Source organism: Glycine soja, chromosome 11, assembly GCF_004193775.1.
Source record: "Glycine soja cultivar W05 chromosome 11, ASM419377v2, whole genome shotgun sequence".
NCBI lineage: Eukaryota > Viridiplantae > Streptophyta > Magnoliopsida > Fabales > Fabaceae > Glycine > Glycine soja.
This window is the reverse complement of record NC_041012.1, coordinates 37,879,118-38,023,296: the sequence shown is the minus strand read 5'-3', so window position 1 is coordinate 38,023,296 and position 144,179 is coordinate 37,879,118. Positions and strand designations below refer to the sequence as shown.

Genomic DNA, 144,179 nt, shown 5'->3' with positions numbered 1-144,179 from the left:
TGACATAAACTTTCTCAAAGTGATTCACATTAATTAATACTAGTTGTGAGATAAACTGTTAAGGCTATAATATCTAGAGTAAGAACTTTGTTAACAATGACTTGTAATAGTGGGAATAACAAACCACTTTAGAACTCTATGCACTAGCTCTTTCTCATTTCTCACTTTAGACACATACACACCACTGATCCAAGTTTTAGGCACATCTTTGTTCGCTGTTTTTTCTAAACTTGGATGCTAAATTCCTTTTGAGCTTTTCTTCGTTTTGTTTGGTGCACACCACTCCCAGGGAAGAAGCTCATATTTATAATGCTCAAGGGATGTGGACTTGGGCTTTCTAGTGGATTTGGTTAAATAAAAGCATCATTTATCTCTTTAATTTGAGAAATTGCTTGTATTTGGAAAATGATATTTCTTATATTTCTAGTTCAAATATTAGATGTAATCCCAATATGAAAAGCTTCTCGTATTTTAATAACTTACTTGGTTTTGACATTAGATACTCACCAATTTCATAATTCCAAGGCTATATTAGGTAGGGGAAGTTTTTTAAAAAAAATTGAACAACAATATTCAAATTTGAGCTTCGAGAGTCATGAAACTTGAGTCCACCATGTCAAACTCGAGTTTGAGCCTACTTGAACTCGAGTTTCAAGTACCAAATTCAAGTCTAACTAGGTTGTTGGGACTTGAGTTCTAATATTACAAACTTGAGTTTCTCAACTAACTAGGTTCAAAATTGAGTTTTCAAGGTTCTTAACCCTTTTTGTGTAAATGTATTGTTTGGTGGATTTTCCATTGACCTAGTTGGATTAATTATTTAAGGTTGTTAACTCGTTGGTAAGTGTATCACAAAATTTGTCACAAGTAGTAAGGTATTCGGAAGTCCGAGTGTCGAATCCACACGGACTTTGTTTCTACTTGAATTAATGCAAACCCAATTTAAAAGCTAGATAAAGAATTTAAAATAAAGATAAGAAAATATAGTAGATAAGATAAAGATTTAAAGATGAAAATAAAATATTTAAATTAAAAGATGATAAAGATAAAAGATAAAGAAAATAAGAAAATAAAAGTAAAAGATAAGAAAAATAAAAGATTAAGATAAAGATAAGATAAGAAAAATAAAAGATAAAAATAGAAGATAAAAGAAAAAAAAAATCAAAACGTGACAATGTTGGGACCTGCTCTGCCTTATTTTCCTAGGATGTATGAGTCTATGATTTTTATTTATCAATTTAGGTGATTCTATTCTATCCACGTTTCAATTACCTGCCCCTAATTTCTCAGGATAACAAACCTATTTTATATATCTATCTTTCAAATTCCTTTGTAAAGACTCAACAAATAAAATGCATGGAGTATGAATTTCAAGAATGCATTGACATAAAATAATCATTCTATGTCTAGCAAGGACTTTCCTATGAAATCTTTTCTTTTTGTTCTATTAGAAGTTATTATCTTCCGAGCGTCTAACCCCTAAAACCAATGCATGCATACCTTCTTTAAATCTTAATTAGAAATTACCCTCTCCCGAGCGTCTAACCTCTAATAGAATATAAATACAAAGATGAATAATGTAAGATAAAATCAGAAAAGATGATAGAATAGAAAACACCTTTGCATTGATAAATAGTGAGTACATTATACATCGCTTGACTTTTAAGCCTATCAGACCATAACTAGGGATTTAACAACTCATGGTCACTGAGGACTTTACAATGGATGGGTATAAGAATTAATGGAAAAAGAGGGGTGAAAGAAAGAAAATGAGTAATGAAACGCGAGAGAGGGTTGTGTGGTGTTGTCCCTCCTTGATTTGACTCTCTTTTTATGTTGTTGGAGTGGACTTGGGCCTAATACTAAAAATCTTCCCGAGTGATATTTTTTTATATTTTTTGGATTTATTTTGCTTTTAATCATATCTTCTTAAGATTTCCTAATATTTTGGATATTTTCTTATCATTTAATACAGAAATAACTGCTAAATAAATATTTTCAAAGATATTTTTAATATCTTTTTATTATAAAAATAACTCATATTTAACGGTTATCAAAGGTCTAGATGGATCATTGATGCTAGTCTTAATGATACTTGAGGAGTTTATAAGACATACCAAAGACACAATACTTTTTGTTCTTCAATCTTGAGTTTTGAGCTTTGACTTCTTAGCGTTTTTCTTCTATTAATTCTTGGCTTTGACTTGAATTATTTTAAGAGTGCCTTAGTTATTAGCTTTGTCTTCATCAAAACTCACCATTAGAATTTCCTTGGATAGTCTTCTTGAGTGTTGGGATGTTCTGCAGTTAGGGAGTCATTTTTTTGTTTCTTTTTTATGCTTACACCCGCCATAGTATTTCCGGGGCGTTTAAGAGTTACTCTAAAGCCCAGGTGAAATTTGTTGCAGCTGATGCTTTTGGGCCTTTCTCGTATGATTGACCTCCTGCTATTACATTTGTATCCTATCACATGGACGTTTCATTTTCACAGGGATAACGAGAGCTAACAAAGAATCTAATTAATCATGAATCGGGTCCTTAAAATTTTAGGGCGTGTTTTCTCTTTTATGATCTAGTGTGCCTTGGACCTCAAGTACAACATTTCTTTGCCATATTTTTTCAAGGGTGGATTTTTAACTTGTTATTGGTGAATTGTTATCTATAATAATAATAATAATACCAAAACAATGTAAACCATAACAAATAATATAATAGAATAATGGTTGTATCACTATCCGTTCTCTAACTTTTTGCGTGGATTGCTCCGCTCTGCTATCCTATATTGACAATTATACTTGTAGCATTCGGAATCAATGTTATGAATGGTTAGGAATACTAACGAAGCTGTCCATAGAGCCTAAAATTCACTTTCCATAAGTTAATTAAAATGTCATTGTTGTAACAAAATGAGACATCATGAAAACTATTACGTAGAGAACATTGGGAATATAATGAAGTAGCTTATATCCTGTATTAACGTCTACCTATATTATTTCAAGACCGAGACAATTTAATGAAGTATAATATCAATTGAAATTTTCGTCAATGAGATTAAAAATTTCAATTCAAAATATATTTACTTAATAAAAAATAATTATACATATATGTATATATGCATACGTGTGCATGCATGTTTGTTGCAATTTATAGTTCTACAACTTGCAATTTTACTTTAATTAATTATTTCTCTTAACAATTAATATTAGAACTCTAAAACATAATACAACTCTAGCTTTGATTATGATATGCATTGATACTAGCATTCTCAAAGCGAGTGCATTGATGATGGCTTTGCTACCTACCCAACCTTGCTCATTGCAGCAACCACAATGCCTATAAACACAATGGTCACATCTACAACCATAAAGGTAAACACATCCGCAATTACACCTTTTAGATCAAAGTTGTTTGACATGTATTTTTAAGAAAACCCTTGCCAACAGATCCATCTCAGTTGCTTTGAAAGATACCCATAATTTCCAGAGAACAGTACATGATCAAGATCAAGTGGGTAACTTGTGGATTATTACCGTACTAATTTTCTTTTCTCAAGGATTGGAGGTCTTCAGAATTATCCAATGACTCTTAACAAGAAAGCTCTAGTGTTTCGATCTGAAAAAGCCAAGACCAAAGATTTTCTTCAATTTATTGGAGACACTATTCCTCTTAGCTGGCTTTCTGTTAGTGGTTGATGTTAGTGTTTGCTCCCCTGCAAACCCCATAACTAGTTAAAATAGCATGCAATACAATATATGAAATTGTGAATCTAATCAACATGACACCAATATTCAACTGGAAACATATGATCTGGTCGCTCAATATTTCCATTACTCGATCTGCCTGGTTTCTTTATAATTAAATAGTAGATATGTTCTTGCAGCACACGTTTTTAACACTTTTTTTTTTTAAAACATACTTTATATAAAATTATAAAAATAGAAAGACTTGCTAAAAAAATGAAACTCACAAAAAATTGTAATTTTGAATCATTTTCAATCAATAATCTAAGAGAATGTATTAGCATTTCTTTTAAATAATATGCATTTAGGTCAACAAATTAAGTTGTAGCTCAACTAAACCTACTTAGCATTATTTTCTTTCAAAGTTGGGTTCCATCAATTTACTTCAATTAAATGGTTATAGAAATCATTTTTTATTCCTTAAAAAAGTCATTTTAAAACTTTTAACATTTATAAGAGTAAAAATAAGAAAAATATTATTACGGAACTAAAATCAAAATTATGTTTAAAAACATGTGAAACTCTTTAAAATTATGCATCTTTTTAACAAATTAAGATAATTACTTAATTTTCACTCTCACTAGTTCTTCGTACAACAGAAATAATGTTGAAGAAGCATAAATCCATGTCCCAACTCTAACAAGGATAACAGCATCAATTTATCCATCATGCACCACCTTATTTACTTGTGGTCTTGTAATACCAAAACAAAAAGGGGGCTTGAAACTCCTATCATAATTTTTTTTAAAAAAGAGCAATGAACATGACGAAGTACATACATCCGAAAAGACATTTATTCGCTGACCTGCAATCCTAACATACAATATAACTTATTATAGTGGATGAACACCATATAATATTAGATGTTTATTAGTAAAAAAAATGTACCATTACCCTTAGTCGCATTATCATGGGAAGAGTACTCATGAGAGCCCAAAAGACAAGTTTTCCTTGACCAGTACTCTTGAAGCCTCTGTTTCGCATACTCCTTGTAGTCAAAGTCAATTTTATTTACATGTTCCTGCACAAGATATTTTTAAGATAATTAGATACAATACTTACCAAAATGTTTAACACCCATATGAAAAATCTATTATGCCATACTAAGAAGCTTAAATATACAATTATCAATGCTAATTAAAGTGAGTGAAGATACCGAAATTATTCCCCACACGCCCCATAGTATATGATTAGCAAGTGCATATTTCTCAATGTCATCAAGCAACTGCTCCACTTCAGTGTCACTAGGTTGTTCACCTGTGTCCAAGTCAAACAAGTTCGTTTTCATGGTGAAAGCATAATAATTGTGGTGGTTTAAGGGGAGGTGACACATATCTACGCAATGAAATGCACGACTACATTGATCCATTATGTTTGCTTAACAAGTTATAGTTAGAGAGTATACAACTAATATTTTTCATTATGAGGAGTGGCAATAAGTTTCTAATGCATTCCTTTTAACATATTTTCTTTTATTTAGTTAAAATTTACTAAAAACAAAAATCATTAATAAGGTTTATTCAATAAGGAGTGAGCTTGATATAATTTTATGATTTTAAATAAATTTTAGACAATACTAAAGAGTGTGTTAGATACTATGTGACAATTTTTATCTTTTTTTATCATGGAATTCATGTTCCTCTTCACTTATAAATACTGAAAAAATATTAAATGGTGTAAAATTATGTGGTCCTCATTAATTTCCATGTGACAAATAACTATGTTTTTTTGATAAAAAAAAAGTTAATAATGCGTTGAGTGAAGATTGACCAAAACCACATACAACTACATTTTTCAATTTATTAAAAACATTAGTATCGTGTCAAATGAAGGTTGGCCGGCATCACATAATCTTAGACCTTGTAAAACTTCTCTATTACTTTTTCTAATACACTCTTATCAACTGAAATTCATGACTTCCACTAAATATTGTGGGTCTAATTTTGCATTTGGTGGATATATATATCATCTGTAAACTAATGGGATTTACGTGAATTTTCATTAATAAGAATGTATTGAAAAATAATATTAAATAATATATTACTAGCACTCCACTAAAATAATTTAGAGTAATGAAGTTATGTTAAATAAAAATCAAGATCACAATGTAGTACAATCTTTTAACATAATTGAAATGTTACCCGAAGAACTCAAATACGCATGTGCAAATCTTCGACGCTCCTCCAAATCTGTCAAGAGAAACGACCAAATTATGTTATTTTCAGGTCGACAAATGAAAGAGAAGAAGTTGCAGAAGCCATTGCCATTCACATACCAGGATATTTAGTGAAGTCAAGCACATGTGGGGTATCTGTATGATAGTTGGCAGCCATCTCATTAAAGTGGTTTGCTATATCATATGCTACAGGATTATAATTTGCATATTCATAATCCTGTTGGAAAAGTAAAACATTATAATAATTATAAGGCAAATTTTAATCAGTGTTTTTATCACACCGGTTAAGGAATTAAAAAAAATATTTTTATTAAAATGCACAAATTTATATTATTTATAATTTTTTTTACATTTTTATTTAATATATTGTTACTATAAATATTATTACATTCTTAATTAATTAAAAGTAATGTTATGTATAATTTTCAAAATAATTATTTTCTTTGTCTTAAAAGAAGTTTTGTCCTAATTTTTTTTATTCAAATAAAAAATTAATAAATAAATGACTGCTAATAATAATTTTATAAAATTAATCTTATTAAATAAATGAAAAAGAATGTAGAACATCTTAAATAAGAATTTTTTATGTGAGTTTTTTATGTTATTTTGTGGTCTCCACTCTGACATATTATTCTAAGAAATTTATACATAATTTTATTTTAATAATAAAAAACTTTAAGAAACTCATAATAATATATATATATATATATATATATATATATATATATATATATATATATATATATATATATCAAATGGGAAAGATATTCTAAGAAACTATTTGTCAAGGAAGATACAAATTTTATTTTTTTAAAAAAAATTTGTGCTACATAGATTTACTCCCATAAAAAGAAACCTTAAGAAATAATTTTTCACTTAAGAAATTATTTAAGAAACATCCCTCTTAGATTTAAAAATTAAAGTTATATTTATTAGTTTTATCCATAAAAAATAACTAGTTATATTAAAAAGTCAAATAAAATATTTATTTTGAAATAATTTTTTTAAAATGCAACACTTATTTTAGGTACAAAGAGAATATTAAAAAAATTATTAACTTTTAATTATAACATTTTATATTATTAAAAAAACATAATTAAATAACAGTCAATATGGGACTCACAATTATGGTCACAGAACTGGATTCTTCATCAAACATTATGTTACCATATTGCAAATCATTGTGGCAAAATCCTATGCGTTGGTGGGTGTCTGATAAAAAAATTTCCAAAGCAGATATTTCCTTGTCCATTGTGTCCAAATGAAATGCTTCAGCTTCTTCAGGAGAACACAAGCGCTTGGCTTCACTAAGCCAGTTTCTGAAATATCAAATTACTTTATAAAAGATAAAATCGTACCAATAATATCTGCATTCATTTTGACACATTAAAAAATTTTTTTATATCTTACAATTTTGAGGGTTCAAACAACACATACCTTAACCTATCCCAAAGGTTCACGGTTTTTGGGCCAGGCATATCAAGATCATGAAACTCCTTCAGTTTGGCTGCTATAAGAGCAGAAATAGATGGATCTCGCAAATCAGATGCTGATAATGTCTGATAAACCCACCACAATATATCAGCTTATCAAGTTCATAAATGGGATAGTACAAAATAAATAAAACCAATAATTAAACTCTACAAGTATAATTTACAATGTTGGATCCAAAATATGAAGGTAGTTTTAAGTAATATAAGTTGTATATTGCATTCAATCAACAATTTCCGTTCATCAACCTGTCTATAATAGCAATTTCTTCAAAACTAATTTGTTATGAAAAAAACTCAAGGATAAACAAAAAAATGAAGAAAGAAAAATAAGAACACTAATTTTACATGATTTGGCCAATAGACCTATGTCTCCGGATATATTCAATTTCTGTAAGAAAGCAAGTATAGAAAGTCATAATTGTTACCATCAACAACACTTTTATTTTTTATCCTAACGTGCAACCAATAAACTGATTTACTTTTCAAGGATGTAAAAAAAAAAAAAAAGATGATATTTGAGCTCCAACATATCTGGTTGGGCTATAATTCAAGGCATCCCATTAACAAATTAAAATTCAAGCTATCTGAACAAAGTTAAAAGTATGATTTTATAATTAAGGAAGAAAAATGCTAAGCACACTCTACAACACATTAAGCCACACATTCTTTCTAACAATCTTTAATTGGATGAAATTCATGTACTCCATGAGATGATGTGAGTACTATCTACTCCCACTTCTTGTTTATTGAGTCTCATTTATTATTTAGCATCACTCAAATGAATTTCACCTTATGGGTGAAAATTATCTTAGGATGTGTTATCAATATTTTTTTTTATAAAAAAATTACGATAAATAATATTGAAAAGTAAAGAGATGACATTACCCTGGCATTGATGAATTCTTCAATGCGACCATTAGCAAACCTTCCTAGCAAACTAGGTCCTTGTCCGCTCTTTGACATGAATTCAAATGTTGTGACTTCAACATCCCTATCAAAGAAAATACCAGTACCCTCACCATAGGTTCTTAGTAAAACCTTCCTTGAGGATTCTCCTGCTGTTGTTTGCCATTTTATTTGGAACACCTCATTTGTCATTGCCCCTTTAAGAGGGATCACTTGCAATGCATTGATATCAACTACATTCTCCCATTCACTTGCCAATGATTTCAACATCTCTTTTACTTCACCTGGAATACTATCTTTCTTATCTTTAATAGGGGTTTCTTTAGCACCTAATTCTTTGTCATTTACTACCGAATCTTCTGTACCACTAACTTTAATATTTTTTGGATTTTCTGCATCAACAACGTTTACATTTACAAGATTTTGTAAGGCCTCTTCAGTAGCCCCCATTGCAAATCTCTCTAATACTTCAAGAAGCAAGGATTTGCTTAAAATATTTAAGTTCCTTTCTGTTTGAAACTTCAAACCTGAAAAAGCAAGCAAATACACCCCCAAAATATTTAAATGGTTTAAAATAATGTTTTGTAGGAAAAAAACTTTCAAATTTATAAGAAACCTACTTTCAAAATTCCTAATTGTTTTGTAGGAAAAAATCCCTAATATTTTAAAATAACCTAAGGAATTCTTAAGTTATGAACTATAATAATGTTATGTAGGTAGAAATACATTTAAACATATTGAAACTACAAACTTTTTAGCATCCCAAGAAGTAAAAGGATTTAGAAAAAATAATTTTAAACCAAAACAAATAACTACATATGGTCAAGCCAATTTCCCAGCACCATTTCAACAAATTTCTTCCCAAACGAAGAAACGAATCCCTTGTACCTCAAAATACCATATAAATAAGTGAAATTCTTGCAACACATCAACAAATTCAAACAAACCAACCTCAAAAGGAACAATGTATGATGGGGGCAACGGGGTGGCCAATGACTTCACCACCGGCCGGGGAAGAAGAGTAAAACCTCACAAATTAAAGATCCTGTGATTTTGTAAGGAAGTAGAAAAAATAATATTATATAAGGGGTGTTTCCATCGCTAACAAATGGATACCAAAAGTGGCGTGGAGATTAAGGCAGGGAACAAATCTGGTTAAAAATGGAGGGTGCTAAAGTGATATGAGTGCAAAATTAATTTGAGCAATGCTATAAATAGATTTTGGTACGATTTCATTAGCAACTTTTTTCCAAAATTATTGAGATTTTGAGAATTTAATTAATTTATAGTGTTTATTAAACAAACACTTGTTTCAAAATTCTGTTAGTGCAACAGGATCAATGGTCAACAACGATATAGTAGTGTTACAGTATGGTAATATACGGTTAGAAGTTAGAACCAGCTGGATTTGTGCATGATTTCCCAACGATATTCAAGGAAGAGACAATATATTGATGTCTTATTTATGAGTTTAATTTTGCCACATGTTGATTATTTTGGTAACTTTACTTTGTCTCTTCAATTGGATAACCAAACAAAATTAGAGCAATAAACACTTTAATTTGTTGACATGAAAAATTATAAGAAATAAAGATAATAAAAATATTTGAAAAAAAGAGTATGTCTCATTAATCTTGATAATTTTGGAAAAAGCTAAATTAGAACAAATTTAACAATATTAACTAAAATAATAAATTTCCTTAATCCTTCTAAATTAGTCAATTGAATCTTACAAAAAATTAAATGGATATTACTTAAAAATTAAGTTAAAAATATAAGTTTCATCGTCCTATTTTTTAAAATTCATGATTTTAATTTTCTTATTTTTTAATTGAAATATTTTATCCCTCACTAAAAAAAATCACAATTTTAGTCCTCTTCCTTTTTCCTTTTTAATTGAGACATCTCATTTTTATTTTTTTTTTAAATTGTCATTTTAGTCTCATTTTTTAATTTCAGACTTGACTATATATTTTTTAATTTTATTTTTAATAAATTAAATTTATTAACAATTAAATAATTTAAAAAAAATATTTATCATATAAATTATAAATAGATATTTGATCAATATTTACAAAGTACATAAATCAACGTTTGAATTTAGACACAATGACTAAAATTACATATTTTTAAAAAATAAAAAATAAAATGTCTTACTTAAAAAATGAGAAAAATCATGAATTTTTTTTTAAAAAAATAAGAGATGAAAAATCTCAACTAAAAATAAGGGGATTAAACTTGTAAATTTAAGAAAATAAAAAAATAAAAATTATATTTTAATCTAAAAATTATGAAGTAGAGTAATGATAAAGGGGGTGTTTGGTAACATTTTATTGTTTTTTAATCCATGGGAATCCATCGGTTTATAACAAAATACACTCTTATTCAATCAACTACAGTATATATTGTTGATTGTACCAATTGTAAATCATGTATTGTTTTAACTTACCAATGATTTTAAGGTTTTTAGGAGACCAATTATTTTAAATATGCAATTTAATTATTATTAAATATTAATTAGTATCTCAACCAATAATCACTTGATCACCTAATGAAATTAGCAGCACTTTACCCGCCTGTAATTAGGTGGCATCCTCATAAATGTATAATTTTTAATCCAAACTACGGAAATAAATACAAAAGAACTAAAATGGCTATATTTCAATGCAACATCACATTGAACATCACACACACAACCCAACTGATGAGATTACAAAGTACTTGATTTCCCGCAAAAGTTCACACAACATATTACTTATTAGTTATTTCATTCATTAAAGTAACTCACTTTGTCAAGTGCACACTTCAAGTTTTATTTTTCAATTTTTCAAAAAAGAAAAAAAAAAGAAACACAAAATAATTTAGTGCTGCTCAATGAACTCTTTGATCCTTGCAATAAGAGCCTCCGTTTGAGCACCAGTATTTGGGTCCATATCCACCGCAATTTTGTTGAGATAGAAACTATGAGTCGCTCCTTTGTTAACAAACAACTCCACATCTTTGTTGGCCTTCTTCATGGCTTCGTAGTACTCCATCTCTGTGTCAAAGATCAAGTCCATCTCCGCCAGGCACAGCAGAATCGGCGGCAGTTTCAGCCCGCTAAGCGGCGGAGCGCCGCCGCCCATGGGGCATGCAATGGGGTGGTCCTTGTTAGAACCCAATGGCAATGCCAAGCTCATGAACTTGTCCACCATGTCCAACGTCAAGAATGGAGATTGTGGTTTCTCCAACTCTGACCTACTCCGTTTCGACCGCATGAACCCCGGATGTATCGGGATTCCTCCGGCGAGATGGAGCAGGTCCAACTTAGCCTCCCCGGCACGGACAGCAACTTCATGCACAATATTTCCACCTGAGCTATCTCCTATAAGAAAAACACGGCCAAAATTGCCATGTTTTTTGAGCCACGGCTCCTCTGCATTTCTTCTGGCTACGGAATCTAACCAGAGGAGTGCAAAGAAGCCGTCATCAATCGCTGCAGGGAGACGATTTTCCGGGGCACGACGAAGGAAGGGAGAGACAACGATTACTCGAGCCACCCGAGCGAATCGAGTGTAAAATTGGTAGTACATGAACCAGTCCGGTTCGCTTATGCAAAATCCCCCACCATGGAAGTGGAGGAAAATGGGTAGCTTCTCCTCATTGGAGATATTTTCCGGCAGGTAAAGCCGGACACGGAAATTGTCACCAGCCATGATATCGCGAGTGGCAACTCCATCGATAAATTCTTCATGGGGAGGAACCGGTTCAACCAAGAATTTAACTTCTGGCGAACCGGTCCAAGTCCGGTCTACTGAACCGTCTTCGTAGAGTCTCAGCCAACCCGACACTTCGTCCACGAGCTTCTTCTCTTGGACCATGGTTCTGGTGATGGATGTTACCGATGAGAATATTGTGTTATTGTAATAGAAGTAAGTGGTGGATGTGCTATTAATTGCGGTGAGGGTGACTTTTAATGTGTAAGGAAGAAGGAATATATATATATATATAAGTGAAGAGCGAGTGATGTAACATGTGTTATATAAGGTTCAAATTACATGTGAAAACGTTTTAAGGGTTGGTGATGTTTTATTAGTTGCTATTTTTGTAGCATATTCACACGTACGAAAAATTGAGGAAATGGAATTATTAATGTAAATGAATAAAGTAGCTTTCATTGTATCTTTTGTCATTTCCACCACTTTTCTCATTTATTAGGACCCAGCTCTGGTTTTCTCCACATGTTGGTGTTAGTGGTGCTGTGCTGTAATCGCCGCAGAAAGATTGTAAAAACCACTTTTTGCTCTTTTTTTTCCCACGCTACTGTTTATTTCACATTGTTATTTTTATATATATTTATTTCATTAGGTGTGTTACATGTATTGAAAAACATTTATAGGAAAGAGTTGTATTAGAATAGAAGTAATGTGAGAAAATATTGTTTCCATCCTCCTCTTTACACATAAGATGATTTGATATTTTGTGAAAAATGTAAGAAGTGTATAAAGAAATCGATTTGAAAAGGATATATACTTTTTATATTTGGTTTTCTGATGAGTGTTTTACAAAAATATATAACAAAACAAAAAAGCTTTAGACATAATGAGATATATAGGCCCTACATCCATCCATGCATGTATCTACTTTTGTCTGGAACACGAAAAGATATAATCAATTATTAAATTGAGAATTAATTGCTTTTGTTGGGGGCTGCGGCCTCTGTAATTGTTGTGGCTAGCTTAGGTTACACTACTTGTGTCAACCTAAGCTTTATTAATATAATATTCATTTTGCAGTGAAAAATGAAATTGATCAAGTATTGCTCGTACTTCTACTTCTTTTAATTATGTTATTCTTTTCGGTTCAAAAATTATATCTATCCTCCATATTGTACTTAATCAAGAGTTTATTTATTATTAGATGTGTTGATCAATTAACATGAAAATAATACGATTAACTTAATAAATAATTTTAAATTTAAATTAAAAAAATGCAATTGCATTAAATTTAGATAGAGAATTTTTTATTATTTGTAATGATTCTATTAAGCCTCAACATGATATTTTTTTATAGAAGATAGATGTTCCCTCCTATCAAGATTTTTAAGAGTGAATTTGAGCGTTTACATTATTGGATTATGTTAATATTGCTTAACAGGCACATCAAGCAATCACATTTAACCCTATATCCAAATATGTGATAAGTGTGTAAAATATGCTCATCATCGGTTTCTACACATAATAAACCTAGTCCACGTGTAGTGAATTATTTAACTCGAATAAATAACCATCATCTAGGATTAAGTCTTTGTCCAATTACACCTAGACTTGATAACTACAAATGACAATGGGACCGGACCAGTGGGAGATGAGTATTGTCTCCTCTTCAATCTTCAATTCTGATTTTTTAATATATTTCTATACCTGTTTCGACTAGTTAAAATTTATTATTTTATTTCCGTATTGGTTAGTTATTAGATATCTCAGACCTCGTTCTCGTATCCGATTTAAATTAGAAAAATACTTTTTTTTGTAAAAATAAATATTAAAAATTTGATTTTAGAAAAAATAAATTAATTATTAAACATTTATGTTTAACTACTTATATGTCAATAAATTTATTATAGCATATGTGTCAACAAAAATTATTAAGAAAATAATTTTAAATTATGCAAAAATTCTAAAATAAAATTAACAAGTAATAAAAATTTTAGGTCTTTTGAATAATTTATGCAAAAATTCTAAAAATTTTAAGTGGTGAGGCAGGTCCGATTCGAGGTCAGGACAATATAATAATCTCATACTCGTACCCGACTTTTGATTATCGAAAAAAATTCAAACTCATACCCAACCAATTCGAGTATTATCTGTCAAAATTAGAACGGATTCAGACGGATACCTATGAATACTTACCATGTCTAATTGATAACTGGAAGGTTAAGGGACAAGTTTGGCTCTTCTTATGTTCATAAAAGGCCACATTTTACAAGATAGAAATTTAAAATTTTAATATTCATTTTCATTCCTATCAAATTTTATTGGGATGAGATAAAACATGAATAATCAATCAAACATTTTTTACAATTTTAATTTACTTATATTATAAATAAATTATATATTAAGTTATTAATTATATTTTTTATTCATATAATATATAAAAACAATAAACAACAAATTAAAAATTAAATTATATCTTTAGTTAAATGTATAATGTTAAGTTTTTTTATCTAATTATTATAATTTAAATTATTTAATTATTAAATTATTTGAATTTTAAAAAATGATAGAAAAATAAAATTATAACAATAAAATCTTTTATATATAATATATGAGGAGGGATCAAAGTAACTTTTGACTAATTATTACATCGTTAAATAATTTTTAACTGGATAATATTTTCTAAAATCAATCGTTGGATTGAAAGTTCCTTTCACTTAGATTATATATACCACATTCATACATATTAAAATAAATTGATATAATATAAACTTTTCAAAATATACTAAAATATGGATCATTTAACTATTTTATTATTCTTGTTCAATTTTGATAAAATTTCACATAAATAATCTTGATAATATATAAACATAATTCAATGATTGAATTGATGATACAAATCATATTCTATATTAAATTATAAAATGATATAATAATTATTTGAATTACATTGATATAATTTAATCTTTTATATATATTCATATTCGTTCCATTCTCAATTAAAAAATCAGATAATATTTGGACTTGTAGTGATATTTGGTTAGAGCAATATTTTCTGTCAAAACCAAGATTCTTAGTCATACCTACTTACACCTATAAAAGTTAGTTTTCCAGGCCACAACCTATAAGGAATGCACTGTAAATTGTTTTTTATAATTCTATTACCACTTCAAACTATTAATGACTAAGCATTGGAATCTAGACGGGTGTCATTGCATTTATCGGTATATATACTCCCTCTACCATATCCTGCTATCGTTCCCTCTTTCACCACCAAGAAGCCCTTATGGGATGACACATATAAGAGGACTTTTTTACTTATTAAATTAAGATACTAATTAATATGTGTGCAATAGTCCGTGCCATGTTAACTTAATTAAGAAAACGATGGTGGTGAAGTGGAGACACCAACAATTAACAATTGAGATTCTATGGCATCAAGTGTTTTATTAGTCTGGATCACGACTTACGTGATGATTATATTCAGGATCATGATATAATTTCTCATAATATATAACCTCTTTAATTTAATTATCTCTCCAATTTTTCTTTCTCCATTCAACGTTTCTTAGCTTGTTCAATTAATCATAAAGGGAAACATTTTTTAAGTTTGTATGTTTTCATTATTTAACGTACAAAACATATTTTTTAATGATGAGGATTTGTACAATTGAAATTTTAAGCATAGAGAATCAATCCATGTTGATGTTTGGTAATGGACAACAAAATCCAACTCGATATATTTATGACCACCAAAAGGCATGGCATTGGGCTAGACTTAATTTTTGAGTCTTAAATCTCAATTTGTCTGGTTACTGTCATTAGCTTCTTTTTCAGTTTGTCTGTTTCATTGAAATGAAATCACCAACATCACACATGTAACGCAAGGGGAATATGGTTCAAACATGCGTGATGAATGGATGACTAACAAAAGAATGAGTACTCTTTTCAACACATTATTATTAGTTAGTTTACTAGAAAAATATAAAATTTTATGAACTTTATTTTTCATTTAATGAATTTTATTTATATTTGTTATAAAATTTTAATTTTAAAAATTAATATATTATTATCGATCTTCTTTAAATCAGTGGCTTGAAATTAACATTACAAAGCCGAGTTCAGTTTTTACATTTTAATAATGGTTAATATCATAATTGTAGTGAGACATATAATCTATAACTATTATAAATGAAATAATCTCATTCCATTTTTCTAATGAATATTTTTATTTCTGAGAATTATACTTATAATTTTAGTTATGTCTTTTTAAATAGATCCATTAATATACATATTATTTTCAGTCCACTCCTTGACACGAAATGTCACCCAAGTGATAATAAACTCAATCGAAAAGAAACAAGGAGAGAGTAGATGGTACAACAAATAGACAAAATGAAGAAAAAGGACAAAAGGTGTAAATATATGCAAAATAGCAACCACAACCACTCTCATAAGCAACATCCTTTCCTATTAGCTTTTTTTTTTTACATCCACCCTCTAATATCAGCTAAATATATAAACTTATCTATCATCTTCTTCTAAATTCTTTCTTTCTAAATTCTAAATAATAAAGCATTCTATTCTCAATGTACAACCAAAATTACTTCATTAACCTCATCTAAGTGTTTGACACTATCCAATAATAAGGGTATATTAGTCGTTCTATCTTTTTCTTTTTTATTTTTATTTCAGAGTTTTTCTCCTCTTTGAACCCGCCTTCCTCCCTCTTTCTATTCTCTCTCTCTCTCTCTCTCTCACCTTATTTTACTTTCTCTCTCTTATGTCACACCTCTGGCCTCTCTCATTTCTATCTGTCATTTTTTTTATTTCTTTTATTTTATAAACAATTTTATGTCTCTTATCATTTTCTTTTTACTATAGATGTCTATTGCTTATATTATATTGATGTTTAATGTAAAATATATCTTTATTATATTAATTGAATCACAAATTTGTATAAGTACTTTTTGCTTATTAATTTTTAAAATACTATATGTAATATCATATTTATTACAAAATAAAAATTTGACTATGTGTTTAATAACTTCATATATAATTTTTTTATTAATATTTATATCACATAATTTTAAATTGATGGAACTTGGAACAATTTTAAATTTATTTACTCATACTATATTATGTAAAATATGTTATTATTGTATTCATTGAATGATAAATTTGAATAATTACTTATTGCTTATTAAATTTTAAAATACTTTATCTATAATATCATATTCATTCCAAAATAAATATTTGACTCAATGTTTAATAACTTTATATAAAAAAATTTGTTCATTAATATTTATATCACATAAATTTAAATTGATAGATTAATAATATTATAAATTAAATTACTTTAAATTTCTATGATAGATATTACAAACATGTTCAACGAAAAAATATTTACTTTGAGTCAAATATAAAAAAAAAATTGATTTTTTTAATTGAAAAGTTGAGATGAATTGAACACTGAAAGTTTAATTAGATTTTGCATAGACCTGAACACTTACAAAAGTATTAATAGATTAACCACCAATAACATTATTACATCAATGGTAAAAATCAAATTTACACTCTTTTGATAAAATCATAGTATTTTTATTAACATGTTATTTCATTTTCTGAAATATTTAATATATATATATACGCTTAATATTATATAAAATAGTTTACTATTACATAAATTTGTATAATTATTTATCGTTTATGAATTTCTATAACTTAATATTATTATACTATGATTTCACTCTCTTTCTGTTAATTTAATATATGCTTGTAACTTCATACACACAAATTTAAAGTTAATTAATATTTTTAAATTTGATAATATAATTTTTACATAAATATATAATAAATTTATTAAATTAATTAAAAATGTATTTCTATTTTTTCAATGAGTTTTATTTATGAGATTGAAATATTTATAATAAAATTAATTTAAATGTTATCAGTTTCAGATTAATTCTATTTTTAAAAATATATTTCTATAACATCATATTTTTAATTGATTCATTAATAATATTATAACTTAAATTAATTTTATTTTTCTTAAGGTAGCTAGGGAGCATAAATTTCATTCAGGGGAAACAATTATATTTGAGTTGAGTAAATAAAGATGAAAAAACTCTTTTTTCTGAATACATTTAAATCTAATTAGTTAGTATATTAATTTTTTAGTTATTGTAAACATCACGATAATCTTTAATAAGAAACAATCATGTTTGAGAATCATGTTTGAGATAAGTAGAATCATTTTAGATTATAAAACTCCTTTTCTGAGTATTTAATATAAATGCATGCAAAAAATTTAAATATAAATTGTATAAAATATTTTTAAATAAAGTGGTTGAAATTTTTTATAAAAAATCAATTTATATCTAATTAGTTAGTATACTTATTACAAAATAAATTTTTTACTTTATGATAATAACGTCATAAATGAATTTTTTTGTTGATTAGTAATTAAATATTAATGTTAATTATACATAAATATATAATAAATAGATTTATCAAATATATTTTAATTAAAAAATAATTTTAAATTAATTTATCAATAATATCATAAATAAAATTATTTATAATTTTTTATTCTAGACACCACAATATAGATAAGTATTTTGTTAAGTACTATTTACATTAAAGGTTGAACTTTTTATAATAAAAAAATAAATTTACATATATATTTTTTAAAATAATTATTCAATAATATAATTGATTAAAATAAATTTGAAAAAAAATTATAGTAAATATCATAAATATCATTAACAAGAGATAATCGTAACGAAAATTATTATATGCAACAAAATATGTATTATTTATGCTTAATTGATCTGTATTTATTGAAAATCATTATGTGCAATAAAATTTGCATTATTTATACTTAATTGATCTGTATTTTTAATTTTTATAGTAAAGACTATAAATATTTTTCAAACCAATGAAAGATAATCTTTTTCAAGATTGTCACCCCAAATAGAAACCAATGTTCTTTCTTTAAATACTTCAAACATTCAATACAAAGTAATATTCATTTTAATTTATTAAATATATTTTATCATAAAATATTTTTAAATTACTTTCTCAATAAAATATTTCTTCAAGTATTTCACACAAAAATAATTATGAAAAAAACCCTACCTTTTTATCAATAGATAATTTTAAATTATTTTCTCAATATTATAAAAAATCAATTAGTTTTTATTTTTATAGTAAAAATTCCAAATATTATTCATGAGAGACAATTCTATTTGAAACCATTATATGCTACAAAACTCTTATTTTATACAAGTACATAACAAAGGCTCAATAATAATATCATAAATTGAAATAGTTTTTGTTATTTGTGGTTAACAGGACACAATCCAACTTAAGACTATTTTGGACAATAATGTTTTTTTTATCCGAGTAATTTACACAACTACATATAAAAAAATCGATATGGAATAATAATCATTTAATTTATTAAATATATTTTATTATAAAATATTTTTAAATTAATAAAATCTTCAAGTATTTCACACAATTGTATATCAAATATTTATTAATAATATCATAAAATAAAACAATTTTAATTATGATAAAAAAAACCCCTCAAATATCATGCATGAGAGACAATGCTCCTCACGATAATTATGGCTACATTTTCTCCCATTCTTTAGAATATAAAAATGGCTAATTATGTTTGTTTTAATATGCAACAACTCGAGTGCCATGTTTAATCAAATAAACTAGATCTCTTTGGTAAAAAAAATAAAACTAATTTATAATCATCTTTTTGCCTGATAACATTTCAGAATGACACTTTGGGGATATTATAAAATTTGGGGTACAGGAAAGAAAAAGGGTGCAGGAAGTAAAGTCCTAGTCCTTAGAATTTTATGCTTTGAAGCCCAAAGTGAAGCGTGAATTTGGAACTTAAAATGGACTGGGTTGTTTCTATTGACAAAAATGGGAGCACGCTTTAGGCCTATTGAAAAGAACTTACGGCCCAATGAATGGAGAATTGGGGGATTCTATTTGTTCTTTTATTATATTTTCTTCGCATTTCTCATGCGTTTTAATTTTTTTTTATATCAATAATATCCTTCTCGATAACAATTTTTTTCAGAATGTATATTTAAAAATATGTAAATGATTGGAAATTAGTTTCTAGAATTTAGCTTTATAATATTCTAGAAATAATTGCAGAATATTATAAAATTCATTACATTTCAGAGTTACGACCGTCGTTCACTGGGACTTCGGTCGTCGGCTCCCCTGTCATTAAGTCACCAATTTCCTTGACCTTCCGGCACTAGGCAGACGTCAGCCCCATACATGGTCTTACGACTTTGCGGAGACCTGTGTTTTTGGTAAACAGTCGCCCGGGCTTGGTCACTGCGACCTCTTTTGTGAGGAGGCACCCCTTCTCCCGAAGTTACGGGCTATTTTGCTGAGTTCCTTGGAGAGAGTTGTTTTCCAAAATAACTAATATTTTTTAAATATTTCAGAATTTATTTTTTAAAATATTAGTTAATAATTCCAGAAAAAAATTTCAAAATTGGTTTATATTTGATTTTTGGTCAGATATTATGCAATTAAAATTATTTTTTGGTTACCTATTAAAATAACGGAAAGATAAAATAAGAAATCCAAATATTGGTCAATTTAAAAGAAGAGTAACATACTAATAAAAATATTTTTAAACCTTTTATTGAAGAATTATTTTTTAACCAAAAATATCCTTCACTATTATATAAATCATAAATGTTATGAATTATCTATTTCTCTTTCTTTGAGATTGGAGAATTAAAGAATTTAACTTTAGAAAATTAAAATTCAGGTCAAAAGTAATGTAATTAAGTAAAAAAAAGTGATATAGTTAGTCCCAATCATTTTAAGGATAATTTCAAAAAATTATTAGAATTATAGATATATTTAATATTATTAACTAAATTAATTAATTTTTTTAATATACATGATTTATATTTAAAGATAAAGGGATGTATAATATAATATTTAAAATGTTTTAAATACAAGTCTAATACTAAAATATACATAAAATCATAATTATAGACTCGACTCAACAAGATCAATTCATTGGCCTAAGAATAGAGCATCCAACCCACCATTTGAATCAAGTGTGTATCTGACTTGATATGAATCAACTTGATTTGATGATCTGATGACTTGATTGATCTGTCGGGTCATTTAATTTGTTTATTTATTTTTGTTTTTACAGTTAAACTATATCACTCATATGAGAACATTCATTTTATATCTTATAATTGTTTTATTTAAATATTTTTTTTTCTTTTTTACACCAAATATAATTACACCTTACGATTTAAGATGATAAAGTTATCTCACTTTCAACTTGATTTTTTTCCTGAACTTATATTGTTATCTAAGAATAAAACATGTATTTACATTATCTCATCAAGTAGATTTAGTGAATTTACAATTGGTTGGAATCACAAGGAAAATTGGTCTCTCAACCAATTGTAAACCCAATGCAAAATGCGAATGCCATCACTTTGATAAAAGAAAGTGAGACGGATGAATTAGATAATGTACGTGATGAAATAACAGATAAAAAGGCTCAAATTTGATAAAATAATTGATTTTTCAACTATCACCTTAATCAATGCCTTAATCTCCTATTTTAAGAGACTCGAAGACAAAATCCTCAAGGTCATAAAAGAAAATTAAATATGAGACAAACATCTGCTGACAAAATTTCTTACAAAAAGAAAAGGAAAAAAAGAAGAAGCAAGAGACAGAAGTTTAAAACATTTTCTCATTTCATTTTTTCTTCTTATGGTGTTTGCGAATGCAATTTTGACGAGTATCAAAAATTAGTTTCCAAAAGACAGTAAAGTTCATTTGAAACTGATGGCATATGTTAAGGTGATTGATGATAAACCATGTATTGATGGCATCTATTCTAGCTAGTGTGTTTTGGAAGTCATATCTTGGTATACTATGGGACGAAGGTAGGGACCACCGATAAGGTCTAAAGGGTACGATATTGAGTTAATTGTTGGAATCCCGAAGGTTAGAATAGCAACCTTACATTGGGACAATCACATAAACCAACTTGATAACCCTAACACCAACTTAGCATCGATCACCAGGATTGGCTAAGCGTATTCCCCTAAGAGAAGCCTTTTAGTTTTATTCTAGAGAAAATGATTATGATTGTACTATTATAAGGGGGATACAGGCTCCCAATCACTTCCTTCAACTAGTGATGTATTGATGATCATCATCAAGTGGGGTGTGAATCCATACAAGTCTTGTATATTAATCCATGATAACTTAAGTCAAAACTTTGGTACCCTTGCATTTAGTATATTAGTTGATCTCTTGATGCGATTGATTACGTAGGTTAATAGGCTACATTCAAATTTATTTGTGGCAGTGATTTGGAAATTAAATCACCTCACTCCCTTCATTTTTTTTCTTCTTTTGTATGGGTTTGTGGTACATCATTATGGTTACCAAGAGATGATTTCCCTTTTGTTTAGTCTTTTTGGATAGTAGCAAGGTGCACAATGAGTTCTTTGAAGATGATTCTTTTTGGGGACTCAATGTTCTTTAGTTGTAGACATTGATATATGAATGCCTCTTACCACCTTAACCATTCATTCCATTGATTTTGATTGTGCATTCCTCTTACTCTGAGTTATGTTAGAGCTCCACCACTTCAATTTCAAACTAACTTGGATATGATGGATGCAGAGGTTGTGTATGTGGTTTAGAATTATGACTCGTCTCTTTCACCTCTTGTCATTTTAACAACTTATTGATTATCATCCTGGCAAGCAAAGCAAATGAATTGCTCTTAATGGATGACGGAAGATACACAAACCTTCAACCTTGAGTAATAAATTATTGCCAAGGCTAAACAAGCGTGAAGGGTTTTGCGTTGATCCGTTAAGATCAGCTAATGGAGATCAGAGGGTAAAATAAGGTATTATTCAATGATGGCACGTTCGAATTATGTTATGTTTCCAATTTAACTAATTAAGCTCAATTAAAACAAATTAATAGCTAATAATGCGCTACTAGTAAGATGTTTAGTAAACAATATGATTGGGTGTCACATGTAAAGCTTAAGGACGACCCAAGCTGACCAAGTTTTTTTTTTTTTTTTGGGGGTAGAGAACCCATTTGAAGTCTATTAATTACATTATTCAAGTTTGCACCACGTGGTGCACCTTACCCCTAAACAAAAAAATTTCTTATACATGCTCACATTCCCATGCTAGAGTTTCAAATTATTCAATTGTTAAAAGGATCACTGTCCATTAAGATTTGTTCATGGTTTCACTTAAATGCTATTATTATCATTCATCCGAATCCGAATATAGCACTCTAATATTGTTAGGTGCATACTAACTTCTTTTTTTTATGTGACATGTATTCTCATTAGAGTCAATTATATTTGAGGTGGTAGGACTAATATGGGTGGTAAAATTCATTTTTTAGTACTCATGAACACAATTATATATTGAGATATCTAATTAAATTAGAATAATTCAACATCAGTTTATTCATATGTTCAGTATTTTTTTTTCAATCAATATTAATTTTATTAAAAATATTATATATTAAAAAAATTCAAATTCATACATTTTTTGTTCTTTTTCCCTTTACCTTTTCTAATTCTTAAGCCAACTTTATATCTCGTGATGACATGCTTGGTGGTGACTTGGTGTGCTCACCTTTTTCATATATTATTAGTTTAATTATTCATATATTAACTTGAATATTAAAGCGTCTTTAAAGGTATTCATATAACATCTCTTAAGTGCTCAAGATCAACACCTTGCTCTCCACCAACATCAATATGAGAATCTAGCAGGTCAATCATTAGAAACTTGACTAGATCACTTTGCAAAACAAGATTTTGGAAAGAAAAAAAAAACAGTAGTATGTATCTTTGAATTAGATTTGTGTCTCCATTTTTGTTTTATTGAAGTCGAAATTTCGATGTGGCAAAGTAGGCGATACAATACTCCATATAATTTGTTGTTTTTCTTTTTTCTGCTCTTGCGTTAGTTCTAGCTTATATATTAATTGTATGGCACCAAAGTGTTTTTTTTTATATTTATTTCACGGGTATCTTCTATCAAAAGGAATATTGTTCAAGATTGGGTGGGATACAAAAAATTTGAACTCTTCTCTCAACCAAAATTTAATTAATAATGTATCACGTTCTTAGGAACTAACCCATTTCACTGGACCCAATATCCAACCTAAGTGTGTTTTATTGTCCATTCATTCAGAGTAATCGCGATAGCCTCTCCTGATTCCCCCTAAGCATGCATATGCGTCCTTTCGCATGCATACTAATCGTAGTAGTCATGTTCAATGGAACGTAGGGCCTTTGAAAATAATAAGTGTCCTCTTTTCTTCTTTATATATTATGTTGTTCTTGATCCTCTTTTCTTCTTTATATATTATGTTGTTCTTGATCCTTTTCCTTTATCTTCACTACATATGCATGCTTGCGTTTTCGGCTAAAAATCTCTTATTCAGCTCACTTATATTTATTGTCACGAGAAAAGGTTAGTAACACTTTTTTCAATAATATTTTTCGTAATATACAATTTCTATTATTACTTAAAAATTATTAATTTTCATGAAATCATGTAAATATATAGGAAGTGAGTGACACAATTTTATTAATCTTAATAAATATCAATTAATTACAAAAAGTATATAAGTACTATTTTACCCTACTACTTTATAAAACAAAGTATTAAATAAAAAAGTAAATATATTTAATGTCTTGAAAATATAAAATGCATTCAAAACTTGAGATACAAAAGAAGTATAGGATGATTAGTAGGAGGGTTTAATTATAATATAAACTTATGATTATTAAAAAAAAATGGTGATATTCTTCATAATGCTGAAATCGATAATGTAGACAAGAAAAGATGTAAAGGGTGCCAACAGTATTGAATTGTCATAGGTTATGTCCTAGACGTGGAGATATGAATCTTTGACCGCATCTTTTGAATTTCTTGAAACGTATAGAGTGAGTCTCATTAATGGAAAAAACTTTTTTGTGTCAAGAAAAATGGCTTTTTGAGAAAATGATGAACTAGTACAAAAGCTAAATGGCCACCAAACACCCAATTGCACACTATAATGATATCTTCCCTCATAAAATTAAATTGCTTAAAGGAAAGTTGGAATTATATACGTGGGGGGAATGTGGAGTATAAAGGAGCTTTATTTTGTTTGGAGCCAAGGAAGGCAACAAATTACTGGTCATGCATGGATAATTGATCGGTTAGGTATATAAATGCAAGACTATTGAAAAGCACAATTCCCTTCAAGTGAATATGTATACATCAGTAAAATATAGAAAGAAGGAGACCAGACAGAAAAATGTATTTTACCTTGTTTTAATTTTCTTATCAGCGACAAAGTTCCCATTAATTGTTAGTGCATTTACCTTTTCATGCACGAGCTCGATAGGTAATTTATGCTATACCACTATCATCATCTCATGACAAGGATGGTTTATATAGGAAAAATATTTTTTTACACCCAAAAGCTATTTGAAACCTAGAGAGAGAATGAAAAAAAGATTTTTTTTGTATAAGTATGATACATGTGATAAAAATAAAAAGATAAAAAAAACAAAAGTTATTAATGAGATATTTAAAGTAAATGGATGTTAAAATATGATTATTCGTTTATATATAATTTTACTGCTTTAGTGTCTTAGTCATATATCTGTATAATATTTTAGTTTAATTGTAAATTTTATTATTTAATTTTTATCATTTTGTAAAATTTATAACTCAAATTTTTAATTTATACGTAAATAAAACATGAGAAATAAAACTTACCAAATGTATTTTATCTTATTTTTCTTTTTGTCATATCATTTTTTTTTCTTTTATTTTTATCTCAGTCCAACCTATTGTGGGTAGATTATCATCGCACTCCTATTTATGTGGGCATTTTTACATGAGATTATCCACGTTTTACTCGTTTGGGAAATGTGTGGTCATTTCACTGCTACCCACTTCTTCCTGACTCTCAATGACCTATAACATTATTTTACATCATTTTTTCTAGCTTAGACCACAGCACTTATAAACTTACTTTTAGTTTTTTAAAAAGCAAATTAAATTCAAAATACGTTTAAGACAATTTTTTTAAGTTGAAACCTAGACAAAATAGTATTTAATAATAAATTGTAAAGGACTAAAAGGTATCTTTTTCAAAAAAAAAAAATATATTTTTAAAGTTCCTTCAAAAACAACCTTTTTTATGGTAAGATGCTGAAATTTTATTATGAGAAATAAGAGATGCATCATGATTGATGATTTGGTCCAATAGCTTGCTATAGCAACTCGATGATAAGATGCTGAAAGTTCCTTCAAACACAACCTAAATTAAATCAAGATATAAGATTTTTTAGGTGATCTGATTAAAAAATAATAAAAGGAGAGAAAGATGACGGATTAATCCTTTTTCATAATAAATTAAAACTAATAAATTAATCGATAAAAAAAATTAAATTAAACTTCTTTCACCTATAGCTTGCGATAATTATTACTTGATCATTCTAAGACATTAAATGGATTTCGTTTAGGGAATCTTGATTTTTTTTACAAAGGAATCTTGAAACTTTTTAATATTTTTTTATAGAAAGTATTTATTCTATTAAAATATATGCGATAATTTATCTATATATATATATATATATATATAATAATAATAATAATAATAATAATAATAATAATAATAATTTTGTGATTCTGTTTATACAGTTTGCTAGGATTTTTTTTACTGATCTTGTAAATCTTTTAAACATGTTTTCTTATGTCTAGCATGGTTTTGTGTATTGCTAACAAGTACTTTAAGAATATTAATTATTTATGTATCTAAAAATAGAATACTAATTATTTGATTAATAAATATAAAGTTATTATTAAAAATTACAGTAAAATTATATTAGAAGTTATATTAAAGTTGTATCGGAAACATATTCTTATAAAGAAAAATATTTTTAAATTCTTAGCTAATGCTCTAAAAAATATTTATTAACATTTTCTGTAATATTTTTAATAATCATATAAAACCAAAAGTTAAATGAGGCAGCAAAGCATCTTCTACATTTGCTTGCTTGATTTCTCAACAGCTTATGGTGGAAAAAAAATATCAAATGTCATGCGTGAATTAAAGTTTCACGTTGATCAGTTTGGAATTCTTTTTCTGATTTTGCATGTTGGTACAAGTTATACACTTGCTGGATAAAAGTTTAAAGCTTTTCATGTCCAAGTTGTAGCATTTTTGGGTATTTTTATTTGCTTTTGTTTTGTATGACAATAGTGTAGCTAGGAATATGTGTTGCATCTATGTAGGGACAAAGGAAGCAATGAGATTATTTGAATTTCCACCGGCCTGATCCGAGCCAAACATTGGTTTAGTTCAGTTTGATTATGTGTGACACTGAATTAATTAAATTAATATATAGCATAAGCAATTGGATAACTAAACCGACTTAACTATGAATCTTGTTTTCGGTCTAATCTGTTAAATGTGTCCGACCAACTCAAGTTTAATTAATAACATTGGATGCAACAAAAAATCAAAACAGTTATTTTTAAAATTTAAAAACAAATATTCAACGTATCTTTTAAATATTATATATTATTTATGAAAATGACTGTATATTTGCAAAATTGCATCCTAATAAGCATCACAGTATTGTGACCAAACAAGTACTCCTTCAGCCTTTCAATTGTACAGAGAGCCTAGATTAGCCACTCAAAATAATTCGCCATTAATTATCCCAACACCATAGCACATCCAGATGCAACCTTTGGGATTGTCTTCTCAAGTCATGATGATTCGAGAACCATCATGTATTGTAATTTTTACTTGTGTGGTTTAAATTAATTTATTTTTTTTGGCATACAACAAAAATGTTATTTTGAATTCTCAAATGTGGCATTCTTAACTTTAATATTATTCTATCTAAATATAGGTTGTCTTTTTTTTTTTTTTTTTGTCGACTTGTAGTCTATATAGTAAGTGGTAATTTTCAAAGCAACACACCCAATTATACTTACTTTATCTTTTTAAAAATAATATACTTAGTTTATCTAATAAGCATTTCTTTTGAATCAAACACATAATTTGTTAAAATTAAGAAATACGCCATACAACATAGGTTTCCAAAAATTACCAAAAGCTGAATTTAATTTCAACAATCTAATAATGACAACTTCTTCCATTGGCAGTGAAAGAAAAAAGAGAAAACTTCTCCACATTGAATTTAATTTAATAATGTTTCTAATTATTTTTTACAAAAATTTACTAGTATTATATGTTATTTTGGTAAACAGATCTACAATAAATAAAAAAATTGGTTCAAAACGGGTTTAAAACAAGTTCTGCAATCAACCGAAACAAAACCGATTTAAATTTGTTTTACAAAAAAATCATACCATTTTATTAATTAATAAAGTGAATTGGTTTAAATACCAAATCATAAAAATTGTTCATGATTTTTTTTCTAATTAGTTTCTCAACTGCTCTTGAGAATTTATTTTTAAACACCAACTATATTTTGAGACAGAGGCGAGGGTTGGAGACATCGAAGTCTCCAATTGTGGAAAATGTTTTAAAGACCGTTAAATTTGTCATATATTATATAAAAGACCAATCAACAATACGTGCCATGTTCTAGTAAGAGAATGTCTCATTTTTTAAAATTTAAACATACGAAAAAATAGAAACATTTTGTCATATGATTTTCAAGTATCAGTCATCATTAACAATTTATTTCCTTATGTGAATACAATGTCCTCTTTTTTGTAGTTTGTTATATGTAATCATGAAGTTCTTAATAATAAAGATCAATATAATAATAATAATGATATGTAATATATATTAATATACAAGCTAAATTTTAAGAAAGCACAAAAAACTAAAAGTTTCAAACTTATGGTATAAAAAGTAAACATGTTTTATGATTCCTTCTAGCCTGCGTGAGTGCAATAGGTCCTACACCATGCGAATGCTCCCTGGATCGTAGATTCATATTGATCGTGCGATAGTATGAATTGAAGATTCTCTAAGATTGACCTTATCGGATTACAATTTATCCTTTTTATAAAATCAAATTGAAAATCAAGTGATTTCCCGAACCCAATTTGAAGCACAAAAAGTGCTCCGTAAAGAAGGTTTCTAACAAGTCAATTAGTAAACACATCTTTAGTTTTCAGATGTTCTCGGATCAAAAAAATAAAACATAAAAAAAAACAATTATTCCCCTTCTGTTTTATGTCTTCTTTTTTTCCCAACACACAATTTTGATGTCAAAGCATGGAACCAAGAAAACAGCAAAAGTAGCAAAACCTAGGGGTGTTAAAAGATGTTAAACTAAACTAAATTGTCTAAGAACTGAACTAAATAATCTAGCAAAATTACTCATTGGAATTTATATATTTAATGTTACAATTTTATTAGTTATATAATCTTCTTAATATTTTATAAAAGTCATGCCAATCATTGATTAGCCTATTTATTATTAGGGCAACCCTGCTAGAATAGTGGGATATCAATTGCGAACCAAAGAAGTGGGATCTCATTTTAAAATATAGATAGTATAATTAGGCAGCAAAAAAATTGAAAAATAAAGAACGATAATGTTAACTTTCTAATAAGATGTTATTATACTCAAAGCCTACTTTATACTAATCATCACTTTTCATTCCATTATCACATTGCTTGATCATTTTTGTTTCGATATGTGTCTACCTAGTCATTAATATATGCATTGTCGAGCTGCCCCCCATTTCAATATCCCAAGCCCCACTAGCTAGAAAGAGAGAAATTAAGATATAGACATATTGCAATGAACATTTACGTGTACATGCATATGACGAAACCATTTGATTCTTGGTTGGTATAAATAGCATGAGCTTGCCCATGATATTTCTTAGGAAGAAACACAACTAGCCTTCTTCAAGTGTTCTTCCTCTTTAATTTCTCTATAGAATACTTACCCTTTTCTCAAGACTAACCTCTCGATCCTTCTCAAAAGAAGAAAATTAAAATGGCAACTGAAAAGCTTAGAGGTTGTGCAAAGTTTTTTGCAAGCTCTAAACCCTACTTGGCCATGATCTCTTTACAATTTGGCTATGCTGGCATGAACATTATCACTAAGGTTTCCCTCAACCAAGGCATGAGCCACTATGTCCTTGTGGTTTATCGCCACGCTTTTGCCACCGCTGTCATCGCTCCTTTTGCCTTTATTTTTGAAAGGTTCATAGAATAAACATAAACCTTAGTGTCATCATCTTGTCATTTTACTCTCTCTTTTTTTTGTTACTATAAAGCTTTGCAAATTAATGCTTACTCATTGTTTCAATTTTCCAGGAAAGGTCAACCGAAGATAACATTCCCAGTTTTCATGCAAATTTTTATCCTAGCTCTTCTTGGGTTAGTCTCCAAGCTTAATGCACTAACAAGTCTATATAGTATGGTGAATATATGAAAGTATGAAAGTGCATATATTAATATGATTGTTTGTGTTGGATTATAAAACAGGCCTGTGATTGATCAAAATTTCTACTATGCTGGGTTGAAGCTCACATCCCCAACCTTCTCCTGTGCAATGAGCAACATGCTTCCAGCCATGACTTTTGTGATGGCAGTGTTTTGCCGGTAAATTAATTAAACCCTGAGTTTTTTTTAAGGGTCGATCTCTAATGGGAAAATAGCACATAACTAAAAAGAGTAAATGTGTTTTTTTATCTTTCAAAACATTTCAAAATTTCAGTTTTCGTCCGTATAAAAATTTAATATATTTTTAATCTTTATATTAATTTTAACAAAACAAGTTTTTAGTTTCTGATGAGGAATTAAAATCACATCACTTTGATAATAATTAATTATTGGGACTAAGATCATAGTAAGTTTATATATGAACTAAAATCAATTTTTGAAATATTTTAAGGAGTTCAAATTTATTTTGCCCTAACTAAAAATAATATTCTCTTTCTTAATTGTTAATATATTTTTAGGGGAGACGCTATTTTTGAAATAAAAAGAGGAAGGGGACATATGGTTTTAAGTTTCACTTTCTTATATGCAAGAACTAAGAAGTGCTATTATTTTTTATTATTATTGAAAAGGATGGAGAAGATAGACATAAAGAAGGTGAGATGCATAGCAAAGATAGTGGGAACATTAGTCACAGTGGCAGGGGCAATGTTGATGACCTTATACAGAGGTCCTATAGTGGAGATGGTGTGGGCCAAACATCCACACAATAAAACCAATGCAACAACCACCACAGGATCATTGGACAAAGATTGGTTCTTAGGATGCACCTTTCTTATCATTGCCACCCTTGCTTGGGCTTCCCTATTTGTTTTACAAGTAAGTGAGACATCAAAAAGAAAAAGAAAAAAAAATGTGCTAACTTTTATGGAGTCCCTCTCTCTCGCTTTTTATGCTAGCTAGTGTGTCTTTTTGTTGATGTCACACAAATAATTGACATTTATTTATTTTTTGCTATTGGGCAGGCCAAAGCTATACAGACGTACAAGAATCATCAGCTAAGCTTAACTTCACTTGTGTGCTTTATAGGCACTCTTCAAGCTATTGCTGTTACTTTTGTAGTTGAACACAATCCTTCTGTATGGAGAATTGGCTGGGATGTGAGCTTACTTGCTGCTGCATATGCTGTAAGAATACAAGAACTTTACCTTCCATTAATTAATTTTAGGTTTAAATTGCACATTTAGTCTTATACTTATATATTTTGTTTTAGTTTCTATACCTAAAAATTATTTGTTTGTCTTTTTGTATATATCTTTTAACTTGTTTTAGTCTTGACAATTTTAGATGTCAGAATTAAAATAGATTAAAAAAATATATGTATGAGACAAAAATGAGTAATTTCTACTTATAGGATAAAAATATATAAAAAAATTGTATTAAATATAAAGACTAAATAAATAATTAAATCTTTTATTAAATTTCTTAAGTATTAAATAAATAATTAAACCTTTTTATCTGTAAGTACTTTTGTCAGATTTTTTCTTTTCCAATTTATAACATGCGATTTGTATTTCTCTTTTTTTTCTTATTCTTTCCTCTCTTTTTTGTATACTTTAATAGGGGATTGTGACATCAAGCATATCATACTATGTACAAGGACTGGTAATTAAGATGAAAGGACCTGTCTTTGCAACTGCCTTTAGCCCTTTAATGATGATCATTGTTGCCATCATGGGCTCCTTCATCCTTGCAGAACAAATTTATCTTGGAGGGTAAATTTCTTTTGGCCCTTCTCCTTGCAATTATATATGGTTCAGAAAATCAATTTTACCATCATCGAAATTAAAGTATGTGGTAGCAGGACTTCATATATATGTGATATATATCGATCATGCTTTTAATTAGACTGACTTGTAGCATGATTGAGAAACTGTTTTGGAAAATAAATAGCTTTTTCTCTCTATAAAACTATCTTATAGAATTTGGAAATAAATTATTATTTTACTAAAATAATATAAATCAAACACACTAGAAGTATTCTTTGCTTAAATAAATAACACCTAGCTATCATCAGTGGCATATTAGCAAGAAAATATTTCATCACACATTCACACACATTCCAATTCCATTTTTAATACAAGTTAACCCATGTCTGCGATGTATATTAAGAGTATTTCTTATAATACAAGTTAATAAATTTTAGTCAATAATAAAAAAAATTATTAAAGAGTGTATTGATAGTATTTCTTCTTTTTTTCATTGTATGGGAATCAAAATGGTCTATCAGTTCCAAACTAACAAAAGACTTTGTTTCTCCCTTGTGGTTGCAGTGTGATTGGTGCCATCTTAATTGTTATAGGTTTATACTCAGTTCTGTGGGGAAAACACAAAGAACAAATAGAGAGCAAAGTGGCAGATGAAATTCCCTTGCCTGTAAAGGATTCTCAAATTGCTGTAATTGCAGGGCCAATAATTGATGCCACTGATAATTTTACTGAAGAAAAATATGGTCAGAAAGGAGAAGCCAACAACAACAAGCTCTCTTCACTCATAATAACCATTCCTATTCCAGAGCCTCCCACTAAAGCTAACCAAGAGAGAAAAGCTTAAGCAATTTGGAATGTGAATAGGAATTAATGTTTTTTAAATTTATGTTTTTTGCCCTTTTTAGCAATTTCTCCTTTCTCCTTTTTCTTTTTTGATGACATAAAAAGGGTCTTGTTTGTTGCATTTAAGCAATATATGATGTATAATTTTGAAAAGTATTCCAACTTGCTAGTCAAATTAGAAAAGACAATCATAAAGCTTTTATTATTATTATTAAGACAATCATAAAGCTTCTCTTTATCCTCAGGCCTCTCTATTATAGATTTCATTGACTCTTGTTTTTTTTTCTTTCTTTTTTTATAGAAATATTATTGCTTAATTTAAATTTTACTGAGGCTGATAATTGTTGAAGTTTTATTGTATTAATTAATCAAATTGTTTTACATTGTCGCAAACCAAGTATATGTATGTAACAAAGAAAAAAACTATATGTATACTTTCATTACGGTAAATTCTCATTTTCATCTCTAAACTTGAAATCTCATTTTCATCTTTAAACTTGAATGTGTTGATTAATTTAGTCTTAAAATTTCTAGGGTGTTAATCCTTAAGATTTTGGTATGCTTACTATTTCTTAAAATATACGGCATGTCATGTTAATTTTTATATCTTATTATAAATTATCTAATTAGTTGATCCAAGTAGAATTCAACTTAGATTTCTAAAAATACTAAGATCTTCAATTCGAACTTTGTAGATAAAAAGAATTGATTGGGAAGAGAGTCTCTACCGGAGGTGGTCGAACAGATACTCCAACAAAGTTTCATCATCAACAAAGTTTGTAACAAAAAACGGTCCTATTTAAGGGATATGCGTGTAAGAGGAAACTTTCTTGTTGCAAACCATTTACATGTAAAGGAAGAACCTTGAGATTAAGGTTATGTTTGGTTTTTCATTTGCGATGCTTCAAACTCAGTTTGAAGGGTAAATTAAGTTGTGACATAGTTGATTACCCTTCAAAGTATATTTGCACATTAAAATTTTGTCTAAAAACTTAGCTTTGAAAAAAAAATGGTTGTTTTTACAAAGTCAATTTGTAAATTTAACTTTTACTCAAAGTTTGTAAACTTTAATCAAAACATGCACAACTATTTTTAGATCGGCTGTGCATAAGGGTGAGAATAGGTCAGGCCAGCCTATAGGGGCCTACGATCTGGCCTACATAAAGTCTGGCCTGAACTGGCCTATTTAATTAAAATGTTAGACTCAGACTTTTTTAAAAGTCTATTAAGGCTTAGACTTATAAACCTGATAGGCCGGTCTATATATATATATTATTTTTTGGATACAATTAATTTTTTTGAAACTATCAGGCTTTGATTACACATTAATGTTCCATAACTTTCCATCCTGCAAGAACTCTGAATCATTCCCTTGAAGCTCATCCTCTCCATCATAAATGATCCGCTTGTCCCGAAATGACCTGGTCCAATAGGGAAATCCCAATTCATTAGGCTTTTCAATACAATAAAATAGAAAGCCCCAAGGGCTCCATAGTCTAGGAGCCCAAACGATGTGATTGAAAAAATCCTCCTATATTCCTATAATCAATGACTTTAATTATAATTTAGGTGTGAGTCATGTGCCCTTTTATATTCTTCATTATTTTGATTGACTTTTCTTTTTCTTTAACTTTCCTATTAAATTCCTACTCCATAAAATATTAAATATTTATTGTGAAGAAGGCTTTTAAAAAGACTATCAGACCAGACCAAACTTTTAAAAAGGTGAGGCCGAGCCAAAATAAAAGCCTTTGATAGGCTATAGGCCAGACTCAGGCCTCAAAAGTTTATCGTAGGCTAGGCTCAGGCCTTTCAAAGTCTGGCCGAACTTGGCCTATTTCCACACCTAGCTGTGCAATAATGGAGGTGTAACATCCTCAAGCAATTAATGGTTAGGTAAAATATTCCTTTGAAATATTGGTTGTAATGTTTGTTTGAAATCGCATATCACTTATACGGTGCCATGTGACTTGTCAAAACTTATGTCGCACAAGGAAGCACTAGATCAGATGAGGTAAACAGAGCAGGTAGCTGAGAATTGTAGGAACAATAGATAATATAGCTCCTCTAAAATGAAAATAACACACTTTAAACAATTAAGTGCAATAATAACTTATAAATTAGAACATTAACTCTAAATTGTCATATATGTATCTAATTTTATCAAACTTCTCAACTATTAATTTTCTGATAAATTAATTATAAGTACCCTTTATTCTCTAAAGTACACCTCATTTTTGAAGAATCAAATCAGACAACTTACACACATGAAAGAACAAGAATGACTTCTTTTTATATTTGTAATCTATTTAGCCCGTGACTTGTACAATCTTCTATATCAAGCCTAGAATGGGTCATTCATTTGTCATTTACCAAATTTACAATGCATAACGTTTCAGAAGGAAACATAATAGAGCTTGTAGAATAAGCGCATTTTCAAAGCTGACTGATTCACGAGTCAAATTAGAGGGCAGCCCTTAATTCCCCCTAGAAACAGAGTCATCTTTTGGAAGAGCAACATAGTTCACTGGAATTATGCTGTTCACTCTGCCACTTTCTCTACGGTCCTTTCCTCCTGAGTTTCCATGGCGGCCAGAAGGCGTCGAAAGCATTCGACGCCCAGTTGGTGTCCCAAGTATGGTGTTAGCATGAGTGCTCTGACCCAGAGGCTTTTTTGTTGCAGACCTTGAACCAAAAAGTGCCTCTTGCTCTACAGCGTGTTGTTCTTGTAGCCTCTTCTGCTCCTGTTAGGCAAACCAGAATAAGCGGTTGTGTAACAAAAAGTTCAAAGTTGATGAAAACGAAAACTAGTCATTCAAATTGAAGTCCGACACATAAAATAATTGAAGACTTGGTCAAAAAGTGTCCTACACTACATCAGAATTTGATTCGGTACCATGCACAAATAAAAAAGGAAAAACTTCTCACAAGGCGAAGCAGAAATATGCAGCAAACTTTCAAGAACAAAAAGAAGCTTCATTATTCTGCATTTTTCATTTTATTCATTTTAATGATTAATCATAGATAATGAATGCTTACCAAAGTTTTCCCCCTATATAAAAATTGAAGAGGAGCATGACCATAACAAGAAATGGAGGAATAATTTATTCGGCGATATTATTAACCATATGTATTTCTACAATACATAAATGAACTTTGAAGAGAATTCACGTAATGATAGGCAATCTTTAAATACGATTTACAGTAAGCAAGTAACAAGATCAGCAGGAACACATGTCCTTACCAGGACATCCAAATTAAGTTTCATTTTGAACAACTATAAAATAATAGTTCTTTTTCTTCCAATGATATAGAAGATGAAGGTTTAAGGGTAGAAAGAGCAAAAAGGTTATAACAGCAAGTGATACCCGATATTTGCGCTTCTCTTCTTCTCTCAGTTGCCGTTGTACAATATATTCATCCAAGTTATGTAACAATGGAACCTGAAAAATAATTAAATTGGAAGTTGGAACTTGACTAATATTTCCATATATCAAAATATATAAAATATAGATAAATACCTTTTCATATAAGAAAGGTATTCCTTTTTCCATTTCCCATGCTTTTACTTTTGCAGTCAAATTCTCAACAATAGCTGCTCAAAATTCTCGAAAGATAGTTAGTGTCAAGCCAATAAGGAAATTGGTAGGAAGAATATTACAAGCTACAACCTAGATCTCCTTAGTGTCTATATTTTATATATAAACTTTTCTCTGAACCTTATTGCCAATCCTTTATTGATGATGTCCAAACTGTTGGAAACAAGATTAATTACCTAATCACACTAACCAGATAGCTTGTATAGTAATTAAGACTAGGATTTTATCACCATTACATCATAATGGTTTTCATATTCAAGTATAAGCAGCTACTAATTTCCAAAGTTTTCCCACACGAAGGCATAATTATCTATCACCAGAATCCAAATTCTAGATCTTTGTGAACTCGTATAAATGCAATAATAATAATAAATAAATAAATGACAACTTACATGGTAACTTGCTGACAAGAATCCGTGCTTTCTCAGCACGTTTCAAATTTTTGTGTGCTCCTCTTACTGCACTATATCGGTTTTCATCCTGAAACGAGGATATGAAAAAGGTAAATGATATATAAGAATATTTACAACATAACTTGGTAGAGAATGATGCATAATAGATAAGGAAAATGTATATTTTAGGGACAATTGTCTTTCCCAAATTTTTAGGGATTTTATCTTATAGGAAATTATTTATTTCTTTTATTTAATTAGGATTAGAGTCTAGTATTAGTATAAATGGAACTGCTATAAATTTTAGGGAACTTATATGGTGCTATACCATCCACATGCTTATTATTAAATGTAAATTGTCAATTATTAACTCTCCTAATAGCTTTAGTTGTACTCTCGTATTATTAACTCTCATCAATGATTTTAGTGCTCCTACTCCACATAAGAACTTTTGGATTTGAAGCATGGATAATGCTAAAGCCCGTCCTACCCTATCTTAAAATTCAACTATTATTTAGAAAAGTGGGGGAGGCAACTTGCAAGCATCAAACCAGAGAAGACCAAAGTGAGGACTCATGAACAATTGCAAATAATTAAAAAAAAAAATCCAAGAAACTCAATCAAATCAGCGTGTAACCATCAAAATCTAGTTACTTATGGGCATAAGACAGACATTAGATTGATATTTTACCTTTTTTTAAGTAAAATTAGTGAAAGATACACTCACCAACTCTGACTCGGCCTAATCAATTGGCATGTAGTTTGGCAACACTAAGCTATAGATATAATATAAATTAAAAACATATATGGAAGTATTTGAATATATTAAATAGCATCTATCGTTCTCTGCAGTAATAAATTCGACCCATTAAGTTATGGCTTATTTATGAATCATAAAATTTGAAAAGAAGTTATCTACCCTTTCATATTCATCTAACCACTTTTCCTCCTCAGCTGCAAATTTCCATTTCTCTACCCTATCTAAGATATCTCTTCTGCTTAGAGCTTGCTCTTTGGCTTGTCTTATTTGATCATCCATGCTTTGAAGCAAATCAGACAGATCAATATTACCTGCAAAGCCATAAAAGCCAGTATTGAAGGAAAAATAAAAGCTAAGAACAGACATTATGGACACACATATAACAATAATTCTTGAAAGTATTTAAGATGGAAAGATTAAAAAATAAAGATAAATGTCTGTAAGCATCCACAAAAATTTTGAAAAAGGAAAGAAAAAAGTTTAATAATACTATAATCTATATCAAAGATATCAAAAGATAGTTTTGGTACCAGATTCGATGAGGCTGGTCAAAATCTGTCTGGCAGCTTCACTATCAACATCCATGTGAACTCCTCTGTAAATTTCTTCAAGCTCATTCTGCCTCTTAAACACTAAATCCTTCATCTTACTGGCTTTCACAACATTTAGTCGCTGGACTTCAACTTCAACCTGCAAAATTATAAATAATCAAACAACTGAAACTCAAATCTTGAAGTGAATAACTGCATGCTAAGTTAAAGTCAACAAAAGTTTCACCTGCTCAATGACTTCTGCAGAAAGGCAACATTCTGTAGACACTTCATCAACTGATGCTGAAATTAATCTAGTAACATGGCTAAAGGCCTGCTGATCTTCAATTGGTGTCTCCATAAGTTCCCATAGCTCTACCAGCAATTTAGCAAGCTCTTGTATCTACAGGAAAGTAAAATAAAATGAATGAATCATCAAAAACCTGTTGGAAATAAAGTGATCAACCAATAACAAAAATCAGGCACAAGATTCAATTTTATGTTTATGTGGATTCAAACTGAAATACCCTTTCAACCACATAATTGCATCCTCAAGCCATAGGAAAAGAAGCAAACATAATCCCTTATTATACAAAATGAGTCAAGTTAATTGTAAAGAAAAGAAAAAGTTATGAATTATAGGTCTATATCTTTTTGTAAACAAATTTCATTTTCATTTTATAAACATAAAGATATACTATGTGATAGTGATACAATTTATTCTAAATTCCATTTGCATCCAAAGCAAAGAAACATATAAGAAACTAAAAATTATTATGCAATCTGCAAGAGAATTCTACAGACAAAAAACTACAGTAGTTCAATGTCAACCCCCTTAATTTTTGGCCAAAATCAGTTTAAGATTCTTAAAAATGTTGCATAGGTTCTTGTCTTTCTTATTGTCAGTTAGAAAAGAAGTTCTAGCAAGTAGCGAGAACAACAACATTTCTTGCCATGAATATAATGCCGGATACTAGCATATGATATATGTACACTAATATTGTAAATAAAATCATTTACACATTGACAGTAGTGAATTTATCCCTGGCATTAGATACATTTTTATCTGAGAAAAAGCACAACCACCAGGAATGGATTTCTTGACACTGGACCAATGCAGTATGTTTAATTTAAAGCATGTGCAACTTCAAATAAAACTTGTGTATTAAGATTCAAAATTAGATGTATGGTTTTACATACCAAAACATCTGACAACCTAAAGAAAACAAAGACTAAAATCATCCCCAATTTAACTAGCCAAGATTGACAATTGGTAGTGGTTCTAGCCCAGGCTGGCTTAAAACACACTTATAGAAGACTAATATAAACTAGCCTGTGTCTATAAAAATTCATAATTTCCTCTCAATTCAAAGTTAACTTGCGTATCACTCATCACGTTGAACAGTATAAAAGAAGAATTTGAGCTTCAATTGCTAGAACATAAGAAATTATAATTCAGAACACAGTTAACTACTCATGATTAAAAGGTAAGTGCTGTAAAGTTATGTTCAATCAATTAGATAGTCCCAGCAAAACATTGACACACAACTTTCAGGCAGCAACGGGCAAAATATTTCATATGAGAAATATTTCAATAACAATTGGAAACTAAGCCAGTAACTACTGATACAACTTCTATAGTGATCATTTGCTGTAAGTCAAACAAGATGAAATTCGACACCAACATCACTAGCAAGTTGCAACAGTAAGGCACATACATACACATGCAGAGATGCAGATATAAGTACAAGTCATTTGCACCAGTTCATCTAGATCAGAACAACTCACCTTTTGTAGCCTTTTTTGCTTCTCCCTCTTTAATGAATGAATAACCCCAGTTAATCTGGCAAGAGTGTCATTGCTGATGCTCTGTAGCGTACCTTTCGATGAATCTCCCAAGCTTGGGTGAATTTCATTTAGTGTCTCCCTAAAATCCATTGACATTACTACTGTAAGCTCACTAATAGTACTAATATGACTCTTCACTTTCTGCTGGCGCAAGATCTGGTTGGAGAGAAAAAGGAAGCAATGTTGAGCATATAGGAAGTAAAATATCAGGAACTATCAATGATATATGACTATATTTTGAATTTATTAGAACCTTTTCATTCTGAAGCTCCTGGAGATGCGACTTGAGTTCTCGCAATTTCTTTGTTGTCAGGTCACTTTGATTATCTGAATCTGTGACACTATTGTATTGTCCACAACCTGCTATTTCAGCACATATATGAGAAATTTGAGACTTTATCTTCGAAAATTCCTTGATTCTGTCATCCTTCTTTGACCTCAAGTCCTCTATGACAGGTCTAATGGTAGCTATTTGCTGCTTCAGAGTTCCTTTCCCCTATCAAACACAGAACCCGATTAGTTGAATAGATATTTTGCCGATTCAATTAGCATGATCACTAGAGGGAAAAACACAAGATCTTGGAAACATCGATCAGGAATTGTAATAAATAATTAAAAAATGACAAGGAAATAATCAATTATAGAATCTTATAGTGACTGCAGTAAACACAGTTTTGAAAATTGCACTAAACACCATGTCAGTAAAATATAACACATTTGGGGAATTCACTTTCATAAATTACTATACAGGCAGGCATATCAATGCCTGCCTGTATATCAATGCCTCCTGTATAGCCATTGTTAAGAGTTAAGATCACAAAGTCTTTCTATCTCAACAACATGGGAAATTCAAGTAGTTGATGATTCAGTATCTTCCAAAATTACATTTTCATTTAGAATTTACATAAAAGACAACTGAAGACAACCTCTCACTCTAGCACCTTCATGTTCCCATTCCCAACCATGTGTAACCGAACTGATATAAAATACAGCAACACAAAATGAACTGGTAACCAAACCAAACCTACCCGTGGAAGTATGGTACATTCTCCAAGGGAAGAAACAATATTGGCTACTTCCGCTTCAGCTTCAGCCAACCACTGATACAGGTCAGCCTTGTGCTTCCTCGTCTCCTCGACTCTCCGGTGATAAATGTCCAGGCACTCTTGCTCCAGTTGAAGAAGCGTGTTGTCTCTATCGTTGTCACTCTCCCCAATCTCATCCCATATCATCTATCAGAAGTCAAAACAATTCAAATCATTAATTCACACACTAAAGGTCACATCTTACACTTAAGACTACCGTTAAACAATCTAACACATCTAAAGCAAGATTCCTCATTTTCACTTTTAATTACAAAATTGTCACCTTATTTTCAATCTCTGTTTTATTTCCAAGATTTGTACAGAAAACAGAGAGAAAAAAGAAAAACACTTTTTCCAGTACAAATATTTGAAATCAGAATCAGATTGAAAACAAGACACCAAATTTACAATTAAAAGTAAAAATAAAAAACCAAAACTTGACTATCCAACAAAATTACAACAAAAACAAAATGTGACATTTTTTTAATAATTAGAAGGAAAAAAAACATATAAATTGAAAGCAACAACTTGAGTGAAGAACCTGCAATTCGCGGAGGAGAGAGGCGCAGGTTGTGCGAGAGGGAGAGAACGAAGGAGGCGTGGCCGCCATTTTCGCGAAGAAGTAGAAAAGAAGGAAGAGTGAAAACTGAAAAACCCTAAGTGAGTATGAGAGAGAGTGAGAGAAGAGTAACTACGAAGTGCGATGAAGAGAAATGAGAAGAATTGGGGAAACGGCGAGCGTTACGAATAGGAGCGTTGAAGAAAATCATTGGGTGTGCTGCGACGGAGGATTAGGGAAAAGATCCCATGATTTGAGTGTTTTGACAGAACAGGTTCCTCTGGCTTTGTTTTCGGGTTTTGGCGCCAAACTCACGTGTCCTACTTCGAATTTTTGTAGTCAGACTCATTAAATTTGTTGACTAGTGATTAATTAAATTGTTGACTAATAATTAATTTTTTTAATTAATATTAAATACCAGTATTCAATCATAAATTCCTAATCATCCGTCTTTTCTTTTATTTTCCTTTTAATTTTTAAAATAGTGATAAATTTTGCTTAGTTATATTTTGCACTGAAAATATCAAAATCCTATTTTCATCTCTTATTTTGATACTATCTTATTTTTGACTGAATTGAAACTATTTTATATTTTTTTAACAATAATCTTATTGAGATTTAAACTTATAATCTCGTACATTCTGTCTCAAATCTGGCACCAATAACATTTGAAATAGGGTAATCCAAACTTTTTACAAAATGAGCTGTTATGTATAGAGAAGATAATAATAATGATTACATGAAATTATTTTGATTGTTGTTGTGTAATTAAATATACATTAATTAGCTAAATAGATTAATTTTGATTGGACAAAATATTTATTAAAAAAACTCATTCTGTGAATTACGTTGAATTAAGTGTAAATTTTCTTTATTTATTTTCATTAAAAAAAAACAAATCATCCCCGTGTTTATATTTCAAATATAAGTTGTATTTTAACAAATTTACATACATATCAATTTATGAAAGGAAACTAAATTTAATTCACATAAAAGAAATTTTTGAATAACTTAATCAAGTGAAAATATAATAAATAAAAAATAATTATATTTAAGTGGAATTTTTTTCTTTTGATGCATAAAAGTAATTATATCTCTCTTTAAAATTTAATTCTCTTAGCGTGTAAATATGAAAATTATTATTGTAATATATTTATGTAATGAAGAGTTTAATTTTTTACTAATGATGTTCTTGAAAAGATAAGTTAAATGTTGAACAAGTGTTCTCAATAACTTAAGATAACTGAATTAAGTTTCAAAAATTTTCACTAACAAATTTTTAACACTTTTTTAAATGATAGGTTCAAAATACAAAAGAACATAAATGAGATAAAGAAAGAGAAAAATGCAAACTCGATTTATATTGGTTCGGCCACTTCTCGTGCTTACGTCCAGTCCTCAAGTAATCCACTTGAGGTTTTCTCACTCTCTTTGCAAAAATCATTTTATATTACAAATGAAGATTTTGGATAAACTCTTCAATAAATTTGCAAGTGTTTGTCCAAGAGTTATTGAGAGAGCATTTAACAATGAAGTTCTTTTGGAATATCTTTCTCCTACTTTTTGAAGTCAAACACATATATAAAGGTCATTCGTGCATTTTCAATCTTTTTAACAATTATTTTTCAAACTTGTCTTCTGATAATTGATTACACTGCCTGGTAATTGATTACCAGAGCCTTGCATGTCTTGGAAACACTTTTTTTTTTAGGCAAGGCTTGATCTTGAGTTAATCTTGAAACAAGGCTTTGTTTGTTAAAACAATCTTGTATTAATCTTGAAGTAACGCTTATCTTTTGAAACAACCTTGTTTGATTCTTCTTTGACATTACCAAAATCATGCATACATACATTCAGATTCTCCCTCTTTTTGATGATGACAATCATTATCAAGTAATTTTTTTTTGACATCATCAAAACCTACATGATTTACATTAAAACCATCTGAAATAAAATTATATTTAATTATATAAGTTTCTATATATTTATCTATATAAAAAATAAAAATAAAAATAGATCTCATAATTTAAACGTTAATTTTAAAAAAAAAACTAGTCTAAGTAAAATTCCAACTTAATTATATATTTGATCTTTTAATTATAATTTAAATTTTAATTTGATTCCTTAATTATTAAAATATTTAATTAAGTGTATTTCTCTTTCTCTCGTCACTTCCTCTTTCCTTAGTCGTTCCGACCTTCACAATGGCACCCTCTCCAAGTTCTCCTCGCCCTCCCGAATGTTATCCTTAACAAGAACTTCAAGTGGGTCGTCGATTCATTTTCCTCCATCGCGAGTTAGATCCGAGTTAGATCTAAATGTTTGGGAGTCAAATCTACTTGTTGATGACGAAACCCATGACAGTGGTACTAGTTCATCCTTCCCTCATATCTAGTTGTAGTTCTTCAAGATCTCTACTTGGTTTGGCTCCCGTGATGGTGGTGATTGGTTCTATGTGGGTTTGGAGTAGAGGAACATGGTCGATGAGTTTGTTTCTAGGTTGATTCACTACTCGTGCCAGTCCCGTTGGAGTCCCATTGTTGTTGGTGGTGGTGGTGGCACGCTTGGTGCATTGGTGAGGGTACAATTCAATTCGGGCGTGTTATATGCTCTTTTTAGACTTTTTAAATATGGATCAAATTATGTAATTTAATTAAGGGTTAATGTCACTTTTTATTTGTTAAATTTTATATTTGTTTCGTTTTAGTATATTAAGTTCAAAATATTTAATTTTGATATTTTATGATTTCAAAATATATTATTTTGGTAAATAATGATAGCTAAAATATGTCATTATGTGTAATAATATTTCAAGAAAATATAAACCAATGAAAAATAATCTCATTGATAATCTAGGTTGTGTGTTAGACACACAAAAAATCTATATTTTGTGTTTAAGATCTAAGTTTAAATGATGATGATGATGTTATATTTGAAGAAGATGGTTTAATTTAAATTTAACTTAAAATAAAAATTGTGATAATTTTTAATCATCATTATCTTAAATCGATTATTTTTAACTTTAAAATACTAACAAGACAATAATGCTGTAAACATAAAATTGAAAAAGAAATATATATATATATATATAAAATATAAATAAATAAAATTAAAAATTTAAAACTTAAATGTAATAAAACAAAATAAATGAAAGTTAATGGAAAAAAACAACATTAAACCTTGACCTAATGACTCATTCATTCAACCGAGTAACTCAATTCCCTAACCGGATCCGTTTTGATTTTTAAGACTGTATTGTGCTTCTACCTATGGAGTACATAATACAATGATACACGTGTCGACGTGAGCGTTTGATGAACGCTTAACATTTAAGAAAAGCACCGTTAGCTTGACGCGTATAAAAAAAATAAATCGAGATGCTGCTACGACGTGGCGTCCAAACTAAGCCACACGGCTAATAAATACGGCCGGCACACTTTCACTGCATCAAGAAAGGAAGAAACATACCGAATGAGAGCATCAAACTCTTCTTCTTCGATTTCCATTGCGAAGCGTTACTTTTTCTTCTTCTTTCTCTTCATTTTCTTCGCTCTTCGATCTTCGTCCGGGGACTGCTCCGAATACCACCACCACCACTCGCCGATGGCCACGATCGGAGGCTTACACGACTCCCAAGGCTCTCAAAACAGCGTCGAAACCGAAGCCCTTGCTCGATTCGCCGTAGACGAACACAACAAGAAGCAGGTTGCTGCTAAACCATCACTCTCTCTCTCCTTTTATTTATTTTTTCACAAAAATAATAAAAGAATTGTTTTTATTTTAATCTTTTTTTCATTGCCACTTGCTACGTGTTTTGAATGCACGAGACCAGGTTGCTTATGCTAGTGTTTGATCATTCGTGAATTGTCATGTTATGGCCATACACACACACACACACACACACACATATATACACATTAAGAGCTTAATACATCCTGGATTATTTGGGATTTTTTAAAGTAAACTATAGAAATATTTGTATCATTTATAGTTTCTGTAATTGGGTCTGGAGTTTGTAAAGTCGCCGCAATTCTAACTCCAGGACCCAATTACAAAAAATGTAGAAGAACAAGGACCGAATTACAATTTTTTTTAGTCTAGTGACCTAATTAATTTTTTTTTAAAAAGTTGAGAGACCTACTGATGCATTCAACCTGTTTTAAAATAATGATCTGAATTAGAATTTGAGTGTAAAATTTGTAAGGGTCATTGAATTATAGATTCTTATGAATGGTAAGATTATTCACCTTTATAAAAAAAAATTCTAGTTTAATACAGGCATACAATGTTACTATAAAAGTACCTTACGATAGTTGTTATCAAAGTTAACAAACTTTATCATTCCCGGTTGTTTGGATGACAGTATAAAAAACTCTTACAATGTCACTACGTATATTATTTTTTCAAGTTATTTGAAGTGTCATATCTAGAATGATTTCGAATGATATACTATATTATATGCATGCATCTGTTTATATGTTGCTAGTGAGGGTTTTATGCTCCCACTAATGCACTGACATGTTATTAGGATTGCTGAACTTTCTTGTTATTGTGATTGCAGTAGTTCTTTATGTTCAATATGATGAACAATGTTTTATGTAATTGTGAACTAAACGTGTTGACTTGTGTTGGTTGGTGTTGAAGAATTCGCTTCTGGAGTTTGCTAGGGTGGTTAGGGCACAGGAACAGGTTGTTGCTGGTACCCTGCATCACCTTACTCTTGAGGCTATTGAGGCTGGTGAGAAGAAGCTCTATGAAGCCAAGGTGTGGGTGAAACCATGGCTGAATTTCAAAGAACTCCAAGAGTTCAAGCCTGCTGGTGATGCACCATCGTTTACCTCTGCTGATCTTGGTGTCAAAAAGGGTATGGCATTTTCTAAATCAACCATCCGTGGTCTTTATATTACTAACAAAGCGACTGTCATTCTCTGATTTCTGTATTATTTTTAAATTGTGGCATATGAAGCGTGTATTTTCTTACCATAACACTCGCAAGTTGCATACAACAAGCAAGATTCATCAATATCATGATTACATTGGTAGTTGGTGACGAGTGTTCAGTGCATGTGAGTGATCAGTAGGTTCTCAAAAGGCCTAAATGATGTTCATCTTTATACTAGTGGGTCTGATTTTTCTCCTTGATAAACCTCCTTGGAGTTGCTTTCGGTATGCTGGATTATAGTTTCAGACATTCAGTTACAATGGATAATCTTGTTGTAACAATTGTCACAAACTCATAATTATGTACAAAGTTCTGTACCATTTGCCCTGCATATGGTTGCTGACTTGCTGCCCTTCTTGTGTATTGAACCCAAAGCGTTTATTAACACCACGATCTACTGTTCTGTTTTGGTTATCAGATGGTCACCAACCAGGATGGCAATCTGTGCCAACACATGACCCTCAAGTTCAGGATGCAGCAAATCATGCGATCAAGACCATCCAGCAAAGGTCTAATTCACTAGTACCCTATGAGCTTCATGAGGTTGCTGATGCAAAGGCTGAGGTCAGTGCCTTATTCTATATTATTTGAAGTTTTCTTCATTGAGTTTGTTTGCTCAACTAGATGTCACATGGTTGAATTGAATTGTTGGTGGTAATTTGATGTTTAAATTTGTAGTGCTAGGAGAATTTCATACAGAATTAATTCTTCCTCGGAAAATTTTATTGATGGTTTGAATTATGGAAGAATTTTTTATTTTTCTGGTTTCTGTGGTCTGATTTTTGGTGTATTCATCTTGAGCAGGATCTTAGTGTTCATTTTCTTCGACCTGGTTATGTTACCTTCATGCTTGTTTAGTTGCTTACCAGAAACCTTCTGTTAAATATTTATCGTATAATGTGTCTAGTGTTATGCTATTTACTGTGTCTAGCGTTATGCTATTAGCGGCCTATAATGTACATTGGAAGTTGCTTTTGTCTTGCTCATAAATTTGAGTACAGAAGATCGCTGGTTAGTAGTTAGTTAGTCATGCGTGTTTTAGCGGTATTTATGTGGTTGATATTTTGAAATGATTATTACTGAATTTATCAAATAACAGTGACTTCTCAATTGTTTCAACTCAAATAACTCTGTCCTTCCCATTAGGTGGGATTGGTTAAATGCAAAGATAGACAATTTACCCCGTAATCCCTCTTAATTGGTTTAACCTATAATTTTCTTGGCTCTCCCTTTACCTTTAACTATTGGACTATTTTTCATCTAGTTGCCCTCCCTTACTGGTGCTTCTATGAGTTTTGTCCACACATGCCCAAAGCCCCAAACTATCTAAAGACAGGAGTACCTACCATTCTTTCATACTGTTCATTTGTTACACAACAATAGCTAAATCCCATACTACTCATTTTATTATAGTAACGTAATCTTTGCACAGTGACACTCTCCATTCAACACTCTATTAGGTAAAATCTAATTCTGGCTACTCTAAATAACCTGAGCCACACTATGAGCTAACATGAGAATTCATCTAATCATAGTTTGTGTGAAATCTGCTTCTGGCTACACTAAATAACTTGAACTGCTCTCTATTAATGGAGTTAACATGAAAAGAGTAAATTGTTAGCATTTCTTTATTCAAGTATTCATCAGGTCTCTTTTCTCAAGTTTTCATTAATATGGTATGAATGAACTGTTTGTTACTATATCTGTGAGCGGTTGCTTGCAACATAAACATGTACTTGCTGTTATGCTACTGCTCCTAAAGATATGTAATTTAATTTAGTTATCAAAACCTTTGATAAGAAAATCTGCGTTTGGGAATAGCTTACAAGCTTCTTTTGTAGTCGTTCTGACCTATTGTGAGGGTAGAGTTACTTACTGGTGTATATCATGGTTGATGGATGTGTAAATTTCTATGCAGGTCATTGATGATTTTGCTAAGTTTAATCTGCTTCTCAAAGTCAAGAGGGGACAGAAGGAAGAGAAGTTTAAGGTAGAGGTACACAAGAATAACCAAGGGGGGTTCCATCTAAATCAGATGGAACAAGATCATTCCTAATTCTGATCTGAAGTTTGGTCACCCTAGCAATATTGTTCTTATCTATGTCTAGTGCTTACCCCTTTCTCTTTGCCTTGGCAAATAAGTAGTTTTACAATGTGTGTATCCCTTTATTAACTGGGAAGCTACCGGTGATGTTACATTAGTAACTTTGTAACGTAAATATTACTTTAGTATCATAAAAAATGCGGATGTTGACCATTTGTATTTAACGTAGCCTAAAGAATGCGAATTATTTTTTTTACCTTTATAAAGTTGTTATTGTCAAGTTTTAACATTTAAAATATGAATAATTCTTTTCGGCTTTGAATTTTGAACCCAAAAGACCTATGTATATTGTTACATTGTTAACAACAGTTTTTTTTTTAAGAGTTCCACCCTCATAAAATTAGCAAGCAAACCAAGTGAGAGGAAAACTAATGTCAAAACCACACTATAAATATAATTACTGGAGTGCTAATAACATTATTTCTGACACATTTTATCATTGGTTAAAATTATTGAAATTTACCAAATTATGAGTTATTAAATATGATGTAAATTTTAATCAATAAGAGAAAATGTGTTTAAAAGTAAGAAATAATCAATAAAAGAGTCTCTGAGTGTGTAAAAGTAAACCAATTCTAAAAGAATATTGGACTTCAGGCTTCACTAACAGTTGCAGGTATTAAAATAACAAAAGGTATCATCAATACCACGAACTTAGTTGACATCTCCATGTGAACAGTATTGGGAGATGGTAGGCGAGAGTGTTTGTTGCCACAAGTCTCGTTTGTGAACAGTATTTTGGCAAAATGCATGAAAGATAAGTCATGTGATTGGTATTTTTATTGGTTTGCATGGAGTATGGAGATGATGATACAAGAAACTCACTTCACTGTTTGGTTCTGAGTTGTATTGCGTTTGACGTCCCTTACAACTAAAGCTACAAAAATTAACTTTTCCGGTATTAAACTTGTTTAACAAGATAATGATTTTATTCTGTCATTTGTGTTGTGCTTTACATGTATCTAAACACACGCTATCATGTTCAGTCTGTTAGCATTGACTAGCTAGCTATGTTTGGATTACCATTAAAAAATTGTTAAAGAGGGGTTTTGGAGAAGGAACTCTAGTATATTTTTTACTCTCAAGTGTACAATTATCCAAATGGTACCCCAACATGCACTATAATGTCAAAATTAGTCTTAAAATTAAGGGTCTATTAAAAAATTTATGCAAGGCAGTAACGATTTTAGTATTTTCGACAATTAATATTCAAAATAACTTCTGAAAATATTAAGATTTAAAAAAATGATTTTCTTAAATGAGTTAACTAAAATTTTAAAAGTGACATCTTTTTCAAAACAAATAGATTTTCATACGAAAAACCAAACAAATGGTTGTGAAGACTGAAAGATTGCTTCACACGGACAGGGCTCACTTGCATCCTAGAAACTACTTTAGCAAGAGATTGGTTCAGCATGCTATGTTTTATACAGTAAATTTTCCTTTTCTTCAAATGATTTGACATCTTTGCTATTACTTCATACTTCCATCATTGCAAAGGGTCACAGACATTAGCTGAGACTAGCAAATAGTTATATAGTTATTTGCAGCAATATTAAATAAATAAGGTTGCATGCATAATTTTCACTCCATCTAGAATTGTGATATACATTGTAGGCCTAAAAGTACACGAAACTAACATTACTGGTCAAGGAAAAGATACATCAGCTACACATACAAAGCAGATTAATGAAAAGGGGCATTCAGATCCTTTCTTCAGCCAACATGGTACATGCATTGACAGCTAGTGGATACTCATAATCATAACACTAGTATGTACTTATTCTACAGTTATCATGATGAGCTTTTCACTAATCTAATCACCAAAGACTAATAATATTTACCCCTCCTCTTCATCATAGTCTTCTTCATCCTCTTCTAGTGGCCTACCAAGTTGTGCAAGCTGCAGCGAATCAATGGCCATCTTGTCCACATCAGAAAGAGACCACCCTGGAATTTCTTCATGCTTGCTCTCTGTTGGAGGTTCAGGCACAGAGGCATCAGGTTCAGGCACAGAGGCATCCGCTGCTGCGCTAGCCTTTTTGTCATCATTTTCATTCGTAATGGCATTCAGATCGATGTTCCGGAGCGAATCAGTGCTTTCAACAGGAACTGCAATGTTCTGCTCCTTTGGTATTTCCTTTGACTCAGAACCACTATCCATTGCAACACTTGTGTTTGTATTTTGTGGGTTGCTTGGCTGAACAGAAGTGCAAGGCTCAGATTCAGCATCCTGATGATATATCTCTCTATTTAAAGGTGGTCGCCCTCGGCCACGGCCTCTTCCTCTACCTCGGCCTCTTCCCCTACCAGTACTGCCAGTGTGGCCCAACTCATGCTGGAATAGAAGAAAAACATTATCGAGCAAAGCAAAACATGGTATATTAAGGGACTGCTAGGCATATACTCCTTAAATGGGAACATTTTCCAAGACTTGCAGGATTTTCTTGTGTACCATAAATAACAAACTATGCTAAAAGCAACAGTTACTGAGGCAGAGACCAAAATATGTTTTTTCCGCAACCTTAGGTCCATTTGTGTTTGAGCAGCATTTTTATTTCATTTTCTATTTTCACTTTGAATTAATGAATACACTATAAAAGCTTTTGAAAGTAGGAAATAAAGTGAAAAGAGGTAGCATTTTTGTAGCAAAAAATGAAAATGTAAAATGTTTTCTTAAACTAAATAGCCCCTTAGGGTACTAGACATTGTAACATTTGAAAGAATGCATGCACATGCGGAAGTGTCGGTTGTAGTTTTTTTTTTTTTTTGGGGGGGGGGGGGGAATTGAGTTTCTGTGAAAATAATATTACAAGCTTGTGAAGAAAAATCATTTTGTAAGGAGAAAAGAAAGTCGCCACAAACATTAGTATGGAAAGATAAACATGTTATTTAGGGTTTTTGTGCAAATACAAGGAAAAATGCTATTACCATCTTGCTCCTCTTAGCCTCTTCATCACTGTCATTACCATCATCACCAACAGCTTTCCTGGAAAAGTTCATAGCATTCTTAAATGTTAAGTACATCAATAACAATATGCATATCAGAAAAGTGAAACAACAAAACAAAATAAAGATATTGGACTTCAAACCTTCTTTTTGCAATGGCCCGATCATCAGGACCAGCCTCAGCATGGCCATGGCCATGGCTGTAGTCAGGAACCCTGCTAACAACGTCCCTCAGAAAGTCAAAGACATTATAGCTTTGTACACAATGTTTTCTGCAATTTCCATTCACCACTTGTTAGGCTTCATAGTTCGCAGTAATTATAGAGCTTGGAAACAGAATAATATCATAATCAAACAGGATTTGAATATTACAGTAAAATTAATCATCTTAGAAAGAGATGTCTGAGAACACAAATAAAAACAGCTAGGTGTTGTTAAAAGCAGTTCCCCAATGCCATCAATTTCCTAGATTTTGGATAAACGAGATGACTCCCATTATTCCCATCTAAAATATAGCTCACAGTTCAGAAGAATGCAAGCTATGCATATTTGATCATTGCCAAGAGCAACTTATATTTGAAATCTGGACCAGTGAAGTATCCTATTAACAAAGGAACCAGATAAACTGTTCAGACACTAGAACTAGAAGAAGTTTTGTAAGACTTTGGAGTTAATCAAATGGTAATATTAACAAAAAAGTAAACATAAAATATTTGAAAAAGCAACGAGGGAAGAACATGATTACAAACAATTTCTTCAAAAGCATCATGGAAAAGATTTCTTCAACAACTCATACAAACCTTTTATTTGTATACAGAATTACAGTCACATGCACTCAGGAAAAACTTAAAAGAAATAGCAAGAACAGAACTTCTCTAAATTCAATCCATACAATGCAGAAATTTTCAAACTTGCAGTATCATCATCCTTCCTTTTCTCATCTTCCCCTTTTCCCAATGTCTCACACCAGCAACAATTTCAGTGCAGAATTTGGAATTTACTCCTTATTTCATCTTCACAATTTATGATTTTTTAGAGGACAACTTTTTCCCCTGGGGTTCATCCAATCATTAATTCAATTGAATTGAAACCATTCGTAGGGGTTGACAACATGCTCAGAATAAAAATTGATTCGATTCGGAATAAACTCGGGCATGAAAGGAAGGGTCAAGCTGGGAAGGGTGAAAGCCACCCCCAACCCTTCCATCAACATGAGGCTTTGCTTAATGGATTCACATCTTGACTGATTCCATGTTCAGGTCACATCTTGACTGTATTCCATGTTCATGTGTTGAATAAAAGAAAATAGATTATTTGAGAAGGCAAACATTTCCAGAGGAGAGAATTTATAAAAAGTTGTTCTCTGGTGATATTACATAACTTTTCTCATTCATTGTTATAGCTGATAATTTTACAAAATAGTTTCATTAAATTTTACTTATAAACTTGGGCACTGAAGTGACATATTAGGTGATTTCTTTTAATCAAAAGTAAATTTCAATTTTAAATTCTCTTGAGTTGCAAGTTGCAACTACAAGGCAGAGGGAAGAATAAGAATAAGTAGGAAATGCAAAAAATGATGAGCATAGTCATTCCTTCTCATGAATGACCCCGTTTAATGTACTTCCATGATCTTCACTCTCATTTCTTGGTTCATTCCTTCCCATACATGACCCAGTCTGAGCAGCAAAATTGTAGTAAGCATAGTTGTCAATCCTGGAATAGTGGAGCGGAGTGGCCAACCCTAAAGTGGAATAGCGGGATGACTGCTGTTCTATTTTTTTTTTTTTTTACCTATTCTGAATTTTTTAATATATATTATTTTAGATTTTTACATATATATAATGTGTATTATTAACAATAACAATATATGTATTGTTTAATAGAATATATATTCTTTTTTACTTAATATATATATATATATATATATTATTATTTAGAATTTTTTAACATTATTCAGCTTATTATATTATATATTATGCTTCATTTAGTTTTTATTACTACTATTTGTTAGTTGATTATATTTTTTATTACTATAATTTTTCTTTCATTTATTATATCATATATTATGCTTTATTTAGTTTATTATTTTATATGTTATGTTTTAAATAGTTTCTTTTTATATTTTTAATAGTATTATACTTTATTATTATTATTTAGTTCATTACGTTATACCATAGAACAGTACAAATATAACAAGTTAAAAACTCACCCTTGTAAAAATATATAGCAGAGAAATGTTGCACTTGAGGCCCAAGGCCCAACAGATAAGAAAAAAGAAAAAGCAGGCCCTATAAAGACCCAAGGACCCGACCCATCATTCACACCTCCATTGACAATGCAAATGGAAGAGCAGAGGTCGGTGGTGGCATAAGGGAGGTCGCAGAGTGTTCGGCATGGCAGATAGCGAAACCCCAATACCTCGGAAGGGTGACTGCAGCTGGCTCTCTCCGCTGCCATTGAAGCCACTACAACTGCGACTCTAAAACGCAACACAAGAGTGCTTTGAATTGCGCCTCACTTCCATGATAGTGGCTGCTCTGACAGCTATTGACAACTATGGTACTACCTCCATCCCTAAATATAAGACTCTTTTTTTCATTTTATTTATCCCTTTTTATAAGACTCTTTTCAAGTTGTCTTTTGCATTAATTATTTTTTGTTTAAAATACCCTTAATTACTTTACAATAATGTTATGAATTAAAAAGATAGAATGAATTCTCTCTCTTGTAAGGATTGAAGAACAAGGCTAACACACATTAATCGATTAGGCAGAATGTGATTAATTAGAAAGAGAAAGATAATGAGTCCCAATAATTTGAAGGATAATTTTGGAAAAATAATACAAATTACTAAAGAACTTAATGTTACTAAACTAAATTAACTAACTTTCTTAAAGGGTGTGAACTAGCCAATTAGGTAAAAGAGTCTTATATATAACGACGGCGGTAGTAGTAAGTATACACAAACTGAACTTTATAAAAAGATTGGAATCAGTAATTTTTTTTTGGCAATAAATCGGGTTTTTTCTTTGTATTCCTCATGTTGCATACTGATATAGTACATATGCATAGTTAATTGTGAGAAGAAGGGCCAATCAAATGAAACTGGAGAAACCAGATCTTCCTTTTTTACAAAATAAAATGTTCAGTTCTATTAATCAGCATTTTTATGCAATTGTAAGAGCAGATGTAGTTTCAGAAAACAGAAAAGATTTAATTTTACTTGAGTTGGGCCCATTTTGAACTTTAAATTTTAACAACTTGAAGTCCAAGTGACTGAGACTTTTGGAAGCTAGAATATTGTTGTCAAGCAGCATTCTTGGACCAGATTAAGGCTTTAGAAACACTTAAATATATTGCAGCATGAAGGGAAAAAAAAGGGTTCTCTACGTTGAACAGACAGGTTTCTTATTTGAACGTAGAATTGTAGAGAAAGCTGCCAAGTGTTGGACTCAAATATCCTTTTAATTCTTGATACAAATAATAAAAGAAATAAAGGAAATATATTTTAAGAAATTAAAAACTACAGTACAAGCCAATGGAACCATAGGAGGTTCATCAGGCCCATGAAGTTCCAGTGACCATCCCAACCACCTCTAGGCGGTTAAATCAGCTTGTTCCTGAAGCACAATCACTGTTCACATGTTTATGTGCATTTTTGCTGGAGGAGTTTTTCCAGCATGTGTACACCATGTGCAGCTGTTAGCCTTGCCATTGGTGTCACTCTGTTTGTTGATGACTTCCCAGTTAGTTCTGGGGGAACAGTTGCACAAAATCTACATTTGTGCCAATACCCTCTTTCTAGAGTTTTCTTGTCTATCATGGATCCCATGCCAGACAATGAATCCAGCAGTATTGGGTCCTCAAACAAAGGCCCCTGTGTCCTTTATTTTTTCTTCCAATCCTACCTAAATGTTGAAAAAGCTTAATGGTAGGAACTATTTGTATTGGGTCACAGTTGTTAAGATTGGTTTTGTGGCCAAATATTATGATCACTTAACCAAGGCTGAGGAAGCCTCTTAGGTATTGCTTATTCCTTGTCTTGCTTCTTTAATTCCTCCCTGTTCTAGAAGGGTCTCCTCCGTTATAGTCTCCTCCTAATCCACCTCTTCTCATAACTTATCAGCATTGTCTAGGTCCCATGCTAGTCAAGGAACCTCCCGTTGAAAGTTCAAGTGACTCACATCCAGTCTTAATCTCTTATGTCATGTCCATTGAAAGGTTATTCAATTTCTTAATTCTCCTAGTGATGCTCATTGGGATGTCGTGGTTAGAAACCTGAAGTCATTCTGATTTTATTTCATATATTGATGCAAATTAGGTAAGTTGCCCGACTAACAGTCGATCTACTTCAGGTTACTGTGTTCTTAATAGATGTAATTTCACTTCATGGAAGAGTAAAAAGCATAATGTTGTAGCCATCTATTCAAAGGTATACTAAGCCATGGCCCTCATCACATGTGAACTCATAGGGCTGAAGCAACTCTTCCAAGAGCTAAATTTTGTAAAGTAGGCCCTATGAATACCATAGGTGATAATCAGGCATCCTTGCACATGTGCATTTAGATTGACTGTCACTACACAATTTGTTGGTTCTATTCTATTGATTAACCAGCAGATCTTCACTAAATCTCTTTGTGGACAGAGGATATCATATGTATCAAGATAGATGAATATGAATTATAAGCATCGAGTTGGGGGGGAATATTGAGATTACAATAGGATTGTTGAGGTTATGATGGCATTGCATTGAGATTTTCAGATATAAGCTGAGATTGTGCTACAATATTTGATTTCATAGTAATTAATTCCCCTTTATTTTCTGTACATAATTAGCCAATTAGGCTGAAAATCTTGCAGATCTTTTATTCTTTCCCTAATTATGGGAAACCCATTGTATATTGTTTCACTGTTTCTATATATGATATGGATGACATGCTCACTCCCAAGCAAGTTTTCAAACAATCTCATAGTTTCCTTCAGATTCAAGTGATAGAAAACACAACACAAAATTATGTTGAAGTGACAGTGCAAATAAGATATACCAATAATGTTTAACAATCTACTTCACACATGGATGCATACCCTAACAAGCAAATTACCTTTTAAACATAAATAAACACTTCTAATCAGGTTTGGCCATTCATACTTCATTTACATTATTGAGAATTTTTTAAAACCTAAAAAATGGCTACTTTCCTGTTTCACATTTAGCTTCCATTTATAACTTGGACATATGGAAAAGGGGAAAGTGAGGATTAAAATCAAAGCTAAGAATATTAAAAGAAGTCAATTATAAAGGCATTATTCTAAGTTCTAGAGTTGGTTCTAAATCACTAAAATGGGAGATTGAAGAAAAGTAATAATAACATAAGAGACTTACAAATGCAATGAATTCATGGTCTTTGCTCCTCTTTGAAGAGTTATTTCATAAGTGCGGTCACAAAGATCTTGCAAAAATAGTTCTAGAGCTTTAGCTGTAATGCATTCAAGAGCAATGTCAACAACATGTATATGACAAACAAACAACCAACAGCCTGAAGTTAACAACAGAGTAAGTCAAAGCAACTCACAAACTAAAACAGGCACAGCGAGTGCTATCTTTCCAACATCCTCATCAGCTTGCATTATCTTCTTTATCCGAGCCTGCAATTTGAAGATCTCATCACATCAAATAAAGTGTTCTTTGACAAGAGCTCACTCCTTATAATACTTAATAAACAAGTAGAAGAATTTAACAGAGTCCAAATTACAAACTAACACCCTTATGAACATTATATAATTCAACTTAAAACTTGATTAGAAGTTTATAGAAGTGGTGTCTCTCTCTGTCTCCCTAAATTCTCCCCCCTCTTGAAGTAAGGAAAAATCATTATGTCTCCCAACTCTCTAATAGATGGTAGTTACTGTAAGTATTTTATTAACTATACATGATGACTCTGTATGCTGGGAAAGTATAATGGATTAAATTGCTAGATAACTGATAAAAGCAACACATTTTATTAGAGAGAAATAGGTATAAACCCCAATTACAAAGATCAGAATCACTCAGACACTCACAAAACTAGAAAACAAATTATAGAACACTGCAAAACTTTGAGTGTCTGCATCTCTTCTCCCAATTCCCAAATGGCCTAAAAAATTCATTATTGGCCAGATGCCCTCTCCCTTACCTTTCCCTCCCTTTTTCTTTGCTTCTGATTGTTTTCCCTTCCTTCCTACCCTCCTTGCCATGTAACACAAGGTTGTAACAACCCAAATTCCTCTTCTACCCCTTACTCATATTTCCCACCTAGTTCAGCAAAACTGTGCCAAACAATAGCACTTGGCTAAAATTTATCAGAAATTGAAAAATGCCTCTGCAATTATATTTATATCATCAAATATTCTTCCCAATTCATGATGTCATAATCAATTCCTAAACAAAACATTCCATTCCGTTATAAACTATAAATATAAATCACTGTATATTAAAGACTGGTGTCAATTCAACTCAAACCTAGTTACCTTACCATAATCTGAAGAATAGTTGACATTTGATAAGCAATGGAAGAAAATTTATTCAGCCATCAAAATTAAAATACTAAAAATTTGAAGTAGACATAGGTTTCAAACAGAACTCAGGTTAACATGAAAAACTGATTTAAGAGAAGTTGAATTTTAACAATGGTATATACTGAAATGCTGAATTTAACACAGGTTGGTTCTTTGCCAAGTCAACAATGAAAATGAGGATGGTAGGAGTACCACAATCATCAAAAACCACAAAACATAAACCCATCTAGTAACCTTAAACCATGGTACCCTAAAACAAACCTTAATTTTACATAGAATCTAAGCTAAGCAGCCACCTAAAAGTAACATCACACATCTCCATAACACCAACATCACCATAAAATAAACCCACCCACTTCAATTATTAAGCACCATAGATCCAAACACATAAACCACATATATCCTAGCAAAGTACAAACAGTTACCATCAGCCAAAACCTTTTTTAAGCAAAAAAAAAGTTCAATCAAAATCAGCAAAAAAATAATTCACTTTCCACAACTTCCCTTGCATCCAAACAACATAAACCTACGAAAGATAAAAAATTTACAAAAGAGAAAATGAAAAAAACTCACAGCAGGGAAACGGGTATCGAGCTTCTTCCTCATGGCAGCAGATTAGGGTTTTGAAAGCTGAAGAATTGGGGGAATCAAAAGAAGCAGAAGAAGGAGACCCAGAAAGTAAAATCGAAAGCTTTGAACAGAAAGAGCGACCCTATCATCAACAGGATGAAATCGAAGAAACTCATTTCAGATCCAAAGGCCACTCACTCTCTCTAAGATTCATTCAACGAAATATGCCTCAGTGGCGGGTTTGTTAGGCTGACGCGTCGGTGATGGACAACGCGTCACGGCCCAATACTTGCAGAGCATCTAGGCAGAGTGGTTCCAAAAGAAGGAGTCAAAACGGTGACGTGTTCAGATATCATTGGGACATTTTTCTTTGCTTCGTTTTAAAGTACGAAAGGAAAACCAGTAAGCTAGCACATAGAGACTATATAAGTCTGTGCATAGGTCGGCGACAGCGTATGAAAACTTGTGTTTGTTAAAAAACAATTTTGTAAAATTAATTTTAATTCAAGTTTTAAAAATAAGGATTTCTATTTTAACAACTCATGATTTCAATAAGGCTAAATTTAATTTTGGTATTTTTTTTAAAATGATCAAGTAAAAAACATGCCCATCTTTTTTAAAATGATCAAGTAAAAAACATGATTTCAATAAGGCTAAATTTAATTTTTTTAAAAATAAGGATTTCTATTTTAACAAACCCGACACATCTTTTTTAGGTGTGACCAAGTAAAAAACATATGGATAATTGTTGGAATTTAGAATTAGATTATTCACAAGGTGCAACAAGTTGAAGGTAAATCAATTTATCTTTTATATTCTTTATAACTCTCTAACGGAACAAAATTGTAATTTTGCAATCACACTTTAGTGTATTTGGCATCAACGAAAGGACAAAATTTTGGGGGAAATTGAACTCCAACTGTAAGTATTAGTTTCACTGGCCATACAATATTTGCATGAGTGATCTCATGCTCGAAAACTTCCACTTGACAAGTCCATCTAGCAGCAAAACATTTTGGTCTCGGTTTTGGAAAATCCATGTTCTGAACAAATAAAAGGCAACAATTATGTTGCTATTTTCAAGGAGTATCACTGTCTTGGAGTTGGTATCTATCTCCATGATGAACATGCCCATTTCACTAAAGCAAAATCACTATGGCAACCTGGAATCCTCGATCCTTAAGAAGTTGAATCCAGGGTCTATTACAAGCTTTAAAATGGAGATTAGAAGTGGGTGTACAAAATATTGTCATTGAGTTAGTTTACAAGACAATGATAGATGGTTTGTCAGCATGAAAATGCCGTCATTAAGTTAGATTACAAGACCATGATAGATGATTTGTCAACATGCTCTATTGTTTTTTTTCCCTCATATTTTCTTTCTTTTCACAAAATGTAGAGCTTATCTTCTTAATTTTTCAAACTTTGTGGTGAGTTATATTAGGAGGCAAAAAATCATGTTGCCCATACATTAGCTAGGGACTCAAGATCTTATGCTAGTGTTATATCATTGGCAAGCATATCGAGTAGTGTAGTATTTTTTCCATAAAAGAGTATAGTCATTTTCATAGGAATTTGTTTATGCTAGGTTATTCCTGTAAATTCAACAACTAGGCAAATGAGATTTTTGTTTTTAAAAGTTAAAAGTTAAATTCTAAGGGTCCGTAGATGTAGATGAGTATTTTTTTAAAACCTCCTATAGGAAAATGCCAAATAAAAAGTAAAAAGATTAAGGAAATATTTGGTATAAAAAAGCTTCAAACAAACATTTGCACAACTGATCGAGATTTTATGAGGGCAAGACAAAACAATAAGTAAGAACCCAAGACATGAGTACTCTTAAAATGTAAATATATTTTTCATAAAAAATATACAAACAATAATTTGAGAAAAAAAGATTATATACTAATAATAAATTTTTTTACCTGACATACAATTACATTTTATCATGTAAAATAAATTTGATAACTTTTATAATAATTACTTTAATAGTTATAACAGTAAAATTATGATTTCAATGATATGAAAGTATTTGACATTCAATGTATGATTATTAAATTCATATAAGATATTGTATATAAGATATTGTATGTAAACATTTAATTTTTCTATATAAAGTAAAATTTTATTATATTTAATAGTTAAATAAGTTAAAATTTGAGAATTGAAGTAGCTTTGGAAAATCAAGAATATGATCTCAGAAGAATTGAAAACTTTCTTGATGAGTCATCGACCCTCAAAATCATCCTAATAATGTATTTGATTTACTATATATATATATATATATTGTTTAATTAAAGAAAGATGTAAAAAACGTAGATCCCAATAAAAATACAAGATTTCTCTTAAATATTATTTTCATCATTTCTTTCGAACACATTTTAATGACCCACCCTGCACATGTTATAAAGCATCAAACGGAGAAAAGGAAAAAAAAAAAAGTGAATCATTGACGTTAAAGGTAGGTTTGCCTCAATCCAACGGTTACACACACCAACTCTCTTTCCCTCCAAACACACCCTATCAGCTTACACTCTTTCAACCCCGTAATCACAGCGTTTCACAGCTTTTACGTAGTCAAGATACGACTGTGTTGTAAATTGTGATAATTGAAAATATATTATTAAAATTGCCAAAAAGGATAGTCCTTGAAAACTTCCCTTTATTTGTTTTCTAGTAGTTTTCTTAGTGAGGTCAAAATCCGAATAAAAAATCTTAGTGTGGTCAAAATAAAAACGTGACCATGCCAAGTCATCAATCAATATTATTTAATAATACTACTACTCTTTGTGTCCCACTTTGAACTGCTGATATCTCAGTGGTGCGGTTGCATAGATACGCGTGACGTGACACACACTATATATTATAAAAGTGCACCCTTTTTCACTGTTTTATCGATCCACACTTAGTGTATCTAATCCTGTAACAAAGGTATCATGTTTCTTTTTTCTTTTTAATTCAATTTGATGGGTTCTTGTTCTTGATTTTTGTTTAAGGACTTTACTGGGTTATGATTAGCTTATAGGCGTTTTAAATTGCGATTCTGATTTCGTCGCGTTTGTTGATATCACAAAAAATTACACATAAATAGGTTTATAATTTTGGATTATTCCGTCACGTTTATTGATATCATGGGAAATTGGGGACAAATGTACACTCCCCGAAAACCTTAACCTTGTGGTAAAAAATTGTGGTGGTGGTTTTCTTTTTCTTACTTAAAACCTTGTTTATAATAGTGAATTGGTCATATGTGTGTCGTGATCATAGAATAGGGTATTTTCTTGGTGTGGTAATAGCATTGAAAGATTGAAGGGTGGTTGTGAAATTTTACTGTGATCTTTATTTTCATTGGGGGTTTTGCATTGATTACTGTAACCAAGAAGTTTTCTTGGTGTATGTGCGAGTCTTGGATTGGATTAGTTTAGCCATGATTTTGGTGATTTTGGAGGGTACCCTTTTATTATTGTGTAATTACCCAACCTGCAAGAAAGATTTGACTTGATTCAATGTCAAATTTTGATCATAAGTTTGTAGGAGAATGGTGAACATTTTGTTGTAGTTCACTTGTTAGTCTTTCCCCCCCCCCCCCCCCCCCCCCCCCTCCTCTAATTTTAGCAGTAATGCTGCAAGAAGCGTTGCTGGAAGCTTTCTTGAAGAGTTCTGAGATGTCATAAACCTAAGCCACCTTCGTTTTGTTGTACCCTGTAGCCAATTTTTGCTTAATTATAGGGCAGCACATGATGTGTGAATGTCATAACAATGTTAAAGCAAGAAAGGAATTTGCTTGTTTCTAATATCATATCAAGTTGTTGCATTTGATGAATGCCGAGTCCTATTTTTTACTTAATTGCATTTTGATGTGATTGTTTGTCTTAAACATACAAAAATTAAGACTGTTATAGAAAAAACTGGAGATTCAGACTGTAATTGTTCTCCCAATTTGTATTTCCTCATACATTTTATGTCTTTTTAGGCATATATAGAGTATTTTTTGCTTGAGGGATGGACACAAACAAAACGAAACCTACTGAACAACAAACCATGACCGTCAAGTGGAAATTTCCAGAGTATCGTAAAGCTGTTGTGAAGAAATGGTAAGAAACACACCTATACCAAAATATTACCATGATTGCTCTTGTTCCATTGAATTATTTTAGCCCTTTCCCCTGGGTCAAGTTATCTCAATATCAAGTTGAAATGTTGAAATTTTATTGAAAGAAACATGTCCCAGATTCCCACAATTTATGTGTTACCCTTAAAAAAAACATACCCAAGTGCTCAGAGGCTCCTCGCTATGCAAAGGTACAGGGGAGGGTCATTGTATGCAACCTTACCTTGCATATGCAAAGAGGTTGTTTCCGGATTCGAATCCATGACCTATGGGGGAGGGCGAGCTGCACAACGGTAAAGCTGTGCCTTTGGTGATCGGTTTGGTCACAACCAAATCAGTCACCAAGACAAAAATCCTCTATCTAAAATAGGGAGTGGATATATAGCTCCTTTCACTTTATGACACTTAAGCATTGGTGAGTTCAGTTATTTGTAAAATTTTAACAAAGCCAGGTGTTGAAGAGGCATGTCTTAGTTATAGGTGGGAATTCTTACAAACGATAATCATCAGTCTTTGCTTAAATAAGCATGCTCATTTGCTAACCTGATGTAGGGTCACTATATAATTTTCATGAGGTATCAAAACAAGTATAAGGCCTAAATATTTAGTTTGTTGTAGGGATTTCTTTCTTTGGACTAGAGGTAATATAAGTCATGCAGGGGCCATTTTGAACATAAATCAATTATGTTCTGATTGCAAAATAGGTTTGCTAGCTTGCCATATAGGTATTTATTATGGGACATCAGATCTTAGGGACTGTCAATTATGGCTTCTGTTATAAATTGAATGTCTCACAGTGACGTAAACATAGAAGTGCATAAATATTATATTTCTTATATCTTGATTGAAACTCGAAGTAAATACAGAGATGAAATACTTTTCTTTACACTCTGCTCTTAACTTGTATATTTGTAACTTCTATTAAGTTCTCCTAACTGATATGGTCCGTAATCTGTATAAATGTAATATTAATTGTTGCAGCGTGGAAGGGGTAATTAAGCAAAGTGGTTTACCTTTGGCACGCTTAAATGGGCTTGCTCAGTTTCTGGAAAGATTTGAGGCAAAAGTGAATGCTGCTGCCAAAAATGAGGTATCTAATCTGAGATTGTGTGAACAATGTGATGTTTTCTTATCGTGAAAAACATTAGCCTTCTTGTAGATTTTCAGCTGAGACTTTGCTTGTTTCTGTAAGTACGTATTCCAAGAATTCACTTGCTGACTTATATATGATATTTTTTGGTTGATTTTTACTTTCAAATGGCCTTTACTTTGGTTTGTTTTTCTGTTTCCTTCATCATTTCACTTTTGAACGAAAAAACAACAATAGCCTTATTATTCAACTACATGCATCACACGATGCCATTGAGCTTGGTCAAAACCCCAATTTCTAGGGATATTATTCACCAATCACCACAGAATCTTTTTTAATAATTTCTTCCAATGTTCATTTTGGTATCCCTCTATAGTCTTATACCTTTTCACAGGGCTAAACACCATGTATACTCTCCTTACTAGTGCCTCCCTTTATAGACCAACAGTCTTTACCATAGCATATAGTTGGTCATATAGCAGTACAATACAACTTTCCTTTGAGTTTGGTCAGTACTTTGAGGTTACAAATAACCTCCAATGCCTTCCAATTTAATCACCCAGCTTTTTTCCTGTGTGTGACATCTTCATTAACTTCCCCATCATCTTGTACTATTGTTCTAATTTTGAACTCCATTACCTAAAACACTCAACTTGAAGCATGATCTTGTTTATCCTGATTATGTTGTAATTTTTTATTCTGAGGTTTAGGTTCTGATATCATTACATCTCATTCTCAACAAATTATGTATTCTGCTTCCATGTAAAGAATTTGTTTCGAAAACAATAACATTTTATTATCTAATACATGATCTACATCTATTTACAGGTTGAGTACCTTAAATCGTTATCTGAAAAGGTAAAAGAAATATCTTCACAACTAAAGACTGCTGAATCCAAACCTCGTCCCTCGAACTCTACTGGCTCAGTGGAAGTCTGCTCTGCTCAAGGTATTGAGATGGGATAAGCATGATTTCTGTAATGCTCCCATGGAAACTTTTCTAACCTTCATCATCAATCATTCTTTATTAATTTAAACAATGCTTTAGTCATTCACTTGTTTCTTATGTTATTGGGTACTGAAACCTCAAGTCTAATTAATGGAAATTTCATCAATAAAATACGTTTGAAACATTAGACAGAATGAATCTTAAAAATAGTTTTCTTTTAAAATATGATTGAGGATGTAAACTCAAATGAGCCTAATTTGGGTGGGAGACAGTTTCAGTAGAATTAGACAATAACAAACTTTTGATAGAACAATCTTTTGATTTTTTTCCCTTGATGCTCTATTGTTAGTTGGATCGTTTAGTTTCCACCTGATTTATTAACTATTTTATATTGCTTTTTTTTAATGATATTTAAATCCCTACAGTGTTTCCTCAGCTTTAAGATAACAGTTTATTTTATAAGCTTGTTTCAGCTTTTTGGTGGCGTTCAGTTGTCTTGCGCCTCTGTTTTTCTATTATATTCACAACTGTTTCAAAATGTACTTGAAATACTCCCACCGGCTCCCAATACACATGCACCTATGCCTGATTTTTTCTCAGTTTACTGAATGTTCATGTTTACCTATTCTATTTCTAGAAGCTGGAAAATCTGCAAATACAGAATGGAAGGAGCAGGTTTATCAAAGGGTAATAATAACAACTGTTGTTTTTCTTCACTTTCTTTTTCTTCTTCTTCCTTCGTTTGTTTGCTTTTTCGTATCTCTGAAATCTCTGCCTTCATATTGTATGCATGCATATATTACTTAATTTGTCAAATTTTACTAAAGTGAACTGTAAAGGATGTATACATTTTGCATAACTGTATATTGGTTATACTTTGCTCCCACTCCTACAACCACAAGTATACTAAAAGTATGCCATACTAATCTCCATGAGATTATGCTTTCCCCAATCTTAGGATCGCCTTTGTCCACATAAAGCAAACCTTTTCCAGGTGCAGTTTTAATGTATCTGAGGATATGAACCACAACTTAATGAGCATCACAGGGAGCAGTCAACAGGAATTGTCTTACCACACTTACAACAAATGGAATATTAGGTCTAGTTAAAATGACATAGTTACTACCAACTAGGGCTGCTAAAAAAAACTGAATTGAACTGGTGCCGAACTGAACTGAAGTGTGCTAAAAAACTGAACTGTTTTGAATAAAAAATCGAATTGAACTGTTCCATAGTTCTGTTTTTAAAAACCAAATTGCTTGAACTGGACTGAACTATAACCTATGAGATTAAAATATTTGAAAAAATTACTTCAAAATAAGATGTTTATTGATAACAATTAAAAAATTTGGAGTAGTTTGGTTCAGTTCACCCTAACTGTTATGCAGTTCAGTTTAGTTCACCCGAACTATTAAACAGTTTAGTTCGCCTGAACTGTTTTCACAGTTCAGTTCATATATTTGGACCATCCCTGCTACCAACTACCAAGCACCAATATCTGCCCTGGTCTTTCAATATCTCTCCCTGACCTAGGAACTACTTTACATTTGAGGTCATCGGAAGGTCATGAGGTTACCAGAAGAGGTGTTGGTGAGAGTGTGTGCCAATGGAAGAGGGCTCACAAGCTGGGTAGAGCCATTAGAAGGGAGTTGGGTTCTGCCATTTTAGTTAACTCTCATGGGCATAATTTATATCTTATAAATATAGATATGGTTTCCTACACTATTTTCCCTTGATAGGGTTGTTTTGACATTGACTATTTTATAGTCAATAATTGCCTTGTGTATTTGACTAGGTAATCTCATTCTGTTCTTTCCATGAAAATTGAGTCAGTTTATGATATTTATTTTTGCTTGAAATGAATAAAATCATATCACTTACTACCGTTAAGACTTTTATTTAAACTGCTTAATAATTTTGGCAATTGCACATGAACTTCTCTTTTTTTCTTTTATACATTCTGAAGTTATATCTGTATGCCACTTTGTTTGTCTATGTTGGGGTTGTGTGTACTGTTTGTATTATTATGTTCATTGATTTTCTAATAATTAATGAGCAGTAGCAATTTAACTGTTGCTGTAGATAATGATAAACCGAACTTGAAACTGCAACTACAATTGTTGTGATACTTGCAGGTTCAAAGGATGAATAGTGCATATTTCCCAACAGTTAATACCATTTACCAACAGATGAATAGAAAACTGCAACAGGTTGGTGATTGATTCAAGCAAATTATGATTCTAGAAAACTTTGATTTTGCACATTTTGTTACTAATAATCTTTTTCTATTTATATTAAATTTCTCCAGCTTGAGTCTTCTCCTCAAGAACCAAACACAGTGGAAAGAATGAGATTCAATATGAAATTATTAGAACAGATTTTGGCAATCTTGAGAGTGAATAAATGGCAGATTACTACTGAATTCAAGGAGAACCTAGACAAAGCAGAAAAGTTTATACAATCTAAATTTTTCTCTAAGAATGTTTCTTCACATCATCAAGGACAACAACGTTCAGCTGATGTGCAATCCAGGCAACAGTCTGGTCCATCACATTCTAGTATTTCCCCATTGATGATACTTGAAATGAAACCATCACCACAAGCATTGGGGTCACAGAACTATCATCCGATGAAGGATGTTTCTCAGCAAAACAAAATGTGTTTACAAGAGAAGCAAGCGGCAAAACAATATGGTGGTTCACAGCAGTCTGGTCCATCACATTCTAGTATTTCCCCAGTGAAAACACTTGAAATGAGACCATCACCACAAGCATTGGGAACACAGAACTATCATATGATGAAGGATGTTTCTCAGCAGAACAAGATGTGTCTACAAGAGAAGCAAGTGACAATAAAATATCGCAACTTACAACAGGATGTAAATCAACTCTCTATCATAAAAGGTACATCTATCAATTCACTCAGTGCTGTGTACATTTTTGTATATACTACTTTTTCCATGTTATCTATGCCTGAGGTTACTAGGAAACATTTTTACAATTTGTCGATATCAGGTGCTGGCAATACTGTACAACAGCAAACACAAGGGACACAAAAAGCAACTGAAGCATTTAGTGTCAGTGTCAACAGTCAGGGTATTTCAGCTTCACCCTTGATTGAAAACTGCAATAATCTTAAAGAAATTTCCCGTAAACCTACACTCACTTCTGATGAGCCAAGTGCTGCAATGCAATACTTTCTTAAAGTGGTTGGTCTAAAACTTACTGTTTGCATACCTCAATTTGTTTTTCTTTGAATAAAAAAAGTGCTTGTCCTAAATTCTATTATTGTGATATACTTTTAGTTAACCTCCATATCACCTGAAGCATTGAGTGCATCGCTTGGTGAAATTAGAGAGGTAGTCTATTTGAATGATGCAATACCAAGTCCAGAATTGATGCATGGACCACCAGAGATGGTTCAACAACAAATGCAACCATGCCTCATCTCACAAACAGGGATAAATTTAGCATCGGATATTGAGCCATGCTCACAAGCTAGATACATCACTTGCAATGATTTTGTTCCAACAGGAAGGAAAAGGTCTTGCAGCATGAATTCAATGACTGCCTTTGACACTTCTAGTACTTGTGCTAGTTCATGTGACAGTAACCAGTTGACTGATACTGAGAAACCTGACTTGACTTTAGTCACATCAAAGCATCCTAGAATTGTGGTAATATATCTTCTTTCTAATTTGTTTTTCACAAATGCAATCTACTTAAGAATCAGTTTGTTCATTTCTGAAATGAAATTCATATTTTGGATAAGATTAGGTGTTGGGCTTATATTTAGTATACATCACATGGTCTTTTGAATGGAATCTCACTAGTATATATGTCGAGGAATTGAACTTCTTTTTGTTGATTTCCTCTTTGTTGTTTTCTGTTTTTTACATATGCTAATTATGATACCTTAGCCTCCGATCTCTTTGTATTTTTTGCCTGTGACTTAAAATTGTTGTATTATAAAAAAAGGTTTATTAAAAAGGTTTCATAATCATACCATTAATTAGTACATCAATAGATCTAAGTTTATGGCCATATTTATAAATCTTTTTTGTTAAAAACCAAGGATAAAAGGTTCTGATGCTGGTGATGTTGTATGGTAAATTTACCATAGGTCCAGTCAGTTGCTGAGAACTAACCATTTTGGATTTTAAGTGATGTCAATTCCTACGGTTTCACTCTTCATATATAAAAGTTTCCTGTCCATAAAAGCTTCCTTGTATGTTTTTAATGCTCCCACAAATTTTGATATCTTGCTATTTCCAATCAATTTTGTTACATTATCACACTTTGCGTCATTATTGTTAGAAAGGTCATCTCATGTTATGATTGTTCCTTGAACGAATCACTTTGTCCTTTTCAATGGTTGCATGATTGAAAACTATAAGAATGCAGCTTTCCATATTACTTTGCTTGTTTCTAAAACTTGGCCTCCTTCATATAACCTTGTAATTGGTAACTACCAGGAAAAATGTTCTCTTTTAGAAGAAATAAAGGATATAAATAATCTATTGATAGACAGTGAGATAGTTATTGGAGAAAAAGACAGCATTCAAAGTGCAGCTGGAGGAGCTGCTGAAGATGGTGAAGGTTTGGTTATTAAATTCCTTTTCAATGCAGTAACTTTCAATCAGAACCTAATATCCCATCTTTCTGCTGATAAAAAGGTGAATTATTTTATATTCTGTTTTGAACTATGCATATTGATTTTTTTTGTCTTTTATTTTATTGACTATGTATATTGGTCATGCAGTCAATAATCAAACCGTTATGGTTGCTTGTTCCCGCAAGTTATCCATTTTGCCCACCTGTTGTATTAGACAAAATGCCGTTGGAAGTCAGGTTAGAGATTATGATGGTTCTCTTTTATTTATACCTTTATGCTAGTATTTATCTAATTTTGAGTAGTAATGCAGTCAAGTTTGTAACTAAGGAACTAATTGATTGGCCAGAAAAGAGGCAATGAGAACATTATTTAATGATTTTGATGTCTATTTCCTAAGCCTGGCATTTATCAGCATAACATAACTGCAAATTTTTACAGATATTCATCTCCTCTAGATAACGAAATTGTGAAATATTCATTCTCTATCCACTATATTGAGTTGAAAAAATCAATGATTTTGGAACCTGTTTTCTAAGCCTATACGAATAATTGGATGAGAATTATCTAAGAAATTAAATTATTTTCACCTTTCCTACATTTTATATTTTATTACTTTGAAATTTACTTGAACTATATCAAGGAGGAGGTTAGTGACAATTTATAAAGTTCATGGGAGGTTGACGTAGGTCTGTATGGGAGGTTTGTGTAGATTTAGTATTTGTTTAAGAGCTAGTTTGGTTAAACCTTTCAACAAACACTTTTATAGGAGAAGAAAATTAAATGAATCAAGGTTGTAAATTGAATAAAACACAAATTAAAATCAATTTATGCACCATAACTTTTTTAGAAGCTCCCTTATCTATTTACTCCATAAACACCTATGAAATTAAAAAGGCCCAGCACTCTCACGTTAGAAAGTCTTAATGTTAAATAGGGTAAATCTTTCAGAAGTATCTGTATTTCAAGGGTCCAAAAAAATGTTTACAATTTGAGAAATGATCAATCCTTTCAATTCAAACTTTGGCCTTTAAGTCAGATAAAAGAATTATCCTGAGGGCCATAATACAATAACCAAACTTATAATCAAATTTATTATAATGACTGAACTCCAGATTGGCCAATGTATTTGAAAGTAATAATTTCTATGTCCTTGTGATGATTAAACTTTAATTGTGAAACTTACCATTCCAAATTCAGTAGTATAGTTGTCTAATCATTCTGTAATTTATTTTAGTAGTTTAGCAATTTAGCATATGCTTATATTTATTAGGTTTCATTTGAAAATCAATTGACATTAAATGAAGTTGCTCAATAGATGAGTTGCTCCCCAAGAATTAAGGCCCGGTCATGTGGAACCTTCCAATCCCCCTAGATGCTTTCTAGAACAAGTGAGCCTATCAAAATAAGAAATTTACCAAGGTGGGTTAATAGGCTCTTATGTCATGCTAGATTTTATCTTAAAAACAAATTGACATTAAGTGAAGTTGTCAAACAGATATATGAGTTACATCTCAAGAATTAAGATAGACGGCGTGGAACCTTCCAACAATATTTTAATGTGAATTGAAACTCATTATTTCAAATAATATATTTTGAATTTTTGTACGGTAGCAAAGTCTATTGGTAGGGTCTTTATTATGAATAATATCCTTGATGATTTGGTTTATAACTGAGCCCAATGCAATCCATGTAGCTGATCTCACCTAGTGGGATAAAATTTTTGTTGTTGTACTTTGTCAATTGGTGGTATGGTATTTTAAATTTAGGTACTTCTGAACTCCATTGTGATCCTTCACTCTTGTAGTCAGATGGCAGTAGTCCCTTGCATTCAAGAATTATACTTTTCAGACCCCAGCCCCCTGCCCCCCCTGCATATGATATGTGGACCGGAAGTTCTTATAAGAGTACACTACAGACTAGTACGGTCACAGCACATTGGAAATATAGTGCACAGTGCACCAAATCACATTGTAGAATGTGCAAACGAAGTACTATGAGAAAATAGGATATATAAATCAAGCACATGACCTGATGAGCGATGGCAAATGATACTACTAAATAAAAAAAATGCTCCTTAAAATTTCTGGGATTGGAAGTGCTTCAATTGTCTAAACCTAATTGATATGATGTCTCATTTATTCAAAATTCTCTGAGCATAAAAAGTAGGCACTGACTTCTAATTACTATTACTATCCTATACTTTTCAAAATGTTTCATGTTAAACTGTCGATATTCATACAGTTCTTAATCCTGCATGATAGGCTTTTAGGAGACAGGTGTTAAGAACTAAGATATTCGATCCTATAAATGTTAAGTTTCACATACAATAATCTAGACCTTACATATGATTAGTATTTCTCATTTTTTCATGATTATATTCACATCTTAGCAGTTAATGGTGATTGGTTAGTTTATATTTCTGAATGACTTATTGTCATTTGTTACACAAAGCTTCCTGACATCAGCAATACTTCATAAATGAGGACTATTTGTTGTAGTTTTGTGATTTCAAATTTTCATTTTGGTGTTTCTATTTGAAGTTTAAAATCTTATTTGTTCCCCTTTTTTTCTAATTTGAACAGTGATGGCATGGAAGATCTATCAACAATAGCAAAATCAAAGCTGAGACAGTTTCTCCAATGCTTAAACCAACCCTGGTCACTTGGGGATATAGCAATGTTATGGGAGCGCTGTGCCAGAGAAGCAATTCTTGAGTATGCAAAATGCATTGGTGGAGGAACCTTTAGCTCAATATATGGAGGGTGGACTATGTGTCAAAATTATGATGCTTAAAAGGAAGTTGCATTTAGTCAACCAAGCATGTACATTTTGTTGTGCTGGCGTCTTTTGAATAGACTGATGTATAGTAGAAGCTCTACAGTAGATAACATGAAAATGTTCATCCTAGTAAATTTGTTGGAAGCTTTAAAGTTCTAGTTGATTAAAAACCAGTGTTTTATAGTAATGCTTGTTCATGGGAAGAATTCACTAATACACTATGAAGCACCGACACAGACACCGGACACAGACACGTGAACACCTGTAATGTCTAAAATATTAGAATGTGGACGGCAAATTGCTCTGAAGGGGGCACTTTTACAAACTTATTCTCTAAATAAGACCGTTTTAAAACTAATTCCGCAATGGTACTCTTTTTTACGTAAAGAGCATGCAAAAACCATGCAAACCGCCAGCCCTATTGGCGGGTTTGCTGTGACTGTGACACGTGGCGAAGATGCCACTGGCGGGTTCGTTGGTGTAGCCAGCCCCATTGGCGATTTTGCCATGCAAGGGGACTAGCCAGTCAAACTGGCGAGTTGCAGGCTAGGGTGCAAGCTCAGCCTTTTAGGCTTTTTCAGTTGGCAGCCTTTTCAGGTGGTAGGGGCGAGTACAGGCTAAAGGGGAGTAACCACTAGCATTGGTGAGTTAGGCTAAAGGGGACTAGCCAGTGACTTTGGCGATTTAGGCAAAATGTAAGTAGCCATTGACTTTGGCGATTTAGGGTCTTTAAATACGTAACGCGTCTTCACAATTGCTTCAGTGTTTTGAAAACTTTTCAGTGTTGAAAACTTGCTCTTTTCAGTGTTTTGAGAACTTACTAAAACCCTCAAAATTTGCCTTCTTGAAGTTTAAATTTGTCAGTCTTCAAGGTTCAAAATTCCCAATCAAACAATTCTGTGGCATCAAATTTTTTTTTTGAATTAATTTTTTTAGGTCGGAATAAAGTTTGAATGTGAAGTTTTTATTATTTTTTTAATTAAATTAGCTTTATATTCGATATGTTTGTTCGTGTGTTAAAAATTTGTGTATGGGTTGAAGTAAAACTATGTGTAAAATAAAAAAATTTATGCCATCATGTTTATTTAAAGAAAATATTTTGAGTTCGGAAAAAATATTTTGGATATGAAGTTTTTAGTATTTTTTAAATTAGATTAGGTTGGTGTTGATGCTTTGTTAGTGTGTTAAAAATTGATGAATATTGTACTTTTAACTGTGTTTAAAATAGAAAAATTTTGCAGCATCATATTTATTTGAAGTACGTATTTTGAGTGTGATTTTTTTTAATATGAAGTTGTAAGTATTTTTTTAATTAGATTAGGTTGATGTTCATGGTTTGTTGGTGTGTGTTAAAAATTTATGAGCGTTCAACTTGAACGGTGTTTAAAATAAATTTTTTTTGGCATTATATTTATTTGAAGTAAGTATGTTAGTGCGGAAAAAAATTTCAATATGAAGTGTGTAGTATTTTTTTAATTAGATTAGTTTGGTGTTGATGCTGTGTGTCTTTATAATAATAACTTCGTTGATACTTTGTAATGTAACTAAAATGTCTACTTTGAAAGTGTTCTTTGATGCTTTGTTTTGCCTTTTTAAAGTTATACTTTTAAGTTTCTGACATCATATTTATTTTAATGTATTTGTTGTAATTTTTTAATTACCTTTTTTTTATTTTGAAGTCATTATTGTTAAGATTAATTATTTATAATACTAACTTCGTTCATGGTTTATTTTCCCTTTAAAACTCAGTATGCTCTCTTGTCGAGGATAAAACTCAATAGGCCTACCTGTAACCTACATGCTCAATACATTTTTGTTTTTTGCCTATACCAGACCATGTAGTCGGAGTTAAAACTCAATAGGCCCTCTTGTCGAGGATAAACGTCGACCATAAACTCAGCTAGATTGTTCCATTGACTGATCATTAGGGCGAACAGTTGTCCCCAATTTTTATCTTGTTTGCCTTTCAACGTTATCTCATGGATATCCGGTGGTTGCGAAGGACACTTGGGAATAGGTTGTTGCATTTTAAATTATCGCAAAACTCTATCGGGTTGGTGCCACTCAACAACATGGAAACAAATGAGTGGCACCACCGCACACCATGCTACACTTTCAACCAAACAAATTGGAGGCAGCGCTGACGTAACAGTTGTTGTGTAAGACTCCCACAGAGACTGCATACAACAACACATTTGTTAATTTTCACTAAACATGGCATATTATTTATTATTTAACCAATACATTACAATCTTCTTACCTCATGTCGTTTCATGATATCCAATTTGCGATGAAAAACTATGCGATCATTATTGCCACTATGATGATTTCCACGTCGCACCACCTACAACTATGATATCATCGTTCCCCGTGCATACGTGTTGCACTGTCCAAAGTCACGTAAAAATTGCAGGTACCTTAGGGAAACTTTGCTACTGCTTTTATCAACAAATAAGACACCTCCTATGAATCTATACGTCACCGTCACAGTTATTTAATTGTAAAAAGTGCTGAGCCAACCAACTTAATTTAACCACACTGCCTTGAAGTTCACCTTCCTGTGGTCTAATTCCTAACAATTCTTCACATAAATCAGCACAATCAAGATTTGTTAAACCAATTAATGGTACTCCATCAACACGGAGACCTAATAATACACAGACATCTTAAAGAGTAATCATGCACTCTCCGTATCTCATGTGAAACGTATGTGTTTCGGGCCTCCATCTTTCAATCAAGGCAGTAATTAATGCCGCATTTATTTTTAGGTATCTCATCTTCATTATGCCAAAGTAGAGGAATAATTTCCTCTGGTATTTCTTCTCCCCCTTGATACGTGGGGATAGCTCGTGTGATGTAATTTCCGGTCTTCTTTCCCATTCCAAACATGTTCTGAAACATACTTAGCATGTATTCATAATTATACGTCATCATCAATTGGGGTAGACTTAATTTGTATATTTGATGAACATGGCGAGAAAGATACCATTAATACTACAAAATAAAATATAATACAATAAATTGACAAAAAAATTTATACATTACAAAAAATTAATTAAATATACATACCAAATAATTAAAATCTGAATAAATAACAGAATACATGTATTTGAATAACAAAACATATGATACAAATAATAGAATTTAAATATACTCTCCAAATAAATTAAAATACATGCAATAAATTAAAATACTCTACAAATAACAAAATTTAAATTTAAAATACATACATAAATTTAAATAAATTTCCAATTTTTTTTCAATTAACAAAATTTTAATTAAATAACATATATTTTACAAATAAATTAAAATAAATCAAAAAATTACTATGAAAACAAAAATTTAAACAATATATATAACATCAATAATACCATACAAACTAAATAAGTACCATACAAACATTCTAACTAAAAATAAGTACGATACCCATAATAACGTATCATATATTTCAGTAAAAACTTAAAATAAGTAAACTAAATAATATTAACCTTCTAACTAATTAATATACTAATAACTTACAATAACTAAAACTAACGTAATATATAAAGTTTAAACTAAACCTAAACTATACAATAACTAAAACTAATTAATATTAACATTCTAACTAAATAATATTAACATTCTAATAACTTACAATAACTAAAACTAACGTAATATATAAAATTTAAACTAAACCTAAATTATACAATAACTAAAACTAATTAATATTAACATTCTAACTAAATAATATTAACATTCTAACTAATTAACATAATAATAACTTACAATAACTAAAACTAAAACTAACGTAATATTAAGAACTAAAACTAAACTATACAAAATTAATAACTTACCGTTTCTAAAACTATGTCATTATACATAAGAACTAAAACTAAACTATACAAAATTAATTTAAGAGAAACATCTAAATAAATAAAAGACACAAAATATTAAATAAATAACTTACTAAGGTTTTGAGAAAATGGAAGAACACGAAGGAAAAAGAGATGAAGCTCTCGTTCTCGCCACAAGGTTTTCTCTGTCAAAAGCTCAAAACTCACTTTCACTCTATTGAAGGGGATTTTATAATCCACCAAGCTTAAATTGCCAGCAGGGACAACGATATCCTCGAAGCCCAAGTCAAAGGCTGCAGCTCCCAACTCCCTGCACCCCTACCCCTGTGCGCCTGTGACTGCTGCCTTCAAGTCGCCAGTCAAACCAGTGGGTTGACAACCACTGGCTGTGTCGCCAGTGGCAGTGGTGACATGTCACGTGCCACAGCCGCAACGAACGCACCAATGGGATTGGCGGTTTGCATGCCACGTGTCACAGTCACAGCGAACGCACCAATGGGGCTGGCGGTTTGCATGATTTTTGCATGCCATTTACGTAGAAAACAATACCATTGTGAAATTACTTTTAAAACAACCTTATTTGGGGAATAAGTTTGCAAAAATGCCCCCTTTTGGATAATTTCCGAACATGGACACCTGTCGTACGGGCGTCCTATCAGTGTCAGGTGCAAGTGCGTGTCGAACACCTAGACACGATAAAGGACTGAAATATTCATGCTTCATAAAGTAATACATATACACAGTTCTTAAGGAAATCTATAATTAATTGGTATAATTATATATTGCTTTTTTCTTTCTTTCTTGGAAATAAAGTGTTCTCATAGTCATAACTAAAAGCAATGAGATTAATTCTCCATGACATAAAGATTATTAAAGTCGGTTTTATCTCTCCAAACACAGTATTTTAATATGTATAAGCAAGAAATTCAATCCTTGTCAACATAATATTTCACCATCAAGCTTCCGATTGTATTGAAGGGGTGTGACAAACTCTAAAAAGATTTTAAAAAAATGTTATTTAAACAACATTTTTCTCTCGCACATAAACAAGATTAAATAGGATTAATTTACTTTAGGTGTTAAATTAGATAAAATAAAACTTTAATAATTTCTCATAGAAGTTAAATATTATCTTTCAAACCAGCGACTCATGTAGTATTATTCCAATTATTATTTATACAAATTTAAATTCTAATGAGTAATTTTATAATACTATAAATTCACTTAACTTTTAAATATCATATCGTACTTTAAATATGATGACATATTAGTTAATTTTATATAATTAATTTAGCAATTAAATTAATATAGTTTCACACTTATAATATACTACCTTACCAATTATACCCATTGCTATATTATACAAACACACACACATTAGTGGTTTCTTGTTGAAAACCGACATGAAAGTGATAGTTAAGGTAAGGGTGTCATTGGAAAGCGGAACATAATCAAAATAGAAAATTTTGATGACGTTAAACGTAAGTCAAGTTCGTCAGATCCAAAACATTGAAAAATACTTGTTTGTCCCTGTCTTTTCTAATGAAAGGGACAGTGCTTTTGTTTTTATTTTACCAAAAGTTTTCAATCAATTAAAATAATTATTGATATAATTTTTAAAATAATTATTATATATAAAAGTTAATAAAATTTTAATAAATTTATTACATATAATAATGTAATTAATTATTATAATTAAATGTCAATACATAGAATGTTTACTTTTGATAAAAGTTAATAAACTTACTGATAGTTTGCAATTAAATAATACTGTAAAGTGAAAATATTATTTATTGTTTTAGTAATTTTCCTTTTTAATAAGGAAAAAGAATGGGATCCTAAACATCGTACTTAATATTATATGTTATTTTTCCTCAGACACAAGGACAGAGGCGTGGATAATTCAAAAACAAACAAAAAAATATGAAAAAATCATAACTAAATTTTGTTGCAAGAAGAAAAAGGAGGAAACAACTTTATATTATTAGAATACACAGCAAAATCAAAAAACAGAAAAAAGGGAGAGAAAGAATAAGGAGGAGAAACAAACTAACACAGAATCGCCAATCATCTTCAGAGGCTCTGTTGTGTGGTTCATAGGTCAGTTTTCTTTGATCCATTCCTTTTCTTCAACCACCCTTGGATGTGGATTGTTCTTTGATTTCTGGGAATTTCATTTTGAATTGGATTTTTTATTTTTTATTTTTCTGGTTTTTAGTCTATGATCTGAATTTCTGTTGTTTTGGATGTTTTGTTTGATGGGTGGAGGTAAAGTTTGGATCTTTAGGATGCTATCTTGGTGGGTTTGGAGCAATTTCTTCTGTGAAATGTTTTCCAGTTTTTTTTTTTTTTATAGTGAAATGTTTTCCAATTATGGTAGTGATGTTTGATTTTTCTGGGGTGGAAAGGAAGATGGTTCACCCTACCTGATTTTGATGTTTGCTAGAGGTTTTAAGTTATTTAAAAATCTTGTGCTCAAAATTTCTGTTTATTTTCCTAATTGATTGCTGATAAAAAAAAAATGATTGGATTTGATTAATGGTTGGCATAATTTTAATCAAACTGGTGAAATTGGTGTCTCAAGAACACGTTTTTATTTACCTATTTATTTATTGCCGGCAAGTTTCCTTGGACAAATAGAAATCGATTCTGACCTTAATTCTGGGATTCTTTGTTAGCTGCGGTCTATCCGTGGATTAGTTTTTATTAGTGATCTTATATATTTTATATTTCTCATGGTGTTCAATTCCCATCCTTTTGGCTCTCAAAGGTTTTTCAGTTTTCTTAAACGTGTATATTCATATTTAATTCCATTTATCTCAATTATAAAAAAATAAAATGATTTTTTGTGGTTTCAAAAAGGTTTTTCCGTAGGAAGTTCTGCTATATGATGTCCATTCGACACTCCGCAATTTTACATGGTGGCCAGGCCCATGACAGATGATTTTTCATTCATTCATTTAGTTTGGAGATGAAATGGGATGCAATTTCATCGAGTTACTTTTTTTTATTTAAACATTAATTTTGGAAAATTTTGCTTGTTAACTTGGTGCAACCAATATTAGACACCCCAACTGTGTTAAATTACAATGATTATTACATTGGGGTTATAGTTGAGTTGAATCTTATATTGTAAACTTTTTGGATACATGCTGATATAGGAACTGTATTTAGCAATTTTGATTTAATTCATGGTTAATTAACATAGTCATTTATCATTAGGCTACAAGCTGCTTTGATCTGGTTAAGACATTGGCCTATTGAATTATTGAAAAATTTCCTACATAATTCAGTTGTAATTGTAGTGTTTGACTGTTTTTGTACATATAAAATGAAGTCTGATTCTATTTAATTTTTTGTCTATATATATGCAGAACAAGTACAGCAACCAATAGAATGTCCCCATCAGTGAAATCAAAATCCAAGTCCCAGGAAAAGGCCCCTGCAAGGGCTGGTCAGGAACAACATAAGACTTCTCCAAAGACTTCCAAGTCTCCAACTCATGGGAGTGGCACTCCTGCTAGTGCACGCAATCCCATGTCGGCAACCTTTCAAACTCCAGAAACCTCATTGGTTGCTTCTTCTACTCTAGTTCATGACAACAGTCAATTCCCAAAACTAGATGATGCTGATGAGCATTCTAGTAGTCCTCAAGGAACGGTGTCTGAGTGTGACTCGGTTTCTAACAGTGGTAGCTGCTCTGGTGAATCAGAAGAGTCTAAAGAGAAGGTTACGGCAACAAGCTCTTCTACTCGGCCAGATAGTATACCTGGTTGTGATAATGATAGAAGGGAGAAGATCCGCTTGAAGAATGAGAGGAAGCACCAGAGGCAGAGGGAAAGGAGAGCGCAAGAGTTGCATGACCGTTGTTGCGGGTACCTAATGTCGAGAAAGCTAGAATCACTTGCGCAGCAGTTAGTGGCAATGGGGTTCTCTTCCGAGCGAGCGACGTTGGCCTTAATGTTAAATGATGGCAAATTAGAGCAATCGGTATCCTGGCTATTTGAAGGGAGTGAAGAATATTCACAACCCAAGGATACTACTAGCCTTGTAAGTGAGGGTGATATGAAAATTGACATAAGTGATGAGCTTGCTCAGATATCTGCCTTGGAGGTGAAGTACAATTGTTCAAAGCAAGAGGTTGAGAGAGTAGTTGTTGCTTGTGAAGGTGATCTTCAAAAGGCAGAAAATACCTTAAAAACACAGAAGCAGGAATCTCCTACGACCCAATTGAAGTCAGAAGATTCTGCTCAAAATAATAATAGTCTGGTGAGATCACAAGGATTACCAGCAGCATCGGTTTCAATGCAGTACAGAGGGAATGAAAGTGACTTCAACCATTACAACAAGGTAGGTGGTTCTGATTCCATGTTCCTGGATGTTGAAACCGGGAATGTACATTCTCTGCAATTGAATCATCCAAACATAACGACTGAGAAAAGATGGAGTGGTGTTCCAGGGTCAATCCCATCTGCTATGTTCGGCATGGCACCATCCATGCAAGCAATGTCTCCATTTGCTAAAATGGAGGGCGGTCGGTCTATTGCCCATACAAACGAAGGAAGAATGATTCAACAAGGACCAGGAAGGGAGCCGGTAATGATGCAACATCCACAATTCACAAATGCCAAACAGAACTCTATGATGTCTTTAAATTCCTTTCCTTCAGGAGCAGCAGGTTGGCATGTAAATAGTATTCCAGGTGCTGACAATGTGAGGCCAAATGGGAAGTTACTACAAACTCAAAGCATAAGAAGTGTGAGTCCAAATCATTTGGAGCAATTTGGTCAAACTCCTTATAAAGAATATTCTCATTTCCTTGGACCAGCAGACTACTCATCTGCTGGAGTGGGTGGTTATTGCAAGCCAATGGGTGCATCATCATCCCCTCCACCTACAATTCCTCCTTGGCATCAAGGTTCATGGAGCACAAGCACGCCTTCACCTTCGCTCACGGTGCCAACTTCCCTTGGACTATTTTCTGGTCATCAGAATGCAGCCAGAACATTCAGCTCATATTCACACATGGATTGGAACGCTGGGGGCTTCATGCCGGAATTTGACTACACCAGCATAGATTGGAGTTTGAATGCGCCATCTTCTTCCGTGTCAGGTGGACTGAGGCTAGGGATCTCTTCAGTGTTGAGAAACAGTTATGGAGATAGGAGGGGCAGTCAATGCGTGAGTGGATTGCAAATGGCTAGGGAAACTTCATCATCTGGTGGATTGAGAGAGTGGACCACTCCTTTTGCTGGGAAGGACATATTCAGTGTTCCTAGGCAGTTTGTTACCTCTCCTCCTATGTAGTCTTGTGTCATGGGAACTAAAGGGGATTGGTACTTGAAAAAAAGTGTCTTAATGGTTGTTTGTGATTTTCCTGTGAAGTTAATTCATCTTCTAATTTATGGTCTATGATTTATTTTTTCCAATGGTTGCTTGGATAAAAAGATTGATTAAGTTCTTAATCAATGAACTCTCATCACATAAGGATTTGACATGAATTTTATTTGAAACTTATAAGAAAAGAGTAAAAGAGCAAAATTTCTCTAAGAAATATTTTAATTGGAATGTACATGATGCAATAATTTTTTATTTTTTTATACTTTCATGTCATGTATAATTAAAAATCATTAGTTTTTATAATAGTTATTTTAAAGTCATATTTAATAGGATGTTAGTGTAAAAATCTTTATGATAATAATATATCAATATAAATTAAATTACTAAAATAAGATAAAAAAATTTATATAATTTTTTTATTATTTCATAAGAAACTTTATATAAAGTCTTTCTCTGTAGCGTTTGTTTTTATACTCATTTAAAGTCAATTTTTAAAGCTGGTAAGTTACGGCTGGGCTTATGCTTGGTGTTTGATACAAATGGGTTTGAGAATATGAAGTCCAAAATCTTCTTAACGATAGTGATGGCTTAGGCTTATTTCACGGGTCTTAAGGTAGCAACATGATCGAAGATTGAAAATAGTGAAGCCGAATGTATGGATATATTGGTATGAAATTTTATAATTTAATTATTGTTCTTAAATTTAAGTTCTAAAATATGTGTGTTAATTCAATATAATTTAATCGATAACACATATTAGACTTATAGATAAGGACATGAGTTTGATTTTCACATGAATAAAAAATGATCAAATAATGAGGGAGTTTTGGCCTACTTGTATACATCTTTTGGATGGTGGTTTTATTTATTTATTATTATTTCATTCAATTTTATATTGTTAGTAAAAGTTTAGGAGGTGATGCTACATTTTTATGGTCAAGGAATGTCTCGAATCTTTGGAGGAATTGTGCGATTCTTATTAATAATTCTTCATGCAAATAAAATTAGTTATTGGAAAAAGATTTTTGCTCTTTTACCTATAAAAGAGTAATGAAATTAAATTTTTAAATATATTTTTAGTCCCTCAAATATGATTCATATGTTTTTAGTCCTTTAAATTTAATTTTTTTTATCTCTCAAACTTAAAAAAAAAAAAAATACTCTTTTCAATTTCTTTTTCAGATGCCACTAGCATGTGCCAAATGAGAACTTTCAAATTCTTAATTTAATTTTTCAAATGTGGTTTATAGTCATTTTAAACCGTCAGAATCATTTAAATCAAAATAAGAACACGAGATTTTCTATTTAACCTAAAAAATTCCTAACTCTAAAATTAATCCCCAAAACCTAAGAAACTCCTTCATCTTCTATTTGGGATCTCTGGCCACTGCTCCAGCAACTCGTTGGAAATCCTCCTTTCTTGTTAGGTGATGAGTGAATTTATTTAAATTTATTTATTGAAAAAAAATTATTTTAATAAAATAAGTCGTTTATGTTTTTTTAGTGTGCTTGTCTTAATTGTTTCTGTTTTTAAAAAATCATTTTATGCTTATTTTGAAAACAAATCATATTTACTTGTTAAAAAACACTTATTTTTTTTTAATTCAAACAAACCATAAAAAAACGACAGAAAAAGATATTGAGGAAATAAAAAAATGCATTGAGATTTGATTAAGATGGCTCAATGACTAAAATATTATTGTCTTACAAACAAATATCACACTCAACACTTTAGTCTTTTTTCTCAAGATATATAAAGTGTTTTGAGAGCTTTTTATCTATACAAAGATTTACAGAAAACTTTACACAAGAAAGAGTGAAAGAATATTTCTCGTAGAATTGGTTCATGTCTTGTTCTCCAAAGCTTCTTTTATTTATAGCTTTTATCTTCAAGTGTCTCATGCCTTTCTCAATGGATTAATTCTTCACTCAAGACCTCTATTTGATGAATTCTGGCAGTTGGGGGCAATTAATGCTTGCATTAAATGCACATCCCTTCTTCATACAAAGAGTCTATGCTAATACGTTAGCGTGACAAACACTTCAACAGAAAGTCACTTCTATCATTAGAGCATATTTGCACAACAGAGGACACCTTTTGAGGAAGATCAACACTTTTAGATCTTGGACTTCATTTATTTTTCATAAGATTTCGACAAATCTTAGGAGAATGTTTCTACAAAATAGAATCTTAGATGCAAAGTATTAAATGAAGATCTTAAATACAACACTCTATGCAAGATCGTGTTTATGAGATATAACTTCTAAAACTTTAGACATTGAGATACAAATCATGATCTGATATATAGCACATTAATCATATCTTTTATCGTTTGTATTTATTTATATCTAATCAAAATAATTAGGAGTTATAATTTGTCTTTAAGACATAAATGTCTTTTCACTTAATAGGAACCCATTCTAAAGTACCTTTAGTTTGACCCTGTACATTAGTGATGCTTAATTTCAACAATGTGGGGAGTCCTTTGGTCTGTGTTTAGGGTGGGGCGAGTGACTTTGGGTGTGCCTGATAAAACATTTATTTCTTTTTGTTTTTCAATTTAGTAGTATAGTTACTTTTCTATTTACCACTTTAAACAGTGTGAACATACATTTGAAATCGTCAAACAAAAAATTAAACATGAACTTCATGTAAAGTGCAAGTTATGCTATATGTATTTATATCATTCACTTGGGAAATCAATTACATATATAGCAATTAAGGAATTCATATGAAAATTAGAATTTGTTATGTTGTTAAATATTATATAAATATGTATTATATATAATACATATCACACAACAAGAGTCTATATGCAACGTGATACCATGTTAGTGAAAAACAACACTAGGGTGCTTAGGAGTAGATAACAAGACACACCACACAATGAGTATGTCATGTCACTATCACTAAGTAAAATCATAAGGTAACTAGTTAGGGTAACTCTGTTTTACGAGAATGCTTCAACCATATGGAATCAACATAAACTTAAAGAAGCACTCAAATCAAGTGTATTTACCCCCAATGCCTAGACTCCGAAGAATCCGTTAAGGTCCCACCTTCCTGATTCAGGTCCAACCCCTAAAATAACTTTTGCACGTAGACACTGCTAATGAATTATACAATACCCACGACCTCACATTTATTTTCAAACACGTTTAACACCTTTGCTACAATTTAACACCTCAGGTTCCTAACTTGGAACCCTACACTTTATTTTAACACCTGACACACAAACACTTTTCTCAAGATAAACACCAATCAAGTCATTGTATAATTCACAACTAACAACACAAATATTGTCACATCAAGTATTAATCACACACTTATTCACAATCATATCTCATGTCCATAATTTAATATCTCACAATGTTATAATCCACCATCACATATTCACGTGTATCCCATAGATTAACACATGCTCAATTTATCCCTTACACATAATTTTAATCACATTTTCATGATCCCAATATAATAATTTATCACGCTAATATAGTAAATTTCATCCAAAACAAAAAATTTATAAAAAAAATGCTTCTTACAACATGGGAAGTAATTAAAATCTCTCAAACAATTTCACACAATCATATCAAAATCAAAGGAATCAAAATCATAGGTCAAAAACACGAAAACACTTAGAACACTCAATTTTATCAACCAATTCACATCAAGATATCAATTGATTTGTCAAATACAAAAATCTCATAATTATAATCATACAAGAAGAATTACAATACAATAAACATCACAAAATAAACCTCAATTTAATCCTCTGAGGATCCTTACACGTGTTCATTCTACTCCTAATTGTGATAAACTCATCCTTTACCTCTAAGTGGACTCATATGTGTAATCCGGTAGTGATAGAGGCATCTCTAGCGGTTCCCTAAGATTGTTAAAGCTTTTCCTTTGGTTGTTCTACTAGGATTTCCAAGCATTAGAAAAAGGAGAAATGATTGTAGTCTCCATTTTACTGTTTCTGCGTGAGGGATATTTATCTTACCACAAACAATATTTCTCAAATCCCAACGGTAGGGATGTACGAGAATTAGCGTCAAACTTGGTGTTCAAATATCACAATGATCCAATGGTGAATAGTTTTGGGATCTTAGTTTTACTTTGATAAATTTGAGTGTATGCGGAAAAAAGAGAATGTTTTGGGAGAAGGGGAAAGAAAAATGAATTTGAGAGGAAGAGAGAGCGTAGATATGTATCATAAATATAAAAAATGACCTAATATATCTCTATTTATAGCTAGGGTACTCTTAACCTATTATTTACTTTATTTTTCTTTATTTTATTATTTTATAAAAATAAACTCTATTTTCTTTTTATCAAATGAATATATAAAACATTTTTATTTATTTTCTAAGAACATATATTTATTTTATTTACCTTAAAATCATTATTTTAATTAATAAAATTATTTATTCTTATTTATTTAATTACAAAAGTCTCATTATTTTTCCACAACTTTATTTATTTTTAAATAATTTTCTTAAAATTTATTTTATGAAAAATGGAGTGTTACACATTTTCTCTATGATTTTTTAATATATTGATGTTGAAATACATTATGAATCTACTTTTCAAAGCATGTTTAAGCTAAAAAGCATGTTTAACTATAGAGTTCTTAAGTAATGGAGAATCCAAAATAGATTCATTTTGTTGATATATATAGTGTTAATTAATTTCTTTAAGTCATCATAAACTATACATTTGTCCCATGCCTACAAAAATTTTGGATCCCTCTTAATATTCAAGTGTGTATTTGATTATTCATGTATCACTATCGTGTCAAAAGCCTATCAGGAACTTCTCCTTGTATGTAAATAAAATACACATAAATTTTATTGATTAAATGAAACAAATTTTATTTTTAATTTAGTAGATATCATTGCAACATAAGTAATTGAGCAAATTATACTCATTTATCTTGAGTTTATGACTTATTACACACGCACCCCCTTTGTTAAAGTGTATTACTTTTCTCTCCCCTATGTCATCACCATTAAATGATGGTATTACTTTTAAGTGAAATGTAAAAATAATCCTTCCTACTTAACCCATTCACACATGAATCCCTAACCCTACTCCTTCCACCACAAAACGCACCACCCTCACCATGTCCAAACACCACCCTGCCATGAAATCGTTGTCGGGAGGGTGCACCAACCCCAGCAAGCCCTAACCCCTAAGTCTATCCAACCCAACTCGCGATAGTCGAATTGGATGCCTTGATCTGCTATAGAGCGACATCGCGTGGAGCTTCACAACCTATGAAACACGACACTACATTAGATCTGACCCAGATCTGACCTTTACACCAGGTCCTTCTACATTAGCCTTTCTTTTCTTTTTAATTCAAAATTTTATTTGTAAAGTTTGTTCACCAAATTGTCACTTTTATAAATATATTCACTCCTATACATGCTTGTTTTGTGGGGGCTAAGAACCACTTTTCTTCTATGGGTTTGCTTTTTATGTTTGGTAAACTTTGAAAAAACCTTCAATAATTAAAAATTATCTTTTCTATCAAATGTGTTGTTCTTCCCGTAGGAATTGCTTTACTTTCCATAATTCTACCTTATTAATGATTTAGCCGTTTCTAGCGTTTGTCGATGATAAATGCTTTATTGAGAAAAAATACATATTTCCACCTTTGATATTTTGGGTTCGTCTTTTGTCGAATTGATTTGTATATATGGAGACAATCAATCCATAGGTGTCAACTTCCTCAAACATTTGGTTAATTGACATTTATAAGCAAACGAGAAGTTCACACGTGTGAACTCTTCGTTTGCTTATAAATGTCAATTGATCAGATCTTAAAGGAAGTTGGCATGTACGGATCAATTCGTCTCCACATGGATCAACTCAATTGATGAAAGATGAAACCCGAAATGTCAAATGTTGAAATGTGTACTTTTTCCTCAATAAATCATTTATCATTGACCAATGTTGGAAACAAATAAGTTATTTAGAAGTTAGAATTATGGAAAGTAAAACAATTTACGCTAGAAGAATACCACACTAGAGAGAAAAGATAATTAGAAAATTTTCAATTATGGAAGGTTTTTTTTTCAAAGATTTCAGTTTTTTCAAAGTTTAACAAACATAAAGCAAAACACTGAAAGAAAAGTTGTTCTTAGTCCCACACAAAAAACATGTATATGAGTGAATATATTTATAAAAGTGAGTATTTGTTAAATAAACTTTCCAAATAAAATAAAATTCTGAATTAAAAAAAGAAAAGAAAGGCTACCAGAGCATGATCTATTTTGTCATTCTCTATTTGTTGGTGACCAATTCAGAGTGTATGGTCGTCTCTTTTTGCATTGTTTTGTTCAATTAGCGCCAACAATGTGAGATTTATTATGTCATTGGCTCTTCACTATTCCAAATGCATGGTAGGAACCCATTCTGAAGTACCTTTAGGTTGCCCCCCGATATTAGTGACACTTAATTTCAACAATGAGGGAAGTCCTTTTGATCTAGGTCCGGGGTGGGGTGAGTGGCTTTGAGTGTGCTTGAAAAAAATGTTGAGTTAAACATAATCTATGTTTTTTTCTTCAATTCAGTATCATAGTTACTTCTCCATTTACCACTTTAAAATGCGTGAACAAACACTTGAAATTATGACAAATTAAACACACCCTTTATGTGAAATGTGAGTTAGGTTACATTAAATTTTGTATTGACGTGAGAAATCAGTTACATATATAGCAATTACGGTATTCATGAATTTATTATGTTGTTCAAAAGTAGTGTTTCACTTATTTTTCTCTCTCACTTTTTAAAACATTAATGTTGAAATACATTATGCATCTAATTTTCAGAGCATGCTTAGGCTAAAAAGCATGTTCAACTATACAGTTTTTAAGTGATGGTGATATGAATCTACTTATGGATTGTTTTGAAAACAAGTAAATGATAAAAAGAAAAACTTGATACTGACCAATCGATAGAACCAAAGTTATCAAGAGAACTGTGACCTTAACCCTGGCCTGTTGGCAGAACCAACATTATGAAATTCTTTAACCCAAGAACAAAGGGAAAATCACAATAGAGAAATACTCGATTTGATTAAATGTTCGGCCTTGGAAGCTTAGTAGAGACTCCTATTTATAGGCTATGCTAGGTAGCCTTTAAAACGAAAGAAGTAAATTTTCATTAATAATCCCACTAGGCATTAACTTCCCACTAAGTATATATTTCCAACTAAGTTTCCCCGTATCCAATTACTTCTCACTAGCCATGCCAATGACTCATTAAGTTCTACTAATAATCATAATGGCTTAGGAAACTCAAATACTAAAATCTAACCTAGAAAAGATGAAAAAACATTTGAACTTATCCCAAAAAATAAGAACAAAACATTAAAAAAAAAAGAAAATGGGGTTAATTAAGTATTCAACCACAAAGTTAGGTAATCCACCCAAATAAACTCCAATCCACAAATGATGCATCTTGAGTATTGAATGTTGGGCTAATTTTGCTCTCCAAATTATCATCTTTAAGTTTGTTGAAATAATCTTCAAATTTATGCATGAAACAATTCTTGGATTGAGATTTGATTTAGCTAAATCTTCTTTAGAATGCACCTCCATAATTAAGCTATGAAAAGTCTTTTTGCTTCTTTGAACTTCTAGTTTTGTCAATGGGTCTTCCATCCAATGCAAATGATATTTGAAATAACTAGACCTTGACAGGTTCCTATAATTAGATGAATTTCTAAAAATAAATGCATCTTGTTGGTATATGTAGTGTTAATTAATTTCTTTAAGTAATCCTTAACTATACAGTTGTTCCATGCCTACAAAACCTTTGGATCCCGCTCATCCAGGTGTGTATTTGATTATTCATGTATCACTATCTTGTTGAAAGCCTGGTATGAACTTCTCATTGTCTGGAATAAAATACACATAAATTCTATTGATTAAAGGGAACAAATTTTATTTTTAATTTAGTAGATATCTTACAACTTAAATACTTGAGTAAATTACACTTGTTTTAAGTCAAAAGACATTTATGTCTTAAGACGAACTAAGACCCTTAATTATTTTTATTAAATACAAAAGTTAAAAGTTGTGTATATATCATATTATACTTCAGGAACCTGTGTATGGAGTTCTAGATGGAAGCAGAGATATCTCATGATCTAATACATCATTGAAGAATTAATGAATTTAAGGTTTCATTTAATATTGTTGTATTACAAGACATTCTTCGAGATTAAATGGCTTGCCCCTCAACCTTTCTCTTCACTTAAGGACCAAGATTCTGAAGTTGAGATGCTTGAGACTCCAAACCCTCAACCCTCACCTTCACTAGCCCTTACACTTTAATCTCTTGCTCCTCCCCCACCTCAACCCCAATGAAAACCTACTTCACCCCGTCTGAGGAAAAAGGAAGAAGCTGCATTGGCTAAGGCTACAAAGAAGTCCTTGGCTGAATCAAGGAAGACGGAAAATAATGATTAGTCCTTAGAAAGGAAAAAAGGTCATTGAGATGGAGGAAGCCATCTTTGCCTTGGTGGAAGTTGTATATATTTACTGAAGATCACAAGAAGAAGCTTGCTGAGAATGCAAGGCTAGTTACCTAGGCTGGCAAGGATTTTGAAGAAAGTCTAGATGATGTTGTTTGGAATTGCATGACACTTAATTAAGATGGGTCACGTGATGATATGATTAGTGATAAGTCTTTCCCAATTCCCTTACTCCTTCATGTGCCATTTGCAGACTGCAATAGCAAGTGTGGGTTTCTTTTGCATTCACGTCACTCACTCTTTTAACAAATAACCCCGTCGTAGTGACCATTGAACCTCGTTGTTTACCCTGTTTTCAACTTGTTTTGAGAGAAAGGATTAAGAGGAAAGATGCAAATATTGCAAATTGTTCTCCAAATTCCAATTCTTACCTTCTATCTGTTGCTTCGGCTTATGTGAGCCAGTATTTATTGCTGTTGCAAATGGCATATGAAGGAGTGAGGGGAATTGGTAAAGATCAGTGAGCATCATTATGTGACCCATCTTAATTAAATGATTTGGTCCGTTAGATCTAAATAAAATAAAGGGACAAAATGTGGAGTAACTTTGAACACTTTACTCCACTCTTGGAGTAACTTTAAACACTTTTCCACTACCTTGGTAAAATGTTAGTGACTGTTACATCATTAATGGAAAGATTCTTGGAACTTTTTGATGTAGATGCACCCTCTAAGGTCATTCTTCCAACTGAAAATGCTGGCTGGTTAGGTTCTGGAAGGGACATTTTGTCACTTGCTAGCATTACAACAACAGTGGACATGGTTGGTCTATCTGCTGCATCTTCTTGAACGCACAACAGACCAATGTGTATGCACTTCATAACTTCACTCTCAATGCAAGATTTCTCCAGCACTGGATCCATTAGTTCCAAACTTTTTCCTGCGCACCATATTTTCCAAGCCTGCAAGTCATTGCAGTTTTGATTAGCACTAGTTAATACTGTTGAATAATTAAATAATGTGGCAAATGTGAAATAGAAAGAAAAGAGAAAAAGAAAAGAGACAAAGTGACAGATGTGATGAAAAAGGAGACATATAGGAAGAAAATAAATCGAAAAGGAGTTTGGGAAGAAAAAATTAGTGTATGTTTACATTGATTCTATTGTCTTGATCAGGTAACATTGAAAACTCACATATAAAGTAAGACTTTGACCACATTCTGATAGATAGAAACCACTGTTCTTTTTCCCACAAATGATTTCTAGAACAAGAACTCCATAGCTGAAGACATCAGATTTCACTGAAAACAATCCTTCCATAGCATACTCTGGAGACATGTATCCACTGATGGAAATCAATAAAGCTTTGTCACTTCTCTTACACTTAAAGAATATATAACAAGTAATTTTCATTTTTCAACCAAGTGCTTAAAAATGCATTTGTATGAATCCTATTGTTTAAGGAAATGCTTGGTATAAGTAGGACTCACTAGGTGCCCATTACTCGATTTGTATTTGCCTGGTTCTGGCCTTTTTCAAATGCCCTTGCTAATCCAAAATCTGATATTTTGGGATTCATTTCATCATCTAACAGAATGTTACTAGCTTTGAGATCTCTATGAATAACTTTGAGTCTAGAGTCCTCATGAAGGTATAAAAGACCTTTTGCTATGCCATTGATAATGCTTAATCTTAGATTCCAATCAAGTTGCCTTTTCTTTCTCTCATCTGACAAGATAAACACAGAAGAAATCTCAACCAAAAAGCAGCATATGAAGCATAAAGACCCAAGGAAACTGGCAAATTACTAATTGTGAGCATTGACCTTAGAATCGAAAAAAAAATGTACCAGAATTCCCTTCATTTCTCTAGATATAGCCTTTTTATCCTTGAAGTTATCTTACAACACGATTATTGATTACATAAACTAAGTTCAATTTAAATATCATACGGACAACACAATTGGTGTTACCTGCTAACTATATACGATAAATTTCTACCCTACACCCAACTACTTTAATTCTCATAGCAGCACCATTTGACTTGTCTCCACAGACAAGACTGATTATAACTCATAAAATCTTGAAGAAAAAGTTTGATTCAAAAAGTAAAAAAGCTACCACATGAACACTATTAGTCAATGAAGAAAACTAAGAATATACCAAATAGGTGAAAGTCGAGACTTGCATTCGACAAATACTCATATACAAGTATCTTTTCATTTCCCTCCAAGCAGCATGCCAAAAGTCTTACAAGGTTGCAATGTTGCAATTTGGCTATAAACATCACTTCATTCTTGAACTCCTCTGAGCCTTGACCAGAAGCTTGTGAGAGTCTTTTCACTGCAATTTGTCTTCCATCTGGTAGAGTTCCCTGATAAAAGTTTGCAATAAATATAAGGCTTAAAGCATATAAAAAGATGGTAAAAGTAGAGAATCACTAATATATACCTTGTAAACAGGGCCAAATCCACCTTCCCCTAACTTAGATGCTTCTGAAAAGTTATCAGTACTCTTTAGAATTGTGATTAATGGGATTGTAGGCAAGTCTACATTAAGTGTTTCCTCAGTTTGAACATTGTGATATGATGATTGATCAATGGTATCAGGTATCCTTCCATCTGCAAAGAAGACAAGTTTTTGAGTTTGTGAAATAAACTAAAATTTCTAGTATATATGTATTGTTTCAGGAAATTACCTTTTCCTCTTCCTCTTCTAGATCTTTTCCTGAACCAGAAGCAATAAACACTGAAACATAGTAAAGCTAATGCCCCCAGCACACTTAATCCAATGATCAATATTATTCTTGACTTACTAGCACCCCTTTTTTTGGCTGTAACAGTATAAAATAATTGTTTCAGCATTTTGTTTTATATAATTTAACCAGATTCAATAAGTAAATCAAGTAACAAACTGACACATGTAAATAATCCAAGTAAATTATAAATTATTGCTATGTCATAAGAAAGTGATTATTATCAGAGAAGGAAAAAGCAATTGAAGTGTGACCTGTTTGTGTATCAGATGCTTGAGTGCGAAAAAGGTAGAAAATATAATCATCATACTTTATGAGACAGCTTGCAGCCAAAACTTGCCACCCCAAATTTTGTTCACAACATTTGGGAACTTGTGCTAACATAGCCTCCAAACACTCTCTGCATCCATCACTTGTGAGATCTCTACTGCATTGCACCAAGCCATACCTTTTCTGAGTGGAACTCAAATTGAAGCCATCCATATAGTACAACAGATTGGTCTCCACAGTTGCTTTTCTGATCAAACCTCTCATAAAATCCAAACCCTTTTGTATCTCTTCCTTACTAGACACGTTTTTCGATTGAACGGCGTGCCATGATGGATACACCGTGACATTCCCAAAGAAGTTTTCATTAGAGTACCTCAGGATGCAGAAATCATACAACACAATAGCAGATACTCTATTGGGGCAGCGCTGGAGAACTTCTCTTGAAGCAGTAGAGACACAGAATTGACAAAAGTATCCAACCACGTCGCCGCGGCAATTATAGAGGCCATACACAGCAGAATCATCTCCTCCAGGGGTGTTGTTGCCAAAGCTGTTGTGGTTGTAGCCTTTGCTTGTGGCTGCATCTGTGGAGAGCCATGAGAGGAGACTGTTAAGGTTGGTCTGGTATGCACTGCTGAGAGCTTTTTGTTGGGTGGTGTTTTGGCAGTCATCTCCTACATAGTTTGGGGATTGTGCCTTTGTAACAACATGTTGTTTGAAGCTTAGAAATAGCAGGAAAACAAAGGAATATGTTGACACATGGAGTAGTTTTCCCTCCATGGAGTACTTGTGAATTTGTTTAATTTAGTGCCTAGTTAATAAATAAAATATATGTCAAGTAGTATAACTTGGCTGTATATATTAGATATCCTTGATCACACGGGAAGAGTGAATTTGTAAAGATATATGGCTGTATATACATTAGATACTCTAAATAGATAGTCTTGTGAGTTGTGATGATGAGTCAACATAACTGTCGTCTTTACATGTTCATTCTTCCCGTGATTGTAGGTAAATGAAAGAGAAATTATCTAGAGAGATAGACTGATGAGGTATTCTTTTTAACATTTTTTAATACACTTTTTTAGTATTAGTCAAAATTTAGTTAAAATAGAGATTCATTAAATAAAGAGTAAATCACATAAATTTTTCTTAAAATTTTGTAAAATTATACAAATATGTTTATTATTTTTATTTTTAATTTTCAACATTTACACTAACCTTCCTTCAGGAAAGTTCAATGTAATATTTTCCAAACAATTAAGGGAGCATCAATGTATATTTTTAAATAATTAAGGAGGGTTAGTGTAGGAATAAATTAAAGCAAGAGATGTTGGTGTAATTTTAGAAAACTTCAAATGAGTGTTAGTGTAATTTACTCTTAAATAAAATGTAGGGTTAACAAAAATTTGTAATTTCTAATAAATTTTAAACAATAAGAAAAATGCATTGAAAATAATGTATTTGAAAGTGTATTAAAATTTCTCATTATTCAAAATTGGTATATGCTAACTAATATCCTTAAGATACTTGTTAAGAAATAGAGCAAATTATAGTAACATCCATTGAACTTTTATCAAATTACACATACCATCCATTGAAATAGAGTATATTATTGTTTGTGACTTGATACCCATTTGCATGGTAAGTTTTTGAGGTAAAGTTGGAAAACATTATTTTCTAATAGAATTGAAGAGAGTATCTATATAAAATCATCATTAGAGATATATTGATATTTGTTTAGTGTGTTATATATTTATATTCTTAATATAATTTATTATTTTAGTTTCGCAAAGGGATTTGAAAGAGAAAATAGATAAATTAGGATCAAAGTTAGCGTATGCAGGTGTAAATTGAAATAAATATACATAAAAAAATCATTAACATTACATCAAAGAGTAATTCTGGTAGGCTAAGTTTCTAACATTCTCATCTTCTGAATTAACTTCTACAATATTATTAGACTCTCTAATCTTTTTGTCTTTTAATTTAAATTCTTGTTTGATTTAATTCTTTATTAATTTAAATTATTATTTTTCTCATAATCTTTTCAAGTCAAATTTTTTTAACTTTTTTTTATTAATTTGATTACAAACAAAGTTTCTATGAATTCGACACTAAGATCTTTATTTTAACTTTACTACTTAGAACGTATTGGTGTATTTGTCAATCCATCAACACATGGACAACAATCATGACAATAGATGCTACAATGATCATGATAATAATAGCGGTGTTGGTGACAATATTATGATGATAATGATAATTGAAATATTTTAGAAATTTGATTTTTATTTGGTAAATTTTTGTTACGTGAAACTTTATTTTGAATTTTAAGTATTTCATAATATATATATATATATATATATATATATATATATATATTAAATATTTTACTTTTTAAATAAGTTTATATTAAAAATTTATTATTAAATAAAACTTAAATATTAAAAAATTAAAACTTATGCATTTTAGTAATTATTTATTTAAAAACATTTTTGAAAATAATATTTTTTTTAACGGTGTTAGAGTAATGTAAGTTTTTTTATTAATAGATATTAATTAATTGTTAATTTATTAGTTTTTTTCAGGAGAAATCGAACCCACGCTCTCATTCGCTTCTTTCTTAATCACCCGATCAATCTTTTATATCTCTAGAGTAATATATTTTCTAATATAAGAAGAGATGACCGTAGAAGAGAAAAATGTACATTATATTATATTTGAACATACAAAGGGAAGGATACTGTAATATAAGCATCTCTTAGGATATGGAACAATAATTAACATTAATGGTATCAAGTTAAATGAACTAAATTGAACGTAAGATAAAAGGAGATGGTAATATCCGCATCTCTCACGAGAGAGCGGAGTAATTTTCTCTAAAAGTATAGATACCCAAGGACTGATTTAAGTATAGCAGTCAAATTAGCACGAGTTTGACTGACATTGATGAATGCTTAGAAAATGTATATTGATCATGTTTTTTTCTTGCCGAGTAACAATTTTTTACAAATTAATTAAGCAACCAGTCCTTAATTAATTATTATTTTTAAAGATAAGGCCCAACATAGCGCGTAAATTCAAACCTTTCAATAAGAAAATCTACGCCCAACACAAGAATGTTCCATTGAATAATCAAACCAGGAAACCACGCTGCAATTTACTTTTCTAAATCCTAACGCATACGGTACAGTATAGTCCACTTAGCTTTATCAATCATGTACACACGAAAATGCTAGCTTCTCCAACATAGCACTCAAAAGTTAATTATGAGAATGGAAACAAAAAATTTCATGACCCCTTTGAGGATTAGTCTTTGCTTCATTCTCCTCTTCCTCACTACAACAAGTGCACAAGCCCCAGTTTACAGTTACAATTCTTGCATGAACTCAACTTCTATTAGCCCCACATACAAAACTAACGTTAAGAGCCTCCTCTCATGGATCACCAATGATTCATCCATAAGCAAAGGGTTTAACTACACCACCATAAGCAGCAACAACGGTGGTGACAACGACGGTTATGGCGATGCTGTTTATGGGTTGTACAGCTGCAGATACGACATCACAGGATACTTCTGCCAGTTCTGTCTCACCACTGCTGTCAACGAAATCTCTCGGCTGTGTCCTGACAGTGTTACCGCTATCCTATGGTATGATGTTTGCATCCTCCGTTACTCCAATCAGAGTTTCCATGGCAAAGTTAGTTTAAGCCCAACGTGGAACGTTACCGGACCCAGAAAAATCAAGGTAATTTTTGAGTATGGTATTTGAAAAATTCAAGCTATTTGCAAATTAAACTTCTTTCGTTTTTTAAATTTTATTTGGATAAAGCAATTCAACTTTCCTGTATTTTAGTTTTTTATTTTGATAAAGTTATTTAGTCATGTGCTTTAAGCTTGTGCAGATTTCATTTTATGTGTTTTCTAGAGTTCACGGTGTCTTAAGAAAGCGTTTTTTTATCATCATATGATTGATATGATATGAAGTATTTACTGGTTTGGCCGATGCTTGACTAACATCCTACGATGTCTGACCTCATTTTGTAGAGTCTCTCCACCGAACCACGTTTAGTAGAAGACTTATTCAAAAATGATTCTTGTGAATTTTAGATTTATGAAAATGATCATTAAAATAGTTATATCAAATATAGGAATTTAACACTTCCAAGATTTCTAAGAAATTGAAAAGAATCTCTCCCTACCAAAACACCTTGTCAGCGTTTTGTAATTCTATTGTATTTTAAAAAAAAATTCCAATAAATTTCTCATCATTTTTGAAAATTCTTTAAATTTAATATCCAAACAGGTCATTTCAATGTGTCATATTTTAAAGTCACTTAAAAATTGAATTTGTCTCACAAAGATCGTGGTCCAAACACAGAATTCAACAGAAACTAAGAAAATTGAGGATGCTATGGAGGGTTTGATTACAAAAGCAACTATAGAGACCAAGCAGTTTTGGGCAGTGGAGGAGTTCGATTGGGGTGACAATGAGACATTGTATGGATGGGTGCAGTGTGATAGGGATCTTCCAAGTGATGAGTGCAGGAAGTGTTTGAATGCAATGTTAGAGATATTTCCACAATGTTGTGGGACAAAGGTACAATGGGCAGTTTTTGCTCCAACCTGTGGGATGAGGATGGATGATGAGAAGTTCTACCAGAAATCAGGTAGCCTATTAACTGTTTTGGCTTGCTAATTTGTTGGATTCCTCCTATTTTGTACTTGAACAGTTGTTTTCTATGTGAATTTCAAGTGTGTTATTGTTGGGCTTGAACTAACTTTACCATAAAAACTTTGATTAGATAAACTACCATTTTAGTCCTAAAAGTGTTATGTGTTATCCCATTTGTCCCTGAAAGTAAGAAGATTCAGAATAGGTCTTTATGTTGTCATTTTATTGTCACTTTTGTCCTGAAAGTATGTTAATATTTTCATTTAAATCACACAAGTTTTTGAATATTGGACTAATGTGAGTACATATGGATTGTAATTTTAGAAACTTTTTTGAATTTTATTATTTCAGACTAAAGTGACTACGCTTCACAGTTTTGGGGACCAGTTAGAATATTCACCCAACTTTGGTTAGCAAGAGTTGGCCTAAATAACTCAAAATATATGTGAAATGAGTTAGTTTTGAAAATTTAAACTCAGTCTTGATTTAGTTTAGCATCACTTAATTACTTTGAAAATTGGCTGTAACTTGTATGACACTGGCCCTGGAATGTTGTTTATATATACATACATACTCTGTTGCAGGCAGACGGTGTAGAAGACATTAATTAAGATGAGTTCCTCTAAGTCAAATAGTTATACATAGTAGCGATCAAACCCTGCAGCTTGACATTATATTTCCCCCCTTCAATTCCTATGCCTAATATGCTAATAGAACACATTCACTTTTGTTTCTCTTATAGTAATAGCCGCTTTCTTCAGGCTTTGAGAACATTTATCTTTTATTTTTAATTACAGAATTTGAATCTTATTAAATTTTATATGATTAAAAAAATATAATTGTTTATCTTTTATTCTATCGCAGACGACAATGGTACTAGTACATCAAGAAAGTTGATTATTTCCTTTAGTGTTCTGGGGTCAGTTGCTCTACTATGTTTCAGTGTCTACTGCTTCTTGTACAGGAAACGAGTTAGAAAAGGTAATTTGCTGCTGTAACACTTGGTAGAATTTTTAATAGATTATTTTCACATACTCAATTATGCCTATTTAGTTCAAATATGAACCCAGGAACATGTTTTTGTAGATGAGATGATGCTCGATGAGGAAACATTGAATGGAGACCTGCCTACAATTCCATTAATCACAATTCTAAATAGTACTAATAACTTTTCAAAAGCATCTAAATTAGGGGAAGGTGGATTTGGCCCAGTTTACAAGGTATTAATGATTTGAAATTTATTATAAGATTCTCTACTTGTTTCATATTTATCTATGTTCTGATTTATTGCAAACTGTTATCAGGGAATTCTACCAGATGGAAGACAAATTGCAGTGAAGAGGCTCTCACAATTTTCTGGTCAAGGCTCAGAGGAGTTCAGGAATGAAGTAATGTTTATAGCTAAATTGCAACATCGCAACCTTGTAAGACTTTTGGCGTGCTGCTTGCAGGAAAAAGAGAAGATACTTGTATATGAGTATATGTCTAATGCAAGCCTCGACTCTCACTTGTTTGGTATGTTTTCAGATAGTTTCAGTGAATAACATTTTTCAGGAGCTTTTTTAGTTGTTACTGGAAATTTTTATTCAACATTTTGTGAGCCAAGGTGGAGGCACTGTTGGTTGGTGCTATTGGGTTTAAAGTAGTAAGGTGGAACTTAATACGATGTATATTATTTGTTTGCTAATAGTAAAATTGTGCTGTAATTCCAACAGACAGAGATTTTGGTATCTGCTTCTTTTGAAGAATAACAGCAACAACTCATGATCATAATACCAGAGAAATTTATGGTGCATTTCGTTTTTGGTTCACAATGTAAAACTGAATTCATTTTATCTTATGTAATCAATAATCATAAGATATCCTTAAGGGAAATAGATAATCTCTTGAAAACTGAGTGAAATAAATAAAAATTCTAATTTTCTTCTTCCATGCTAAGGCCAATAAATACTATTTGATATTTGCTTGAGTCCTTAAGTTTTTTGTTTTGCAAACTGGATTTTTTTTTGAGATATCCTCTCTGTTTTTATGTTGTTAGATGATGAAAAGAAAAAGCAACTTGACTGGAAACTAAGATTAAGAATTATCCATGGAATAGCAAGAGGAATTTTATACCTTCACGAGGACTCTCGACTCAGAGTAATTCATAGAGATCTCAAACCTAGCAATGTTCTATTAGACGATGAGATGAATGCCAAAATATCAGATTTTGGATTGGCAAGGGCATTTGAAATAGGACAGAACCAGGCAAATACAAAACGTGTAATGGGAACTTAGTGAGTACTACTTATACCTAACATTTTTTATATATATAATAGGATTTTTCTAATGCAGCTTTAAACACTTAATTATTTGAAAAATGAAATTCCAGTTATATATTATATTTAATGCAAGAGAAATGACAAACTTCTATTGCTTTCCTTTAGTGGATACATGGCTCCGGAGTATGCTATGGAAGGATTATTTTCTGTGAAATCTGATGTTTTTAGCTTTGGAGTTCTTGTTCTAGAAATCATAACTGGGAATAAGAACAGTGGATTCCATCTGTTAGAACATGGTCAAAGTCTTCTTTTATATGTGAGTTTTTCACTCATACCTTATCAAGAAGTTATTCAAACATACTAATAACTAGAGCTTAACAGCATTCACATATTAATTAATCACAATTACATCCATGCAGGCTTGGAACATATGGTGTGCCGGAAAATGTTTGGAATTGATGGATCTAGCACTGGTAAAATCCTTCATAGCCAGTGAAGTTGAGAAGTGCATACACATTGCTTTGTTGTGTGTTCAACAAGATGAAGCAGATAGACCGACCATTTCCACTGTTGTTCTAATGTTGGGAAGTGACACAATACCCCTTCCAAAACCCAACCACCCTGCATTTTCAGTTGGAAGAATGACCTTAAATGAAGCATCAACTTCAGGAAGTTCCAAGAATCTTTCCATCAATGATGTAACAGTCTCTACCATGTTACCAAGGTAATTGGGAATATTATTTCAATCCTTGAGGTGTGTGTACTTATTCTTTTTATAGTTGGCTTAGGACTTTACGGCTTAGGGAGTTAGCTTAGTGCAGTTTCTGTTATTTTCTTATAACAGAAAGTATCTGGGTTAGTGTAAGATTAGAGAAGCTATTAAAGCTCTATAAAGCTTGTAGTTGTTTCTAATCGAAAGGCTAATGAGAACCTGCTACTTCCCAGAAACTCTCTTCTAATTTTGTTCTTTTCTACTCTCTATTCTTCTGGTTTTCCAGAGATTTGTTTTCATAACATATTCCATTAATATCATAAAACTTGTCAGGTATGGTATCCTTATTTTATTTGGATTTGGGTTGGATATGGATTCGGCTGGACATTGACTTTTACTACCACCATGGAAAGTTAATAACTTCTATCTTTGTTTTTTTCCTGACTATATGATGAATTTTATTTTTTTCAAACTTAGGAGATAATGTTCTTACCTGAATAATATGATGATTGATGGATGGTTTAAATATCGTTTTGTTCCTTATAATTTAATATTTTTTACTTTTATCGTTGAAAAAGAAAAAACAGTTTTAGTTATAATAAATTATGTTTGTTTTGTTAAAAGTATTGTCTAAGTGACTTTAAGGAGGAAAAAAATAAACATAATTAAAAAGAATTGAATTTTTTTTAAAAAATTACAATGACAAAAATAAAATTACTAAATTAATTGTGAAGACTAAAAGAGTATTCAAGGCTTGATTAATTTATAGGTTAATACTCAATTCTAAAAAATATTGATTTTTTAAAAATAAGATGAAACTAAAGAAAAATGTTATATTTGATGGAATGCTGTTTAAATTTTGTTCCGAGACAATAATAAAATTTTATTTTGAATTTTTAACGTAAGAGTTTGAACTCCGAATATGATAAAATGTTTAGTAATGCTTGCAAAATTATTAGTTTGTAATTGGCACTGCCTTTGACCTCATCCCTCTCCTTGTACCGTATCTGTCTCAATCTCTCTCGTCTATTATGCCTTCCCCCGAGTCACAAAACAAAATGTTATATTAATAAAATTTATTACAATACTAGCTAAGATCTCATCCTATAATATGTTACAGGAAAAAATCTAGTCTAATTACTAACACTTTTCTTTAAAGTAAAGATGCACAAGGTTGACTGAATTAATTATAACGGTGATATATTTGGAAGTAAAAAAATAAGTCAAATTACAAACTAACACGAGTTTTGACTCAGTTTGAGTGCTTAGAAATTGTATATTGCTGATGTTTTTCTTATGGATTAACAATTTTTCTTCTAAATTGTACATCCAATATACTTTATTCTTTTAAGCGAGAATCAATCATCATTTTCAATACTTACACTTTCATAAGAAAAATTAATGCACAAATGGCAAGAATGTTCCGCTGAATAATCAAACCGTGCTGCTTCGTTTGTTCAAATAAGTAATGTTTATTCAAGCTTGAGAGGCCTACCCAATAATTGAAAGGCTTAAATGTAATTTTTATTTTTATTTTTTTAAATTCATAATTTTGATTTTTTTTTAATTTTAAAATAGAAACATTTAGTTGTTATATTTTATAAAATTCATAATTTTAATTTTTCTATCTTATATTAGAAACATTTAGTTCTCTACCTTTATAAAATTTGTAATTTTCATCTTTTCATTAAATTAGAAAAAGTATTAATTAATAAAAAATTAACTTGATGCGATTAAATTTATTGATGTGACATATGGGATTATTTGTTTAATTTACATTATTTATTATGAAACAATGTTAATCTCTTAGTCATTATGCTTTTAGTTCAACAAAAGAATAAAAAATACAGATTTTACAAAAAAAAATCTAAAATTAAATGTATTTGTTTTTTTAAAAAAGGACTAAAATTATAATTTATAATAAATAAGAGAACTAAATATTTCTATTTTAAAATAAAAGATTAAAATTGTAAAATTTAAAAAATAAAAAATTAAAATTATAAATTTTAAGAAATAAAATGACAAAAAATACATTTAAGTCTAATTAATAATCAAATTATCTCCTCTGCAGTTGACTTGCGAATCATATAAAGTGATAGTAGTTGACTGCATCAATCCTGTATAGTCAAACACGAAAAGGTTGCTCCAGTATAAAATAATAGGAAAAAAAGTTTTTTTTTTTTTTTTTTTATCGACAAAAACTAAGGGGCGCCGGAAAACTATACACAATATCTGACCAAAAAAAAAAAAAAACTCTGGTAAAGTCACTAGTTCCCGCCATGAACACTCTAAGGGCTTCATGCTCCTCCTCCTCACCACAACAAGTGCACAAGCCCCAATTTACATGTTTGATTCTTGCCAGAACTCAATTCCTATTAGCCCCTCACCTTGAAACCCAATCTGTCATCATCATCAACCAACCCTTCATCTTCATTTTCCATATTCAGTGTCAAACTCCAGCCATATCATCAATCATCTCCGGACACGACATTAATTCTTAAATGGCTAAAGTATGAATTCAAAGACTTGGTATTGAGATAAGCTCCGATATAGAGTTTGAGAGTGTAATAATCAATGGGAACTCAATGAATACTTTTTTTTTTTTTTGGCTAAATTAGATATGGAATCAGACATGCCATTCTTTTCGGCGAATTGATGGGAGTCAGAGGCAACGGGTTCAAACTAAATTTTCACGTACCAACAATAAACATCATTCTTAAAAAATGTAGAAAAGTATTAGCCATCAAAAGGAATCGTAAAAACAAATCACAACACTGAAGTTTTCAAACGAGCTTTTGAGAACCATGACAGAGACTTCAATTGATGAAAAGGAATGAAGCGAAAGCTCTATTGAAATGGTTAATGAACTCCATTGTAGAATTGAACATTGGACAAATTTATCAAGAACTCTCTTGGAGAATTGAATATTTTATGAATAAAAAACAAGGGAATTGAATCCCTTTGACCATTCTTAAATCCATGTTTTATGATATCTTGATTCTGATTTCACTATATCTATTCAAATTTGCGGAGGCCAGAGATGGCAGCAATGGAGCCTCGATGGCCAGTTGGATTCCACAATGAAGAGAGAAAGGAGTAATGATTTCCAGCAAACGACGGCATTCTTAGGGAGAAAGTTGGTACCTGGAACATAGTGGACACATGAGGCTGTTAAACAGTCTCCGACGGGTGAAGAAACCTTGGAACACCTACACAAACATCTTGACAATCAAGTCAACAAGCGTGGGGTTTAGCTTAGATATGTACCTGCATGGATGAAATTAATGTCTTATAATCTTATATAATGGTAAATTTTCGGAAAAATACCTTTTGAACAGATAGCTTGGTGGGTTATTAGACATGTTACACAATCACGATATCATATAAAAGGATTGTATCCTCACTTTCTGTAATGAATTAACAAAGAATACACTCATTCTTTGTGACTCTTGGAGATTGACTCTAATTTCTTATAGTTTGTATATTTCAGTTAGAGGGTCTAATCAGTATTGAATAATAATTGCATAATACATTGACCCAAAATATGTGCTACTTTTTAAGGATAGTACATTGTCTTGTCTTTTGGACTGTTAAAGACAACGGAGGTACTAGTAAGTCAAGAAAGTTGATCCTTTCCTTCAGTGCGCCGGGGTTAGTAGGTATACTATGTTTCATTGTTTACTGCTTCTAGTACAAGAAAAGAGTTAGAAAAGGTAAGTTCCTGCCATAACACTTGCTAATATTTTTATGAGATTATTTTTGCATACTCAAATATGGTCATTTAATTTAGTTCAAATACGAACTCAAAACATGTCTTTGTAGATGGAATGATATCTGATAGGTACTGCTCATACTGATCAAACATTGAATGGAGACCTTGCTACAATCCCATTAATCACAATTCTACATACTACTAGTAACTTTTTCAGAAGCATCTAAAATTGAGGAAGGTGGATTTGTCTCCGTTTACAAGGTATTTTAATAATTTAAGTTTTTGGATATAGGTGAGTTATAATTAAACTTAATTAGTTGCATATTTGGTTCGACTATTTATTTATTTTATTCAATTTCGTCCCACTGTTAATAATGGTTTGATTTAGTCTCTAAATTTTAACAATGATTCAATTTGATACTTTAATTTGCAAAAATAATACAATTTGGTTCTTTTTGTCCAAATTGACTTGACACCGTTAGAGTTCACCATTGAACCAAAATGACCAGGTTGTGCTGATTTTGAAAAATTAAAAGAATAAATTTAATCATATTTAAAATTAAGGGACTAAATTAAATTATTTAGTAGTAATCAGCCGAAGTAAAATAAAATAAATAGATTGTGAGATCAAATAAGTAATTAATTTTAACATTACCATTTTTCAATGTGCTTTTATTTATTGATTATTCAGGGAATTCTACCAGATGGAAGAACAATTGCAGTCAAAAGGCTCTCAAAAGCTTCTGGACATGGCTTAGAGGAGTTCAAGAATGAAGTAATGTTTATAGCTAAATTGCAACATCGCAGTCTTGTAAGACTTTAGGCGTGTTGCTTGGAGGAAAATGAGAAGATACTTTTATATGAGTACATGCCTAATGGAAGCTTGGACACTAACTTGTTTGGTATATATATGTTTTCAGATGGTTTCATTGAATAGCATTTTTCATGAGCTTTAGTAGTTTTTACTACAATTTTTTCATCATATTATGAGCTCCAAATAAATTTTGGTCTATCGAAATCAATCAAGCGGAGTTGATATGTATTAGATTAAAAGTAGAAGTGGAACTTAATACAATAGGCATATTACGTTACTTGTTAGCTAACAAATTAAACAAGTTGTGCCGTGTGATCTTGGTATCTATTTTTTTTTTAGGAAATGGATCTGCAACCCATGATCATAATACTATTTTTTTTAGGAAATGGATCTGCAACCCATGATCATAATACTAGAGAGTAGAGAGTGTTATGGCACATTTCTTTTCTGTTCATAATGTGAAACAGAACTCAAGTTATCTTATGTAATCAATATTAATACAAATCTCTAAGAGAAAAACACGCCATCTAGAAAAGTGTCTGAAAAAAATGTTTTTTTGCTTCCATGTAAAGGCTAATTGAAACGCACCGTTTAAATAAAGAGGAAAGAGAAAAGAAAAATAATAACAATATAATAATAATGTAACAATACAAACCACCCCCCTCACCTTAAAAATCCCGAGAGCTTCTCTCCTCATTTTCCAAAAAACGTTCTTTTCTTCTTACAGTAGCCCACACCCCTCTCAACCTCATCTCTTCCTTCCCCAAAAATTTAATCTTTCGATCTCTCACTCATATCCTTCCATGATTCCGAAATTTGCAAAATTTTTCATCTTTGGATTTTTCCAAGCACGAGGAGGTGACGGGAAAAAGGGGAAAAACACTACGCGTTTTCTAGATTTTTCTGTTTGATCTCTTTAAGGTAAATGTTTATGACCCATTATGTTAGATGAGTATGTTATAGCACTGATTAGTCATGGGCTGTGAGAAAAAGAGTTAGAAACCAAGTATTAGAGATTATTGTGATTTTCTCAAAACCCTAGGTTTGCTAAAATTAGGGATTTTGTCTAATCCCTTGTTCTATTATGTGAATGCTTAGGTTCTGTGGAAAATACAGTGCTTGACCTTCCTAACAACGGTAAAAGTCAGTGATGCGTTATTTAGGTGAGTAGCTAATATACTTAGCGATTTCCTTAAAGTTCTTTTATGGAGGAACAAGTACACTTCTGAACATATATATTTTTGGTGAGCTTTGATATATATTTTGAGATCTTGATAATATATAAGGATGAATGTTGAACCGTTTGTTTAATTTTATTTATGTTGAGTTCATGAAGGATATGTCATTTGCTACAACGAAGAGATAATGTAGCCTATGAGTTGATTTCTCATAGTATAATGATTATATTTTCGTTTGCTACAACGAAGAGATAATGTAGCTTATGAGTTGATTTTTTTTTATAATAAATGATATATGCCGTTTGCTACAACAAAGAGATAATGTAGCTTATGAGTTAAATTCTCATAGTATATTTATATGTTCCGCTTGCTGTAACGAAGAGATAATGCAGCCTACGAGCTAAATGCCATAGTTATATAATTATCGTTCACCACAACGAAGAGATAATGTGGTCTATGTGCACATGGTAGAATAAGTACTTGATTTTAAAGTAATTATTCTGGGATACCAAGTTATGAGAAGTTCTGAAATGTATATTCTTTGCGTACATGGATTTCTAAAAGCAAGTGTATCTTTCGTTCATTATTTATTTAAGTGTCATTTTAGTATCTTTTGAAATGGAAGGATTTATGTTAAATGGTGCTCTCTTTCATGTCTGCTTAGTATATTATGCTCTCACTAAGTCCTTGTGACTTACCCCTTTATGTTACTTCTTTTCTCAGATACCCAGTAGTGGAGTAACCGATTTCCTGGGATTTGCTGACACACCTAGGAACATGATCATCTTTTTGGTAGGTCTTCATTGTGTCTGATGGATATTTTGATTGTAACTCCAGTATAATGCAGCTATAGGGGCCCGGGTAGTAGGAGATTTAGAGAGAATTCTTGTATTTTGAAATGTAAATGATTCTCTCTTATAGATATGATGATGATGAACGTATGATGTTTTGAGACACTTGGTGATTAGTAATTATAATTCACTTTGTTATTAAATGGATGAGATGAGATATCAGCATATGGATTTGTCTAGATATATATGTTGTGTTCTTTTACAGGTTATGTTGTATAGGATAGGCTGGCCAGATTAAGAAAGTCATAGTCTGTGCGCCGGTCATGTCCCAAGAGTGGGCCGTGACACTAATCCTTACTATTTGGTATTTGCTCGTTTCCTTAAATAGTTTTCCTCTCATACTATTTTTGTAGTTGATATATATATCTTATCTGACCTTATGTTGTTTGCCAGATGATGAACAGATAAAGTAACTTGATTGGAAAATAAGCATTATTTATGGAATAGCAGGAGGCCTATTATACCTTCATGAGGACTCTTGGCTCAGAGTAAATCATAGAGATCTCAAAGCTAGCAATGTTCTATTAGACCATGAGATGAGTCCCAAAATATCAGATTTTGGATTAGCGAGGGCATTTGAAAATGGAAAAAGACCAGGCAAATACAAAACGATTAATGGGCACTTTGTGAGTTTTATTGATATCTAACATTTCTTTAGTTAATACGATTTTTTTAATGTAGTTTTAAGTACTTAATTGTCTGAAAAATTAAATTCCTGTTTTTCATTATTTAATGTAAAGGAACTAACAAAATTCGATTGATTTCATTTAGTGGATACATGGCTCCAGAATATGCTATGCAAGGATTATTTTTAGTGAAATCTGTGTTTTCAGCTTTGGAGTTCTTGTTTTGGAAATCATTAGTGGGAGAAAGAATAGTGGATTCCATCTATTAGAACATGGTCAAACTCTTCTTTTATATGATAGTTTTCACTCATACTTGATCAAGAAGTTATTCAATAATACTAATTGAGCTTAGAGAAAGAATAGTGGATTCAATCTATTAGAACATGGTCAAACTCTTCTTTTTATGAGTTTTCACTCATACTTGATCAAGAAGTTATTCAATCATACTTAGCATCATTCACATATCACAATTACTTGCAGGCTTGGAACATGTGGTGTGCAGGAAAATGTTTTGAGTTGATGGATCCACTGGAAAAATCCTTCATGGCCAATGAAGTTGTGAAGTCCTTACACATTGGTTTGTTGTGTGTTCAGCAAGATGCGATAGTTAGACCGACTATCTCCACCGTTGTTCTAATGCTAGGAAGTGACACAATCTCCCTTCCAAAACCCAACCATCCTGCATTTTCTGTTGGAACAATGAACTCAAATAATGAAGAATTTAGTTTTAGAAGTTCGAAGAATATTTCCATTAACAATGTAACAATATCTACCATTTTGCCAAGGGAATAGGGATTATTTTTAGTTCTTGAGGAGAATGTATTCATTAAATTAAAATCCTAACACTTGTCTGGTATGGTAAAAAAATTTCCTTCTTATGTTAATGTTTTAAAGATGAGTAGAAAAACTGAAATTAAGAATATTATCTGACACCAAGAAAGTCTACCTCAATTGTTGAGCAATTTGCATGAGTTATGATAAACCTTTGGTATCTAATTTCAATTTCTAGGGATAAAAAAAAAATATTATCCGTCAAAGGAGAGCAGGCAATGCGGGACAAAGAATATTGCATTCCACTCTTTATCCAATATCTATATCAAAGGAGAGCAGGTAATGCTGTAAAAATGTTGGAATTCCTCCACTTCGAAATGCTAAACACAGTAAAAAATCATAGAACTAGCCACCTGTCTCCGATTTATTTTTTTGAAATTGAGAGAAGTTTCCCCGAGCCTCCTCATGTACCGGATCTTGTTAACATAGAGAAGAGAAGAAACATAATGGAGAAGAAGAAAGAGGCTAAGGTTCCATAACATTTGCAAGCCTTCAATCTGTACAATACAAAACACGAGTATACTAATGACAACGGAAAAATAGATGTATACTAGATTCACCTTCTGCTGCATCAGAGAACAATGCAACTCAAAAGACTTTTTTTTTCTTTCGAAAGTTAGCTCAACAGACGTTGATTCTGCAATGCTTGAACAATGATATATATATATATATATATATATATATATATATATATATATATATATATATATATATATTGGTGTTTCTTCTCAATTGGGAATTTAAAATGTTAATATTTTACTTGTGTGTTGCAGCGAGAGAGTGTTTAGTCTTCGGATTGTTTTTTAAACGGTTAGTTTTCAGACTGAAGGAGAGTATTTTGATACAGGGAGGGATTAAACTTTTAATTTATTAATTATTTTATTTTATTGGTTGGAAGATAGATTTTAGAAGAGCGAGTCTGTCTTGTTTTCGTCTGGTAACTCTGTTTGCATATTGTTGACTAATCTTGAATATATATGCGTTTGAAGTAACATTAGTTTGGATTTTTTTTGTGTGTTTTTTAAGAAGCCAAACTGATTAACTGATGGGTTTTTTTTAGCAGGGAAAGAGTAAATTTGATAAAGAATAATCAATAATGTTACAGGATGTACCATATTGATGACAATACTAGCTTAGAACAAAGATTCCGAGCTCCACATCAAGCAGCCAACGAGAATATTGTTAACTTGTTGACGCTGCATTGCTAAAACAAAGACAATAACACTTTTCATCCGCCTCACTTCCACAAATACCATCCAGGTATATCCTCAGCTCCTGGTTGGGCACCATCTTATTCCTCTAACAGATGAAGTAATACTCAAAACACAGTTCCCTCTAGATCCATATAATTACAAGATCATTATACAACTAGACAGGATTATATATAATCAACATCAGTCTGCTAAAAACACCCAGATCTATCACATCTAACATCACTCGAGCACAAAAGTTGTTGGACTTTTTTATTATTTTGGATTTTTTCCCCAAACAAAATACCAAAATAGGTTATCAAACAAATTATTTTCCTATCATGATTATTTTTGTCACATAGGATGCAAGAGACATCATCTTATGTGGCCAAATTATCTTTTTTACATTGATTATTTCAACATTGATGAAGAAAGAATACTTTTTTAAACAACGGATGTAAAAAAAAAAAATACTATTTTACTTTTGTTGTAAAAATAACCAATGTAAAAAGACCACTGTATTACACACCTTATGACACTTCCGACATCTTATATGGCCACAAAAACCCATTTTGGTAACTAGTATTTTTCACCACCCATTTTGGTATTTTGTTTGAGAAAAAACCAAAAAACAATAAAAAAAGTCAATTGTTGACACAACTGGTTAGATACTTAGGTCTCTTAACCAAGACGTGGGGTGCAATCTTTGACTTGGGGATAGAGACAATTGAAGTTATCATTTTATTCTAAAAAAGAGCAAAGGGAGATTAAAACCTTCTGGTTATACCACAAAAATAAAAGTCATCGCAGCACATGTATAAGTGCCATTTTTTACCTCCCTGAGCTAGAAGCATCACAGGCCCCTTAACCATAGAATCAATTTTCCTTCTCAAGGGCCATACACTCCAACGGATTATTTATTCAAGAGTAGAAAGAATGAACAAAACCTTTTTTTTGAAACCTCAACCACCTCCATGATAACAACTGAATGCATTCAATTATATCTAAACAATACGCTTCATGCTCACAAAACACCACCCTATTCCTTTCCAGCCACAACAACCACAAAATAGCAGAACCCATCACATCCCAACACTCTTTTTTTCACACCAATGTTGGTCGATAATCCTTGGAAGTGTTTAAGATGAATGACAATGTTGTTGTGAATAACAGACCACACACCCACTGCAAGCATCGATACCAGACATGTACAACCTTTGCACATTTAAAAAAAAAAACATATGAGATATTGTTTCTACTTCTATCTTGCACACTTCACATTCCGGCTTTGCATTGCTCAGCACTCCCCTCCCGTGTAACTTTTTTTTGGTACTCTATATATTCTGCAAGGCTTTCCAAAGGAATAAACTTGCTCCAATGTCGCTTCGAGTCCACACCACCATCTTCAGCTATAACTTGTCCCTTCAAAGTTAAATATGCAGAAGACACCAAATATACCCCATTAGCCTCCTGCTTCCAACACCAATGATCTTGAATATGTGGATGTCATTTCTGCTCTGCCACTATGTTTTGCAAAGATTGAAAACATCCTTCCCACGAGAAAAAGTCTCTCTTCCAATCCCACAACCAAACCTAACTTCCATCAACCCACACCCCTAACTCTCCAACCCAAGACTTTAAATTGTAGTCATGGTTACGGAGACATAAAGATTTTCACGATTACATTGCGAATACCTAATGTGAATTGTTGTGTGAGTGTCTCACAATTTACCTCTCACATTTAGATAGTTAATTTTGTAGTTAATTAAAATTGTGGACAGAAATCCTTTTATTAATTACTTGTTTTATACAAATGTTTGCCTCTGAATGAGTAATTTCTGAATGAAACAAGTTTCCCGTGAATTCGATACTCAGTACTTACCATTTTATATTACTTGAGTGACTCAGTACACTTCCTGATTAGTATCGCGATTGAGCCAGCGAACATAGCTCCATCTACAATTCCAAATTTACTCTCATCAAACATAAATTCTATAGGCTTGTAAATATCAAAACTCAACTTTATTAGTCCACGCATCGGATCATTTGTGTCCACATCAACCTGCGTTGGCACATGTACAATCACTTTGTTTGGAGTAATTTGTGCATCCTGCATGGTTAATGAATGTGGGTCGGTAGTTCATGTCTAATCTATGAATGTGTTAATTCATGTACGACAAAATAAACGTGTTACCTCATGTGATACAACTTTCACAAGCTGTGTGGGCCATGCAATGAATTTGTCAATGGCCTGCTTGACATATTGTATTTCTGACGTGGGGTACGACTTCAACGCCAGCATGGATTACTTTTTCAGCATCGACCTTTACCACATCATCTGCATAAGCCACACTGTGTATGGTGGAACCCCCATGCAGTACTTTTCCCAATGCACCAACTGTGTACCATCATGAAGTTGCACATACAATCCTATACTTGGTATGACATTAGCAACATCTTCCCCTAAAGAGTGCACACCAGTTTCAGCATTACTACCCTTTGGGCTGACATGAGCACCTAATTGTTGTATGTCAGCCTTAATTGGGGGTGAGCACAGGGATCCTTTTTATGACAACTCTATTTTAATGGCCTGTTTCAACGCCATAGTCATTTTTTCCAAGCTCTTCTTGCTTTCTTCTTCTATTTGACTCCTAATTTCTTTCATAAGCTAACTCCTCATTTCTTCCCTAAGCCTTACAATAACTTCATCTAATTTTTGTTGGTTGATGGATGTGGAGGAGTTATTGGATGCACGTGATGCCCTTCCATAGTACTGATTAATTGTCACACCTGCCCCTGCTGCACCAACACGACCCCCATGGTCAGGTCGCCCATTGGCAGTGTTGAGTATGTCATCACGACCATGGGGTACATAGCTACCATGCATAGTTTGATCTTCTAAGGAATCCTACATCATAGAAAAACAACAATGTGTGGTGATTGTCATTATAAAATTAAGAAAACATTCAAATTCAACAATATTAGTTAACTCATTATTTTATCGGATATTTCTTGTGCCGAATCAGATGTCATATTGTGGTAACGCTTGGTGCGGGCCACCTTCCACTTAACATGTCTTTTAATTGGAGATGAGGGGTCCTCAATATTTGTTGTATTTTTAGTCAATAGTGCATCTTCTTGAAGTCTTTTTCTTTTCTCGTCTAATAACTTCTTCTCAAGCAAATCATATCCCCCAAGTGAAAGTAGGTGAGGGCAGTCGTTGTGTTTTTGAATTGCTTGTGCCCGTTTCCTAATATCTTGTAATGTCGCATATATAATTTCCATCAATTTTATTGAAATGAGACCGATGAAATTGGACAAGCAATATTCATTTGAAGTTAGATGCCATGCTCAACTAACCTCCTAGTTAGGTGTCTGGCGGGTTGCTGCAAATTCTTTCCAAGTTTCGAGATCAAGACCATATTTTGTGACAACATCCTGCGTTTGTTGGTCGTCAATGTTAGCAAACACAAGTTTAAAAGTAGTTGTACTGTGTACAAATTGAAGAAAGTATATGAAACAAAATCACTAACCGAACTGAAGCTAGAGAGATACAATGGCCTAGCACCAACGTACATGAACATGCGAAAGAAATTGAGATGCAAAAGCATATACTTTCCTTCAAGATTGAGGTGCAGCAGCAAGGACCAATACCCTACAATCGCAACTTCAGCTGAAAGTGGTGTGAGGGGCTCTTTTCCTGGAAACCAATTGAAGGTACGTGGTTCGAAAATAGTGACCTAGGGTACGTGAAAGGGAATCATGAACAAACTGGATAGGGGTTCGATTGAGCATAGTGGGTGCCTTCGATCTCCAACAAAGTGGTTTATTAGCTGCAAGTAATCGAAAAATCGATTGAGCACAATCAAAGGTTCCAAATGGCATCTTTCGTGAAAGGGGTTCGATTTCAGCACGACACAGGGCCAGTCAAAAATTCTTGTTATATAACAATTTATTAACGACGATGTTTTAATAACACCGTCTTTGTATGTTGTTGATTCAAAGACGGTTTTTACCAATTTTGAAACACCGTCCTAAATAAGTTGCAATCAACATTGTACTAAGACAATGTTCAAATCCACCATCGTTGTATGTTGCATTAAAGATGGGTTTTCGAACACCATCTTTATTGACTTGGCATTTATTTATGTTAATGCCACCGTGTGCCTTACTAAGACGGTTGTCTAGCAACCGTCGTTGAAAGTGCGTCATGGAATCTCCTTTTTTAGTAGTGAACTCTAACTCATTCAATACAAGCTTTGCCACTCATCTTCATTCGATTTGGTTTCTATTTTTCTACAACCACACACGCCCTTTAGAATCTATTGCAAACTATTTTTACACTTGTTTAAATTCTAACAACCACCTGAATCCAACCGACAATGCCTTTCCTTATTTGGATAGCTCGGGTATATGGGTCGAGCCTACCCCTAGCTACCACCCAACAAATGATCAAAAAGAAATAAATATTACTCTTATTGTCTCTTTTTATGAGACTCAATTAACTAAGTCATCAAGATTAAGAAAATTACTTAATCTAGTTACTAGCATTAAACATGACCTAAATTAACATGTTTTTCAAAATCAAACAAAACATTAATAAGACATACTTTTAGTCCTTTAAAAAAACAAAAAGAACAAAATGAATGGCCTATTTTTTATATAAATATATAAACTAAAGTAAAAGCTTATGAATGTTTTTTTGTATTGTTTATATTTATTATTCTTGAATTTTGGGTGGCATTTAATATTTTGTTTCATCTTAAATGTATTATTGAATGCAAATAATAAAAGTGGTGAATTTTTCAAGAAAGATGGGCTAGAAAATTCCAATAAATTTATTAGTAGATGAGAAATAAATTTTTAAAAACAAATATTTACTATTTTTTGTGTAACAATTAATGTTGCCTTAAAAAAATTGTATATTATTATCTTATAACCTATATCCAAACTAAAAACATTCTTTTTTCCTCTACCCAAATTTTGATTCTTAGTCGCCTCTCTGTTCTGCTTTCGGTTGACAATGGCAGCTTATGACGAAGAAAATGAAAGTAGATTTAGGTACTTCTTTACATCCTTCTTTTTCTTTTGTTTGTCTTTGTTCTTTCTTGTTTTAGCTTAATTGAAACATCTTTCAGAATTACGTATTTTCGTCGGCGGCGTCTTCGTAATCAATTATTGCTCTTGACTCCGCCACGAACACCTGAAATCATTCTGCACAAGGTGATTCTTTCCTTCTTTAGTAAATATTCTTTAATTTAATTTTTATTTCATGTAAATGTTGAAAATTAGGTTATTTATAACATATATATAAAAATTTTAAATATGCCTTGATATGTGAATAAGTGAACTTTTGATATAGATTTGCTTGCATTAAGATATACTTTTTTTTTATCTTTGCTTGGATTTATTCTTACACTTTGTGTAAGGTATCCTTTGTTAGAATTTGGGGGTAGGGCATAATTCAACTTCCTAAAATTGGACTCTAAGATGAGAATTGTTAAAACTTTATAAGTACCCATCAACTCACACCTATCACAATAAAGGTGCATGAGGCTACAAATTAAGGTATGCCAAGGGTGTCGACATTAAGGCTACTTTCAAACAACTCCATTATAGTTAGGGCTATTTGTGTGGAATGTGCCAATGCAAGTGGCCGGAACGAATCCATAGGAAAGCCTGGACATTCCCCTCCTCCGTGTGTGTGTGCATGTGTGCTCATGCATGTGTGAAAAGAAAAGAAAAAAAATATTAATAGGGGGAATGAAAAAGAAAAATAGCTAGGATGTTGAACTAATGTTTGCTTATTTTCCTTTTGTTGGCTACCCTACTCTTGGCTCCCCATACTTTAATTTTAGGTTGTGTTTGTTTCCTATGACAGAAATAAAAGGCCTTAGATGAAAATGATAGGAACAGGTTTGGTGCAGATAATTTCAGAAAGAAATAAGAAACTAACTTGTGGGTCCAACCATTTAATTTCCCATTTTATCCCTACTAAATAACTATATAATATTATTCCTACTCTATTTCTTACTTGTGTCTCTTAAAACAAACAACTAAACATATTATTTTATTTCTATTCTATTTTTCCTCTTTCAAATTATCTCTCTTCTATTTCTATTTATTTTATTTTTCTATTCTAAACCAAACCCACCCTTAATATCCTACCCGACTAATTCCCTTGCTCATTTAACCACCGCTATCTCCATTTCGACAAAAGAGCCACATTAACTCTAGACACTAATTCAACTTGAAACAAATGACTTTCACACTTCCTGAAACCAATCTATGAAATAAGGGTGTACATGTGTCGGATTCATAATAATAGAAAAAAGCCAAACCAAATTTTATCGTCCGACTGAAATAAACCAATCTGAAAAGAAAAAAAACTAGTTGAACAAACACAGGTCATTGTGTTAAGCCTCAACTCTAATTCTTCTATAGCCACCCCAATCGACTTGGTCACCAATAGCATGCATTCAATGCACTTATCAAACAGAGAATTCCAACGAGCCTTGTTGGAATGTAGAACAATCACTGAAGTTACTAGAACTGCAGCTGCCAAATTTAGGTGGTATAGTGGAGTCAGTAGTTATCTCATCACATATACTGTATATCGTCTATGATCCTGCACTTGTCTTTATTTATTCTTTCTTTTATTACGGTCTTATATTAGGGTTAGACTATTCCTTGTACTCTATTTATAAATAAATTTTGCTTGGAAAAATACATTTTGTTTTCAGTCTCTCTAAATGTTTCAATGTTCGGTATTAGTCTATTTTAACTTAATTGTCTGTTTTTGTCCCTCTAAATTTGAAATGTATCACTTTTTATCTCTCAAGCGCTATTTAAATCACTTTTCATTCCTCCATAAAATATTATCAAAATCATTTTGAGGAATAAAAGTGATACATTTCAAAATTAGAGGGAAAATAAAAGCAAACAAAAGAAATTTAAAGGAACTGAAATTGAATTAATTTTTTTAGAGAAATTAACAACATATTATTTCACCCTAAAAATGTTCTAGACATATAGTTGCTAGCTAGGTCTAGCTGCTGGCTAGAATAAGTGTAGGGCTAGGTTATGACATGGTGGCTACCCAGTGTTTATGAGTGGGGATGTTGTTGACCTGTGATGGAGAAAGGCAAGAGCAGCAAGCATGCGATGGAGGCGGCATTAGGTTTGGTGTAGATAAAATGGAACATTTTACTATTCCATCATAGAATGAAAAAAAAAATCATAAAGGATTCAGGTGATTGGTTCCAAATCATGGATTCTGGTACCCTAAGAAAAGGGAATTGTGTTTCATTATTTTGATATACTCTAGATTACTGGATTATGTTTATCCCTAATCAAAGATAATATCGGGAGATTTATAATAACCCATTCATCCTACTCAACCAATGAGTTTTACCCTTTTGACGGACTTGAATATGTGAACTAACATAATTGTTTTACTTTAGTTTTCCACGCATATATGTTCCTCAGGTTTGCTAAAGAAATTTGACCCCAAAGTGTTAATCTGTTATTTGAAGAGTTGGAATACCTTTAGAGAAATTCTATGCTATCTCAGAAAATTTAAGAGTTTTAGTACTGTTTTTTTCCATTTTCTCTTTCTATCTCCTCTTTTCCTTGATGTGTTGAAACCCATTTAACTATTGGTTCCAAAAACAACTGTACCAAAATCTTTAAATTTATCCTGGTAAAATAGCAACTCTCACATCTGTATGTTCACTGTGACAGAAAGGAGATCCAAGACTACTTAACTAATAAGTTACTCGCCCTTTTTTCTATGTACTTTTTTCTTTTTCATTTTTGGTATTTCAAACGACCCATGAATGCCTTCAATTCGGATTCTCTGCAGTAGGAGGAAACATGCATTCACGCAGTCGAACAATAAGAACCGTTTGATTAAGATCTGGCGGTTCAAAAATCATTTCGATAAATTTAATTTAAATACACTTTTAAAATACCAACTGAAATCAGACAGTCCATATTTCTGACCGCATGACAGTACAGAATTCAAATCCGAACTCCTTATAGTTATTGACATGTTATAATTTGACATCACCAAATTTTCACATCTGATAATGTTAGCCTTGCACATATAAGCTTAGTTAGACATTAATGTTTGTTCAAAACTCTAAGTATGATTAGTAACTTCTTTAAAGATTAAATCGGGATATTTGGAAGAATTTCAAAGGGACTTGACTAGGAGTGGTCTAAATTACTCCGAGTAAAAGTATTCCTTAAAAGATAATTGGTGTAATTAATAAAATTATATCCTAAAATACATAATTAATTGCATTAACTATCTATGTGACTGTGTTATTCCATTTTTGTTTGAAGTAAGTTAGACAACCCTAACATGACAAACTCATTTGTTTAGTTAGCACCTACAATGGAGTTTTTACATCTGTTGCATGGTCAAATAATTATAATATTAAAGTATAGAGTAACATGATTTTTTCTTTATTCGCAAATGTTGAAAATGAATAGCGGAGCACATAAGATTGGTAGTTTTAATTACCACGGTTCACATGGCTGCAATCTCAGCTATTGAAACTGCTTTGGTCAGGAACTGTCATTCCCTGTGGCTGGAATGCGACTCTTTGTTGGTTATTCATGCTGTAAATAACCCTTCTCTTGTTTCTTGGAAGCTAAGAACCAGATGTAACAAACTGTATTTTAAACTCTTCTCTCATTAGATTTAGAGCGAGCTACTCACATTTATAGGGAAGACAATCAATGTGCAGACCATATTGTCAATTTTTCTGTTCATAATTAATACACAATCTTTTTGGTGGAACTCTATTTCTCCTTTTTGTTCTCAGCCTTATTCCCGAAATGTAAAGTATTTTCCTTGACATGAGTATTGGTATAATTCCGCCATAATGTTTTGTTATTGGGATGTGCCTCCCTTTTTTTATATACTTGCCTTCCACTTTTCTTAAAAAAAATGTTCATAAAGTTCCAATCAGTGGATCAAATTAGCATATGTCACTAACACCAAACATGTATTATACCTTCCCAATTCACAAGTTGCATTATAATGCTTGTTTGTTTGTATATTTAATTTGGTGGTGGAAATTGGAATTAAATATTATTTTAATTTTTCCTAGCTTTCTCCTCGTTTTCTATTTTGAGTAGCCTAGAATGACTGATGATGATAGCGAAGAAGACATTGAGAGGGAAGAGAAGTTCTGTTTAGAAGAAAAAGTTGACAGCAAGGAGAAAAAGGCTCATGCAGAAGAGTCTGTGAACATGTTTGAGAAAATAAAGGTAATTCATCACCCCAGCTTTAGATCCCTTTTAAAATAATTTACTATTGCAAAATGTGTACATTGAAATGAGGACCTTAATCTCTTTCGGAAAATCGACATATGATATCTTTATGATTTGTTACAAGTTTTTTTTTTCGCGGAATTGCTTTGAAGTAACTTTTTTTTTGTACATGCTTTGAAGTACTTTTGATCTTGTTCATAAAATAAATAGTAAAGATTAATATATATTTTTCATTCTGTGGCTGATATATCTGGATAGTGATTGTGTTATAGAGATGATTAAATTTTGGTCTGGGTCTTGGTTATCATGTTGGATGAAGGATTTTGGGTTCTCTTTGTAGGGCTGGTATATATTGGAAATAAAATTCTTAAAATGTATGTAGCATTCTAAGGGTGATATATAATGATTCATATAATAGTTGGCTAATCAACTCCCATAGTAAGCATTGTTGATATATGACAGAGGATTGTTGGTATTTGGCCACTAATGGACATCTAGGACATTTTCTTGAGAGAAGGTTAGTGTTTTTTGAGTTGAATATAGTTGGCTTTTGTTATCAGGTCTGGAGAAAAAAATTCATATCTATCTGAAAGGTTGAGGTACCCCTTGTACCTATATTAGCATATAATCTTTGTTGGCTGACCAAAAAAAACTGGATCAAATCAAAATTCTTCATTTTTAAGTTTATTATGTTGTATATTTAATTTTATGCTGAAAATTGAAAATAAATATTATTTTAATTTTTCCTAACTTGCTCCTCGTTTTCAATATTGAGTAGCCTAAAATGACTGAGGATGATAGTGAAGAAGACAAGCAGACGGAAGAAAAGTTCACCTTGAAAAAAAAAGAAGTTGAAGGGAAGGAAAAAGAAGGCTAATGCATAAGAATCTGAGAACATGTTTGAGAAGATGCAGGTATTTTTTTCACCTGCATTGAACAAAGGATCTTCATCTCTTTTGGCAAATCGATATGTTATACACAAATTAGGTTTAGATTCCTGGAATTATTCTAATTCTATACCCTAGGTTTTCTTGGTGGTAAATGTATGCCTTGAACAGAGGATCTTCATCTTCATCATTGGACATAAATTTTAGTTGAAGTAATCAAAAGTTCAAAATGAGTCGGGGTTTTATATGCTTACAGTTGCCCTTATAATCCTCCTAATATAGTCAGTCTGTGATTGGTATCTGCAGTTTTAATTTTGCAATTAATTCTAGTTTATAAGATTTATAAGTCATAAATAACCTAAAAATATATAAGAAAATTAAGATTAAGAATTAAAAGGGGAAAGTCTTTGAATGACTAAAATGGAAAACAGTAGAGAAGCAAAGAGAGAGGAAGAAAAGAAGCGAGAAACTAGTGAGAATAAGGAAGTGAAGGAGAAATTCAAGAACAAGGAAAGGAGCTATGATCATCTAAGAGGAAGAAAGTAGGAGTTAATAAGTTAGGTTCCCAAGTTTCATACTCAACCTCATTGAAAAGAGGTGATAATTAACAACCTTAAAAACCCTTTTTTATTGTTTGATACCACCGTAATTAGGGCCTTGGGCTCTCAAGTAGTACCCCAAGGTATCCTCACAAGCTTCGATCCTTTAAACCAGCTATGAGATTAATCTTTAGTTAGGAATTAGTCACAATTAAAGTTCCTCACCCCTCCCCAAGAGTATTTTCTGCAGGAATCAAACTTAGGTTCTTTCCCACAAACTCAGCGTGTGTTGCCAACTAAGGTACACTCATTGGGTCCTTAAAACCCCTTTGGTTAGGAATTAGGAGTGATTCATTGGTTTTTCTTTTGATTCCATTGGGCTATATATATTTGAAATTTTGCATGTTATTCCTTCACGGATTTTGTATTCTCTGAGTTTTGAAGAATGCTATTTTGTATTAGTTCCCAAATAGAAAGGTACTCTTGAAACTAGTTTCTCTATCTGTGGTTTGACAGTCTAGTTATTCATACTTTGGTGGTGTAAGGAGCAGCTCGAAATAGTTCAACCAGATTGAACTATACATGCATAATAATTAATAACCATTCTCCATTGGATATACTGAACAAGTATGCAAGTCAATCAAATCAGTTGAATCTTGTCTTGCCAAATATATCAACTTTAATCCAGTGCAAGGAACATCCTGCTTGCTAATTTTTGTATCTCTTTTGAAAGTCTCCTTACATCACTCATAAATATTGTATCTTGTCTATATGTAGCTTTTTTGGCTTGAAATAGTTGTTCTTAGATCATGTTGCCATATGATAAATGGACCTATAATCCAGTGAGGTCGAGGGAGGAGCATCCACACAGGCAAGAGAGAAGACCTTGCGTACAAGTTGTTGTTAGGATGAGAACTGAGAAGATGATTCAAGAATAGTGGACACAGGAGGAGTTGACATTGGAGAATGAAATGTGGGATAAGAATTGATGGATGAAGAGAAATTAGGAGACAAGTTAGTTGGTGAGGATGAAATTTGAATTGGGGGAATCAGATTGCATATGATGTGTGATGGAAAGTGGTTGAGGAAAAGGTGAGGAATTGGATTGTGGAGTAGGAGGGATTTCGTGAGAAGTTGACTGAAAGAAGGAAGAGTAGGGAAAAATATTCTCAACATAATGAAGATAGTATGAGACAAAATTTTTTGAACTTTGAGGATCATAACAGTAGAATGCGCTTTGAGTGGAACTCTAGCCTAAGAACAAGTTTGTACTTAGGAAGAAGTTTATTATTTGTGAAAGGAGTAAGCCAAGGAAAGACACAAACAACCAAAGACCCACAGTTTAAGATAATTAGGTGGACGTTTGAAGAGAAATTTCATAGGAGATATCGTACATAGTTCAGGAGTAGGCATTCAATTAACAAGATTTGCTATCATTTCAAGTGCATAAGACCAAGGGAAGGGGAGAGAAGCATGGTTAAGAAGGCATTGAGCAGTTTCAATTAGATGTCTATGTTTATGTTCTGTGAGTCCATTATGTTCAGGTATATTTGGGAGGGGGGGTGGGCAGTTGAGTTGAGTAATGCCTTAAATTTTAAGAAAATTATGTGACTTGAGATATTCACCACCACTACTAGTATAAGTTTTGATTTTGGAATTTAACTGATTTTCCACCAATGATTTTGAGTCATCTGATTTTAATTTAATAGGGCAAAGCCAAACATGTTTTTGAGAAATGGTTAATCAAAATGGCATCAAATGGTATTAATTTGTTTAAGGAATTGAGGCATGGCCTCATATATCAGAAGACAATTTCTAGCAAAGTACTAGATAGAGTAGACTAATGGAATGGTAATTTATAAGTTTTATTGGACAAACAATCAGAACAAACTGAAGAGAACAACTGAACTTGAATTTGACAACTTTGTAATGCATGCTAAAGAATTAGAGATGTTGGGTGACCAACGGGACAGAGTCACAGGGTAGAAGAAGAGGAACGAACATGATGAGCTTGAACAGAAGGTCCAAATGTCAATTTGTAGGCATGATTTAAATAAGGTTAGTGTGACATAATTGTGAGACAGAGATAAGATTTTGAGTTACAGATGTTACATATATGGCATTGATGAGTTGGAAAGGAGTGAAAGATGTAAGTATAGTGGTGGAGCCAGAGTGTTGAAAAGAGAGATGGATAAATTTCCAAGATCACAAATCAAGCAACCAAGTGGGATCAGAACTTTTATCATGTTGTGACATATTTGCTTAGTAGAGATGATGATCAGAGGGATCCATGCAGCTTGTAACATGTTTTGGCAGTGTGGTCACAACGACCACAATACTGGCATGCAGGGACTGAGTGAGAGACATTACCCCATTGAGTGTTGTTGTTTGGAGGGTCAGCAGAAGTAGAGGAATTGTGACTTGGCCATGAGTTGAGGATGCGTGAGAACTATTAGTGTAGTTTGTAGTACTGGAGTCTAGGAATGGACTATTGCTGACATTCCTCATGTTGGAGAAAAATCTCTATCAAAAAGTTTGTTGAAAAGTTCAGCAAACAAGGGAGAATCACATTCTCGAATGGAGGCAGAGAATTCATGAAATGCAGGGCCAAGTCCCTTCAACCCAATGATGAGTAAATCAAGATCATCAACAAGATGACCAATAAGTGAGAGTTCATCAGCCAAGAGGAAAATGGATAGCAGATGTTCAGTGACACTTAAGGTGCCTTTTGTTATTGAATCAAGACTCTCCTTGAGGGACATGATGGGAGTATGTGACCTACTAGCATAGTACTTTTTAAGTCGGTCCCATGCAGAAGCAGAAGTAGCAGACATCATAGGATTTGGATAGAAAGTAGCCAAGAAGGTCCTTGGCTTCAAGATCTGAATGTGCTAGATGTGGTGATTATCAGAATTAAGTTTGGTGGGAAGGGATGACACTGTAGTTAGCTCAATGAGTGGATTGGTGGAAGGAGTCGCAGCAGCCATAGGAAGAAAAAGAAGGAACAATTCAAGCATTGAAGCTACTAGCTATATGATATTATTATGTAGAGAAATTAATGAAGATAACTGTTGTAAATATGTAATTAATTTAGGACAGAATGGTTTCCTATAATTAACACTGATTAAGAACAGAGATATCATACCAGAAAATTAGGAGATTTTATTTCCCTATTTTCAGTTATTCTTGATTATCAATGGCCTATATAAGCTTAGTAGCAGACTCATGATTGTATTTCAATGTCAAGCAATAATATTCAGATTATTTCCTTTAATGTTTCCTTTTCAACTATAACATATGTTCTATATATGTCAAAGTCATGGTACAAGTACAACAATCAAGAGAGAGAATACAAGGGAACAGAATATGATAAGACTGTTATCCACTTAGGTTGTTTCAAGTGATTGAGAAGTTGACTCATGAACACAATTCATGCCATCAGAGGAGAGAATTTTTTTATGTGAACCCCACCACCAAAAGATTCTCCCCTTATAATCATTGCTTTGTCGAAGTGTACTATTTATTTCCTATATCACTCTCCCCTAATTCTCTTTTCCTTAGTTCAGTCCATCCAAACAAAGTGTAAGTGCTTAGCAGTGAGTTCTAGTAGCCTGACTGATAATTGAAAATTTCTAGACAATCTTATGCTATCTATTATGTCCCTGCCAAATTTGATATGGTAGCAAGCCAAATTTGATATATTTCAAGATTATTTGTTTTCTACAGGTTCAAGTCCTAAGTTAAACTTATGCAAAGTATGATAGAAAAGTTACTCTCTTTGATATTAGAGAGACTTGGATTACCAATTTTATTTATTTTTTTGTTGAAAATGGTCTTTAAAATTTGTGCTAGCTAGAACATCATTACTAGATGTTATTACCCTAGTGTAGAGCTGGACCTCTACTAGGTTTGCTATGTGGGGTGTTATTACCCTTTTGATCCAAGATGATGAGGGTAGTCTTCAGGTCTTTATTAAGATCTAATTCCGGTTCTAAGGCGAAGAGTGATGTCTGTGATGATTGGGAAATGAAGAGCCAAGAAGTATGGTCTTGGTCTTGGTCTTGGTCTTGGTGGATTGTGAAGGGATCCTTTCAATGAGGCATTTCTGGTAGTTAATGGATTGTTATCATATGTATTAGATCTGAGATGGATCTATATGCAGATAAATAACTTGGATGAAGAAGAGCAATTGACATTATAATAGAATAGCATTTCTTTGAAGAAGTGCATACAAAATTTAGCCTTTTAAAACAACTTCTCAATGGACAGTTTAAATTATACAAGGGCAGAATTAATTTTGAAGCAAAATTTGAATGACACTGAACATGAATGATTAACACCACAATTTCATTCATGTTATAGAAGAACAATATAGGTCATGAATTAAAGTAACAATTAGAAATTTCAGTGGCAAATTTTGGAGTAGAAAAATTAGGGAAGGTTTAGGTCTCCTACCTAATATAGTGACTGTAGGATTGAAAGAGTCATAGTTGTTCCTCTCAAGTGCAAGGATTCAAGTTAAGTGTTTGTTGGGATAACAACCATAGCTATGAACCATTGTCTAGTCCTTAGTCCTTGGTGTTCAATTGGGTGAATAAACCTCTAACACTTCACCTGTTGTGTTTTTTTTTTTATTACCATGATATTGGTGTAAAGTATCATATTGTACTACAAGTTATCAAAATATATATAGTTATGTGCCAAATCATACAAGAGTGAAAAGGCAAAAAATCGTGAGACTTCATTAATCTTTTAGTCCCTAAAAATATTATGATTTTCTTGTTTTCGTCCTTTTTATGTTTATTGCAAACATTAATGATTAAGGTACAAGAGTGAAAAGGCAAAAAAATTGTGAGACTTAATTAATCTTTTAGTCCCTAAAAATATTATGATTTTATTGTTTTTGTTCTTTTTATGTTTATTGTAAACATTAATGATTAAGGTAATGAAATGAATCGTTGTGTGCATAATCTATTTATGCACTTAGATATCCATTGTGGGTATTTCTATGGCTTGTTGTAGTTGAAAGTGCTCACAAATTTTTTATTCTATCATTATCATTATCATCTGAAATTTTTAATTTTTATTATCATCTTATTTGACACTTTCAGGTAAAGACGTACATTTGGATGAACATCGCAAGGGTGGACTTGTTTAGTATTGCCGTGTGGTCAACCTAGACAATGCTATGCTAGACCAATAATAGTTGTGTTACTGTATTAAAACTTTTATGATGTAATAACAAATTATGGTTTGACATTCTGATTAATCAACGACTGAAATATTCTTCTGGTATCCCATTTAATTTTTTTTTGTTTTAGTTAAGTACCCTAAATTTACAAAGTTTTATTTTGATCCCTTCAAGTATTTTTTTTTATTAAATTGGTCTTTCTATCAAATTTTTTAATATTAATAGTGTTAATTTTGCCTAGCATGGCAAATGTCATATTATGACATTTGCATATATCTCATAGTGTAACAAACTGACGGAAAGACTTAAGGTGCAGAACTAAGATAGAAAAATATTCACATGATTGAATAAAATTATATTACGCTTATATAATCTCTTTCAAGACCATGTGAATGAGTACTCGAGAGTCTAAAATTGATATTTAAACATAAATAATAAAATATTAAAATTGAAGGTGTACTATAATTAATTATTGAATCATAATAATGAATTTTTAAAATGTGTCACCATAAAAATTTTGAAGATACTATTGTTTTTTTTATTAATTAAACAGCTATTTAATATAGAAACAAATAAATTGTTTATTCATTCTAAATTTAGAAATTATAAACTTAACTTACTCAAATAAATTTAAAAATTATAAAGTTAATTTTAAAAAATAAGAGTAACATAAATTAAAATACTGAATCTCTTTCAATAGGATCGGAGATTCATAATAAATTTTGAAGTTATACACTTAATTTTTAAAAATAAGAATAACATTCCATTCTTCAAAATGCATTAAAATACTGACTCACTTTCAGAATGACGCGAAATGCATGTTTGCAAAAAATAAACAGATCTCATTATTTATCTAATTATATATGCATATATATATGTGTGTAATTTCTTATCAAAGATAAATTAATGATAAACAATTTTAATCTAACTATAGTTTGTTTATATATATTTAAAGACATTTATTTCTTATAAATTTTAATAATGATTGAAATTTATTTCATTAAGTGACAATAAAATAAAATAAAATAGACCAAAATAGTGTATTTTCGTTATAAAAATGTATTTATGGAAATCAAATATATTTTTTGAGGGGTGGAAATCAAATTGTTGTTTAAGCCTTATATATTTAATTTAAATACTTATAAATCGTTGTTTGTTGTTCTGTAACGCAAGCAAGCAAAAACCTCGAAGATTTAGGGTTTCGCATTGCTACTTCGCGTTCGTTCATCTCTCTCTCACGCCTCGTAATCTTCGTTTGCTTTGTTTTTCGTTCCCTCTTTTCTTTCCTGAACCCGAGTCCATTCCGTTTAGATTCTTCTGTGTGGAATTGCGAGCTAATTTTGTGTCATGTTCTTTTTGTTGCAATTTTTTTTTAAAAAAAAATTAGGTTTTAAAATTGGCTATTGTTGTTTTGTTGGTTTTGGTGGTGCAGAAGATTTTCAAGAACACATTCCAATCTGGATTTCTTTCCATTTTGTACAGCCTTGGGTATGCTCTGTTTTGGCGTGTTTGTTTCATATTTCTGTTTCTCATGTTTGCTGTGATGAAGTTGCTGAAATTTCTCATTATTTTTTAATATTAAATAGGAGTAAACCTTTGCAGATATGGGACAAAGAAGGTACGTAATTTCTTGTTTGCAGTTACATCAAGTGGTAATATTTTGGGATTTGAATGCTTCAGAGTGAGGGATTGTGATAAGAAACATGCACATGTATAACAAAGTATGAAGTTATTACAATCTTAATTATTCATTTTCCAACCAATAATTGGACTTTATTGTCTGAAATACACCCCTTGTAAGATCAAATCTTCTGAGCTTGTTTTAAATTCAATACTCTGCCTTGCATTGTCTGAAATTATGACCGAATGATACTTAATTCTTGTTTTCAGAATTCTATTTATGGTTTATGTCATGAAGTATTAAGATTCCCACCGTGTGGCTGACTGATAGCAGACCTATAGTTAAACCAATGACTGGACTTTATTTTGAGCTTGTTTTAAATTCAATACTCTACCTTGCATTGTCTGAAATTACAACCTAATGATGCTTAATTCTCGTTTTCAGAATTTTATTTATGGTTTATGTCGTGAAGTAGTAAGATTCCCACCATGTGGCTGACTGATAGCAGACCTATAGTTAAACAGGTCAATGTTAGGAAGAGAAGGAGTAAGCCAATTGTAAACATAACTTAGTTGGAGTTGGTTAGGAGGTTTGCTATGGTCAGTTAAGGGGGCTATCCTATGTACCAGATGGTGGGAGCACTTCTTACCCTTCATTACCTCCCCCCTCCCAAGGGCCAAAACGATACCATTTTTGTGGTGTCTCTTTTACCCGGCCCTAAAACACATATCGAGGCAGAAAAAGTTGTGTATTGGTGCAATTTCACACAGTTATGGCCGTGAAAGGCAGCACAACCACTGACAGCAAGGCGTGACACCACCTTCTGGAGTGGGGATGCTTGCTTTCACCAGCGTGACATGCTATTGATAACTATGGCTGGCACCCACAATCACCAATTTTTGTATGAAATTATAGACAAAACACATGCTAGCCTTATAATGATTGGAGTTTGGCTGATCCTAGGTCTTAGAAAATACGACACACTGGGAGTATCAAGTTACCTCAATTTCCGAACATCAATCTCCAGCCAATTTCTTTTCTAAAAATTTATGGAACATAATAACCACTTAAATTTGATCAAACTCTCATTCTGCACCATCACTCTCCACATCTAAGATCTCTTAATCACTATTCACCTCAGTGATTGTCTTTTCCTCTGCAATCTCTTCAATGACTTTGGATTGTTCTTCATTTTGTGAATTATCTGTAGCAACCGTTGTCTGATCATTTCAGACTCATCGTCGAACTTAGGTTCTATTCCAGATGGCATCCTAGTGAGTAGCGACTAGTGAAGCTGCACCATTTAGTGGAACACCAACGTAAGAAACCAGTGTCCTACTATATGAGTGTTATTTAATTCAAAAGGATTGGACTGCAGCTTTTACTGGCAGAAAATGGAAACAAGTAACAACCCGAGATGAATCTCCTTGACACATTCTACCAAAGCTAATGCTCATCAATAAAAAAAATCCCTGTGGAAAGTCTAACCAAAATTCCACACTATCATGCTAACCTTGCCCCTATATCTTGCTATAACATGTCAACTCAGCTCCTCCTCACCCTCCTAGAACCCCCTTCCTTTTAGTATAGACTATAGAATCCAATAGCAATAGGAGCAAAGGTCCTATCAGTTACACAAATCACTCAATTTCCCTTGCTTGTTCTCATGCACTCTGTTACATTAAGCATTTGATTCTCCTTGATTGCCTCTCTGCATTCTTTCCTAATCCTAATATAAACCATAGTGATAGGTGATCACCTGACAATACTTTCCCTAGAAGCCTTCAACTTGTCTTCAAGGTAAAATGTAGGAAACTATTCTTGCAGTCTTGTAGATATTCCCAAGAATTTTCAAAGTCAGGAAGGTCCTGCCATTTAATTAGGACTTCGGTGAGATCCTCTGTATTGATTCTGTAATCCAGCACCTTTGCTGCGTCAGGCTGTATCTCAAGCTCCCATTCATCACTCATCAGATAGAAAGGTAAGCAATGCTTGAATATCAACAGGTGTAGACAGCTGCTAGCAGGCAACTTCAATTACAAAGAACCTAGGACCTAGCTTTTCATTAACCGGCCTAACTAAATCTCCACATTGGTAGTATACATCCCCTTCTATACTTGTCACCTTATGTTTTCATTGTATTTTTGGCCAACATCAAGTTATGCTTGAGATCATCAACATCTGATCCTGTTCTGTCATTAAATGGTTAACCCTCTCATCAGTTGATGGAGTTGTGGGACTTCTAAATAGTATAGAAGGGATTTAGGACCCACCCCTTTTTAGACTAGGTTAGATCTGTAAACAAATTACTCAAGAATGTATAGAATGACAGAGGGAAAAAAAGAATGGAAAAGAACGAATCTTCTGTATTATCAATTAAGGGAAAAAGAAACCAGGTACATGCAGTGGTGCCATGATTATTGGTGTTATACCAAAATACTCAGCCCAACTGAGACATTTGGCCATTGCTTACGCTTTGAAGTTGTTAAACATTGCAAATTCATCTCTATGCATCTATTGACAACCTTAGTGTGGCTATCAGGTTGAGGGTGGTAAGCCAAACTAAATTTGAGTTTGGTACCTTCCATCTTGAATAACTCAGTCCAAAATCAGCTGATAAGAAAGAGCCTGTCCCAGTCAGAGACTATTGATGATGAGCAGCCATGCAGTTTGACAGCTTCTTTAATAAAACTTCGGACACTTCCTTAGCCAAGTAAGGGTGACTTAAAACCACAAAATGGGCATATTTAGTGAATCTATACACTATAACCATGATAGTGTCCACTACATTGGCTTAGTTAACCCTCCAATAGTCCAATGAAATCCATAAAAATGTCTGGCCAAACCCGAATGGGTACTGGTAGTGGCTGTAATAGCCTGGCAGGAGATAGGGCTTGGTACTTGTTTCTTTGGCAGGTGCTCATACTGCTACATAATTGTGTATTACCATTATGCATTCCTTCAGATAAAAACAACCGAGTAATCCTCTTATAAATTCTGAAAAAACCCAAATGCCCTCCTATGGAAAAATCATGAAAGCTGGCCTCATAGTTAGCATATTTGTGGCTTGTTTGATTATAAGAACAATCTTTTTCATGTTCAAGGTAAATATTATGTGACTGATTTTTCTTGAACTTTGTTTAGTTGTGAATGCCCATGTTAAACGACCACAGGATGAAGACATACAATCCAATGTACTGGAAATAATTGGATCAAATATTCAGTCCACATACATTACATGCCCAGCTGACCCAGCTGCAACACTTGGTATAAAACTTCCATTCTTGGTTTTGATTGTCAAGAATCTAAAGAAGTATTTCACATTTGAGATTCAAGTTTTGGATGATAAGAATGTCAGACGACGATTTCAAGCCTCAAATTTTCAAGTGTGTAAGTCTGCCCATGTTTGTGTGTCGAATGGGTTTACCCACAACTTGCAGAATTTTAATTTCTTCCATATGTATTTTGTGCACGACTGCTTGCTTGTACCTAATATCATAGAGAACTTTGATTTTCTAAATAGTAATGCTTTGGCATGATTCTATTTTTGGGTCATTGTATTTTTTAGTTAGAAAGTCTTAGAGGAATCTTGGTTATGTTCCTCGAGTCTGATGAAATTCACATTTTTTTACTGCATCTACATTTAATTAGTTTGTATGTGCAGAATTGCATTGAGATTAAGTACATCTATTAAGTACAATCTTTCGTTTTTAAATCACCGTAAGACTGGGGAATATTAGTGTTAAAATAGTTCTTATTATCATCCAATGTCATTCTTTAGTTATACTGTGATGTTTATAAAAATAAAAAGATTAGGAAAATTATAACAACCATTTTTGCTAAAACAATCTTGATATGTTTTCTGAAATACATGGGTCCCTTTTCTTTTTTAAATACTGTCAAATATGGATTACAAATGATTTCATGTTCTCTTATTTTCATGTCATAATAGGCTGTCACTCGGGTAAAGCCCTACATTGCACTATGCCACTGAGAATGATGAGGGGTGGAATCAAATCCAGTTTAACCTGGCTGATTTCACCAAGAGAGCATATGGTACTAATTATGTGGAGACACTGCAAGTTCAGGTCCATGCAAACTGTCGCCTGAGAAGGATTTACTTCTCTGACCGCCTCTACTCTGAAGAGGAACTCCCTCCAGAGTTCAAATTGTACCTTCCAATGCAGGTTAGACTTTAGAGATGCCCTCATTTGGATGACTAGTTCTGTTTATGTTTATCTTTTATTGTAAAGTGTATGTTATGAGTCTCTCTCTCTCTCTCTCTCTCTCTCTCTCTCTCTCTTTTTTTTTTTTTACTTTTTTTGATAAAATCTCACCTTGTGCTTATCATCATGCAGAAATCATGAAAAAATGGGAGTTTGGAGTTGTAGCCTGGAGAAATTGATGTGATTTTATATGCGTACTACTAGTTGATTTTATTCTAAACTTTGTAATTATGTTGTGCTAGATTAATATTGCTCGTTCCAGTAACATTAAGTTGTGTTCTGATGCTTGTCTCTAATATTCATGTCTTTGTATGTTAGTTTCTAACCAAAGAAAGGATGATAGTGTTATAAATGCATTGCATTAATAATAGATATGCCTGATATCTGGTTATCTTAAGAATAAATAAAAAAATTCAAATAGAATAAACATTGAATATAAGTGGGTAGCGGGAATCAATAACAAAATACAAAATACGTTCTTGTTTAACTTAATGTAATGTATTTGCGAAGTTCTTATATTGGGTTTTCCTTCTTTAAAGAGAAGTTGGGATAGAAACAATTTTGTGTTTTTAAAAATTAAAGCTAATTATTACATTTTAAGAGTATAAAAGATAAGAACATAAAAATTAAAGACTATTTACAAACAAATGAAAGAAAAGTAAAATAGTTAATTTGGTGATTTTTGTTAAAACTTCAGCTTCATGAAAGTTGCTGTTTCTTTTTATACTAATCATTTATGTAAAGGGCCAAAACAAAAAGAAATAAGAGAGCCAAGGCTATTGTATTGTGCACTTTCATCATTATTGCATTTTTTTAATCGGCTTTCCTGGATGCGATGGGAGGTGCAGGATGTAATGGTGGAAGTGCAGAAAATAAATTCCAAGAGACAATGATGTTTCTAAGTTCCACGGTGAAGGCTAAAAAAAATAGTGCTACAAAAGTTGAGATATAGTTAGTCATGTGGTATTGAGAATCAAAATGATTAAGTGAAAGAAATATCAAGGATTTCAATTGATGTATAGATTAACGCATTTAGTTCGAGACTGCAAAGATAAAGAGTGATTTACTACATGCAGCCAATGGTGCTTTTGGTTTGATTCATTAGCTAAATGACATCATGCAAATTAATGAAATGCATTTCTGTTTATATTTAAGTTTTAAACTTTTATAATGAAACAAATTAAATTGCTTATTGCTCGTGGAGCTCTTCTAGTTAGATTTAATTTAGGGCCTAAAATCACATTTAACAATTTCAAAGCTTTGCAATAAAAGAAAAATAAAGTAAATACTTTTTTAGACGACAATTCTTTATAAAAAAAATTGGGAACAAAATTCATCTGTTAAATATCTGATCTGACAAATAATTCAGACGTCTACAACCACGAATAAAATTTGGGTTTAGAAAATAATTAGAGAGTTTTTACATGGATTCAGATAGCTGAAGAGAGTTCCAAAGAAGTTAGAAGTATCATGAATTCACGATCATTAGTTTTAGAAGAAAACAAATTTGAAATTTTAGAAATGTACTTGCATGATGTAACCTCTGGAATTAATAAGTCAGTGAATTCCCAATAAAAGCAATACCCATAATCCTGTTACAAATTTAGCTGTACATAAACTAATGTTTAAAACAATTTAGAATAACCATGCATCTCATTAACCACCTGCACTCAAGGACTTTCAAAGGCACCAGTAGGACATTGGTCATCGAGCAATTTATCCTTTCCATGGACACAAGAAAATTTGAGTTTGACGACCTTCGCCAATTTCCTAGTTTCCTGGTAATCAGCAAACATGACCAGTAAATAAAACAATGTATTTTGACAGAATTCAACTACAAGGTGGAGCACAATGATCTTAGAAATTGTTGCACTTAAAAAGGAATAGACAAAAGTAGTTAGTTTGTGAAAGAAAGTGGATTCATACATATGCAAAAGTAAATCTTATTGTATTAATCTGTTAATGCTTGGGATATAACATCTATTAGACTTTTGTAGATTTTTACTCAAAGTCATCTCTGATCTGTGTAAGTTAAGCTATCCTCCCCCATTAATGTTAGGTGTCACTTATGCTACAATTAGATGCTATCTAGAGAGTAAAAATGTAAAACATTTCCAATAAACAAGATTGCAGCATAGGGATGAGTAACTATATGTAACAAGTAACTATTTGATTAGAAACAAGTAACTATATGTAACAGAGTGGATACCTTATCCAAAGCTAGACAATTTGGAGGCATTCAGTGGCTGGAATTTCTGCCATAGTATTCTGATGATACTTTTGACGTACAAACTATTACTCCCCCGATATTGATTAATCTTCAAAGTACAAACCAATTTGGAAATCTGTACTAACATAGCTCCTGATTGACAGCTCTTTCAATCTGATATCATAAATGCATTTCAATAATTAGATGAGAAGAATGGACATTAGTAGATTTTAAGAATCTAAGAGTTTCTTCGAAGTTAAGGAAACATTTGAAAACAGAAAGCTACATAATATGTTATTAGGTTAAATTACTTAATTGGTCCTTAAATTATTTTGGAATTTTCAAGTAAGTCCCTAAATTAAAATAGTAGGTCCCGGTGGTTATTAATCTGGCAGATTGAAACTGCCAGAAAATGACAGTTTATGGTAATTTTAAAAATCTTAGGGACTCGATTTAAAAACTTACATGATCAAGGACCTAATTATTATTTTTAGTTTAGAAACCTACCTGAAAATTTTAAAATATGATAGGGATCCACTGAATAATTTAACCATGTAATTAACAGAAAAACCGATATGTGGAAAAGTAACATGAGAACATCAAGCAAAAAAAGATGAGAAGAGACAGAAAATGAAGCCCAACCCACATCATAGGAAGCTCTGCAAAGCAAGACTGAGTTTTCAATGCATAGTATGATTTTTGAATGCCTTTTCATATTTAATATAAACAATATCATATTTCAAAAGCTACAAAGATACCACCGAGAATTAGCACCTGATGAATAGCTACAAAGTTATTATTTTAAAATTATCATTTTTTATATCTCTCTACCTATATTGACTCTCATTAATGTTTGTTTGTAGAGAAAATAATTAAGTAAAAATATACAGAAAAAAAATAATCAATACATCTAAAAATTAAAAAATAATCTTATAAAAAAAAGACAAATAAATTGTTATAAATAATCTTATAATTTGGATCTGAGGAAGTATTAGATATAAAAGAAAAAAAAAGCTGACGCGTTAAGAAGCATGTAGAAGTTTGACGACAATTCTTAAACATCAACATCATTACCGTGTAACGACACGCGTTTAATGTGAGCAATCTTTGGCCAGTCTTCGCCTTTGGGTTCCCGGCAACGTTGTTTGAGCAACGGACAATTGTAAATGCTCAAAGTTGAAATGGATTTGGGCAGACCCTCCTCCGGTAAGCATTGGAGCCTGGGGCAGTCAGAAAGATGCAATTTCTTGAGAGAGGAGAGGTGGCAGAGACCTTTGTAGTCCAGTCTTTTTAGATCTTCACAATGACTGATGTCTAGAGTAACAAGAGAGTGTGGCAGTACACCTTCCTCAGGAAGACACTCAACATCCACTTTTCCAATAGATAATCTTTCTAGAGAGTGATTGTCTCCCAAGGCACTTTTCAATAAGGAGATAAGTTTGGAACTACCATAGAGACGCATATTTTTTAAATTTGATGGCAAACCTCCTTCGGGAAACATTTGAACTTTTGGACAATGAATTATCCACAGAGAATCAAGAGATGGAAGGAGGACATGCATTCCTTCAGGCAATGATTCTAATTGGGGGCACTCTATGATACTCAGAGTCTCGAGATGATTATGAGCGTGCCCCTGTGAAATCCTCTGTAGATTAGGACACTTCCTGATATAAAGGACCCCGAGTATTGGGAAGATATCTAAGTGAATGGTCGTTAGAGAGTCGCAGCCACCTATGATTTCCAACTTTACAAGGAAATCATAGCAACTGTGCATGGGAATATTCTTATTTGAACAAGCGTAATTGTGTCCAATCTGTTCGAGTAAAGCTGCCTCCACGTTGTAACCTTCAATGGTAAGCACTTTCAAAGTTGTCGGATGATCAATTTGCAGCTTTCCACAGTCTCCTAGGAATAATTGATGAATATCAGGGGCACTGAGAGCAGAAGGTACAAGTTGTTCGCACCCAGAAATCTTTAGATCATTTAATTGACATAGTTGCTCTGGCAAGTGCCCTTTCAGCTTGGGACAATCCTCTATATAAAGACGTTGAAGACGTGGAAAAGCACCTGTCATACATTCCCATTCTTCCCATTCCTTCATATCGTAGAACTCCAAAGATTCCAAGGATGTAAATGAACAAGAGCTACTACCGTAAAAATCAGCATTAATACTCACAATCCCATCAAGCCCTCCAATTAAAAGCTCCTTCAGAAGTGGCAAAAGTCCAAGGGGAGGCAAACATAGGCAATATTTACAGTTCTTCAAGCTTAACCACACCACATTACATAATGAATTATCCAATAACCAACTAGGAAATTGAGTACCACCGTAGTTCCCGATTGACAATTTCTCCAAATGTCTTGAAGGTTGCAGATTCTCAAGTACTTGTCTTTCTTTTATTGAATCATCAAGGTTCTGGTGCTCATTCCATTTTAACTCTAGATCCAGAAGATGAGTTTTATTTTTCAAATCTGCGGCCAATGCATCCAAGGGATTCACAATATTTTGCAGCTCCTCAATTGATAGCCTTCCATGAAGATTGAGTTCCCCTAGCTGTTGAATACTGCAGTTGTCGCTGCCCATTCCAACATAAAACGAACTCAACACCTGAAGATTCTTCAGTTTTCCAAAATGCATTGGCATCTTTCTCACTTTAGTGTACATAAATTCAAGACAGCGCAAATTGGTGAGTTTATGCAAATTTGAGGGTAGCTCCTCCAAATGGTCACAAGAATTCAGCTTCAAGACTTGCAAGTTACAGAGAAAACAAATTGAATCAGGCAGTTCTTTTATGTAAGTTTTAGAAAGGTCTAACGAACGAAGATGCTTAAGATTGCCTACAGAGTCAGGCATCTCTATAAGATCACAACGAAACAAAGATAAGATGCGTAAGAACTTAAACTTGGAGCACAACTCATCTACTAGTTTCCTACCACCCCAAATATACATATCTCGTCCTGGAAGTGTGGGCATAAATGTCCGTAGCCTTTTAGCATGATATAAACTCCCGTACCCATCAAAATATTGATGGTATTCAGGTACAAATGAAAAATGACGGACTTTTGATATACTTTTTGTTTTATCAACTCCTAATCTGAAACAGATGTCCCCACAAACATATTTTGCCAAATCATTGAGAAGATCATGCATGACAAAACACTTTTCTCTACTTGATCGTTGAAAGAAGGACCTTGATAATAGATCATTGAAGTATTGTTCACCAATTTCTTCTTGAGGAGTACTCTCTTGAGAGCATTGTACAAAATTTTCAGCCACCCATAACTGAATTAAGCTATCCTTGTAAAACTCGTGATCTTTAGGGAATAAGGCACAATAAGCGAAACATCTCTTGAGATGAGAAGGAAGATGGTAATAGCTCAACAATAAAGCAGGGATGATTTTACTGTCTTCTTTCGGTAACTCCCATATCTTGCTTTTCAATACACCTTCCCATTGTGAAACAGATGGTTTTGTGTGTAAAAGACATCCAACTGTTTCTAAGGCTAGAGGCAACCCTTGGCACTTCTCAACTATCTTTATACCAATCTCCTTCAGCTGCTCATTCAACTTAGGATAATCATCTTGGAATGCATGCTGAGCGAAAACTTGCCAGCTGTGATCTTCTTGTAATTGCTTTAGTTCATGTACTTTGTTTGACTGCATGATTGAAGCAACCTTGTTACTGCGAGTCGTGACAAGAATTTTACTTCCCTTAGCCCCGTATTTAAGAGGAGTTTGTAAAGCCTTCCATTGGTCTCGATCTTCGTTCCAAACATCATCCAGAACGAGAAGATATTTATTCCCCGACAACTTTTCTTTCAATCTTCCATGAACCATTTCTAGGTCGTCTCCACTGTCTTCTTTTGATTTAGTGATTTTGTTAAGAATTGTCTTGGTTAACATCAAAACATCAAAATCATCCGAAACACAGACCCAGACTTTGATGTCAAATTTAGCCTCCTGTATCCTTGGGTTGTTATATACATGTTGGGCAAGCGTGGTCTTACCCATCCCACCCATTCCCACAATCGAAAGTATTGATATCTTGTTATGATTGTCAGTGTCAGAAGTCAGCCAATTAAGGATCATATCTTTGTCATAATCTCTGCCATAAATAACACTTTCAACCACCAAAGATGTGGATGACAATTTCTGTGACACTTTACTACCCGATCCTGATCCAACCCCAACATCACTAACATTTTTCAAACCTAGATCATTCTTTTGGTCTAAAAGAGAATCTAGGTCATCAAGGACATCTATGATCCTTGATTCAAAATCGCATACCTTGCTAGCACTGGTCTGGGATTCAGCTTCCAACTCAGTTTTGGAGAATTCGCAGTCTATTTCATCCAACAGATCCTCGGTATCAAGCAACACGTCTCTGACGTCATCAAGCCATGCTTTCACATATGCATCAGTGAACTGCTTTTGTTCTGCATCATCAACCACAGCATTGACGGACACCAGCTTCCTCTTCAACTTTTTCAGCAGCCTCCCATCGAGCTTTCTTCCAAGAAAGTAATCCAAAACTTGATGAGAATCCAGCTTGTCAAACAGCACCTGAAGGACAGCACCAAAAAGAGCACCACCAAGGGTTTCTAGTACTGGCATGGTTGGAGAAAGAAAGTGGTTGAACCCAAAAGAAGAAAGGGTTGTGAAAATTGCAAGTAAGAAAGGGTAATGCAGATAGTGAGAACAGGTAATGAATGTTTGATGGCAAACCAGTAGCTGTTGATTCTTCCGGACAGCATAATAATGTGTGGAGCACATCAAATTTCAAAGTTTTTTAACTAGTGTGTGACCCACGGATTAATCACTTAATTTTACGAATATTTTTTATAAATACTTTTTTAAACTTGTTTCAAGAGCTTTTTATATCTAAAGTATGCTATTTCTAATTAATTAATATTATTTATTATAGATATATAACTGATTATATATAGTAGACTATATTTTTAAATATAAGGTATGAGAGAAATAAAAATTAATTACCTATTAGATAAAAATAGAAATTTAAATAATTATTGTGAAATAATATTTCAAATAATCTATGGTAAGAGTTTTTAGTCATTATAAAAAAAATGAAAACAGTATATTATTATGAAACGAAATTTTGAACTATATTTTTAAAATTAAAATATTAATGTAAGCTATGCATGTCATGTCATGCGGGAACTATATCCATTTATAGATATCAAACAGATTTAAATATGTTACCGTTGATAAATATATGGTTTTTATGTTTATTTTTTAATAAATTTTATTTTGTGTTACATTTTTAATAAAATAATAATTTTATTTTTAGTTTATGATATTTTTTATTTTTAATAAGTTAGTAAGTTTTATATTTGTTTTTTATAAAAAAAATCATTTAATATTAATCAGGACTACACAAAAATTGACTAATTTATTATAGAACAAACCTAAATTTGTCAAGGAATAAAATAAAATATCAATGATAAAAAATAAAATTATTATTTTAATTGAGAATTAACATAAAACAAAAATTTATTAAAAAAATAAATACAAAAATTTATTAAAAATTAAAAAATATATTTAAACCTATCAAACATCTCATATACATACAGATTTGTTTCATTTATGTACATCCTTGCTTTACTTGTAATAAAAAATATTAAGCAACTTTAGTGCGTGAGTCAATTTCAATGGCTAATTTATCAATAAATAAACTCAAGGAACCTAACATCTAACATGTATATGAGCCATGAGAACGTGCCAGTCAAATGAAGAGAATACATTTGACAAATATACTAATAATTAATAACTAACTCTGATCAAGTGGATTGGTTCTAAAAAAACTTTTGCAGAATCAAATATAAGATAGTATTTGGATTTCTTTGATTTATTGACATATTCTCGTTTAGCTGGCTTCACGGAATATTTAGGTAAATTTAGTGTGGTGAATCTATTTATAATATATAAATTTGATATAAATATATTTTTATCGTTAATATATATTCAAATTTTATATTTGATTTTTAATAAATTTTTACAATGCGATAAATTTCTTTCCATCTATTTATAATATATAAATTTTAATGCAATTTTTTAAAAAAAAAAATATTAGGTTTTAAAATTGGCTATTGTTGTTTTGTTGGTTTTGGTGGTGCAGAAGATGTTCAAGAACACATTCCAATCTGGATTTCTTTTCATTTTGTACAGCCTTGGGTATGCTCTGTTTTGGCGTGTTTGTTTCATATTTCTGTTTCTCATGTTTGCTGTGATGAAGTTGCTGAAATTTCTCATTATTTTTTAATATTATAATGGAGTAAACCTTTGCAGATATGGGACAGAGAAGGTACGTGCTTTCTTGTTTGCAGTTACATCAAGTGGTAATATTTTGGGATTTGAATGCTTCAGAGTGAGGGATTGTGATAAGAAACATGCACATGTATAACAAAGTATGAAGTTATTACAATCTTAATTATTCATTTTCCAACCAATGATTGGACTTTATTGTCTGAAATACACCCCTTGTGAGATCAAATATTCTGAGCTTGTTTTAAATTCACTACTCTGCCTTGTATTGTCTGAAATTATGACTGAATGATACTTAATTCTTGTTTTCAGAATTTTATTTATGGTTTATGTCGTGAAGTATTAAGATTCCCACCATGTGGCTGACTGATAGCAGACCTATAGTTAAACCAATGATTGGACTTTATTTTGAGCTTGTTTTAAATTCAATACTCTACCTTGCATTGTCTGAAATTACAACCAAAGGATACTTAATTCTCGTTTTCAGAATTTTATTTATGGTTTATGTCGTGAAGTAGTAAGATTCCCACCATGTGGCTGACTGATAGCAGACCTATAGTTAAATAGGTCGATGTTAGGAAGAGAAGGAGTAAGCCAATTATAAACATAAGTTAGTTGGGGTTGGTTAGGAGGTTTGCTATGGTCAGTTAAGGGGGCTATCCTATGTATCAGATGGTGGGAATTAATTGTCTTGTGGCTGAGAATTGTAAGACTAAAATCATGAGGGTCGCATGGTTGGGATTTAGGATTGGAAGCTGAGGTGTGGGTGATTGTCGAATGAGTGGGTTGAGGTTAAATATTGTGGATTAAAATCTAAAGTCTAAAGCACTTTTTACCCTTCATTACCTCCCCCCCCCCCCCCCCCCCCCCCTCCCGAGGGCCAAAATGATACCATTTTTGTGGTGTCTCTTTTACCCGGCCCTAAAACACATTGAGGCAGAAAAAGTTGCATATTGGTGCAATTTCACACAGTTATGGCCATGAAAGGCAGCACAACCACTGACAGCAAGGCATGACACCACCTTCAAGAGTGGGAATGCTTGCTCTCACCAGTGTGACATGTTATTGATAACTATGGCTGGCACCAACAATCACCAATTTTTGTATGAAATTATTTAGACAAAACACATGCTAGCCTTATAATGATTGGAGTTTGGCTGATCCTAGGTCTTAGAACATACGACACAGTGGGAGTATCAAGTTACCTCAATTTCCGAACATCAATCTCCAGCCAATTTCTTTTCTAAAAATTTATGGAACATAATAACCACTTAAATTTGATCAAACTCTCTTTCTGTACCATCACTCTCCACATCTAAGATCTCTTAATCACTATTCACCTCAGTGATTGTCTTTTCCTCTGCAATCTCTTCAATGACTTTGGATTGTTCTTCATTTTGTGACTTATCTGTAGCAACCGTTGTCTATGATCATTTCAGACTCATCGTTAAACTTAGGTTCTATTCCAGATGGCATCCTAGTGAGTAGCGACTAGTGAAGCTGCACCATTTAGTGGAACACCAAGGTAAGAAACCAGTGTGTTACCATATGAGTGTTATTTAATTCAAAAGAATTGGACTGCAACTTATACAAGCAGAAAATGGAAACAAGTAACAACCCGAATTGGACTGCAGTAAAGTACTTCCGCTTTGGTGGGAATCCTTGTCTTGGGTGAATATGGTGGCTGTCTTCCCACATCACCCAAGACAGCACTTTATCCAGCACATGCATCAATCGTATGAAGGCTTGATGGCGACTAGATGGAAATGGTGGTGGTTAGCATTGACATGGTCCATTTGGAAGCACAGAAATAGCATTATTTTCTCTGGCAGCACCTTCAATGCAAATAAAATGATGGAGGACGCAGTGTTTTTATTATGGACTTGGCTGAGACATTTAGAGAAGGGTTTTCAATCTCACTTTAATCAATGGTCTTCAAATATTAGAGAAGGCTTTCGATGTAATCAAGGATAGGAATATAGACCATATTAGCTACTAGTTTTGTTTTCTTTGGTTTCTATAGAGTGGTTCCTTCTCAGACTATTTTGTCTGATTATGGAACCATTTCCATGGTTACCTCCTTTCTGTATTTCAGTACCTCTGGTACTTTATATATATTATATATTATCTTTGCTGACCAAAAAAAAAGTAACAACCCGAGATGAATCTCCTTGACACATTCTACCAAAGCTAATGCTCATCAATAAAAAAAATCCCTATGGAAAGTCTAACCAAAATTCCACACTATCATGCTAACCTTGCCCCTATATCTTGCTATAACATGTCAACTCAGCTCCTCCTCACCCTCCTAGAACCCCCTTCCTTTTAGTATAGAATCCAATAACAATAGGAGCAAAGGTCCTATCAGTTACACAAATCACTCAATTCCCCTTGCTTGTTCTCATGCACTCTGTTACATGAAGCATTTGATTCTCCTTGATTGCCTCTGTGCATTCTTCCCTAATCCTAATATAAACCATAGTGATTGGTGGTCACCTGACAGTACTTTCCCCAGAAGCCTTCAACTTGTCTTCAAGGTAAAATGTAGGAAACTATTCTTGCAGTCTTGTAGATGTTCCCAAGAATTTTCAAAGTCAGGAAAGTCCTGCCATTTAATTAGGACTTCGGTGAGATCCTCTGTATTGATTCTGTAATCCAGCACCTTTGCTGCGTCAGGCTGTATCTCAAGCTCCCATTCATCACTCATCAGATAGAAAGATAAGCAATGCTTGAATATCAACAGGTGTAGACAGCTGCTAGCAGGCAACTTCAATTACATAGAACCTAGGACCTAGCTTTTCATTAACCTGCCTAACTAAATCTCCACATTGGTAGTATACATCCCCTTCTATGCTTGTCACCTTATGATTTCATTGTATTTTTGGTCAACATCCAGTTATGCTCGAGATCATCAACATCTGATCCTGTTCTGTCATTAAATGGAAAACCCACTCATCAGTTGATGGAGTTGTGGGACTTCTAAATAGTATAGAAGGGATTTAGGACCCACCCCTTTTTAGACTGGGTTAGATCTGTAAACAAATTACTCAAGAACGTATAGAATGACGGGAAAAAAAGAATGGAAAAGATTGAATCTTCTGTATTATTAATTAAGGGAAAAAGAAACCAGGTACATGCAGTGGTGCCATGATTATTGGTGTTATACCAATACTCAGCCCAACTGAGACATTTGGCCATTGCTTACGTTTTGAACTTGTTAAACATTGCAAATACATCTCTATGCATCTATTGACAACCTTAGTTTGGCCATCAGGTTGAGGGTGGTAAGCCAAACTAAATTTGAGTTTGGTACCTTCCATCTTGAATAACTCAGTCCAAAATCAGCTGATAAGAAAGAGCCTGTCCCAGTCAGAGACTATTGATGATGAGCAGCCATGCAGTTTAACAGCTTCTTTAGTAAAACTTCGGACACTTCCTTAGCCAAGTAAGGGTGACTTAAAACCACAAAATGGGCATATTTAGTGAATCTATACACTATAACCATGATAGTGTCCACTACATTGGCCTTAGTTAACCCTCCAATAGTCCAATGAAATCCATAAAAATGTCTGGCCAAACCCGAATGGGTACTGGTAGTGGCTGTAATTGCCCGGCAGGAGATAGGGCTTGGTACTTGTTTCTTTGGCAGGTGTCTCATGCTGCTACATAATTGTGTATTACCATTTTTCATGCCTTCAGATAAAAACAACCGAGTAATCCTCTTATAAATTCTGAAAAACCCAAATGCCCTTCTATGGAAAAATCATGAAAGCTGGCCTCATAGTTAGCATATTTGTGGCTTGTTTGAT

At 32.1% G+C, this 144,179-nt stretch overlaps 13 protein-coding genes, 2 long non-coding RNA genes and 1 pseudogene across 17 annotated transcripts in view; 9 read left to right on the top strand and 7 right to left on the bottom strand.

The window, feature by feature from the left end:
- Positions 1–3,165: 3,165 nt before the first annotated feature.
- On the bottom strand, positions 3,166–9,378 carry LOC114374684 (probable choline kinase 2). Of its 2 annotated transcripts, none has more exons than XM_028332357.1 (9): positions 9,267–9,378; positions 8,295–8,842; positions 7,354–7,475; positions 7,040–7,235; positions 6,016–6,133; positions 5,882–5,929; positions 4,897–4,997; positions 4,629–4,761; positions 3,166–3,709 (listed from the first exon to the last, which is right to left on the bottom strand). In XM_028332357.1, the coding sequence occupies exons 2-9, from the start codon at positions 8,763–8,765 to the stop codon at positions 3,600–3,602; spliced, it is 1,299 nt and encodes a 432-aa protein (XP_028188158.1). In that variant the 5' UTR covers positions 8,766–8,842; positions 9,267–9,378; the 3' UTR covers positions 3,166–3,599. The 2 variants fall into 2 exon arrangements, with proteins under 2 accessions (XP_028188158.1, XP_028188159.1); XM_028332358.1 differs by having other exon boundaries at positions 4,635–4,761; positions 9,267–9,377.
- Positions 9,379–10,897: 1,519 nt separating this feature from the next.
- LOC114374685 (probable carboxylesterase 15) lies at positions 10,898–12,293 on the bottom strand. The gene has a single exon (XM_028332359.1). It carries the CDS (start codon positions 12,173–12,175, stop codon positions 11,177–11,179), a length of 999 nt encoding a protein of 332 aa, XP_028188160.1. The 5' UTR covers positions 12,176–12,293; the 3' UTR covers positions 10,898–11,176.
- Positions 12,294–29,965: 17,672 nt separating this feature from the next.
- Positions 29,966–33,395, top strand: LOC114374106 (WAT1-related protein At5g07050-like). Its single transcript, XM_028331707.1, has 7 exons — positions 29,966–30,301; positions 30,416–30,478; positions 30,587–30,703; positions 31,174–31,420; positions 31,567–31,728; positions 32,165–32,316; positions 32,875–33,395. Exons 1-7 carry the CDS (start codon positions 30,093–30,095, stop codon positions 33,152–33,154), a joined length of 1,230 nt encoding a protein of 409 aa, XP_028187508.1. The 5' UTR covers positions 29,966–30,092; the 3' UTR covers positions 33,155–33,395.
- Positions 33,396–35,423: 2,028 nt separating this feature from the next.
- LOC114374883 (65-kDa microtubule-associated protein 5) lies at positions 35,424–42,222 on the bottom strand. Its single transcript, XM_028332601.1, has 11 exons — positions 41,909–42,222; positions 41,311–41,514; positions 40,536–40,778; positions 40,223–40,438; positions 38,682–38,837; positions 38,435–38,594; positions 38,064–38,215; positions 37,145–37,232; positions 36,675–36,748; positions 36,522–36,596; positions 35,424–35,897 (listed from the first exon to the last, which is right to left on the bottom strand). Exons 1-11 carry the CDS (start codon positions 41,975–41,977, stop codon positions 35,631–35,633), a joined length of 1,704 nt encoding a protein of 567 aa, XP_028188402.1. The 5' UTR covers positions 41,978–42,222; the 3' UTR covers positions 35,424–35,630.
- Positions 42,223–45,285: 3,063 nt separating this feature from the next.
- On the top strand, positions 45,286–49,178 carry LOC114376184 (cysteine proteinase inhibitor 6-like). The gene is made up of 4 exons (XM_028334155.1): positions 45,286–45,631; positions 46,571–46,790; positions 47,287–47,432; positions 48,787–49,178. Exons 1-4 carry the CDS (start codon positions 45,398–45,400, stop codon positions 48,922–48,924), a joined length of 738 nt encoding a protein of 245 aa, XP_028189956.1. The 5' UTR covers positions 45,286–45,397; the 3' UTR covers positions 48,925–49,178.
- A 1,349-nt stretch (positions 49,179–50,527) lies between these two features.
- On the bottom strand, positions 50,528–59,435 carry LOC114376573 (dr1-associated corepressor-like). The gene is made up of 6 exons (XM_028334745.1): positions 59,053–59,435; positions 57,498–57,570; positions 57,308–57,401; positions 52,065–52,193; positions 51,904–51,961; positions 50,528–51,310 (listed from the first exon to the last, which is right to left on the bottom strand). The coding sequence occupies exons 1-6, from the start codon at positions 59,083–59,085 to the stop codon at positions 50,813–50,815; spliced, it is 885 nt and encodes a 294-aa protein (XP_028190546.1). The 5' UTR covers positions 59,086–59,435; the 3' UTR covers positions 50,528–50,812.
- Positions 59,436–62,786: 3,351 nt separating this feature from the next.
- Positions 62,787–72,794, top strand: LOC114375742 (mediator of RNA polymerase II transcription subunit 15a-like). Its single transcript, XM_028333589.1, has 11 exons — positions 62,787–63,143; positions 64,142–64,250; positions 65,079–65,199; positions 65,837–65,886; positions 67,335–67,409; positions 67,508–68,102; positions 68,214–68,407; positions 68,504–68,875; positions 69,674–69,874; positions 69,961–70,049; positions 72,396–72,794. The coding sequence occupies exons 1-11, from the start codon at positions 63,052–63,054 to the stop codon at positions 72,604–72,606; spliced, it is 2,109 nt and encodes a 702-aa protein (XP_028189390.1). The 5' UTR covers positions 62,787–63,051; the 3' UTR covers positions 72,607–72,794.
- Positions 72,795–78,341: 5,547 nt separating this feature from the next.
- LOC114374389 lies at positions 78,342–81,937 on the top strand. Its single transcript, XM_028332033.1, has 2 exons — positions 78,342–78,524; positions 79,799–81,937. The coding sequence occupies exon 2, from the start codon at positions 79,821–79,823 to the stop codon at positions 81,729–81,731; it is 1,911 nt and encodes a 636-aa protein (XP_028187834.1). The 5' UTR covers positions 78,342–78,524; positions 79,799–79,820; the 3' UTR covers positions 81,732–81,937.
- An 8,008-nt stretch (positions 81,938–89,945) lies between these two features.
- Positions 89,946–94,116, bottom strand: LOC114375563 (cysteine-rich receptor-like protein kinase 10). Its single transcript, XM_028333390.1, has 7 exons — positions 93,260–94,116; positions 92,949–93,083; positions 92,702–92,871; positions 92,414–92,624; positions 91,742–91,979; positions 91,446–91,596; positions 89,946–91,214 (listed from the first exon to the last, which is right to left on the bottom strand). Exons 1-7 carry the CDS (start codon positions 94,053–94,055, stop codon positions 90,906–90,908), a joined length of 2,010 nt encoding a protein of 669 aa, XP_028189191.1. The 5' UTR covers positions 94,056–94,116; the 3' UTR covers positions 89,946–90,905.
- A 2,306-nt stretch (positions 94,117–96,422) lies between these two features.
- On the top strand, positions 96,423–101,279 carry LOC114374651 (cysteine-rich receptor-like protein kinase 25). The gene is made up of 8 exons (XM_028332318.1): positions 96,423–97,027; positions 97,661–97,949; positions 98,819–98,935; positions 99,041–99,174; positions 99,259–99,469; positions 99,993–100,230; positions 100,381–100,531; positions 100,635–101,279. Exons 1-8 carry the CDS (start codon positions 96,548–96,550, stop codon positions 100,941–100,943), a joined length of 1,929 nt encoding a protein of 642 aa, XP_028188119.1. The 5' UTR covers positions 96,423–96,547; the 3' UTR covers positions 100,944–101,279.
- Positions 101,280–106,108: 4,829 nt separating this feature from the next.
- LOC114375117 lies at positions 106,109–109,040 on the top strand. The gene is made up of 6 exons (XR_003658715.1): positions 106,109–106,374; positions 106,552–106,616; positions 107,355–107,423; positions 107,688–107,786; positions 107,876–108,108; positions 108,589–109,040. It is a non-coding gene; the product is annotated as an uncharacterized LOC114375117 (long non-coding RNA).
- Positions 109,041–115,091: 6,051 nt separating this feature from the next.
- LOC114373802 (nucleolar protein 58-like) lies at positions 115,092–126,135 on the top strand. The gene is made up of 5 exons (XM_028331348.1): positions 115,092–115,190; positions 115,268–115,352; positions 119,280–119,411; positions 120,193–120,328; positions 125,952–126,135. The coding sequence occupies exons 1-4, from the start codon at positions 115,153–115,155 to the stop codon at positions 120,289–120,291; spliced, it is 354 nt and encodes a 117-aa protein (XP_028187149.1). The 5' UTR covers positions 115,092–115,152; the 3' UTR covers positions 120,292–120,328; positions 125,952–126,135.
- Positions 126,136–127,176: 1,041 nt separating this feature from the next.
- Positions 127,177–132,259, top strand: LOC114373260 (annotated as a pseudogene).
- A 1,072-nt stretch (positions 132,260–133,331) lies between these two features.
- On the bottom strand, positions 133,332–138,821 carry LOC114376129 (putative disease resistance RPP13-like protein 1). Of its 2 annotated transcripts, XR_003658912.1 has the most exons (3): positions 135,162–138,821; positions 134,088–134,261; positions 133,332–133,656 (listed from the first exon to the last, which is right to left on the bottom strand). XR_003658912.1 is itself a non-coding variant. In XM_028334062.1 (2 exons), the coding sequence occupies exons 1-2, from the start codon at positions 138,700–138,702 to the stop codon at positions 134,257–134,259; spliced, it is 3,546 nt and encodes a 1,181-aa protein (XP_028189863.1). In that variant the 5' UTR covers positions 138,703–138,821; the 3' UTR covers positions 134,087–134,256. The 2 variants fall into 2 exon arrangements, 1 of the variants encoding a protein (XP_028189863.1); XM_028334062.1 differs by lacking the exon at positions 133,332–133,656 and having other exon boundaries at positions 134,087–134,261.
- A 1,095-nt stretch (positions 138,822–139,916) lies between these two features.
- LOC114376132 lies at positions 139,917–140,724 on the top strand. Its single transcript, XR_003658913.1, has 3 exons — positions 139,917–139,997; positions 140,225–140,280; positions 140,395–140,724. It is a non-coding gene; the product is annotated as an uncharacterized LOC114376132 (long non-coding RNA).
- A 2,726-nt stretch (positions 140,725–143,450) lies between these two features.
- Positions 143,451–144,179, bottom strand: part of LOC114376130 (putative disease resistance protein At3g14460) — a 5,983-nt gene continuing 5,254 nt past the window's right edge. The window contains exon 2 of the mRNA XM_028334063.1: positions 143,451–144,179. This exon is cut by the window's right edge and continues 767 nt beyond it. The gene's annotated coding sequence lies outside the window, so the exon portion shown is untranslated.

What these genes read in the sequence shown, in the direction of transcription:
- LOC114374883 (XM_028332601.1), bottom strand. Translation starts at nt 41,977, where the DNA reads ATGGCGGCCACGCCTCCTTCGTTCTCTCCCTCTCGCACAACCTGCGCC. An exon ending in AGGAGCTTCAGAATGAAAAG is followed by an intron (nt 40,439 to 40,535) that starts GTTCTAATAAAT and finishes CTCTCCAACCAG; the next exon opens with ATCTTGCGCCAGCAGAAAGT. An exon ending in AGCAAAAAAGGCTACAAAAG is followed by an intron (nt 38,838 to 40,222) that starts GTGAGTTGTTCT and finishes ACTTTCCTGTAG; the next exon opens with ATACAAGAGCTTGCTAAATT.
- LOC114376184 (XM_028334155.1), top strand. Translation starts at nt 45,398, where the DNA reads ATGAGAGCATCAAACTCTTCTTCTTCGATTTCCATTGCGAAGCGTTAC. An exon ending in ACGAACACAACAAGAAGCAG is followed by an intron (nt 45,632 to 46,570) that starts GTTGCTGCTAAA and finishes TTGGTGTTGAAG; the next exon opens with AATTCGCTTCTGGAGTTTGC. An exon ending in TGATCTTGGTGTCAAAAAGG is followed by an intron (nt 46,791 to 47,286) that starts GTATGGCATTTT and finishes TTTGGTTATCAG; the next exon opens with ATGGTCACCAACCAGGATGG.
- LOC114374685 (XM_028332359.1), bottom strand. Translation starts at nt 12,175, where the DNA reads ATGGTCCAAGAGAAGAAGCTCGTGGACGAAGTGTCGGGTTGGCTGAGA.
- LOC114375563 (XM_028333390.1), bottom strand. Translation starts at nt 94,055, where the DNA reads ATGGAGGGAAAACTACTCCATGTGTCAACATATTCCTTTGTTTTCCTG. An exon ending in AATCGAGTAATGGGCACCTA is followed by an intron (nt 91,597 to 91,741) that starts GTGAGTCCTACT and finishes GATTTCCATCAG; the next exon opens with TGGATACATGTCTCCAGAGT. An exon ending in GTCAAAGTCTTACTTTATAT is followed by an intron (nt 91,215 to 91,445) that starts GTGAGTTTTCAA and finishes AATGACTTGCAG; the next exon opens with GCTTGGAAAATATGGTGCGC.
- LOC114376129 (XM_028334062.1), bottom strand. Translation starts at nt 138,702, where the DNA reads ATGCCAGTACTAGAAACCCTTGGTGGTGCTCTTTTTGGTGCTGTCCTT.
- LOC114375742 (XM_028333589.1), top strand. Translation starts at nt 63,052, where the DNA reads ATGGACACAAACAAAACGAAACCTACTGAACAACAAACCATGACCGTC. An exon ending in TGAATAGAAAACTGCAACAG is followed by an intron (nt 67,410 to 67,507) that starts GTTGGTGATTGA and finishes AAATTTCTCCAG; the next exon opens with CTTGAGTCTTCTCCTCAAGA. An exon ending in CAAAGCATCCTAGAATTGTG is followed by an intron (nt 68,876 to 69,673) that starts GTAATATATCTT and finishes GGTAACTACCAG; the next exon opens with GAAAAATGTTCTCTTTTAGA.
- LOC114374684 (XM_028332357.1), bottom strand. Translation starts at nt 8,765, where the DNA reads ATGGGGGCTACTGAAGAGGCCTTACAAAATCTTGTAAATGTAAACGTT. An exon ending in CCAGTTCTGTGACCATAATT is followed by an intron (nt 6,134 to 7,039) that starts GTGAGTCCCATA and finishes CTTTTCCAACAG; the next exon opens with GATTATGAATATGCAAATTA. An exon ending in TGACTTCACTAAATATCCTG is followed by an intron (nt 5,930 to 6,015) that starts GTATGTGAATGG and finishes TTCTCTTGACAG; the next exon opens with ATTTGGAGGAGCGTCGAAGA.
- LOC114376573 (XM_028334745.1), bottom strand. Translation starts at nt 59,085, where the DNA reads ATGAGGAAGAAGCTCGATACCCGTTTCCCTGCT. An exon ending in TCGATACCCGTTTCCCTGCT is followed by an intron (nt 57,571 to 59,052) that starts GTGAGTTTTTTT and finishes TTCAAATTGCAG; the next exon opens with GCTCGGATAAAGAAGATAAT. An exon ending in CGGGCCATTGCAAAAAGAAG is followed by an intron (nt 51,962 to 52,064) that starts GTTTGAAGTCCA and finishes GAACTTTTCCAG; the next exon opens with GAAAGCTGTTGGTGATGATG.
- LOC114374106 (XM_028331707.1), top strand. Translation starts at nt 30,093, where the DNA reads ATGGCAACTGAAAAGCTTAGAGGTTGTGCAAAGTTTTTTGCAAGCTCT. An exon ending in GTGATGGCAGTGTTTTGCCG is followed by an intron (nt 30,704 to 31,173) that starts GTAAATTAATTA and finishes ATTATTGAAAAG; the next exon opens with GATGGAGAAGATAGACATAA. An exon ending in GAACAAATTTATCTTGGAGG is followed by an intron (nt 32,317 to 32,874) that starts GTAAATTTCTTT and finishes TTGTGGTTGCAG; the next exon opens with TGTGATTGGTGCCATCTTAA.
- LOC114374651 (XM_028332318.1), top strand. Translation starts at nt 96,548, where the DNA reads ATGAGAATGGAAACAAAAAATTTCATGACCCCTTTGAGGATTAGTCTT. An exon ending in GAAGTTCTACCAGAAATCAG is followed by an intron (nt 97,950 to 98,818) that starts GTAGCCTATTAA and finishes ATTCTATCGCAG; the next exon opens with ACGACAATGGTACTAGTACA. An exon ending in GATTTGGCCCAGTTTACAAG is followed by an intron (nt 99,175 to 99,258) that starts GTATTAATGATT and finishes AACTGTTATCAG; the next exon opens with GGAATTCTACCAGATGGAAG.
- LOC114373802 (XM_028331348.1), top strand. Translation starts at nt 115,153, where the DNA reads ATGGCAGCTTATGACGAAGAAAATGAAAGTAGATTTAG. An exon ending in CTGAAATCATTCTGCACAAG is followed by an intron (nt 115,353 to 119,279) that starts GTGATTCTTTCC and finishes TATTTTGAGTAG; the next exon opens with CCTAGAATGACTGATGATGA. An exon ending in ACATGTTTGAGAAAATAAAG is followed by an intron (nt 119,412 to 120,192) that starts GTAATTCATCAC and finishes AATATTGAGTAG; the next exon opens with CCTAAAATGACTGAGGATGA.
- LOC114374389 (XM_028332033.1), top strand. Translation starts at nt 79,821, where the DNA reads ATGTCCCCATCAGTGAAATCAAAATCCAAGTCCCAGGAAAAGGCCCCT.